The following is a 141,924-nucleotide window of genomic DNA, read 5'->3' as shown; positions in this document are numbered from 1 at the left end:
CCCCTTCATCCAGAAAAACACTTAAACACATGTGGGGTCATGGTGGCTGGGCACGGGGCAGGATGCTACACAAAGCGTGCGCCAACCTTAGGCGAGATCTCTGCCTGGTCCTTTGGTGGGATCTGTGAACGCTTCGCCACACCTCCAGGGCTGGCATAGCTTTGTCCTTACCAGAGTTCCCTTTGCCTAAATGTCACTTTGCACTTAAAAATGCCCTCCCCACAGCCCCCAGGTTTCTCTGAGCTGGCTTCCCTCCGAGCAGCCCATCACAAAGCCCATCTTCTCCCCCTCGCCCCTCCTCCCCGGCCCAGGTTGTAAAATAACGAGTTTCTTGTTATTCTTGTTATTGCTGAATGGCAGAGGTCTGGAGCCCCGTGAAGAGAAGGGGGCAGCCTAATTAGGGAAACGAGAGCCATCCTTAATGAGCACTCCTGACTAGGTGGGGATTTAAAGAAAGAGGCGGGGGCAGGGGGGAGAGAGGTCAATTCGTGGGGCTTTCTCTTCCCTACCCCCTCCTCCTCCCTGTAAACCTACCGCAGTTTGGGGTCTGAGCACGGGGTCTTCTAGACATCGTTGTGGTTGTTATTAAACAATATTCTCCTCTTTTGCCTGACTTCACAGGGGGGTAATTTCATTATGCCCCCTCTGCTGATTAGATGTTGTGCGAGTATGCCAGGTGTTGGGCTGCTCCTGTCCCTTACAGCCTCCGTGCGGTGTCCTTCCTGGGGGACACCTCATCGGCAGGTGGTGCCTAGCAGGGGTGGCAGCCGCTGGCACCAAGACCTTTACACACCCCTGCAGGACAGTCTGGTGCGTGTGCAAACCAGGCTGCACTGACCTGCTCCATAAACCACCAGCACAGCTCTGTTCGTGTTCCCTCCAGCAATGCCTGCGCTGATGGCTGCACCTACCTAAGTCAAAACTGGGCTGTGCTCGCGTGGCTGGGATGGGTGGGCACAGCAGATGAATTTTGCAGCTCAGTCTGGCCCTGAAGAGACACCTTTGTCACAAGGACCATGGCTAGACTGTCAGCATTGCAGATACTCCAGTCTTAGCCCTGGTACCTGGTAGTTCAACGTCAGATGTTTGCTACAGCCTCCCTTAGCAGACACGAGCCTCTCTTGAGTTCCCCTGAGTTCATCCGTCCCATGTGTACGTTGGCAGGAGCTGAAAGCCCCGTGTGTGGAAACTCACTCGCACAAGCTTTCTCATTCCACACCCACCCGCTTGAATTTCTCTCCCGTTCTGATTTCACTCGCTCTGGCTGAGCTGGAACCAAATGCCCCCGGTCTCAGAGAGGCTTCAGCCCCCCTCTCCATGGACCGGACTTGCCTCTAACTCCTCAAGAGGAGAAAAAGCAGGTGGGGAGATACACCCCGACCCGGCAGAGCAGGAGGAGCATCTCCTGAGAGCTTGATGCTCTGGGGGAGCTGCAAGGGCATGAAGCTGGCTGCATCTTTGCTCACCAGCCTGGTCCTCTTCAGTGTGCCCCAGGTCAGCATTAGGCAGTCACCTCCAGCAGCTCCTGTGATGTTTTCTGCAAAGATCTGTCAGAATCCTTGCCCAGTTAAATCAGCACATGCTGAAATGCTTAAACAGGCTTCCAAGGAGCAAGCTTGCAGCCAGAAGCGTGGGAGGAACGTAGTCTGACAGAAAGGAAATAAGCAGGGAACATTTTACCCATAAAAGCACTTTGCTTTCTCTTTGCTTCATAAATCAGCTTTCTCTGATCTCATCCAAAAAAAGGCAGTTAATTCCCCGCTTCTCCCTGCCTGGGAGATGTATTCTTTTCTGTATTTGGATCTTGCCTCGGAGAAATTAAGAGACCTAATTGTTTCCACTGCTCTTTCCAAAATTAGGGAACCAAATAACATCAGGAATGAAGGCCGTGGGCCACACCTCCCAAGGTGCCAAGCTCCTTCGCTTCGTACGGGCTGCTGCTGGAGTCTGGAAACGTTTGGACGGTGTGTCGTAGCTGAAGGCCAGGTTAGGCTGGAGGAGGAACCCGCTCCCCACCAGCCGGGGGGACAATTATTCACCCGCAGGAGAGAAAGATGTACACAATCTGTGGTATATCAGCCCCCGAAGCCAAGATCTGTGCTCTGCCATGCCTGTTCCTGCTCCCACGGACTACGCACTTAACATTCCTCCAAGCCTACCAGACGAGCTGCTCTTTATCAGATCCATTTCTTTCTTCTGTTTATGGCTGGAGGACGCTGGGGCCCCACTGGACTATGGTTTGAAGTCATTAGGGTTTTTTGTGGGTGAATTGCTTGGATTAACAAGAAAGTCTCGGCACAAGAGCCAGCAACTTTCCACTCCTGCCCTGACATGTAAGCTCCCCAGTGATCTCTCCTAGTAAAAATGACCGTGTGTATCCAAAGCATCGTCTCGGCTTTACTGCCACCTGTGATGACCGAACAAGAACAGGTTGAAGAGTAAAAACAAAGCAAATTCAACCTGCATTGCTGGTTCCAGAGAGCGTGCCCAATATGTGTTCCCGTCATTTCCTTTCTGTTTCACATTGGTTGTCCCCTCAATGCATGCACTATACCCTATGCTTTTCTGGTTATTCTGTGGGAAAGCCAAAAGATTCAAGGAAAACATGGGGAGAAAGGAGACGGGGGCATTTCTGAGGCAGCGTTGTTTCAACAGGAGGTGATAACAGCCAGTGGCACTAGGTAAGCATTCCCAAAAGGCTGGTCTACATGCTGAAGGAGATGCACATGTGGTAGGCCTCGAAATAATGGCACCCATCTGTCCAGCTGTTCCCAATGAGTTGTGTCCCCTGGGGCACCCACAGAGGAGGTCTGACACCAGAGGATGATCTCCTGAGGTCCTTGTGGCTCCACCGTGGTGCTCAGATGTCAGGACACGCTCCCAGGGAGGCCACGTGCACAAACCCACCTCCGCGGGCTGCCGGCTGGGCCTCTAGCTCAGGCCTGTGGCTCTTGTCCATGTGGGAGAGTGCAAACAGCAATGTGTTACCCTTTGCATGGCATTTCTCTAGCAGGAGAAAGTTTGCACAGCTCATGGGGAGGGATTTTAATGGAAAATTAAACCATTTTTACTGCTTCATCCCAACATGCAGTTACCAGGCCTCTCAACCTTTGCTTCCCTACCCTTTCTGGGCTATGACAATGTATATAAAATCTAGAAAATCTCTGTTGCAAGCCATTTTCTGTCCATTATAACCAGACAGACGTGTTGAGCATGAAGTTCACTACAAGGGACCTTTATGATTGTGGCTGACCCTCCCTGAGTATAGGTTGGTGTATCGTGCTTTAAAAACACAGTGGATTGGGCACACACTGTTGGCAGTAGCTCTGTATGTCCCTTTTGGCCTGAGAGCAACATGTTTGCCATGGCTCCGCTAGCAGGAGGTGTACCAGCACATGGGACCCCTGGGAAACACCCTCCCATTTGTAAAACAAGCAGATGCAGCATTCAGAAATTACCTCAGGTATTCATTTTTTTGCTGGATTCTTTCCCCGGCCACCACCAAAAAAAAAAAAAAAAAAAAAGGAAAAAAAAAAAAGAAAAGTGAACACACATGGCTAAACCTCAGCATTTTTCACAGAGCACAAGCCTTGTGTTGCAGCCAGCCGAAGAGGGAGTGGAGCTGGAGCTGTGTGTGTGGGTGCTGCACGGGCAGGGGAAGGCAAGGGGAGAGCCTGCTGGTGCACAGCAGGTGCACAGCCCAGATGTCACATGTTGGGGTGTGTGACACGCTTGCATGTGCGTGTAGAGGTATGCACACCCTCGTGTTCGTTGTGGTGAGCATCTGCCAGAGAGGCACCTGGTGTGCAGGTTTATGCAGAATAGGGCATGCAGAAGAGCTGCCAGCTCCTCTGAGAGTGTAAAGGCTTGGGGAGGGTCCCTGCAAAGCCTCATTTTCTCTGCTGGGGCTGCCCAGGGGACTGGGCTGTGAGCTGCTTTTGAGCCTCCTCGCTGTACCTGCTTGAAGACCCTGTTTTGCTTTATAACTTTCCTTGGCTCTTATTTGCTATTCCTTCCTTTCCCTCTTCCTGGCTCCCTTTTTGTTATTCCTTCTTCTCACATTTCCTCCCTCTGCCGTCCTTCACATTTCTTCTCCCTCCCTCTCCTTCCTCACTTCACCTCCTTCACCCCGGGCTGCCTCCTCCTCGTCCTCCACTCTTGCCTCCTCTCCTTCCTCTGCCTCCCTTTGCTCCTCGCTGCCTCCTCTCCTCCCGCAGCGCTCCCATCCTGCCCTCCTTTGTTCCCCTCCTCGCCCCCTCTGCTCGGCCTCTCCCCCTGCTCCTGCCTCGCTCCCTTCCCTCGCTGAAAAGCACGGCCCCGCTCGAAGACCCTGGCCGCCGGCCAGCCTCTGGCGAGATGAAGGGGTCCCTGGCACACGCTCAGCCCCGCGCTCCGTAGGGCATTGTAACCGCTGGTACCAGGGCTGTAAAATCTTTAGTGTCTCCAGGAAAGACGACTGTAAATTCTTCAGAAGTCCCACCGCGGGTGTAAAGATTTCCCCCTCCTTCCCCGGGCCCCCGTGAAAGGGGCTGTGTAGTCGAACAAGGGGCTCGCTCCTCCCCTCTGCGAGCGCCCCGGCTCTGGTCGGCGTTTCGGCGGAGCGTGGCTCTCCCCACGGACTTCAAGGAGAGATTTCGGTACCCCGCCGGGCGGAGAAGCGGCTCCGGCGGCTCTTGGTCACTTAGGTATTTGACTTTATAAACATGATTAAAAATGCTAAGAAAGCTCCGGCGAGGGGGAGGCCTCCCCTCTGCATGCTGAGCAAACAGAAACACATGAAGCATTGTCGGGCGCTGGACGATGAAGCAGCGAGGGAATGCAGGGAGAGCCGGCGGGGCGTTAAAGTAGGTTTGCTCTCGCACATGAAATTCGCTTGGTGAGCAGAAAGGCTTTTTAAACTACTTTGTAACTTGACGAATCCCAAGCAGATAATCTCAGGGGCTTCTAACCTGGGGATTTGGCTCCGGCTCGGCACATATCCCAGCTTCTGGCCCTGGTGGGTCGTGTTTAGGAAAAGTCAGGCCTGGTTCCTGTCAGGCCAGCGGGAAGATGGGACCCAGACAAAGTCCACAAAGAGTGGAGCGAAACAGGCCGCAACGTCATGTTTTATCTAAGACATGAGTTTTCTGGCACTGGGCATGGGAAGAAAGAGCACCTGGCTGCTACACGAGGAGCCACATGGCCGAGGTTCATCTGTGGCACCACAAGCTGGACACACCAAACACTCCTGCCTCCTGCTCCCCTGCTGTGAGGAGCAGGAGCAGCAGAGAAACCGTGCTGACCACAGCAAACAGAATAATAGGAGCCCAGAATGGCTGAGGTAGGAAGGGACCTCTGGAGGTCGTTTGGTCCAATCTCCTGCTCGAGTAGGGCCTCCTGGAGCAGGCTGCCCAGGACCATGCTTCTGAAGATCTCTGAGGAGGGAGACACAGTCAGTAACACCAACGCCAGCAGAAGGAAGCTGACCGTGTCCACGCAATTCTCATTTTCATCCTGAAGGACTCAACACTCCTGCAAATACCTATTCTGTTGTTTCTCATAGGTTGCACTTGAGCATACAGCAGCGGTGGTAAATTCTCTGGGGCTCTTTGGTCAGTGCTGGAGTTAGCAAACCAACCTGTGCCTTCTCTAAACCACGGTATTTGACAAAATTGAGGCTCTGGCAAAATTACATGTGTGAAAAATAGCAGAGGGTTTTGAAGATAAGGGATGCTGTGAAGTTGGCAGAGCCTTGTGAAAGGCTGTCCAGAGCACCTGTCTCTTTGGTTATCACTAAAATAGTAGATTTACTCAAAATGGAGGAAGGCATTGAGGGGAAGTTGCATGGCTCTTTTGTTCTGCTGCTCCCTATCGCTTCCCCTTGCCAAGGTCTACACCACACTCCTCCCGCTGAAGGCGTGCAAGGCAGCTTTCCACCTCCCCACTGAACTGCACGCAGTTACAGACATCTTCCTCTGCAGGCTCCTCCTCCCGGGGCACTTTGAGCATCGCCAAGCCTCAGGGATGGCTGTCTCCATGGTGTCTTCTGAGCTTTCAGTGTTGCTGACCTGTTGTTTCCACAGGATAATGTGGATCAGCTCCGTCAGGTCAGCTTAGACCAGGTCATCCAGCCCCACCAAAACCTAAAACAGGCATGAACATGCCCTATCTTTTACTTTAAAAAAGGTAGAAGTGTACGTTCAGCTCTCTGGTGATCTCTCAGGTCTGTGCCCTGGCGGCTACAGTAATGATCACAGAACCTAGGCTTTATTTCCAGCTATGCCAGTTTTTAAAGGGTGGTGTTTTGGATCAAGCCACCTCATTTCTGCCTCAGTTTACCCCTGTTTAAAAGAGGGCTACATGTGCCAACTGTTCTTGGCAATTGATCTTGTATATGCTGATGGAATGAGTTAGCTATTTACTGGTGCATATCTGAGGGCCTCCTTCTCTAGAGTTTGGAGAGCTGAGAGGAAGTTCTCCTGGGGTTTGAAGCTGAGATGCCGAGGTCTGCAAAGTCCTAGCAAAGCAGGGCAGCGCTAACGGGGGCAGAAAAGGGGGGCTATGGGCTACACACATCTTCACCCTCACAACAAATCCATCCCTTGGGCTTCCTCCAAAAAGCCCCCCTTCACCAGATAATTTGGCCACTGGTCTGCCGCAGCCAGGAGTAGCAGGGAATGGGGATCCAGGTGGCCGCGTGTGTCCCGTGTCCTCCTGGTGGCCCCAAACCCTCCAAAACTCATTTTTCAATAGGCCACCAAAACAACCACTAGATGTTTAATGACTTTCGATCTCTCCTGCCCCAGACGGGCTTTGAAACAGTGGCTCAGATGCCAAAGTCCCAGTAGCAAAGTGGCTTTTTAATGACACGATTCTCGCCCGAATTCCAGGCACAGGGGGAGGCTTTGACACTGCTGTTTGTTTTCTTATTGGAGAAGTTCAAGAGAAGCTCAAGGCTTAAAAGCAAACCCTTGAAAGCAAAGCATTCCTAATCACATAAAAGTGTCTGCGCAGGCCAGGGCTGAAGAGGGGGCTTGTGACTTTAATCTTTGCATATCCCTTTCTTTCTTCAAGCATCTCTCCCGCTCCCTCTCACAGACGCGCACACGCACACAAAACTCTCCCCAGTGCCAGCAGCATAATGCTCCGGGAGAGGAAAGCAGAGGAAGAGGAGGAGGAGGAGGAAGCCGGCCCGCCTGCCTGCCCCCATGCTGAGACCGAGCAGACTTTGTGAGAAAGCTCCTCTCCATCTGCAGCCCAGCCCGGTGGGAGTCAATTAATTCTGAATAACCTAAACCGACAGAGGTATTTGCATTCACAACCTGACTGATGACCGTATAAAATTGATTTATGAATTGAAGTACTTTCCCTCCCCTTATCCCCGATTCAGGCCATAATTGATTATACGTGCTGCAGCGAAATTAAAGAAAAGAAAATTAAAAAAAGAAAAGAAAAAAGGGAGGCCCCACAGACGCTGCTCTATATTCTCAAGCTTTCCCGGGATTAGCCGATCTATTCATCACTTATTTTTTTTTTTTTTATTTAAAAAGTTGCTTCCTTTCCCCCCTCCACCGGTGCCCCCCCAGCTCCCCCAGCCCTCAGCCCCAGAGGCAAGGCAGCGGCTGCAGCTCGGCAGGCCTGCGGGGCAGTGCGGCACCCCCTCGGCATGCAGCCGCATTCCCACAGCACCGGGGGCGATGGCATGGCAGAGCCGGCACCCTTTCTCCCTGGGCACCACAGCACAGACCCCTCCTAAAGCAGAGGGAGCCCGAGCTGAAAGAGCTCAAGACAGCAGCCCCCAAAGCTCACGCTTAACTTGCTGCCTTGTAATCGCCCCATTGTGGACCGTGGTGGGGTGGAGACTCGCCTGGGCCTTTCCAGCCAGTCATCCCTAATAAGAATAACACTCGTGCACAGCTTCCTGCTTACCTACGGGGAGATGCTTTGTGAAAGTGGGTGCTGGTAGGAACACAAGAAAGGCCTGACTGGGCCAGAGCTGAGATCCGCTTGCCCGGTGTCAATAGGAAGTGCAAGAAATCTTGCTGGGAGCAGTTGTATCATACAGCTCCCAGATTTCCTCCTGGCAGTATATAAATATTGAGCTGAATCCTGCAGCCTGAGAATTGATGACCCTTTTAATCTTTTCCCCTCATTATCCACCTACTTGTCCCTATCTCTGCTCCCATTTTCCTTATCCACTCGTTGTCTTTCTTTCCATCCTACATGTGGGGACACAGAGGAGCAGAGCAGTGGTGGGAACTGAACAAAATCATACAGCTAGCCCATGGGAGAGCCCCGGGCAGAACACAGGCCACCTGTTAGTCCCACTCTATTTTCTCTCTGCTTCTTTCTAAAACCTTAAAAATCATTTTTTAAAGAGTATGCCCCTTTATTTCCTTTCACTTGAGTGGGAAGAGACAGATGAAAACCCTGGTGAAACGCCACTTGCATATGATTTCATTAAAAACCATTTGCCTACAGTGCACTGTCAGGCTCACAGGCCTGTTGAGCACATAGGTTTGTATCATGTCTTCACATCGTTTTGCACAGCTGCGATGTTTATGGCTCTTTTCGTGCTAAGGGAAGCTATGTTAAAGGAAAGTAATTAAAAGAAATCTTTCAAGCAGCTGGGCACAGGACAGCAACATCATCAGAGCACACCCTCCAATGAAGCAAGGAAGGCCGTGATCCAAGCGTATCAAAGCTGGGATTTTTAGCTTGCCCAGTTTTAGTGCCTATAGGATCAAAGTGGACAGCTCATTTATTTCAGCCTCCACAAAGTCGTCTTGCTTGATTTGGATAATGCTGAGCAGAAGAAAAAGGGCTCAATACATAAACATCAATGAGACCATTTCCCTCAGTGGCTCAGAAGGGCTTTCAGCAAAGGCCCTGTCCTCTGCCTGGCAGCAGAGGTGCCAGCTGCAGGGCTCCAGGAGAAGTGCTTTGCTTGCCTCTAACAGGCCTTAAGAATCAGGCTGAATACAGAATAAAGCCCATATCTGGGCAAATAATGCTGTTATGTCACAGCAGGGGCCTTACCCCTGGAAAATGGTGCTGTGGCGACCCTTCCTATTAGTGCAGTCTGGGATGCACCATCAGGGCCTGCCACCATCTCTGGCCCCCTTCCCGTTGTGAGGCTTGTCAGAGATTTGCTGTGTAGGGAGGAGCTGTTTCACCCTGAGGTGACATTAGGAGCAAACACATTGTCCTGACTCTGGAGGTGTCCCCAAAACCCCCCATCTTCCTGCTAAGATGAACAAACCTCCCATTTCAAGAAACAGCAGCTCCAGTGCTCCATGAAAGGCATCGCATGTGGGCTGGGGCCTTATGCAAGTTTCTGCTCTGCCCGAAAACCAACTCTGGTATGTCATGATGACTCAAAACAAAGCCTGTGCCCAGCTGCCCTTGTTTCTACCCTAAAAGTTACTCCCAAGATGCTGTCTAAAAAGCACAGTTTAGCTCCAAAGCAAAGCTTGTGAAAGTTTGGCCTGGGCCCCAAATTAACCAAAGTCTCACCAAGGGTGTCTGCCCAAGTTAATGCAATGAATAAAGACAGTCCACGGCTTGAAGTGACGGCAAGCAGGGTGAGCTGGTGAGCCAGCAGAAGGCCAGGTGAGCCAGCAGAAACCAGAGGGTGTAGACTACACCCAGGCTCACGTGGTTCCTGGTGGCTGGAGACCAGCATCAGCAGTCGCCCAGGCTGCTTGCTGTTGGCTTTCTGTCCTGGACCAAGGCGCTGGGCTTTGGGAAGGGGCCAGCAGCCCTCAGGGAGGAGGGCACTGCTCGGTGCTGCCACGAGTCTCGCAGATGTCAGCCCCTGCAAAAGCAGGCAAGTGGCAAGGACGTCAGTGCAGATTTACATCCCAGGATCGCCGCGCCCTTAGTGGTAAACGGATGGACATAGAAGTTAACTGAGGAGTCAAAAAGGGCAACTTGGAGAGGAGCGGCAGCTGGGAGTGGGGAGGCAGAAATCAACACAGTTAGCAAGAAGAAAAATAAAAGAGTGACAGTCTAGCATGCCTTCCCAATTTTTCCACATGGAAAGAACAGCACCGTATTACCTGAAAACGAATTATTTTTTATTGTCAGTTGAGAGAGAGCAAATGTGAGGCTTGTGCTGATGCCTCTGCCAGGAATCACTTCTTCTCGGGCAGAGCAGGGCCGCAGCCACGGGCACCATGCTCCTCTGTGCAGCTCCTGAAAAATCACTGCAAAAGCGGTGCCAGCCCCACTCGCACCCTCACAGGAGGGCCTTGGCATTGAACGTGGGCTGGGGTAATTAATATTACACATTAATATGGTACTGCGCGAGGTGCCCTGCAAATGCAGAGCATTAAGGCAGTCTGTCGTCCACAGAGCCCATGGTGCAATCATCACAAGTGGCCAAGGACCAGTGCAGCCTGTGGCTGTGCAGGCATTTCTGAACAACTGTTTGGAGCACGCACGAGGGTCTTGTTCCTTTCTGAGCTGAGTCAATCTCTTTACAGAGCTCCTTGGGAGCTTGGGCTGGAGCTGGTGGCCACTGGATGGACCAAGCATGGACAGAGCTGCATTAGACCTTGGGTGTTTGGGGCGTGGAGGAAGCAACAAGGCAATCCATTAAGCTTCAAACAAAGCAGAAAGCCTTCAAAAATATTAACTATGTATTTTTAATGTATTTCTCTATTTCTTTTTTAAAAAATCATTCCATGAAGAACTGATTTCCAAAGTGTAAGGATGCATCAGATGATATGTTCTCCTTTTCTAAGAACAGACTGATCTGTTGCCTTATCGTGGCACTGGCTCGCTCCAGCAGTGGCACCAGCCAGGTGAGGCAAACACAGAACAGTAAATGCATTTTGCCAAGAGCCCAGACTTTTTTACATGGGGTCTACTCAAGCTCCAGAGACAAAACACTGTGATAAAGAAAAATACTGGTCAGATCCAAGTCATTTAGCTCAAAATAAGGATAGCTGGGTGTCATCCTGGGGTCTTGGTGAAACAAAAAGTTCAGACTAGATTGTCTAATTATCTCTTTTGGCCTTCAGACCTATGAATGCATGGACCATCTTTCACTTATTTTCTGTCCCCAAAGCTGGGTTCAGACTGGGTACAAAGTACAAATGTCACACGCTACGAGCACTGCTGTGCTATGTGTGCTCGCTGACTGTACTCTTGCCCAACTGCCTCAGGAGCCTGTTTTTCCTACACTTGTCCCTGTTTGGTTGCTTCAGTTATTAAATTCCACTGTGAAGGACCCTTGAGAAATGCAATTGTTATTTTTCTTTCTTTCCATTTGCAAACGCACGAATCCTTTTATCAGCAGATTGTCTCCACAAATGTCATGGACAGCGAGGCGTTTTTACATGAGTCAACCCAAGCCATTAAAAACGTCGCCCGGACAATATTTTGTCTGCGACGCTGTGACGTGGTTGTGCAACTGGCTCCGTGACAAAGGAGAAGCCCCAGCCTCTCCCTCCAGAAGATGAACAGAGAGACCTGAGTGCAGGGACAGGGCTCACAGCTCTCACCTGGGGCAGGAGATTTTCCCTCAGACACAGAAAGGGCTCGTCAGTGGGATGGAAAACGGGGCGCTGGCCTCTGCATCTCCCCAGCATCGCAGCGCAACACCATCCCACTCCTCGTGGGGGGCAGCAGGAGCAGCCCCATGCCCCCCGCTCCCCATCCCTTTGGGAGCAGCTCCCTCCTGCCCCCGTCTCCATCCCCTCGCCCCCCAGCCAAACCCTCCGCAGCGAGGGGCGCACGCCCCCACGGGCAGGCACAAAGGAGGTGACAGGCGCCTTTATCCCCAACGCCGCCCGCGCAGCCCCCGCGCCCGCGCTCGCCCGGCTCCCAAAGCCCCCATTGCTGCCAATTCGTTACGGGACGCCGCCGGGATTCAAGGCTGACAGCTCCGGCAAAGCAGGAGAAATGGGCTCAGTGGGGAGCGAAGGGGCCTGCCCTCTCTCTTCTCCCCCCTACCACCTCCCGCTTTTTTTTTTTTTTATGCCCCCCACAAGAAATACCTTTCTCAGCAAGGCTTTTTAAGGGCCCCCCGCGCCGCTGGCCAGAGCATGCACGGGGGCAATGAGGAAAGCCCGGGCAGGGGTCAGGGACATCTCAGGGAGGGGCTGTCAGCACCTTCTTCCTCTCCCCTGAGCCCCTTCTGCCCCCACCTCCAGTGACAAGTCCCTGTCTGTCTGCCCAGGACAAGAGTGACATCTTACTTCCCCCCGCCACCTCCACCCATGCCAGCTTTTTGGAAAGGGGGAGGGATGCTGCTGCTGGGTGCGAGGATGTACAGTCTCCAAAACACAGCTCCTCTGGGTATGTACAGCCTGAAACACAGCTCATCCCGAGATGTACGGTCTGAAATAAAACACACCGGGCTGGCGGGTACAGTAGGGACCAGCGCAGGGAGGTGGCAGCTGATCCGGTGATCTCGAGGCAAAGATTTGTGCTGGGAGGTTTGGGAAAGAAACAAAGGCTGTGACGGTTTGGGAGTGAGGGACCTCTTTAGCCAGACCACAGAAATAAGATACACCTCAAGAGAAGGCATTCCCACGCTTCCAGCCCTGGAAGAAAATCTGCCCCAGGTGCTGGCTTTCATGATCTAAAGCGGGGTGTGTTTCACATGGCCCCCAGCTTTGGCACCACTGCTAAAAGCCCCTTAGAAATGGGGTCTGCTCGCTCCTAACTGAATCTCTGTATCTTTATCTTTCCGGTTGTTTTCTTTTTTTCTGTTTTTTTTTTTTTTTTTTTTTTTGTCCGGATAGTATGGAGGCTCTGATCCACACCCAGCTGTGCAGACCAGTCCCTGCGGACCGGAGAGGGATAACAAAACGGCACGTCAATTTTTTTTCCCTTGTCGCTGCTGCAGCCTGTTTGTGTGCCCTTTGTCAAGTCCCTTCATCGCCCGCCCACCCCGGTCACGAGCAGCCCCCCCGGCACACGGCTTTGTCTTCTGCCCGGAGGGAAAGCTAAGTCGGGGCGACGGTGTTTCACATGCCTCTCTGGGCTAAAGCTATTCTTTCCTCTGAAACGCTTCCCAGTTGGAGATACGAGCAGCTCAGATTCAGTTTCTTGGATGGAAAGACTCCCCTGAAATATGGATCCTGACTGGACCAAGCCCAGAAAAAGAGCAGGCTTTTGGTTTGTCTATGTCTGAAGTCTTCAGCATGAGCCCACAGGGCCAAGCCTTGCACAAACAGCTTATCCCGGGAGAGCGCTGCTTCCTGGAGAGATGAAATCTTTCAGAAACAGACCGAGAAGAGATTTCAAGTCCCTAGGAAAGAAACCCTCCTCTCTGCTCCCACCCACGGCTTGGCGTCGGTACGGAACCGTGAACCCCTGCCCCATTCAAAATCAGATTGAGACAGCAAGCTCTGGGCTATTTCAGTGGGAAAGAGGAAACCTAAAGCGTCCCTGCTTCACTGGGAATGGAAAAATTCATGGACGTCCGTGAAGGGCTGGCCAGGCCCAACTGGCTTATTTATAACGAAGGCAGAGCTGGGGGAGTCACGCATAGCTTGAATTGGGCGTGCGCTGTTGCTTTCAGGCCGTTGGTCCCAGGGAGAGAGCGAGGCAGCAAAAAGTCTCGGTGTTACAAAGAGCAGAGGTGGTAAATAGTTCACAAGAGAGGCTGACAGCCTTCCTGGGCCACCAGAGGAATAAGCTGTCCAAAGAAGGGCTTCTAAACGAAACAGCCTCCGTGCAGTTTCTGCATCTGGACAAAGGATAGGTTTGTTTTGGATGGGCTAGCAAAACTGCTGTCTACAAGCCGTAAGGTCACACAGTTAAGGCCTGGCTGATGTCTGGTTAGGAAGCATTCCTCTGGGGCTCCTCTCTCAGCAAGCAGTTGTAGGCCTAATAAAAAGGAAAAATATATTCACCATTTCCCTACAGAGCAGCACTGCAATGAGCGAACACTATGCTGCAGGACAAGCAGGTTTCGTTATTCTTAATAAAAGCATGCACTGGTACCTGGGCAAGGGACTGGTGATGAAGAGAGGAATAGGTGGGAGGCCGGTTTCGTCACGCACGGTCTTAACCGGGCTGTGGAAAACCTGACACAGGGTGTCAGGGGAGGAAAAGTCAAAGTAGCCACCTTAATTAGCACCTCTCCACCAGGTGAGACAAGAGCCACCTCCCCTCTCCACTCCTTCGCCACCAGCCCCATAGGGCAGCTTGTACCTGAGCTGCCAAAAACAGCCTCCGGTGAGAGATGCTTGTCGTCATTTCTAAGTGTATCACCAACAGGGTCAAGAGACCTGGCTCAACAACTCCAGGAACGAACAGGTGGCAAACTGTCAGGAATTTCCTGCTGCAGGCAATGCTGGGGAGACAGCGAGGAAAAGGTAAAAGTGGTCTCCAGGATGAAATCCTCCCAAAGCAGCCCCGCTGAACGGCTGGCTCTCTTCCATCTTGCATGCTAATGTAGAAACATGAGTTTCTCAAGCAGGGATGAAAGGAAAACACATGTCTCATATCACACGGGACCCCTGGGACTGGGACGTGGGGTAGGAGGATTTGAGGCAAGAAAGGAGATCTTTCTTCTCCTTTCCATTCCCATTAGCACTGAGTGCCACACAGGAAGAAGGAGGTTTGATGTCTGAGGAGCCAACTGCTCTCTGTTTTTGCCGATGGAGTTACGGGCCTGGTGGAAATATGCCACCAGTCGGCACACCAGTGGGGATGGAGTGCCTCAGTCAGCTCGCTTGGGCAGTTTGAAGAGACTTTTTCAATTAGCTTTAATTTGCAGCAGGTAGAGGCCCAACTGGAGATCGCACAGAGCCTGTGAAGAAAGGCAATCTTTCTGAAAGATGAATTTTAATCCATCTTTGGAGAAAAGTTTGGCAGCCTGCATTTACCAGGGCCTGGACTATACTGTTGCAGTGCTCCATGGGACACCCCATGGCTTTACCTCCTGAGTTTAGAAGATGGGGAATAAAGGTCTGCTTTGCCCTCACCTGAGACTTGTAGCTCTGCGTAAAACACACTCTGAGAGAGAAATCCCTTGTTTTAGAGACGTCATTTCGTGGGAAAGGCTGCCCAAGCCAGTCTTCTCTCTTCCCAATCTGAAGCTCCTGAGGAATGGCTCCAGCTGGGAGATGGTTCAGTGATGAGGAGGCTGAGCTAGAAGAGCTCAGGTCCCCCGTACAGCTGTAGCTGGACAGCTTCCCCAGCCAACTCCTTATAGCAAGATGGAGTTACTCCTATTTATGCCAAACTCATGGAGAAAGGCATCAGACTTACTGAAACAGGACAGGGCCAAAAGCAGAGACCACATACGTGAATGCTGAAAGCAGAGAACTGTTTAAAATCTGGGTGGAAACCCACATGCTGTCCTGCGTGATTCTTGAGCTTAATAAATGCAGAAGCAATGCTGTGCTGAAGGGCTTATAAACAACAACAACAAAAAGCTATAAAATGCAATGTGTGGGGGTACAACGTGGCTCTCCTTTCTGTTTCAGTCAAGCTGAGCATTCTCAGGGTCCCCTCTATGACACAGGCATCTGTTTACTGCAAAGCTGGGTGGGGAGACACCTTCACACCTGGCTTCGTTGAAAAGCTTTGCTCCATTTGTGTCACAGTACGATGACAAGACAAAATCTGAAAGCATGTTGTAAACCAACAATCAAGAAAAGTAAAAGGTTCCTAAAAATAAACTTTTTTGTTTTTTCCAAATTTAAATTATTGTGGCTAAACACCCTTTGACCCAAGAGATGAATCTGTTCCTCAAAGACCGGTAGCAAAAAATGTGCTGGCCACCCTTGCTTGGCGTGCCATGAGTTTCTCATTGGCAAAAAGGACAGTGAATTTCATTTTAATTGCTCCTTTTACACCGTGGGAGCAGCCCAACCAGGGCATGACTGCAACTGTGCCTGCCTCAGCCACAGGTGAGCGAGCAGGTGCAGGTGCCATGGGATATTTAACGCTGCGCAGCTCAATTTGGAAAGGTTTCTGCTGGGGAGGTGGGACGTGAAGCCCAGACAACCTGCCCTATTGTGTGTAATTTAAAAAGCACAGACTCCTCGGTGAGTCCGAGGAGTGATTTGATCTACCAGCACTTCAAGGGGGAGAGAGATTCCCGATATCAAAGAACCCTTTAATCTGGCAAAAAAGGGGCATGATGAGGACCAGCTGCAGGGAGCCGAGGCCGGACAACTTCAGACTGTGAAGTCAAGGTGCACGTTTTTAACTGTGAAAGTAATTAATCCGAGGAGCACATTACCCAGAAGGGCAGCCGGTAAATCAGGACCAGATGTTTTCCTGGAAGAGATGATATCACCTAGCTGGGGACTGCACAAACTGCGAGGGGGAGAGCTCCAGCAGTCTCCGCTGATGGCCGTAAAGCCCACGCTCTGCACAGGAATGTGTTATATATATGTGTGTATATATATATATATATATATGAGCATGTGTATGTGTAGCTTTACACGCACGCACACACAGCCCCAGCTGGCGCAGGCCAGCATCGCCCCAGCCAAAGCTCCGTGCTGCACAGCCTATTTATTTACCCGCCTCGGTTTTGCAGCGGAGCACAAGCGTACGGACTGAGCTCAGGGGCCTCTGAGGGCGCCAAAATTTCCGCAGCATCCCACCGGCAATGGATGCCGCAGCCCCGCGGGTGCCTTTCTTTGAGCATCGCCCGGAGCCTCCATTGAGAATCACTGGGTTGGGCAAAATCCTGCATTCACCCTCCTTCCCCGCCCCCGGCTGCTCGCCCTCCTTGCCCAGACCTCACAAAAAAAAATAAAAAGAGAGAGAAAACAACCCTCCACGCTGCCGACAACAGCAGCTACCAAGCTCCAAACCCTGTAATTGATGGCTGCAGTAGTGGAGGGACCCCACTTTCCTAGCTGCCTCCCTTGCCCCCAGTTCCTCCATCCTCCTCCTCCCTTCTCCCCTTTTATTTTTTTTACCGTTTAACAATTGCGCACAGCGCTAGCCATGCTCTGCATTTATTCCATTTCTTGTGAAATAAGGGCATTTTTTAAAAGTTTCTTGCAATACACACAGCTTGTCTTTGGACATACTAGTACCCTTTGGTACAGGAACAGCAGCAGGTTGTGCTCTGGCCCTGAGCAGCACAATGCAGACGGGCTGGGAAGAGGGGGGGTGAGTCTCACAAGGGGGAATAATGTGAAAGGGAAACGCTGGCGCACACAGGGCGACCCAGATGGACAAAGTGCAGCGAGGCAGCTTAGTTAATGGGCTGCATTAAAATTAAACAGAGATGGTGCTCTGCTTTCCAAGCGATGAGGCGGCTGCAGGAGGGCTTCCCGGCCCCCGCGTGCTCGGAGAAACAAAACCAAAGAAAACCTTTCCCTCCCTCGCTGCCCCTCACGTCCCCAGCAGGCGTCAACTGGGGCGGCCTCGCCGTCATCGCCCTGCTCGGGTCACCGGGAGCCGGCCCTGGGGGGATCCCAGTCTCCCTTCCTCGCCATCAGCCCACGTTCCTGTGAAATGGAGGATGATCTTGCCAAACTTTCTGTAAATCTGGGTGTGTAGCAGGTCACTGCTCCTCTCAGAGAGGTGATGGCTACCCAGCAGCTGGGGAGCAGAGGGAGGAAGGCAGCAGGCGGCCTTCAGGAGCAAGTCCAGCTTTGGAGAGGGGGTGATGATAGCAGCACGCATCCGTCCCCACTCCCGCCCCTGCCACCAGGAGGATTTATGCTGCTGCTGACAAAGGACCTAAGGAGTCATTAGGCTCTGCTCCAGCCACGCACCTGCTTAATTGCTTGCTGTACTGCAGGGTGACTCATGCCTGGGGTTGAGGGCATGCTCAAGGGCTCTGCTTCATCCTAGGCTTAAAGAGGTGTTTAAACACCTTGCTAAACTGGGGCCTCACACCTGAGGAGAGTGAATGGAAAAAGTTACCAAAGTGGGACGGAAGAGCAGCTCTTTGAACAACGATCCCTTTTAGGAGGTTGGCCCATGAGTCTGCCTTTAACAGAGACGAATGAAAATCTGCATTTCTTGGTGCAAAAAGATGGAGTCATCAACCTGACAGACTCATACATAGCCACCTGAGGAAAGAAAAAGAGCTGTGTGGTGATATTTTACATCTCTTACTGTTGGAACTAGGGCTGAATGCCTTTAAATGGCAAGAAATGCATAAATTGTTCTGTTTTCTTGCTTTTTCTCTGTTTTAAATATGAAGTGAAACATCTTTTTTAAAGAAGGCACGGTAACACTTGACGTTCCGTTTTGCATATGCCTAAACCATTAACAAAAATATTGGTGTAGATCCAGACCATTTACACCCCTACAAATACAAAGACCATGTGGGAGGTGCTGGATTAATAGCCCTGAAACTTGATGTGCCATCCTGTAGGAAGATACCCAAAACAGCTGGGGCAGCCTGTTTGGCATTGCAAGGTGTGGTGTCCCCGTCAGGATGTGGGTACTTATTCCAATGAGAGTCTAGAAGACACAAAACTGACCTCTCTTTATTCCCTTTGAGTTGCCAGGGTCTGGACATGACTTAGGATGGATGCTAAAGAGCAATGATGACGGGCTCTTAGACATTACACATGCAGGGAACATTAATTATTGCACATTTTCTACCTTTACTATAAATAACTTTTCCTCCACTAAGCGTGGAGCTCCTTATTTCTGTTCCTTATTTCCGGTTCCTTATTTCTGGGGCAAATAATATTCAAAAACACCCAAATTTATGGGACACGCAGGTAATTCTGGTGTGAAAGTAGGCAACTCTCCTCAAGCTTGCCCCACATTTCAGGAAGGACCATTGCAGCAGCCCTTTCTGAATATGTCCATTTCATAACCAATGCGTTTCTGAGAACTGCACTTACTTTGAAATGGCGGTCCAGCAAAGACAACAGGCAAGCCATAAACACTGCCCTCAGACATATGAATCCCCTGAGCATCATATGAGCAGTTATGCATCAAAGGAATGTCATACCTAAATCAAAAGCATTAACAGGTCTAGAGGATGCTGTTGCAATTGAACTTGAAACTCTGGCTCACCCACTGGCTTTTCCTGAGCCTGTTAGCTTTGTGTCTAGGGGCTGAGCCAAGGGCTCCTGGAAGGCACAGACCCCTCACCCCAGCCCTGCTTTGCTCCTCAGCCTGGTGCCTCACAGCCAGTGGGGAAACCAAGCCCTGCAAAGCGCTGGCAGATCAAAGTGCGGCTGCTGCAAATGGGAAATGGGTGGCTTTTGCCAAACGTGGGAGACAGGTTGCTGTTGGGTGAGGGGATGGTTTGGTGTCAGAAATGACACGGGGCACACCAGGAACTGAAGGGATGGAGGAGCAGCAGGAAATCATCGTACGGCCAGAGGGACCTGGCCTCTGCCAGCCCAGTGTCTGTCCCCCTGTTCCCACCCTGCCATCTCTCACATCTCCAGCACAAATGCCAGCCGGATTGACCCTGCACAGAGCATTGTGTGTGCTAGCTGGGGGCAGACTCACTAGGGCTTGCAATGCTGTCGGGGATCCCAGAGAAACAGCCTGGAAAAAGTATGTGAGCCCACAGCCCAGCCTGGAGACTGTGAGGCACAGGTGGGTCCCGCTGTCGGCTCAGCAGGGGCCCAGGGGGATTCAGGTATTCACGGTGCTGCAGCAAGGGAAGTGCCTGACCCTCCAGTGCACCCACGTGCCTACATGTTGCCTCTGTTTTTTCTTTTCCCCACAGTTCAGATCCTCGCAGCTGTGAACCGCAAGGTAGCTTTTGGGGCCTGTTCTTTCCTTGGTGCTTTGCAACACTGCTCCCAGCAGACCAGCGGCAGATACCAAGCACCAGCAAGGCACGGTGCCCACCAGCGTGCAGAACCGTCTCAGAAACCACCAGGTGAAATCACCCTACAGGAAGGTGTGCAGCTCCCTATAAGGCTGCCCTCAAAGTTTAGCCACTGCCTTTGCTGCCAGCAGGCCTCTGCCCCAGGCCCCATGCGGTTCAACAGCTTGGCTGGCTGCAGGAGAGGAGATCATGGGGACGGCAACTGCAGGGATGCTGTAGAGAAAGCAGGATAGCATTCATGAGCACCGCTGAGCTGGGAGGAGTTGAAGCCACGGGGTGTGCAAAGGGGAAGGCAGCAACGGATTTCAAAACAATCCGGATAAATTGGAGAGCTGGTCTCAAATCAGCGGGATGGAAATCACACCAGAGCAAGCACAGAATGCCACAGCGAGGTGCTGGGACTGCGGCGCAAAGCAGGGACTAATTGCACAAAGAGCACGGCTGCAGGACAGGCTCCCGGCACCACAGACAAAAATCTAGTCAATGCTGTCATGCTGTTTCAAAACAGACAAGTCTCTCGATGGGACGCATGAATACAAGATTCATAAGCCAGGCATGGGAGAAAACAACCGTGCTGCAGTTGGCACCAGGGACGCCGTGGCAGCAATCTCCAGTGGGGTAAACAAACTGGGAAGCGCTCCGAGGTGCAACAGCAAGCATGATAAAAGCTTTAGAAAACAATCTATGAGGGGAGATTGAAAGAATTGAGTTTGTTTAGTCTAGTGAAGAGAAAACTAAGTGGGAACATAACAGGCTTTCAATACATAAAGGCTCGTGCTACAGACTAGAGTCCAAGGGAGAAGCATGAGGAGAACTGGGTTTGCAGCAAAGATTTAGGCCAGCTGAGCACTAATGGGGAGGCTTTGGAGCCAATTACGGATACCGCAGGCTCTCCTTCACCTGCACATTTTAGGTGCGGGCACCTATGAAACCATTACCGAGTGCCCAGTAGTGTACTCCTTCCCTGTCCTGCTCTCCACGTGATCCTGCAGATTTTCTTGCAGCTCCTCCCTGATTTCCAATAGGCAAGGGAATGGGGCGACCTGCAGAAGAAAGATGTCCCCATAAAGGGGTCATCCATTGCCCTTGCCTCCCCACTCTAACTCATCACCTCTCCAGGCCCCTCTGCACACCCGATTCTCAGAGGATTTCCAAAGCTGATTTGTGCTCTGTTATTTATTTACGTGCAGTGAACTTGCAAGACCCCTGCAAAGAGATCCAGGAGGTCTCAAATTGCCCTGCGTGTACCAAATAACAAAACCCATCCCAAAGACCTTACTGTCTAAATAGACAAGGCAGAGGAAGATTACTTCCCACTAAGAGGACTGAGGGCTACAGTGGGCCTGTCAGGAGAAGCTGAGAGAAATGGACCTGTTCAGCCTGGAGCAGAGAAGGCTAAGGGGGAATCTGCTTGCAGTCTTCAGTTGCCTAAAGGAGGTTACAGAGAAGGCAAGAACCAGGCTCTGCTTGGAGGTGGAGAGAGAGAGGACAAGAGGCAATGGGCACAGGCTGCAACGAGAGAAATGCTAAGAAAAAAAAACCTTGCCTGGTTCAGCATTGGCCCAGGTTTCACAGACTGTGAAATCCTCGTCCTTGAAGATTTTCAAAACGCAGCTGGACGGGGTCCTGGACAACTTTATCTAGCTTTGAGAGAAGCCTTGCACTTAGTGGGGGCTGAGGCCAGGGCCCTGCTGAGGCCCTGTACCACCCGAACCATTCTGTGACAGGCACACCATGGCTTCCTCAAATGGCACCTGGGCAACTGCACCACACCACCGGCACTTCATAGAGCACCTTCTCCACCACACACAGGCGTTGCTACCCCTTTGCCCCACGAGCCTTTCTTGCCCCATGAGCCTTTCTTAGGTCTTTATGTTCTGCAAAGCTGGATCCCCGCCGCTTGCATCAGGCCCCAGCCCATTGTACAGCACTATGTAATAACAACATTTCTCGATCGTGATTCACAACAATAGCTACCACCCAAGTTCTTGGCTCACGGCGCAGCCCAATATCTAACAGTGTTCAGCTCAACCCAATGTGATCCGTGTCCCCACCCCCTCCGATTCCAGCTCCAGAGCTTGGCCGGCTTCGGGCCCATGCTGCTCCAGCTCGCAAACCCCAGGCATGCTGACTGCTGCTCGCAATGAAGAGGGAGCACTCAGAGATGAACTTTTGGCAGTGCAAACTCTAGGGAAGGCTGAAGTCCCTGCTTGCCTGTCACTGATTTATTGATGCCTCCCTAATTGTGGAATGCCAACCATACATGGAGATCTGCAGAAAGAAAGGACTTGGCTTGAAGGAAAGAGAGGTCATTGCAGGCAAATCAGATGCAGGCACAAGAAATATTTTTGTTTTGTGTTTTGTTTTTTTTTTTCTTTGCTGCTGCAGTGAATGTAATAAATAAATGTGCATCTGCTGAGCTGTTTCTACTCAGAGTTCTCCCTTGTTCCAGATTTGGCCTTAACTTTTGTTAGTAACCTTGATCAGCAGTGGTCTGCCCACCAAGGCTATGTGTGCATATGAATTAGAGAGGGAGAGACAGCGTTCATTTCCAAAGCAGACTTCTTTTCATCCTCTGCCAGCCATTTTTTTGGATGGAGGTATCTTTTTCCTTCCTTTTTTTTTTTTTGGTCATAATGTAAGCATAAATTTGAAAATGATCTGCAGAAGTAAGATTTAATAAGCTTACTCACAGAGCAATATGCCAAGAAATAAAGAGAACAAGAAATCACAGACCTTTTCTCCAGACCTCTTCTGCAAATGGGGGGGTCGTTTAAAAGAAAAGTTAATCTTCAGCAAATGTTAGTGAACAACATTTGTTCATTTTGGAGACTATAATCTGCAATCGTTCCTCACACGCCTAACACACGTTTCTGCATGACCCTCATCTTCGCTTCCCTCTCCTGGTTCTGGTTCAGCAGCCGGCATCTGTCACTGATTACAGGGGCTTAAAGTTTCACCTCTGAGGAGCAGCGTGGGAGCATGCTGAGGTCCCTGCATCTAGCTGCACACATCTCTTTGCTGGCATTTCACTCACACTGTCACTCCTCCCTTCTAGATTTGCTCTTCCAGACTCTTCCCACATCAGCCCTGTCCCCCATTAGCCCTCTTGGTACACCATTCCCGTGAGATGGATCCTGTGTGGATCTCAATACCACAGCTAAGGAGCTCAAGCCTCAGTTCTTGTCCAGGGCAAGTTAGCTGACACAAATCAGACGAGGTAGAGAGAGGAGGTCACATGCCCAGCCAACCAAGGCAGAGATCTGACACAACTTAGGACACTTTTGTTTGAGCATGGCCGGTGCTGAGGAGGGAATAATTCCTCGCAGAGCAAGAGCGAGGAGTTGCAGCAGGCTGTGTGTGGCAAGGTCTGCGCAGCACCTTCCTGCACCAAACCTGGACCCCGTGCCTGGAAACCTCTTGCATTCCCCTGGCAACAGATTCACTTTCCAAAACAAAATGAACTAAAACAGAGTCATTTCCTATGAGCGAATTTGGGACGGAACATAAAGCACAGGCGGGGAAATATATATGTGACATACTTGCAACAGCAGGGGGAATGATTTCATCTAGCATCCAGCTGACTAGTAAAGAGAGTCAGCAGCCCCCGAGGAGAAAGCCATTAACACACAAACACATTTTATGCTGGCCAAGGTGAGAAAGGAATGGCTGTAGGTACTGAGGTGACAGCTACTTTAGGATCAAAGGAGAAGGCTGAGAGGAAACTATAAAACTAACTTCAGAGCTGGATGGGGGAGGGGGTGTGAATGGAGGAGAAAACTTAATTAAATGTGGCAAATAATGACTATTTTTTCTGGAAAAGGGGCAGCGATGATTTCACTTCCAACATCACACCTGAGCAAACATTATGCAAAGATGGCCTGAGTTAGGACTTCATTGCCAGTACAGCGATGCAGATCTAGCCTTCGCTTCAAAGGCTAAGAAAAGTAATTGCAAGGGAGGAACTGGTTTGCCAGTGGTGCTCGCTATCAATTCCATCTCTTCCAGAGTAGCTGCAATGGATAGCTGCTGGGCATTGCTGCGGACGTGACCATCTCATTCATGCATTTCTAACAAGACAAAATAAAACAAAAAAAGTAATGATAGCGCTGAGGTGGGTGGCTCAGCTCAGGGGTAATCCTCACCCAGAAGATCTGCCAGATGAAATGCTATAATTAATATAGTTCAAGGAGAAAACATGGGTATCAACTGCATAGGATGGCCTACAGGTCACCAGATGTAGGCCTCGTCACAACAACAGGCCTCCTGCAAACCAACAAGCCAGGAAGCAACAGCGGATTCCAACCACAGCCCAGGCTTTGATAGTAACGGGAGATTTTTGCACCCAGTAGGTTCCTGGGACAGGAAGGCAGCAAGGTCTACACCATTTCAGAGACAGGAAAAGGAGCACAAGAAAAGACCAGCTTGACTAGACTGGCTGCTGTTAAACTCAGGCAGAAGAAGGAGGTTGTGTATAGAGAGTGGAATCCGGGCTAGCTTACTGAGAATTAGTATACAAGCATAGCAAAAGCAAGGACAGCCCAAATCAGAAAGTCTTTGGAAAAAAAAAAATGAAACTGGGAAATTATAGGCCAATGAAGTTAATTTTAATTACAGGAAAAATTCTGGAATGAGTAATGAAAAAAAAAAGCTATTTGTAAGGAACTGGAATGTAATGGGATGGGTAACAACCAATATTAGCTTCACAGTCTAGTCTTGACAAACCCATCTAATTTCCTTTTAAAACAAGGAGACAGATCTCACAGGCTGGTAAGAAGAAGCAGATGTCAGTATCTTTACTTGAGTTAAGTTCTTTGACACTGGCTTGCATGAAATCCTCTTAAACCAGCAAGGAATGTGTGGTCTATCTACTGCAGAGCAGACGCAGCACTGGTACCGAGAAAGGTTTTGAACAAGACTTGGCTCTCCAAATACAGGAGCACATTGAAGAGAGATCCACAGGTTTCTCTCTCTGGCTGACTCCAGTCAGCCAGAGACTTGGACTTTGAACGAGAAGAAAGATGATTAAATTTGCAGGATGTCCAAAGCTGGAAGGCTCTGCAAGTACACTGAAGGCAGGAACAGAGTTTCTAAAAAACAGCTTGATGAATTAGAGAAACAGTCAGGGAAAAAAAAGAAAGGACACAGTAGGAATCCATGCAAGACTCCACACTGAAGAATAACTGGCTGCACAAATATGGATATGGAACTACTGGAGCTGAGGTTTAGAGGCGATTAAAAACCAAACTGTTTGTCATCAGTGCCATACTCTTGGAAGAGCCAAAAAAAGATGTAGGCTAATTAGATACAGTCCAGAGGGGGAAAAAAAAAGAAAAAAAAAAAATAATCAGATGTCTAGAGAACATGATCTTGGGGGAAAATCTGAAAGAATTGTTGAAGTTTAGCCTTAAGAAAAGAAGACCAAGGAGAAGCACAACAAGTCTGCAAGTTCATGACAGATTGCTGCAACAGGAGAAAGGCACTGGTCAGTTTTACCTGCCTATAACGGCGAGGTTAGGATACAGTAACAGGCTTAAACTGCAGTAAGAAAGATTCAGGCCTGATGTTATGAAACTATTAGGGCAAATAGATGGAAGAAATGCATAAAGTATCCAGCTGTGAAGCCTCTGTGAGGGGAGAGCTTGAAGAACAGGCTGGAGAGCTGACAGGAATGACCTAAGTGTCCTGCCTCGGGGATCTGGAGGGGGAGCAGAGATCTGGCGGCCGTCAGAGCCTCCTCTGGGGGAGGCTGGCTGAGGGAGAGGGCTGGGAAGGGTCCGCCTGAAACGGAGGGCCTTGCTAAGAGCATTCAGGGGGGCAGGTAGCCAAGGTGTTTCTCCTTGCCCTTCCTCAGCCTGCTCTCCTAACGCACCCTTAACCCTTTGCGCTTTCTCCCCTTGCAGTCACTTGTCTGCAGTGAGTGCCTTGGATCTTTTTGCACATCTGAGGAGCAGCAAGGGCCTGCCCAGACTTCCCCTGTCACGGGGAGGCAAAGGAGGCCAGGCCAGACCTGACCCGAGAGCACTGGAAGCCCTGGAAAGTAGGGCTTGCTGCTCCCGATGCTGTTGGTGGGGAAACAGCTCTTGCTGCTGCAAAAGGAGGCTCCCCGCAGTCACAACTGCCAGCGGTGACAGGAGCAGAGGTTGATGCCCATGGGAGGTGAGAAAATTGTGGTTTGGTTTCACGCTTGCCCGGTGACCAGCGCCTGTCTCCTCTGGCCAAAGCAGAGGGAAAGGCTGCAAGTCTGGCACCCAAGGCAAGCGCCAATGTTGTGAGCACCTTAGCGCATGCTGCAGATCTCAGTGGGAGGGTTTTGTTTGTTTTTTTCCTCAAAACATTACATGTCGAAGCCAATCTACACCCCTAGAGTGATCTTAACAAGGTTCTGCTGCTGGTTACAGGGCGGGAATGTAAACAGAAGATTACTGGTGACCACAAGCAGAGAGAGGCAGAATAAATGGAGGGCCAGAGAATTAAAAGTTATCCTGGGCTGGGTTCACCATCGTGTTACTTCTGTTCCATGAAACACCTGCACTTGTAAATGGAATTGCATTTCCACTGTAAATGGAATTGCATTTCCAAAATTAACAGGAAAAAAAAAAAAAAGACCACAAAACTATCCCCAATACTGAATGAAAAGCTAGCCCCTTAAATATTTAACATTAATCACAATCAACAGAAAACTTAGGATAAGATTTTTTCAGCTTACCTAAATTGTCTGATTCAGATTTCATTGAAGGTAATGATGCCAGCACGTCAACTAAGAACAGACATCAGCTGAGCAACCTGGCCCTATAAGCCCATCCAGTTCAATCTGAATGACTTGCCTTCAAGGAAAGATTGGTCCTAAGTGTTTTCCTGGCCTTCCAGGGGTTAATCGATCATTTGTTCAACAGCAGCCTCACATTCATTACTAATTATTACTAACAATCTTTTGGCCTTGCATTAGCAACTCAGCAGAAATGGTAGTACAGTAGCCTTCTCTTTCCTTTTATGTTTTTACTGGCAAAAAACACCTCTGATATTTATTTTCTTTCAACTGAACGCTGGTGATAGACGTAGACCACAACGTCCAGGAGACTTCATGACACACTACGCATAGCAGACTATACTGGGGTCAAATCCTCTGCCAGCAGAAACCAGCACTGCAATCTGACAGAGGTACAATGGTTTCACGTACATAGGACCCAGGTCAAATACCCCCTGTCCCCTGCTCCTGCCTTACAGGCCGTGTCCAGAGCACATCACGGCGCTGCCCTCCTGTTTCACCTGGGGCACAAGCATAGCATGCTGCATTACTGTGTGATTTGTTAGCCTTGGCTCATGTCAGCCCCCATCTCCTCCCCGAGGACACACTCCCCCTGTGTACAAAGCGCTGGGGTAAATAAGCACGTTCAGCCAAACCCTAGCGCAGCCAGGGGGAAATGACAAATGCTTCCTCAGTGGCAGAAGAGGACCCATTGTCAGAAATCAGAAGAATCATTTCCCAGTTACAGTAGCCTTCAGATACGTTGATCCAGATTCAAGCCTCAAATAAAGATGCTGTGAGTGATATATTGGCTATTCTGTTTCACTGACTGACCACTCGAGGGCAAGAATGCAGCTCCCAGAGGCGCGACACAAGGGCTTGAAGAGCTTGGCTGTATTTTCTTCCACTTAAAACTGGGAGAGGTGAATAGCTGGTGAAAGTGGGGAGGAGATTGATGGCTTTGGAAACTGCAAGGCCCTCTCCCTATGTGGGACAGCTTTGGTACAGACAGTCAGCTTCAAGCCTGACCTTGCCCTCCCTGACCTGTCAGCAGCCTCAACCCTGACCTTGGAAGGACCACCCTTCTCCTGGGGGAAGGACAGTTTAAGGAACAGGAGAAAAACTGAGTGGAGATCAGGTCAAGAAAATTTTATTCCACAGGAGAGGACAGTCTGTGAGGCATGTAGAAGGTGGGTGTCCTTCTCAGGCTTCGGTATTCACTGCACAGCTACTTCATGGTGCCCACACATGGTCTGAGACTGCCAACTGATCACACTTCTTGGAGAACCTTCCTCCCTCCTCTGCTGAGTACCCATCCTCACTGCAGTTTGGATGTCATGAGAGCAGTCAGACCACATTCCTGATGGAATGCTTTGAGCCCCTAACTCTTCAAAAGTCATAAAAAATCCCAAACGAGCTCTTTCCAGACGCAAATCTTTTGGCAGCATGAGCCCCAAACCCATCTCATAGCTCTGCTTCCCCCTGCAAAGAAGTCAGCCCCTTCCCCAGGAGCTGCCTCCCCTCTGCTTTCCGTTTCCCATAACCAGCCGTCCCTCACCCTCCTGTTTCTGTAAAACACTCAGCACACACGGCAGCTAGGGGGGAGGGACTGAGAGGCTGGTGGAAGCCACTCAGATTTCACATTTATTTAATAGCCGTGGCTGTGCTTGTTTGATTTATCTTCACACATACGTTTGACAGATATGGTCTCATAAAAACTCCACAGAGTAAAAACACCAAAAAGGCCTGCAGCCATTCTGTGTTAGCGTGCAGTCTGGCTCCAGCTCTGGAGCTACGCAGAGATCGAGCTCGCTGCAGCTGGCAGCAACGCTCAGACAGAAAACCTCTGAGTCTGCAGCACCCAAAAACACAGGGTGCTCGGCTGAAATGGACCGAGGTTCCCCAGGTGATGATGTCTGGTCAGAAAATAAAAAAGGCCCTGATTTCCTCTTCCCATGAAATATCCCACTGCGCTTTATATAAATTACTTCATTCAAATAAACTTGCATTTGGGGGACTAATCTCGTCCTACCCCCAAATCCTGGAAGACAGCAGTGTTCAGAATACCTCAAGAAGGCTTATGAATTTTATAGCACTTAAAAAAAAAGCTTTAAAAAGCTTTCCCAAGCCACAGCAGAATAAGCTTGCTTCACCCTTAACTCGTGAGGAACTTAGGAGCTTACTGTATTTGTATTGTTCCTAAAAGTGTCTTAAAAATTTGAGGTCTCGTTTAGAAAGTCTGCTTCAAACTGTCATAGTTCTGATAGTGGAACTGACTGTACAATTTGTGCACAGAGTGGCTATTATATAGTCTGGGTAGACTCTACAAAAACACAACCTACTGTAAAATATGCATATTTCACAGTATTTTTTTTAAAGGAGAGCACACCTGAAACTCTCATTCCAAGAGAGGCAAAGTGAAATAACTGTAAATGAAGTCACTGGAGTGTTAATGGTGCTCAAAGGTAGGATTCCAGCTGCATTCAGGTGGTGTTTTATTATGCATATAAATAACAAGCCCCCAAGTCTCCGAGCTGGCAACACAGTCTGGAAGAAGGTGCTCAGGGCTGAGAGTGAAAGACCCTGTGTTCCAACCTGCTACTGCGGTGGCCACTTTGCTTCTTTGTACATTACTCCCACATATAAAATAACACTCTTAATACTTAACAGTCACCGAGAGATAGCACAGCTCTTGTCTGTTAACAAAAGAGAATGGGGAGGCCTGCATATCTGCCCCACAATTATCTCAGCTGGTTAAAACCACTGCAGAAGATTAGTGGTAGAAAGCTGTGACTGCTTCTCTGTGGGCAGATAAGATACTTGTGGTTCCCCCTTTTGTTAGAAGCAGTTTTTCCCAGCTATGGAAACACCATCTTTTCTGTTTTAAGCAAATAACTAACAAGTTTGCAAACACGTCTGTCTCCAAGACACACTCACCAACTCATCTGATTTCCAAGAATTGGGCCCACTAGACAAGGATTGCAGAGCCTTGCCATTTTCTCCCCAATCCTCACTCCATTGCTAGCAGATGAAAAACTCAACTCACCTTCATTTGTAGTTTCAAGGGATGGAAGGATATGCTCCCAGACCCAGGGCCAACCCCACACCACAGCCTCACTTTTTCTAGGCTTTGTGCCATTTGAGCAGAGATCACCTGTGGACAATGTATTAATGCCAACGCCTGCTGTTACACACCTTAGCATTGTTATGTATGAGTGCCCACACACGTTGCGTAGCTTCTGGGCTTGAACAATCCACTTGCCCTATGACAAACTGGCAGCAAGGAAGAGGCCAACCTTTGCTAGAGGTGGCTCTTTCCTCACACAGTGGCAGAGTGGGGCACAAGAAGCTCCCCCAGAAAGCTGCAGTGGGGTGGAAAAGCAGGTGGCTGGGGTGCAGGGCAGGCACTGAAACAAATGTACGCAAGTTTAGGCTGTTACAAGAAAGGGGACTATCTCCTACATAAAAAGGCATAAAAGGAGGCCGCCCTCCCGCTGAAGACAGCCACCTATATTCATTATTTCTATCCCTTCTTCTTCTTTTTGGATATTTACAGAGCCACAAGCAAGGTACTGACAGGCAGTCAAGGAATTCAGCTGCTGGTTGGCTGTGCAGGACTCAGGAGCTGGAGGGTGAAAGTGATGCATGGAAATTAAGCTAATTTTAAACCGCAGGCAAGAGAAGAGACTTGCTAGCAGTTACTTAAGAGAAGCTGCTGACTGTTTAAATACCATTAAGAAGATTAATGTCGGCCCGCAGAACCACTGAAAAATTAGGGCTGAAAGGGACCTCAAAAGGTCAGACCAGTCCATCCCTCTAACCCAAGGCAGCATCACCTAAACCTCGGGCATCCCTGACAGATGTTGCCTAACTTGATCTTAAAGCTCTCCACTCCCCAGGCAGTCTATTCTTTATTATCCCTGTCATTAGAAAGTTTTTCCTAACATCTAAATTGAGTCTTTCCTGCTGTGATTTAAGCCTTTTTTTTTTTTTCTTTCTCCTTTTCCATCACAGACAAGGAGTAAAGATTGTGTCCTTTTATGTGCTTAAAGACTTCAGTTCTCTCCTCCTTTGGGATGGGGAATTTCAGTCCTTTCAAGCTTTCCTGGCAGGTAATAGTTTCTAGGCTTCCGGTTGTTCTCCCTGCTCTCCTCTGGGCTGGATCCAATTACTCCACATCTCTTCTCATTTTCCATCACCTCAACACCATGACATAGCCGACTTGCATTCAGCTTTTGATCCTTTTTCTGAAGAAGTGCTGGTTAACCCACCACTCCCTCGTCGGTCTTTGTGGAGCTCACATTGCTGCTGAAGTGTAAGACTTTCCACACACCCTTATTGAATGGCCTCCTGTTTCTTCCAGACCCTTTCCCCAGTTTGGCTAATTTATTTTTTTAAATTTAATTCTGTCCAACACTATATCCACAGTTTTACTTCAGATATAAAATGTCACCCCTAACGTTAATAAGAGAAGGAAAAAATTAAGCAGGTCTAAATTGAACACAGGGCAAAAGCCCACTGAAAACAACCTTTCATTTGAAGGAGAAGTAGCTGGCCCTGGCTCACCAGGTGAGGTTATTAAAGTGGGTTTGTGCCTATTTTCCACAAGGGTCAGTCACTGTGTTTTCCCAGATGGTTTATAGCATCAAACAGAAAAAGATGTTGAAATCCACACAGAGTTACTGCAGTAAGGCCTCTCCTGCTGGCTCGCCAACACCTAAAACCTCCTTTTTGTTCAGCTATCTCCTTCCCTGCTCTTTGGCCTTGCACACCTGTGCGTGTCACACCCTGTCACCCCTCAGCCCAACCACCCCTCGCCTCCCGCTGCCTCACCCAGCAGTGACAAAGAAAACAAAGAGGCCGTTTACATATAACAAATATATCCTTTACTTTCCAGAAAACGTCCAACACCGGGCCGGGGACGAAGCCAGGCGGCCGTACACCGAGCACCGCCCGGTCCCGGGGCAGCTCCACCGGCGCCAGCCCCGGGGCCGGGCCCAGCCCCGCCGCGGCCCGTGGCTGCCCCCTGCCGGGCCCGGGGGAGCCGCCAGCCCGGGGTGGCTGTATTCAGTGTACAATTACACTTTATCCCTTAAAAAAGGGCTTCCCGCTATTACTGGTTGTAGTAATTAGACTTTTTTGCCCACATTTCAGTCATGATTCACTACTGGGATAGCACTGAAGACTGCAGCTGGGCCTGGGTGAAGGGACCTAAGGCCAGAGCCTGGACACAAAACACTTCCTGCAGTTGTGTGAGGATACCAAGAGGCCCCCAACTCCCAAAGGTAAGTTTCACCAGTACGTAACACAAACCACTAGGATCAGTTAACTGTGAGCAGGGAAAGCTCTGGTCAGTATAGTGAGAGGAGCCAGGAAAAGACTAGAAGACAGATCAAATCCTGCTGCATCCTTGCAGAGGGAATGCTTTCCTCCAAACCTGAACAGAACAGGTTTTGCACAGCCACCTCCACCTCCCCCAAAGGTGCTGCTCTTTGTGCCTTAAGGCTTGGTCCCAGACCAGTTCCACCTGGGAGGCTCCAGCTCTGGCTTCAGGCTCCCTGCACCCACTCCACCCCGTGCTCCATGGCTCCCAGGTAAGGCCTGGCCTCTGTTCCCTCCAAAGGGCTCTCCTTGTCCAGGGAAATGAAGGCAAGAGGAGATGGACAGGCTCCTTTGGCTGTGGCTGAACAGCCAAATTTCTAGTACATTTCTAGTAAACCTACCCCCACAAGCTATCAAGCCTTGCCATGATCAGGAGCAATGGTTGAAAGCTAAAGTTCAAGGAAGTCTAGAGATCACTCCAGTACAGGGGACAGAGGTTTTACTGGCCTGCTCAGAGGCCAACAAGCACTAGAGTAGACAGCTTGCTAGATCAGGGATAAGCAGTGGAGGCAAGCTGCCCCTTAGCATCATCCTACCTCCTCCTCTGACTTTTTGATCTGCTGTGAGGATATTTCACACCACTTGTGGGTCACACAGTAGTTAAAAAAAAAAAAAAAAGACCAACAATAGACAGAACCTAGAGCTGCCTTTGCTATCCTGATAAATCATCGACATCAGCATAATACAGATACCTTTTTCCCCATACTACTGTACCTAGGCTCTGAGAGGCTCTTTGGGCTTGCAGATTACTCAAGACAGGCTGATCTCAGCTCCTTTCTTGCTCTGTCTGTACTACCTCACCCAGCAGGAATCCAAGAGCACCTCATGCCCCTGGCCCCACTCTGTGTGCCCATCTCGCCAGCAAGCACAGCTGTGGCTTGGCTGCCATTCCCTGCAGCCTGCAAGGAGCCCACCTGCCTGATATGGATGTGCCTCCCAGCAGCACCAGCAATTAGCACATACAGTAGAGGACCCAGGCAGGCAGGCAGGCTGCACCCCTCCTAATTGACTGAAGGAAGAACACTTGAACTTGCTCCAAAAGGAAGCAAAAGCTTCAGCCTCCCTGCACTCACTGACTTGCAGAGCTTGCCCAAACGTGCATGTAGGCATCAGCTTGCAGACAGGCAATTTAGAGGAAGCAGAGTTAGGCTAGCACAAGTCAGTTGGAGATATTGACCCTTCTGGCAGTTTTGAGGCACACCTTGAGTTCAGCTTAAACATGCCTTTCTTCCCTTCTCCACTCTCTGGGGAAACTGGCTCTTCACTTCCCTTTGCAGTCAGTATTTTCTTCAGTATGACTCATTCCAGCTACAAGTCCATTGTATCCTTCAGCACTGTCTATCCAGGCCCTGCGCACCACACCACAGAGAATTCTGTGGAAGACAAATCAGAGCACCTACACCCCTTCCATATAGGCAATTCCTGGGGAGAAGCAGACATACTATCAAAGCATCTCATTTCTGGTTTTAACCACACAAAGAATTTACCAAAACGTTCTTTATTGTTCCAGTGTCACACAGGTTGCAATAGTCCAGTTTAGCTTAGGGCAAAGCTGTAGACCAATACAAAAACCAAGATTCCCTAGAAAACAGCCACCCTCCCTCAGGTGATGATGGCACTGGGATAGACTAGTGCCATGAAGAGCTCTGCTGGCAAAGCACAGCTAGCACACACACACAAGAAAGAAATCAAGAGCAATTCCTGAGCAAACAGATGGAGCAGGCTGCCTGACAGCCTTCACTAGTGTTACATTCATCACAGCAGTGAGTTCAGGTGCTTTGCAGTGAGTTATCGGGGAAGAATAAGTGTCTGCAAAATGAAATAGAGGTTTTAGCTTAAAAGTTTCCCTATATTCATGGCATAGGGCAAAGTCGGCTTAGCAAGGAATGCAAACAGTGCCACAAAATGACAACTGCAGGTGCAAAGGAGGAAGTGCTAGAGGCGTGATAGTGCTTCAACATTTATTTTCCCCAAAGACACATAAAAGAATTAAAACAGTTCTAAAAACCACAATGTTTTATAATACTTCACAATACATAAATACTAACTGCGCTTCCTGCTTAGACTAAACAGCAGGGAAGTCTTTTATTCGGGCCTTTATGTCAGAAAGTGCATAAAGCTGTTTAAATTATTCAGGTACAGAACAAGTGACAGGAGAAATGTATGGCAGAGTCATTCCAGTTTAGTCCAAGACTGGGAAATTCTCCTGAGTGGGATGTTCTGCTGTTGGTTGGAAGCCACGTTCAGCAGATAATGCTCACACTGAGTGCAGATGTCTGCAGTCAGCCAGTCTGCCATGGTCCTCGAGTAACAGCACAGAGGCCGTGCTAGGCAACGGGGCTCCAAAATAACAGGCACGCTGGAGCAGGAAAGGGGAAAAAAACAACAGGAAAACTGACCTGGGTATCTGTTAGAGGGTACAGAGCTTTTCTACCCTTCCCCCAGGCCTGATCCAACGTTAAGTGATTATACACGAGTTCAATGGGGCAGTCAACACCCTCCTGGGGAAGCTACTAAGCACCAGAGCAGCTTCATTTACTGACACCTCTCTGTTGACTAACACAGCATTTCAGCTAAAGGGCTAACGGATATCTGTGGTTGATCCAAGGTTATGACTGAATCCTTACAGCATGTGCTGTAGGATGTTTCTTTGACATCTGGAAGGCTGGCAGTAATGCCATCACTCAGACCTCTTCTGCAGCACCTGCAAAGGACTGCCAGTGATAATGTCAGTAGTGAATACTGCCTCGAGTTTTGGTCACTGAGGTGCAGTCATTTGAACCAGAAACCACTGTGGCTATTTTAGTTACATTAAAGAACAGTTTCAGAGGGAAAAGATACCTGTTCACCCAGTAGAATATATACAAACATATTTGGAAAGAAGAGAACAGAAGGTATGTTTCCAGTCCTAGATATTACCCTTACACTCACAGGGTCTGCCTTTTCCACTCAGACCTGTCAGAAGCTTGCTTTGCAATAATTCCCTTTCCAGGGACAAAAAGGACAGGGTATCTGTATGTGTATGGGAGGACTCAGGAAACCATTTGTTGCATTACCCTTCAGTCAGTTATACCTGAGACCATTCGCATATTTGTAGTTCTAGGGATAGAGGCTACTGCTGAGTTGTAGTAACATGCCCACAGCTGTTATGGATATAGAATGTAATGGAGTCTGGAAATTCTCATATAAATGAAGCTATCAGGAGTAATTTTGTCTTAGCTAACATGGACACCCCTGAATCAGTTGGCAACCTGACAGCTAAAAAGTAAAATGGATTTCACAGCACCTACACATCCTCCCATTTGGTCATCTACAACCCACAATGCTTTCAGAGAACTGTAGGTCCATTTAGACCAGTAGCTAGATGAATCATCCAGCATAACATTCAGCTGACCAGCACAGGACTACATCGAGCAGTTGCTATCATGTTTGTTGATTTGCATATACAAGTAACAGGTACCACCTTTCAAGGTGAAACCATATCTGTCCCACCTTACCTACAACTCTCCCAGTGCTCTACTTCATGCAGCAGCTCTGAGTTCTTCCTCTCTTGAGTAGCTGGGTCTTCCTCTCTGGAGAGTCTCACAAGTTTTAAGAAGTGGAGTGGGAGATGAACACACATTCTGAAGGGCACGGACATCTACAATCACAGCACAAGTCACCCGAGTTCTCAAGGAAATCCTCCTCCTTAGCAAGAAAATTTGCATGGCATGTAGTTGATTTATTACTGCACTTACAAGATAAACATTAATGCAGTGAACTCCCTGACCCTTGTATAAATAGAGCACAGAGTAATCCCAACCACTTTACACAGGATCAAAGAAAGAGGAGCCAGAGCTGTTTCAGCTGAATAGTCTGTCTTTCCTGGCTGCTTTTGTACCTTGTATTATGGCCTCTTTCCTTTTCTTAGAAAAAAAGCTAGAGGGTAGATTTGAGGTATCAGTGAGGTGAAGGAAAGTTTCCTATGACTAGGTGAGGTGCAGAAAAAAACAGAAAAAAAAAGATTTGCTGTTGTAAAGACTAGACTTGCCTTGATGCAGCAGTCACAGCAGATGACACTAGGAGAAAAAAAATTCCCAACGTTATCATTTGAGTAAAGCTCAGCAGATACCAATGCTGTAGCTAAGGGTGACTTTCCCAAAGAAGCCTTAACGTGATTGTGGCACAATCACTTGATGGCAAAGCGAACAAGTCTAGAACTCCCCGTTCAGTTTTCCAGCCCTCCTATTTATGGCAGTTTTAGTCAGCTGAAGCGCATCAGCATTCATAGCTTGAAGGCTTTATCTGCAAGTACCCACTGCTTTTCACCAAGCACCAACACCAGTTACTAAACTCCCAGAGGTTTACTTGTAACCAATTCAGTGCTTTGCTGCTGCTTCAAATAGATTTAAGTAAGCCTGAAATTATTCTCTCCCATGAGAAAAACTAACAAATAAGTGGATACTAGTGGGTCCAACTTCTTTCCCAGTCACAAGGTCTAGAGTCTGCTTTTCCAGTCCTAAACAGAAGATTCTGCTGAAAAGCCTCTCCCAGAACCTCTCAAGCCCTTGACTGAGGTAAAATGCAACCTACAGAGCAAAATGGAGTAATTGCTGAGAAGAATCAAGTCTACTGATAGCACAGTAAATTCGGTTATTGCTAGCTTGATACTACAAGTTAGTATTGATACCACTTCAGAGGCAAGTTTTTCCATCTCCTCTGCAGCTGTAGACACTTCAGCCGGGCTTGTGTAGTAAGGCAAAACTGCAAGGCTAGGGAACCCATTCCCATCCAAGTGCTACAACTGTTTGAATACTGAGTATTGCAGTACTGTTCTTTCACTCTTCTCCCTCCTCATTCAGCCCTTTTGTAACAGCTCACCTGCTGCAGAGGTAACAGCTGTAAGGCCACTTAAGAAACATCTGCTTACGGCAGCTGAAACAGATCTGTGGAATAGAAAGTTATTTGTGAATGCCAACTGGAAATATCTTCCTACCAGCAGCATCCACTGCCTGCCAAGGAGCAAGCATATAAACTAACCTTCTAAAGGCTTTAGATCCACATACAATAATAGAGATCCAATGAAGGATAGCAGAAAGACAGGAATTAAAGGCTAAAAAGGCCAAAAAAAGCCTTATTTGTAAGCCTGTGTTTTTATGATGCAGAGGTTTAGGGCAGCTGCCAGACAACAGGAGTTTAAAAAAAGGCTCTTGAACAAACAATAGCTGTATTGTGCAAGAGTGTAACAGTAGCTAGTTAAGAGAGGGAAGAAGAGAGACATTCTTTGAGGTAGACTGCAGCAATCCCAAAGAGATTAAGTCAGGGCAACTTTGAATCCAATCCTGAAGCAAAAAAAAAAATGAGTCATAAGGAAGCTGATGAGTCGCTTGAACTTTATAAAAAAGAACATTCATACACAGCTGGCAGTCAGAAGTGATATTATCTTGAGAAACAGAGCTTGAGAAAGCTAAAAAAACTTCAGCAGCAAGAACACAAAGGGGGTAAGAGAGCCATTTTAGCATAGGCAGAGAGAGGCAAGTTAAAGCAGGGTCGGTGAGTAAGGTGAGGAGAAAACGGATCCAGGAGCACGAGATAAAGAGGGTGGGGAAGTATCAGAGCTGTACTAGCAGAACTGTCTGCTAAATAAAGTGAGGGCAAGAAGCTGATCCCCAAAACAAGCAGCATGAACGTCTTCACATCTGCGTCGCAAAGGGCTTGCACTGAAGACATCTGCTCTAGAGGGGCTTGGTGGAACAAGCCCTCTAGAGCAGACTGGATGAATAAACAAATGCCCAGCCATCGGTCCTGTGCTGCAGGTTGCTCCCTGCCCCCTCATCTCCCCAGCCTTTGCATCCACTGCTCAGCAAGGTGGTTCACATCAGCACAACTCAGCTGTGGGAGTTAACAGCCTTTGCTTCACCGTATACCAAATCCCAGTCAATATCCTTGTGATTTTAGAGCTGGCCAACAGGAACAGTTCTGCCAGCATGGAAGTAACAGTCAGGAAGTATTAGCAACGGCTGGGTTATTTCCTAGGCAACTTACACAGCATATGTTTGATTAGAAGTCATCACAGCACAAGTATTGTGCTGTATGGTGAAAGGCCTGGAGGGGAAGACGTACGAGGAACGGCTGAGGTCACTGGGCCTGTTCAGCCTGGAGAAGAGGAGGCTGAGGGGAGACCTCATCACAGTCTACAGCTTCCTCGTAAGGGGGTGTCGGGAGGCAGGAGACCTTTTCTCCATTAACACCAGTGACAGGACCCGCGGGAACGGGGTTAAGCTGAGGCAGGGGAAATTTAGGCTCGACATCAGGAGGGGGTTCTTCACAGAGAGGGTGGTTGCACACTGGAACAGGCTCCCCAGGGAAGTGGTCACTGCACCGAGCCTGTCTGAATTTAAGAAGAGATTGGACTGTGCACTTAGTCACATGGTCTGAACTTTTGGGTAGACCTGTGCGGTATCAAGAGTTGGACTTGATGATCCTTAAGGGTCCCTTCCAACTCAGGATATTCTATGATTCTATGATTCTATTAAAAGATTTTGTGCAGCCATGGGCCAAACTCAGAACAGCTGCATGAACAGGATAAACTGAGGCAGAAAGCACCTCAGCAGTTCAGCACTGAGGGACATGCAGCCCGCTAGCTTTTGCAAAGGCACAGACAGCACAACAACAAGGAGAAGAAACTTACCTTTCCTCTTGAAGAGACACCATCACTGCCTCCTTGGCCTTCCCCTTCCAGCACTCTTGTTGCATATCTGGTTCCAATCAGTTCAGCAATGGTTGGTGACGGCCACGTACTAGGAAGGTGACAGTCCTATCCAAAGACAGGAGGTCAAGCATCAGAGAAAGCTGAAGGCACACATATTTGGGGAAGTCATCCTCAAAATTGGGTCCCAGGAGGCTCAGCAGCATTTGTCCCCAAAACTCAGTTCTGCTAGCGATAGGCAGTACGCGTTGACTGACAATACTAGTCACTACTAGAACACTACAGGGAGCCCTGCTGTAGTTTTTGAGCTTATAGACAACGCAAGCAGCTTCCTGAAGCAGGTCCTTCGGTCCCCATAACAGTTAATCCCATCTCCAGAGCCAGTCTCTTGGGACTTCTCACCTGTGACACAGAGCACAGCAGAGGTGGCACCCTGGCCCCTCCTCACCTAGGCACAGCGTCCCTTTCCTCAGTGTGACACTCTTGCCTTATCTTTCCCAAGAGAGCCATCAGCCCGCACAAATGAGGGCTACGGTTTGGTTGTCAACCAGGAAAGAAAAGTGCTTTTATCCGTCAGCACAGAACAGGGCTAAGCCATGATTCAGAAGGTGGCACAGAAGAGCACAAACCCAGCATTACTCCCACATTTAGAGCCTGGTCACTTCATTACTACATACATTTAGAAGTCACTGATGCTTTGCTATCTACATGTTGTCAGCCACTTGGTTCCTCTTAATGCAGCTGAAAGGATGCTCGTGAGTGTATTAAAGTCTAGACAGAGGGGAGATGGAGAATGCACGACTGTCCCACTGCCAGCCACAGGCTGCTTGAGGAAGCCTGCACAGATACTTCCAAGTAATGAAGTTGCATTTTTGTCTTATAAGAGGAAGAACGCTTTCATATCATTCAAACTGAACAATAAGAAAACCCCACAAGGACACTACAGCATACATCCTTGTTTTTACACCATCTCCAAGGAAACAATAAATATCCCAATTTCTAATCTGAAGTTTAGCATGCTATGTGGCTTAAATAAAACCAATATAACGTGATCACTGCATGCACAAGGTTCAAGGTGCCTTCTGGAGTCATCACCAGATGTATCAGAACAGCTTGCCAGCTGATATGCCCCACTTACAAGTTCCTTGCTTTGAAGGCCACTCTCTAAGGATTTGGATCTTGCTCTGTAAGGAGGCAGCTGCTGTTGGCCAGCGTTCAGGGAACAGTCAGATTTGATGTCTGCTAGCATGGGTGCACTCACGGGAGGACATGCAGTGAGACCTGAGCAGGAAGAGAGAGTTTTGGATTATGGAAGAAAGGACTGGCAGCTTATAAATATTCTCCCCAAAAGGTGACTGCTCAAGAGCACTACCCCTCCTTTCTGAAAGCAGCAAGGCCTACTTTCCCCCACTCTCAACCTCCATCAGCCCTGATAACAAAAAGCAGAGGTTACAGTAATTACGGTTGTCAGTAGGGAGTGACGAGTCTTCATTAGTTAGCACCATTTAGTTTAATAAAATCACATGGTGCACTTTCTTCTTGAACATCCAAAATGTTCATTTAGCTTTTACTGTGATTTCTACTTACACGCCTTCGGGGACACGCTATCATTGTTTTGAAGCTGCAGGAGCCATGCAAGCTTCAGAAAACCATTCCTCTGCAGTTGACTAAGTGCACCTCCCTAAACTCATTACTTGGTGTTGGAGCTTCTCCTGTCAAGTGTCTTTAGGTGCGCAGAGATGTGTAGCACAGTAAGCCCCAACCTAAGGCTTTGGCAGCCCAGCAGGCACTGACTCTGGCTGTACTTTATCACCTCCCGGTCTGGATTTGCAGCAAAAAGGGCACTGACCTGTGCTCTTGCAGGACACTACTGATGACTTGGCTGCAGCAAGGTGGGTGCTGGAAGACAGCTTGGGAGTAGGTTCCTGTAAATCAGAGGACAAGGTATTCTTAAACTGTATACAAGAGAGACCAAGCCCACTTGCTCAGAAGCACTGCTGCTAAACAGAACCCAGGACCCAGAACTGACTAGAAATAGTCCAAGGCTTAGTCAGAAGTGGAGGGGAGAAAAAAAATGCGGTACATTTAGAAACTTTGTGTTCCAAGAGGCAATTACAAGTTAATTCCCCCCAGCAAGGAAGCTCTGGTCAAGCTGGTGAAATTTCAGATTCATCTGTTATCTCCCTCACTTAGTTCAGTGCAGATTTTAGTTTCATCTAGGCAGGAGCCAACTAACTTCACTAGATTCTTCCTTTACAGCTTTCAGAGTACCTTGCCATTTTCTTGGCTCCAGCTCACATATAGCAACACTGGAGAACAGTTCAAGAAATTACACCCCAGTAACCGAGTTCAAACCCAATGCTGTATCTAGAGAGCATTGTTTCTAGCTTCTCTAGAGAAGCAGGAACACAATTCGATCATATTGCAGTCTCCATAAAGAAGGTCCTTCCAGCTTACAGTAATACACCAACCACGTGCTCCTCAAACACTGAACATTCCTACAAGTAGCACAGACTTGTGCAAATATAGCTACGTTTTTCTGCTTTTATTAATTCATATCCGTTTTCCTCAGTTAAGCAATTGTATTCCAGGCTAATGTTTACAGAAAGACTGCTGTTTGTTTGCCAGAGCATCTGTGCTGGACACGATGTGTTAGGGCTCAAGTTCTGTTCCACAGGATTTCCGACTACGCTCAGACTGAATTCCAGAAGCAAGCAGTGAAGCTTTTCATAAGCAGTCTGTGGAGTTAAGGAACACAAGGACCACATATCCCAGTTTATGGAAGAATGGTACTGCCTTAGTTGCTCCACAGGCCCAAGAGTGGGAATTCACCAGTAAAGTTGCTTCCTGAAAATAAATCACATGAAGTGCAAATATTTCTAGCATCAGTCGCCTCACTGTGAGGTAAAGTGGGAGAAGTTTTGGCCCATATTGGCCAAACTCCTATGCATATCAAGACTTCTGCAAGCCCTAGTTTTAGAGACCAGATCAGAAGTTAGTTTTTATAGGCTGCAGTCATGCCACAATAAAGTGTTTAAATATCACATGAGCTTCTGTAGAGGCAAGGACTTCAGTGAACCTAATACTGTCATGTTTATTCACTTTAGATGGACAAGATTACTCACACTAAGATTTAAACCTCATGTTCTAGGATGTGTGTGTGTACAGATCCAAAGCCTAGACCAGATTATTTACACCTCTCCAGTCCCTTCATTTAAACCCTTACCTGAACTTCTGGTTCCAGCTGCTGTGCTATAGCGTTGACAGTTTTAAACTCTGCACTGGCATCTTGAAATGTTAAGAAACGATCACTTGGAGGTCTCAAGGCGATTTTAGGCATCACAGGCATTTCTGAGGGTTGGGAGAGGGGAAGAAAAATACACACAAGATATTGTGCTGTGGCAAGAAAATAACAAATCTTATACCCACGTACCAGAATTTGATATTTGGTTTGAATTTGTTCTGTTAGATAGTCTTTAGTTTCAGGTGATGGTTGAAATCCTGTTCTCTAACTTAGCTGACAAATTTGAACCCCCTAAAAAAGGGTAAGTTGAAACATTTTCAAGTCTTAATACGCCACAAACAGATTTTCTGGAAAATTCTTATGCCATATCACCTTTATCAACATAAATTTTGCATTCCCACCTCCCTTGCATTATATGCTACGGGGAAAAAAAAAAGTGGGCTTTCATTTCAAAGGCCGTCCATTATTTTTAGTCAACCGTGACTTCACTTGCATGCTTGATGGGTCGCTTTGCAGCAGGTACCTTTGGGCCTGGCCCCGCTTTCCCTTGCTGTGGATGGCTGAAGCGTCTGTGGCTGTTTTATTTCTGCCAGGAGCTGTTCGTGCCACCTGGACTCCTGTGGCACGCACTCTTTCAGCTTCCTCTGCAGCACCTGCAGGTAGAGCATATCACCAGGAAGAAACAGTAGAAAGATTGAGACCAGTGGTGACAACCAGATCTCCAGCAATGGCACTGTTTTACAACTGCCTCTCGCTAGAGAGGGCGCTAGGCCCTGTACGCTTCTGCTTTCCATACCTCATTTCTAGTTTTTTGAAGCACGTGAGAAGCTTTAGATAATGTGTTTGCTGTAGAATACTTTTAGCAACTCTCAGATTAGAGACAAGGCTTGATCAAGGAATATGGAATATTTTCGGGACCACAAAATGTTCCAGATGGAAGAAACAGCAACAGGAACAAAGAGACTGATCATCTTTCTCCTCTGAAGATTTGTCACCTACCGTAGTCCTAACATGGTAGGTTGGCAGAGGGTCTGCCGAAAATTTAAGCATGGTTCATACGTGCCTCTCCCAAACCCAAACCAGTAGCTAAGACATTAACTCCATATTCCTAGAAAACATCCTGTCAGCTCCGAAGTCATCTTGTTTTGCTCTCTTTAGATTTAGATGCAGCACCAGGTCACCTACAGGTTTTAGGTGAGGCTTGGGAGCAGCTACATCATCACTGGGGGTTCTGCGTTTTTGCTCGATGATCACCTGAAAGAAGAGAAATTATGCTTAAGCAGTAAGGTTTTCTCTACTCCTCATACATCTTTCTAGTCAGTGGCACAGTGAATAACTCAAGTCAGGATTTGAGAATGGGGAATGTGGGGAAGGCATAAAAATGGCACAGGGAAATACAGAATGATGTGGTGCTTGCTGCAGAGGGAAGCACCGCAGAAAAGAAGTCAAGCTGTACATGCAAGCCTCTAGCTGCCTAGTTCACTTATTGATACTTGAAGGGTATGCTATTTACTCTCCCCGTGTACAACTGGAGAACACGTGGGAGTGCAGGTAGAACACAACAGCTTCCCACACTAGCTGGGCTTTCATTCATTTGCAAATTAGACCACTGTTTGCTACAGAAGCTTAAAGTAGCTTTGCAGATGGGGAAATCCTCGCTTAAGAGCTTTCACAAACAAAGGCCTAAGTAGTAAGTACTCCATGCTTTCTTCTAGCATTCGGACTTCAGATTGAAGCTTGTGCTTCTCATCAACCCCGGGAAGAAAAAGAAATCAAAAGCCAGTTCATCCTGCCACCTGGAGCTATCGTTTTGTACTGCACAGTGCAATGATTCTGTCGTGCATTGCAATAAAACACAAGTAGCTGTGATGTATTTTCTCCCTTCTGTTACTATCCATTTATTTATTGAACAAATTATCAGTCTCCAAACAAATGCCAGAGCCTTTTCTGAAGGCTGGAGCCACAGCCAAGAGAAGTGAGAATTTCTTTAAGGGTGCGTGGTTTAGCTGCAGCTGTTAACCCTCTGCTCTCAAGGAGCACCATCAAGGGGAGGAAAAAAAGCTGATGTCTAGCATGGTAAGCAAACTTTACACTTTTTAAAATATTGCTCTTTATTACAAGTAGAGTTGTCTCATCTTCTGCCAAGATGTCTGTTTGCAAAGCACGCCAATGCCACAAAGCCTTATGCCAATGTTTTAGATCTGCTCATCACTCCCAGCTCAAGCTGCAGCAAGTGAACAGCATCACAAACCTTCAGAGGCACTCAGTCATTTTTGTATCCGGGCATCTTCAGCACCATCAACATTGCTGGAAGCCCCTACCTCTTGAGTCAGCATCACAGCCCCTGGAAGCAGTTTGGATTTCTTTTTTTTTTTTTAACCCTGCCTAAATTCCTGCAGTAGCCTGTTTACACTGCCTACAGGCCTCTGCCTGAGGCTGAGCAGAGCACTCACTCAAAAGTGATTTTATACTTTCATGCATCCCGCAGCAGCTGAAAAGGCAAGAAAAACTAGTCAGAAATGCCAGACAGTACAGCTCAAGGAGCCTGTAAAGACATAAATGTCTGAGGAAAAAAGCATAAGAAGGCAAGGGTCTGTTTCATGGAGCTGCTGCCCTGAAGGGAGAACAAGTTTACCATCCAGCTTCATAAAAGTCTGGCTAGTCCTGAAATAAAATGGTACTGGGAATAAAGTGTTTGGATGGATAAACGTGGTGATCAAATATTGAGCTGAGAGGAAGCTCCAGACAGTTCTGGACTAGGAGTACCTTTGAGAAAGACTTTAAAACAAGTTTTGGGGAAGAGGTCTCAGCAAGTATTGTTTAGAAACCAAGCAGTTAGAGCAGGTGGTTGCAAAACTGTCCACCGACTGCAGTCGGTCAGTCACTCACCTTCCGAAGGTTGTACCTCTTGTGCTGAATGTCGTCCAGAAGTAACTCATAGGGGGAGAGGGCACGCTCTTTGAGCGGGGCAGGGCACTGTGGTCGTTCGGTGGCCTTGTGCAGCCTCACACCACCCTGCAGCTCACAGATGACGCTGGGCCACAGGGGTGCCTAGGAGAACCCAGCGAGGGACAAGTCAACAGCAGGCAGAAACACACGGAGCAGCACTCTCACCCTCCCTGTAACAGGGCACACTTAGCAGCTGAGGTCTTGCAGAAACATAGAAACGTGTCCTTAACACCTCCTTCAACCCACTTGCAGGGCACAGTACCAAGATGGAGAATTGCTTCTCTTTATAGAAGTCACTTTACAATAAGTGAGCTGACTCCCCAGCTCATTCCTGAATTTTGTCATCAACTTTATGAATGTACTTCAGCAAAACAGTTTCTGTTACTAGATAGTTAGACCCATTTTCTTGAATAAGTACTTCTTGGAAGTGCTGCAGGTGCCAGAGGGTTTTTTGTTTTGTTTTTTCATCCTTTTCTTCTCCATTTTATTACCTCCTAGGAAATACTGAGAATGAAATCCCAAACCTTACCATTAAAATCCTCTGAATTTTCAGAAGCCAAGGATTGAAGAGCCCACAGACCAAAGAGGAAGACAAAGGGAAAGAGATCTCACACTTCAACCTTTGCAGCAGCTTAGGTTAGCTTTTTCAGCCTGGAGACACAATCTGATTACACTGACATCTGCTCATCCTCTTCCTGTATTAATACCTCTTTCCACAGGATGCTCAGGCATGCAGGATAACCCAGCAAAAGTTAAGACAGGAAAAAAAAAAACCATAATCCACTCAATAGCCTGTTTAGACAACATTGTAATGGAAGTGCTAAGTCAACAGCTTATCTGGATCCCAAAGGCAAATCGATAAGAACAAGTGATTGTATTATAAACACTGAAAGGGAAGCAAAACATTTTAGAAAATTGCCTCAGAACAAAACTTCTGACTTGATTTCCTCTCCCTCTTTCACTTACAGGATGAAGCACCTTCTCTCAACTTATCCCTTCAGATATCTTGGTATAATATCAGAAATGTCTTATGCAAGCTCTGACTGATGGGCTGCCTTCAAGGAGAAGGATGCTTCGTTGGATTGTTTTAGCCAGGCTTTGGAACAGTTGTATCTCAACTCCAGACAAGCAGAACTGTCAGACAGTAGCCACACACTAGCCATATCTCCCGGATTAACATAATTGTTTAGGAGAACACAAAAAAATCTCTCAAAGTCCTGCTGAAAAAAAAGCTGGGCAAACTGATCAGCATTTGCTTCCTGTACAACACTAAACATATTTCATTCCTTTCATTCATGGGAAGACAGCTGTTCCTAAGAGGTCTCAGTGCCTGGATTTCAAGGTGAAGAGTGTCTTCTGACCCACACGGTAAGCTCTGCTGGGATGGTACAGCCCTGCACGATATCAGCTTGTGGCCTGTGTTTCAGAGCAGACGGGATGGAAAAGGCTGGTCCACAGACAGTGTTAACTGCTTGGCACCGCTCAAGGCATCAGCTCCAATCTGTGGGATCCCAGCAAAGTTGGCACCCTGGTTATTTTAAACTCAAGAGTGTGTCAGAACGATGCAATCAACTGGTGCATAGGGGCTTGGAAACTAGAGTCAGAGGATTTGCAACAGACATCCTGCTTTTGGAATTTATGTCTCCTGAAGGAGCAGAGGCCAAACACACTGGCCTTCAGGCCACACGGCAAAGCCCATGTATTTATTCATCTATTCCCTGCAGAAAAGAGCATCAACTGCTGTTGATGAGTTTGTGGTTTGAGATAGCTTGCCAGTTTATTTTAATAGATCACAAAATTGAGAATATGCCCAAACACACATTTCACAAACATTTTCATACGAATAGTTTGAGCACGCTTCAAAGCAAGTGCTATTTAGACAAAGGGAGCGAGTCCACAAGTCTCTCGGGGCTTGCCGTTTGTCTCCACAGACTCCAGACTACAGTGCATTTGTTTATGCCGGGCAGAGCTCCAGCCAGAAGAGCTATTTGTTTCTGATTGAGCCCTAACTATGTAGGGCTTGAAAAGAACAGAGTGAGTTGCTTCCTCTGCCCCAAACACACAGTCCAACATCCCCAGAAGGACAGAATGGAAGGACAAGAAAGGACATGGGCAGGAGGTAGGAGCTACATCTCCAGCCTCCCCCTCCTTTCTGCCTTTTTTGAGCTGCTGAAGCTCAAAAGGATGGTCAGAGCTATCAACTGCTTTCAGTCTCTCCAGCCCCGAATCAGCACAGACCCCACATGCTAAAAGTGATCTCGTTCACCTTACTTCTACCACCAACAGATCAGATTTCTGAGAGTTGTCAATCCCGCTACAGAAACAAGTAGACTGGTTTTGGCAGGTATCAATTCCTGCCAAGAGATGGAGTTTGGGTCTCATTTTCAGGAAGAAACAGCATGAGTAAGTACTTGTGGACACTTATTCCAAAGAGTGCCTCCAATTTCACTTTTAGAAGTGGTTTAAGCTGAACCACAAAGAGGCTCTTTGTGCAGAATAAGTGTCCGCATGAGGTAAACACATGAAATAATTTAACTTCAAGTTCACTCCCAGCTTGTTTTGCAGACAAGTCTTTAACTACTTAGGCTCTTGAACAACCTAAGTTTTGTTGGTGTTCAAGCTCTCTTCTTTGTTTTTTAAAGAATCATTGGAAAACCTCACAGAAGCATGGGTGGACAAAAAGAAAAAAGCCCAACCTACCATAATGAAGGAATTAAATCCCTTACCCACTGTTTTTCCTTCTTCTGCAGGGGGGTTTCCAGCAAATCTTCAACATCCATTTTTCTCAGACTCTGAGGAGCAAGCACATGGGGTCATTACATTGCGCTGTCCAGTGCTTTCCCATCTATCCAGTATAAATTATTAACATAGAAAAGCTTTGAAGCCCCAAACACCCAGACATTCAAAAACTACAATAAGTTACTACTGCAATGCAGAGACAGAAGCCATTCATGTCATCAAAATACACCTTCAGCTAGGTATTCCATTTCTAGTGCAACGGGAAGATTACTTTATAATTAGATCAATTTATGCAGGTAGAAATGATAGTAGCTAAGGGGTGATCGCAAATATACCTCTTTGGAGGTATGGATGATGGAGACAAGCTTCTGAAGTTCCATAAATTCAGTAAAAAGACTCCTACAGGTCATTTCATAATGGCTCTTAGCCTCAGAAGGCATGGACAAGCGCTCTTCACAGGCCTGAAAGAAATGGAGCCATTTAAAAGAGATCTTGAAATGAAAAAACATGGAAGGCTGGAAGAAAGCAAAATTCAGTTTTCTTGATGTATGGTTAAAAATCATCTTCCTCAATTCCTTTGTATCTTTTTTGTTTGTTCTATTGCAGATACAGAGGAGCAAAGAAGCAAGATGCCTAATCTTCTACGAACAATAATCTAAGTAGCTGTGTGTAATTTATCTATCTTGTTCTCCACAATGGGTGCTTTGAAATAAGTGCCTGGAAGGGAAAGCTTCCAACACATACACACCACAACAAAACACAGCAGGTACAGTCACTTATGTTCTTTTTCCCCCTTGCTCCCCTACCCTAATGGGACTGGGGCATGGAAAGTTTCTTGTACCCTTAAATTATGGTTGAGAGGAAGCTGTTAGTTTGAGTTGTGACATCCAAGTCCTCTTGCAGAGACCAAATATTATGGATATTGAAACAAGTCACTTGTCCACAGTCTTCTAGGTATTGAATGCAGCCTTTGGAGACTACGTACAGAAGGACTTTGTAGACAGAGCTGCAAGAGCCATGCTCAGTCTTCGTTCTTAATTCTTTTCCGTAGGCACTTGAGTGTACCTAAAATGTTTTTGCCTTCCCTTTCTGATGGGAAAGCCACGTGTTCCCTCTATGTCCTCCCACAAGCTACTTTCCCCCCAAATGGTCTGTCATCTTGCTTAACAGCACTGTTAACCTTCAGCTCCTCCAAAGCTGCTGTATTTACTAAGCAGAAAAAAGGAAACCTTGATAACATCCTGCAGGGTGACCGCTGGCTTCATTGCCTCGTCATCCAGTTTCAACATGAGGCAGAGCAGCTTCTCCAGGGGATCACTCAGTTCTCGCTCCACTTGGCTGTCGATTCCCCAGTCCAGGGCTTCATAGATCACCACTCCCAAGTACTCCAGCAGCTGCAGACAGAGGCCAAGGAAGCAGTACAGCACCAAGTGTTGTGAATGATCTTCACAGCCCTCATTTCCCAGCCATGGGCGGGGGGGGGCTCTGCTGCCCCTCACAGCTGAGCACACCACTCAGGATGAGAAGGGCTCAAAGCAACTAGGTGCTTATCAAATAACATGAAACACTCCCCAGATAGGCTATTTTAAGCTTTTAAATAATTTATCTAGCACCTCTAAACGCTCTGTTACCAAGACAAAAAGTCTGTAGGCTATCCCACAGTCGGCAGCATCTGTGCACATTGTTTCACAGACTGCTTTACTTGAGTTCACTCCTAACATTTTGTTTCATTTTCCAGATTGCAGGGGACAGTGACTCCCGCAACGCTTAGCAAGTATAAACACATTGACAATTTTAGACACCGACATCTCCCAGGCTGGCCTTCTGCCACAGCAGGATTGTATCCGCACACATAGGAAGGCAAAGAGACAGGCTTACCTTGTCCTCTGACTGCTGAATGCTGCCAACATCTGAAATGGAAACGAGAGAAGGTAAGGGGAAGATAACTGCAAAAGCCTTGATAAACAGCTTTTAATAGCTCTGTTGAGAGAAAGAAATTAGAAGAGTTCTTGGTAGTAAGGAAACAAATCCTTCTCGGTAAGGTCAGTCCCACCCGGGGAAAACAGGCCTGCATTTTGAGACCGCTGCAGAGCAACACAAGATACTCTTTTTACTTACTGTGAGCATTAGCCCCAAACTAACTGCTGCTAGTTGCTTCCTTTTATTTGCTGGTAGGTATCTAATCATATGGAAGGCCATGGATATTTATCTTCTTTCTTTACTACACACTCTTGCCCCCTCAGAGCAATGAACTCTGCAGTAGTGCAACTACATAAGACAAAGTTTGTTGCTGTTTGCTAGCTGCACATAGTGATAAAAAAGTCAGTTTTAGATTTGCTGTGAGAGTTCATACAAGGGAGCCATAGCTCAGAAGATAAACAGAGCAGGACATGAAACAACCTGAGGCTTTATTTTAAATAATAATTTCTTTCAACATAAGTTGTAATAAACTTTCATCCCAGCTATTCCCTTGAAATAAGTAACTCACTAAAGCATTATTAAAAAAAAATAATAAAAAAATCAGACTATACATCTGCATTACCACTCATCTATGGTCCTTTAAAATAAAACATAGGCAGCAGAATAGCCTATACAGTCAGAACACCCTGAAAAACATACAGAGCAGGAACGAAAAAAATCTTTTCTCCCACTTTGCTCCTAAGTTTCAGCCAGTTATAATAACAACCCCTAGCATCCTCAGCTGCTTGTGCTCTCACCAGACTTATGGTACACCCTGAAGGAAGCAGTGCCATCAGCATGGATAAAGATGCTCCCAGGGCCTTTTATGAACACGGAATGGAGCGATGGGTACAGCCCCTGCGCCAATTGCTTCATTTTGCAGCAGCACTGAAAGCAAATAGCCCAGGCTTGCTCCTCGCTTATGGGGTGCTCGAAGCACCTCAGAACCTCAGCTAGAGAGACCTTCGCAGCCTTCTGCTCACAGCACGGGGACTCCATTTGCGCCTTCACACCTCATATCCCAGGCTGTGCCCCCAGCCTAGGAACTCAGCACCCCCATCCCCAGGACAGCAGATGCTGGGGCAGCTGCCTTTTATCAGCTCTGCCCCCAGCTTTGCTCTCCAACACGTTCTCTCCCCCACAGGTGCCATCGTTAACGCCAGTTTTGCTCCACATTTTTTTTTAAAGGGACGCCACTTTGATAGGAACAACGGGAAGCACATAGCAAAGGGGACTCCAAAAAGAAACAGAACCAGCGAGATCCGCGTTCGATTTAACTTTATTCCTTCAACGCGCTGCAGCAGCCGCTGGAGGGTGCCCGGCTCCCCTCAGCGGGTCCCGCCCCGCTCCGCCCTGACGGCGAGAAGATGGCGGCGGCCGAGGCGGCGTGGAACCGGCTGGACGTGCCGTGGCCGGCCGGCAGCCACACGGTGCCCCTGGCGGCCCGGCACCCCGCAGGTCCCCGGGGACGGGCGGGCGGCTTGGGGCGCGGGGGGGGGGGGGCGGTCGGGTTGCGGCGGTTGTTGCGGTTGCTGAGTGCCTCCCGCCCGCAGTGAGGGGCCTGCCGGCGCTGCGGCGCCGCTGCGGGGCGGCCGTGCAGGGGCTGTGCGGGAGAGGCCCGGCCGTCGAGGGACGCGTCCTGCGGGGCCTGCTGTACGTGTACCGCCGCAGGCTGCTCCGGCACCGGCCGTACCTGGCCCTGCAGCAGGTGAGGAGGGGGCGCGGGGGGTCGGCGGCTTTCTGCGGCCCGGGGCCCGGTTGTCAGTCCCGGGAAGGCTCTGGGAGCAGAGCTGGGCGCTCGTCACATCGTGGGGATAAACAAAACAAAAGCCGTACACACGCAAAAAAAACCCCACGGATTTCTTCATCAGGTGCATTTTGCCCACCTTTGAGTCTCATATGTTCAGTTCAGTGTGGGTTTCCAGGATCTCTGCTGTGCCATTTTGAGGTTGGAAATGAGGAGACATTTCTTCTCAGGAGGAGCAGTCAGGCACTGGGACGGGTTGCCCAGGGAGGTGGTGGAGTCACCGTCCCTGGGGGTGTTCTAGGAGAGGTTGGACGTGGTGCTTAGGGACATGGTTTAGTGGGTGATGTTGGTGGTAGGTTGATGGTTGGACCAGATGATCTTGGAGGTCTTTTCCAACCGTAGTGGCTCTAGGATCCTATGAATTTGCACTTTTCCAGCCTTTTATAACTAGTAGTCAACCCTCTTTTGCTTGTACCAAGGCCTGAAGTATGTGCAACTGTGTACCTTTGAGTATAAGATTCATACAGGGATTTGAATTTCAATTAATTATAACTGGGGGGGTGGGGGGGAACAACCACAGGCCACTCTATCAGGTACTTCCTCTTTTAAGACAAAAACTGAACTCCTTACCAATTTTCCAGCTTTCCAGTAAAGGGAATGTCACTATCTTCAAATAACTACGTTGAAATGAAACTGCAATCGTTCTTACCTTCTTCGTTCATTATGCTTTTTTGTTTTTGAAAAACTAGTTAAATCCCAAAAGCCATTGTGTACTGCAGGAAAAACCAAGCAGCACCTATTAACAGTGTCCTGCTCTGGCTCTTGACTTAATCCCTTATTCACAGTAGCAATTATAGTGACAGTTCTTAGACCAAGGCACTCACATCTCATAACACCAGTTGAAGGAATTTTCTTTCCTCTAGGTGGAACAATGCTTGAAGCGCCTGTGGAAGATGAACTTGGTGGGCAGCATTGAAACCCTGGCAGAACTGATTCCCAAGTAAGCATCATGACGCTGTGTGTTATACTGCCCGTTGGCTGAGTCTTCAGAGCTAAACGAGAAGATGCTAGATCATAACCATCTCCTTGTCTTTGTGTTGCCACAGGAAAAATAAATCCCAGGCCCATGCAGAGTACTTAGTTCCCAGCCAGCCTATGCTGGAAACAGTGGCTGTGAAGGTACTGGGAGGCTGCAAGCTCATTCTGCGTCTACTGGACTGTTGCTGTAAAGCATTTCTGTATCCTTTTCTCACTATGTCAGCATTCCTACAGGTCACCAGCAGCAGTTCATGAGACCAAAATAAGGTCTGCTGTAGCACCTGTATTGCTGATGGACTCAGCAGTGCAATTCATGTATGCAACTTGAAGTTTCTTTGATAGCCAAACATCTCATTTTCATGTTATTAAGCGGGAACCTCAGGCTGTTGGCTGGCTGCTCTTCTCTCCTTGAGCAACCCAAAGTTTTGATACTCATCTCCCCAAATTACCTAGGATATTGCCTTGCGAGCCACCTCTAGCTGGTGTGCTCAGCAAGTTTCATTACAGGCTGTTTATTTTTTAACCTTAACTGGTGTAATCTTCAGCTTGTCCGTTAAACACCTCTGTTCACAAGAATACATACTTTTGAACACCGTGGCTTCGGGGTTGTTGAGCCGGCTATGGTTTGTGTAGTCAAGAGTCTTGTTTGTTGTCTGTCTGTTTGACATGCCTGTCAGGGAGAAGGGCTTGTAATTAAAGTCTTGCTGCTGAGTGAGCTTTATTCAGCTGGGAGGAGAGGGGAAAAAAAATCGTATGAATCAGAGATCCCTCCATCCTTTTGGACTTGAGTCTAGCACCTGAAGAGTTGTGTAAGTGGAGAGAGACTTCTTGCATGCCGTTTCGGAAGGCTTTGTTCTTAGTTCATAGCAGCCTTTAATGCTGTGGTTTTACTAACACCGCATAACGCCAGCCTGCTGCAGACACTGGCATCTGATACTTTTTGCAGCAAGCAGTAAGTCTGCCTCGTGCTGAAACGGAAGGGCTGTGATAAAGTTGTTCTACATCACTGCTGAATTTTTCAGGGAAATCCTCTTTGCTAGTCCTACATACACTCTGATTGTGAACGTGCCTGAAAGGTGGAAGGTGTGTCGGCAGGGGGAGCTCCGACGAATATTAAAGGAAAACGTGGTGGTGGAGTGTAAAAAGAAAAAGTGTAGTGAGGGGGAGTAGAGATAAAGGGCAGCTTGGGATCTTTTCTGTGAGCTCTTCCTCTTGAGTTGAAGGACTTGTTCAGTGAGTGTAAGCACAAGGTCTTGCTAGAGGACACACATCTATCTTCTCTCTTCAGGATTCAGTACAGATGCATACTGCAGAGCCTCATTTCCTTGTATGGTGTGCTGTCAACATCACTGCGTCTGGTGTCTGAGACCCAGCAGATGCCTTATATTAAGGGGTTTGCCTTCCCGTCTGATATCAGAAACTTTCTTGGAGTTGACCTCTCTTCTGAGGTGAAGAAGCAAAAGGCTAAAATGCTAACAGCAAAACGACCCACCAGCTGGATGAAGAAGCTTTTCCCAGCCGTGCCAAAGGCAGCATCAGAGGCTGGGAAAAAGAGAGGTTTTGTGACCTGTGCGAGTGCCGTGAAAAACTCGAGCGTCCCTACGGATGTTGGAGAGCCAGTTCTGGTGACCAGAGAGAACAGAGGTAAGGTCTTGTGCCACGGTGCCACTGCTTTCTGACAGCTGAGACTGACTGCAACCTCTGCCCAACACAGCCAAGCACTTTACTACACAGAGGGGGCATTTCGAGTACAAACTCCCCTCTCCTGACCTTGGAAGAGGAGGAGAGTGTTGAGCGCAGGTGTGAGCCTGCTGAGACGGCAGAAGAGCTGAGAGCTCAGCAGGGCAAAGCGTTAGTGTCTGCGTGCAAAGATTTAAAACTCGTAACCTCATAACAGGAACTCTCCCCACTCTCTCTAGGAAAGCACCTGGGGTTTGACGTGAAGAGCTTACTTAGACCATCCAGACCTCCAACACAAGAGGTTTGTGTGCCACCATCTTACACATTCTTTATTTTAACTTCAAAGATCCTAATACTGTGGTGTAACTTATAAAAGGTAACTGTTCGTGTTATGCTTTGTTTCAGGATCAATACATTACATCAACACCTTTTAAAGAAATGCCAGAATCGCTTTCCCGCTATATGGCAAAATTGCAGCACACTGGGTCTCTCATACAGATGTTTCAAACAGCTGCATCTTTTGGGGAGCTGTCAGAGGCACTCAGAAAAGCTATTCTGTGGTGCAAAGGCAACAAACTCAAACCAGCAGCTTATTTTCTGCGTAACAAATTGTTGAAAAGCAACCGGCTACACCATGTCGAAGCGCAAGGATGCAGGTATGTTGCACGTGCAGGGGCGTTCTGGATCTGGCACTACATTTTAATGTTGTGTTTTGCTGCAGTGCAGAGAAATGCAGTGGTCTAAGCTGTTTTCTTGAGCTTAAGCAGGCTCACTACTTCAGGTCACTACACCCTCTGATATGAATATTCTGTTTGGTTTCATTTGTGAGAGGATTTGAAAGGTCAGCAGATGCACAAATACAGAATAAAGAGGGAAAATGAAAATGCAATTTCAACCACAGGCATGTAAATGGTAACTGCTAGATGATGTAAAGGGTGCCAGGCTTCTTCAAAAAGCCCTGGCTACTATTGTACAAGATGCTGTTGTATCTCATGGGTGTGACAAGTAAAATGGTAGAGAACGCCAATAACCAAATCTCTGAAAACACCAGAAGTAACTGTTAACAGCTGCTAAAAGTTCTGTTTTGTGCACCTTCCTTCCCTTAAGCCTGCGGAAGAAGCTGTGCTGTGTCAAAACCTCTCTCTGCAAATACCTGCTGTACGGCTCACGGAGCACGCGCTGGCCGAGGCAGTACCTGGGGGCACGGCTCTGGCAGAGGAAGATGAAATCGTCCAAGTGCTTGAAGAGAACTCGGACTGCACAGCAAAACCAGCCTGAGCTTTTTGGAGTCTGTGAGAATGGTGCGTTACTCACCGGGGGGCCTTCAGGGCAGGCTGGACCTTCCATCGCTTGTACAGCCGCTGACAAACTGAGCGCAGCAGGGACCCCAAAGCGGCTGCTGTTGAGAGAAAGCCCTGGCTCCGTGCAGGAAGAAGTCTCTGACAACACGGATATCGATTCTATTTTTGCTGCAATGGGTGTGTGATCCTGGACTGGGAGGATGAGGGCTTGCCTTTTTTCTATGTTAAACTCTCAGAATACCTAGTGTTTTGGTAACTCATACCCTAAATTCTGCTAAGAAAATAACTATTTTAGTATATTTTTATAAAATACCTTTTTTTTTTTTTTAATGGAACAGCATTCAAAACAGATAAGCAATCTTTATCCTTTCACCTAGACTTTTCAGGAACAGCAGCTTTGAATTACGTCTTCTTTAAAGCCCTTTCTCTGTTGCTGGACCATCATCCGCAGGGCAGATAACTAGCAACCAAGGCAGAGGGCTGCAGCTGATCATTTGCTGCTGCCTAGGACCAAAGATTTGTCACTTTTCCAAGAAAGTGTCATTATACTTTTCCTTCTTCGCTGCCTCATACAGGCGACAGCCTTCACTTGCAGTATTACCAGTTTTCAGTATTTGTTGTCCAGCATTTGTTGTCCTTGTCCTGAAATGGGGAGTTACCTGAGTCCTGCTGCTCCAGAAATGGGGCAAAACAGACAGGGCCTATAAGAGTAAACTTACCCATGAACTTGTCTCCCGCTGTCCTGAAGTCTTTTCAATGTGCAATTTCTGCCGGCTTGGCAAGGTAAGGTTGAGCTATTCGTACTTACGAAATAAGGTTAGAACAAGCGGTGAGGTCAGTGCTTTCCGTCAGTTACAAGCCAAAGCCTAAGTCCCAAGATCAGCATTGCCAGGAAACTACATAGAAAAAATTATCAGAACAAAGAAAGACGAAGCAGCTTCATTGTAGAGTACCTGCTCAGCAGGGGCAAGGAAAATGTCTAAGTGCAAGTAAATCTAGAGCAGGTTAACCTCAGCTTCCTAGTTTTACTTACTGTAAAAGACAAGAGAGCTGTGTCTACATGGACAGAACCCCAACGGGCACTTAGGTGTTTAAAAAAAAAAAAAACCACAACATCATGCACCCTGCGTGATCAGTGTAAGTTTTTATGAAGAATGAGCACACGTAAACTTAAACTCTTTTATTCAAGGGGTATATACAGAACAGCCAGCAGAACTTCTAAGAGTTTGGGCTAGAAAACTTGGTATGTCCACTTAACCAAAATCCATTTTCTACGTTTCCTGTAAACAGAATACCTAGTGATAACCAAAATAGAGAAAAAAAATGTCATTAGCCCTCTAGGTGTCTGATTCATCACAGTCCTACTTCAAACAGAATTTTCCCCTTCAAAGAATCTTTACAGCTCATTTCTTGAAGTGACAGAATAGTACAAAAAGCATACCACATCCAGTCGGGTAACATTCAGCTGCCTGAACACCTGTCAGAAGGGGCAGGGCCAATATCCCTCAGGGATGGTCTCCATCCCGAGTGACCCCTCCGAACAACACATGACATTCCTCCCCGCTAGGCAGCAGGTGCCTGAGACGTGCCCCAGAGCAGGCTGCGCAGAATCAGGATCCATAGTTTGCTTCATCAAAGGCCTTTCTGGCTCGTTTCAGTTCTTCGTTCATGGTCAGGAGGTCTTTAACCCTGGCAAACTTGCGGGGGTCCTTGCGGATTAGAAAGACGATGTCTTCAACCTGTACACGCCCCTGCCGTCCAATTGACATGGCCTTGTGTGTCTGTAGGAGGAAGAAAAACAGCATTCCTCTGGCCCCTGAGGTTTTTTTCAGCTCTTAATACCACTTTATTCCCTGGCATTTTTATAATCAAGAAGCCGGCAATTTCAGGATCTGGGCACCAGCGTCCTAGTCACAGAACTGCTAAGTGCCGTCACTCCCGCCCCACATACTGCTCTACACGTAATAGTAATGACATCAAACTACACCCAGATCACACACAGGAGGGGACGCCTGGTCTGCAGAGTGGTTGAGGAGCAATATCATCAAGCAGAATTGGCATGCAACGTGCAGTACCTGTACCAGAATGCAGTTTAAGGCATGCTGAGCAGGGTAGGCAAGACTAACCTTTCAAGAGAAAGGGGGGTCTACGAACATTAATATATACTTTTTTAAACCACAAGCTTTCAGACAGTATCCAAACGTTTACAGCAGCAATGGCTTCAGGCCCCAGAAGCCTGCATTTATTTTGTTGCATGGAATTGCTTTTCCATCTATGTAAAAACATTGAGAAAACCTAAGTAGATAAACTTCTGAGGTTGTGCTTTGTTTTTTGTCAGCTGTGTGTGTAGTGATGCCACAGTCAACTGCAAAGTCAGCTGTGGATTTTTTCCCCCTACAACACTAACTGCTACTTAAAGGTTTCAGCACTGTTCTAAGCCCCCATGGAGCAAAATGCATGGATTTTGTCTCAGCCTTGGAAGTGCAAAGTCTGAGCTGAGGTTTCTCCTGGTAGCACCTGAGCTTTTTGCCTGGGATAGCGCAACAATCGGGCCAGAGGCGCTACCCTTCCTTCAGCAGGCTGAGGTCTTAGCGAGGACGCCCTGCCCGCGCTGCCCGCGGCCGACTTACCATCTCCGTGATGAACTCAATGACCAGGTCCTCGAGGATGTCCACAGACTCCGTGTAGGGGTTCTGGTCGTCCCCGAACCCGTACATCATGCACCTCACTGCGGGGAGACGCGAGGCGTGAGCCTGCCTCGCCCGTTCACGCCCCCCGACCAGCGCAGGGGCCGCAGGAGGGGGGCAGGAGCCCCCAGCCGCGGGCAGGCGGCGCCCCCCGCCCCGACTCACGCTCTTTGGAGAAGAGCCGCTTCCTCCGGCCCTGCCCGCCGTCCAGGCCTCCGCCGCCTTCCTCCGCGTCCTCCTCGAACTGGGCGCACGCAGCGGGGGAGAGGCGCCGTCAGCGCGGGGGGACCCGCACCCGGCCCCGGCCCCGGCCCCGGCCCCGCACCCGGCCCCGGCCCCGGCCGCCCGCCGCCCCCCGCCCGGCCCCGCTCACCGGCGCGTCCTCCTCCTCGTCAGCCATGGCCGCCGCCCGCCGCTCCCAGCCGCCCCAAGCAGCTTCCGCTCGCCCCGCCGCGCCCCCGCTGGCGGCCGCCATCTCGTGGCACGGAGGCCGCAGCCCTGGCCCCGTCCGGGCGGGAGGTGCCGCCGGTAACGGGGCTGCGGCGGGACAAGGCTGGCTGCAGGCGGTGTCTGCGAGGCCCGCAGCCTTTCCGGCTCCTCTGGTGTCAGCGGGTGCTGTCTTCAGGGGAGAAGCTGTAACTCCCTCCTAGGGGCGCACCCGGGCTCTTGTTCCCTGCCTCATCCATGCTTTTTGTGTAACCACCTCCCAGAGCAGGCAAACCCTCGGCCTCCTTGCCCGACAAGTGGTTCGATGTGTGCAAAGGAACAGGGTAGGGTTTGAGAGATCCCTGCTCTGACAGCAGCCCCTGTGCCTGTGTAGGGGCTTCAGTGGGGAAACCAAGCCATACGCAAGAGTTTGGGGTTGGGCTGCACAGGAACTTGTCTTGGGCCAGGAAGCGGACCAGTTTGGGGATTGCAAGGAGAAGCCAGAGAAAGGATTGGTCCAATGCTAATGACTATAGCTAACGAAAGCAAAGAGCTTTACCAATGCAAATATAATTGCGTTTAAGCCTGTGGTTTCCTATTCTGTGGATGCAGGGATGGTATGAGCATTTTTCAATTTCACAAAACCAGGAAGATGCTCTAATTCTTCCAGATTCAAGCTGTGAACTTTTAAGATGCAGATAAATTACTCTGGGGTAGATTTGGTGACCCTTCCCCCATCTGTATATGACCCTCAATATTGGGCTGTCAGATTACAGGATAATTGGGGTTGGAAGGGACCTCAGGAGGTTAAGGTGGCTTTTTTTTTATTATTATTTTTTAAATTTGTATGAGTGGTGTTACTCCTGAATGACTGAACAGAAATCCTTCACTACCATCTCCATTAGCCCAGAAGTGGGCCCAACCGTCCACATCCCCATAGTGAAGGGGGTGCCAAGCATGTTCCAGATATCATGAGAGGGTAAGGCAAGCCCTCTTTCTTTAAAACAGGGTAGTTTTACTGGCTATTCTTGTATACTTGCATAGGAGGGCAGACAGCATAAGGCAGACAAAAGATTCTTCATTACGCCAGAGTTTTCAAATCAAGGAATAATTTGATGTAGAGACACTACTGTGCCAGACTTGTGGTGACAGCCTAGACCTGATGCAGTAGAGGAAGAAAAACGAGAGGTACTGCTGAAAGATCAGAGGATGCTCAAGGTGATATCCTTTTTCTTAGAAGCCAGTACTCAAAAAACATTTCTGTACACAACAGGTGCAGACAAGGCCAAGGCCCTTGGCCCAAGATTTAATATTAAAGTCCAGCAGAGGACTTGATTTTATTTACTTATCTTACCTGCCGCAGGGGCACTGGCTCCTACATGTAACAAACTGATGTGTGTTCTCTCTTGCAAATGGCTGAACAAAATACTAGAGTTTTTTCAGTATTTGAGGCATTCTTGAATGAGAATCTTTTGGCCAACACAGCAGAAAACCCAAATATATCCAGAGGTAAAGCTGTTTTTTCAGGATAAGACACTGCGTACTGTCTCTAGTATGGCTCTAAGAAACTGTACGACCTAGCTCCATGTTGGTGCCCCTATGGACACCTATGGTAACCCTACACACATTCAGGGATCATAGGGTCTGATTCCATCTGCTGCCACTTTAAAGCACTTTTATTTTTACAAACGGACTTACCAGACATACCTGATGTATTTAAATAGTTAATAAAACACTTCTGAGCATTGTAACGGATTTTGCTCTGAAGAGAGACTAAAACCAGAAATGTGCTTTCTTTTACATGTACCCATTAACCATACAGGCTTATTTTTAGAGGCTCCTCAGTCAAGACTGCAGCCTCGAAAATGATAGCCTTGACTATATTGATGTTTTTGAAAGATACTGGTTTTAAGATACCGTTTTTTAAGACTTGCACATAATTCCATCTGTCTACATAGTACTGTATTTACCCCTAGGATCAAACATCCTGCAGGCTGATTTGCTGTGGAACACTTTTGGATTAGAGGTAAAATACCAGAGAACTACAGGCTTGACCTCTGCTCTGCCATGGAAACTAGAGATACACAGCTGTCTCCTGCATTCCTCGCACACTGCCACTTCCTATGTATGTGCTGGAAACAGACCTTACTTCATTCAAGTCTAATCTGAGCGTTACAGTAAATTCTGTAAACTAACAAAATACTAGAAATCCCACCTTCTAACCCTTAGTGGTTTACAGAACTATTCTTTCTCGAGAACCGAATGTAAGTAACTTAGGCAGCTGCATACACACAGTCGGCAATCTTAAGCCTGGACAAGATGAGTGCCAGAGTTTGACACAGGCACTTAATAGCTTTGGTCTAAATTCCCTTGTACAACTGCTGCTATTTAATGGCAATCCTTCTTGCTGATTCCGTACCTTGTAACTAGCCACCTCTGGTCTCCCCCCAGTCAGGTGCTCTTAGCCCGGTACAGCTGCTTTGGGACCCCAGAACTGTGCTTCAGCTTCCAGGGTATGGCAGATGCATAGAGTGGACTCGTCACTGGCAACTCGTCTGAGCACAGCTGCAGGACTCCGTACGGGATTTAAAACAGAAGGTAGACACAGCGCTGACTGGTGGTAACGGGCAGAAGGAGAGACTCCCCCTAGGTGTCCATTCATCTATCGCACTGCTTCAAGCCGACAGCAACAAAGAGGCAGATCCCATTAAATGTTTCCTTTCCTGTGTCCACCTGGAACAGGGACAAGTTGATGGACGCAAGCGAGGCTTGCTATAATGGTGAACCTACAGAATGCACAATGCAGAGGAGTTACAACAGCAAAAAATTACAAAAAGTTCCCCAAAAGCTCCTCACAAACAAAGTGTTGGCTATTTCCACTCGACACAGCCTTAGAGCAGGCAGAGTGCCCGCTTGCTCATTTTCAGTCCCCGCTACATAAGCTGAGAGATGTAAACCTCAGGGTATCATTCAGTTCAACGTGACAAGTGTAGTTTGCTTAATATTAGAGCTTTAGTTTTTCCTTGATACAAAGACATTCAGTTTAGTAATGAGATTACTAGACTCTCTCTGGTATCCTAACTACAGCAGAGCTTATGTATGCAGTGGTAGCTTTTTGAACATTTACCTGGAGGGAAAGGAAATGCTGTATTAAAACCTAGCTTGTCTTTGGAGGTTCTGATTTTTTTTTTCTCCACACAATCATGTAGGTTTGTAAAATAGTTTTAAAGTACCCTGGATTAATTCACAGTGCAAAATTCCTGAATTGATGAGTTTATTAAACACAAAACTTATCCTTACAAACATTAATTTATCCAACATCTTATACAAATTTATCCAGAAATAAACTTTAGTGCTTTGGGTTATTTACAATGAAAATATAGACCTGTAGTTTTGGTACCTTTTGTTCCGGATGAGCCGAGCAGATCAGGAGCCAGTCTTCAGCTGTCCTCTACAGCAGGCAGGTTTCCAGTAACATGGGCTATAAAACACCTTAGCAAGTGGATTCCTGAAAACTCTACAGAACTGTGAAAACAAAGACACGGATATTCAGTCCCTGATGCTGCATTACCTTCACGTACTACAAACAAGCTCAGCCACTGGCTGTATTAAATTAAGGTTGTACTGCACTGGGGGGATGTAAGCACTTCTACAGTGTAATCAGTTACGGCTTGCTGCTGTTAACACAGCTCCAAACAAAGTGACAAAGCCTGCTATCAGGCAGCATAGGTACTGCTACCCTTCCCAGCACCCTTCAAAGCTGAACTCAACACAGGTGTAGAGGATGGGGAAGAAGGAGGGGCGTTCCTGTGCAGGCAGCCCACCTGTCATCCCTGGGGCACACAGAAGTGTCATCTCTAGCGCAGACAGACCCATTTTAGGTAGCCTGTCCAGTGCAAATCATCACCTGAAAGCCAACAGCAGCAACAAAGAAGAGCTTTACCTGATCAGGAATAGTTGAGGGAAGCATCCTTGAGTTTTCTCCTTCACAAACTCCTGGATTCCCAGTACATTCTTTAACAACAGTCCCTTGGAAGCTCGGTCAATTTTTGTTAACACCATCTGCACAGATACAGAAAGGGAAGATTGAGACAGGAAAAGAGAATTATTTTGCTGCTATGCTGGAACATCTTGCAAGGCAGGCTGAAAGCTCTGGGTCTTATCTAATTGGGAAAAATGGTATAATACAGTTCACCAAAACACTTCCATAGCCTGCATAAGCTGTGGACTTTTCCAAATTCCTTGATCTAAGCACTGAAAAAAGTGTTCATTTAATAAATCAAGCAAAAAAGTCCTTCAAATCCCCCCAGACACACTTTAGACCTACGTTACTAACAATAAAGGTGGGGTAGAAGGTATTCTACTTAGGTAGGACAACTTGCAAGAGCTCAGGTAGAGGGTACATAGCTTTACAGATTACCTTTAGCATAAAACTAACACAAGTTTTTGTTCTACCTTTTCGAGAACAAAGCATCACTTACCACATAAGGAATCCCAAACTCTTCCAGCATCTCTACTGCAATATGGTCTGTTTTCTGGAGTCCTACTACACCATCAACTAATAGAAAAGTCCTCTTCAAGCTGTCAGAAATACAGGCAACATTAATCACCACCGTTGTATCATCTTACTGTGCTACTTCCAAATTCATAACCATGAACAAGTATTGTAGGATTTGGGCCATGCATGGTAACTGAGAGGTCAGCATGGAGCAGCACCTCCATCTTTTCTGCACTACCACTGAAAGCAGCCACCTCTGCTGCATTTTTCCATCCAGCCCCACGATGCTGCATATGGGTATTCAGCTCTCACTGCTGAATGGAGGTGCAGTTAAGTTCCTTACTTCTGCCGTTCCTGCAGGTAGGCCTCCACCATCTCCACAAAGTCTTGTGGGGCACGGTAGCCATATCCTGGCATATCCACCAGAGTAAAGTACTTCCCGACTTTGAAGAAATTCATCTTCTTTGTGTGGCCCTCGGGAGAGGATTTAAAAAAGGAAAAAGTTTGAGACAAAGGGTTAAGAAGTTGCTTTAAGCAGTGGAGTAGGAGATGCCCCACAAAGCATCTCCGTACTATACCCTACACCCCAGAGAATGCTGCAAAAATGCTACTGTTGCTTTAAGTTGTTGTCTCCTTTTAACAACCCCACATGGCTCTGTCCTTAAAATAATGGACTAAAAATACCTACACTCATCTCTGTGCCCGGTGTTTCCCAAAAGGCTTAACATCACAACCACTTGGCTTGCAAGACTTTGCTGCTTGCCGCGTGTGCCAGCCCTGGCTGAGGTGCTAAGCTGGACACTTCCCACCTTTTCCTTTGGAAAAGCCAAGCCTGTGATGGCTGCGAGCTGGCACACTCCCCTGTCACTTCATGTTACTCAAGCCCTGGTTTCCTTCGCCCTTCTTGCCCGGCTTAGCACCGGCTTTTGACCAAGGGGAGGGAAGCAGAGCGGCACTCACCGGCGTTTTCGACACTCTGACCTCCACTTCTGGCGACAGCGAGAACAAGGCCCGGATCAGCGACGACTTGCCCACGTTGCTTCGGCCGACGAAGCACACCTGGGGCAGGAGGACAGAAGGGCAGGCAGTGAGGCCGTGTCCCGCACACCCGCCCGGGCAGGGGGCGGCCACCGGCCGGGATCCCGGCCCCATCCCCGGGCCCCGACCTCGGGCAGGGCTGGCGGCGGGGCGTGCTCCGTGCGCACGGCGGAGCTCAGGTAGGTGACGGCGTGGCCGGGGCCGGCCGCGAAGAGCCGCTCGGCGCTCCGCAGCGCGGGCAGGCCGGGCTGGAAGAGGCTGAGGGCCGCCGCCTCGGCGCCGGGGAGCAGGCAGCGGGCCAGCCTCTGCAGCGGGAACACCACGGCGGCGCGGCGGCTCCGCTCCAGCCGCAGCACCTGCGACAGGGCGGCGAGGGGCGGCGGGGGGCAGCGGCCCGGCCCCAGCCTCGGCCCCGGCCCCGGCCCCGGCCCCGACCCGCTCCCGGCCCGGCCGCGGGCCGCCCGCAGCAGCAGCATGGCGGCGGCACGGCACGGGGGCGGGCGGGGCGGCGCCACCCGGCTGCTCCCTGCGCCAGGGCCTGGAAGTCCTAAAAGGTGGTGGCTGGCACTGCTTTCCTACGAGACCCTGTAGGGCTGCACGGCTCGGATAGCACAGCGAGCAGCTCCTAAGGCCAGGAAGCCCCGCTAGATGGCAAACAGGACAGCGGCTGAGTGAGCGGCCTCGTAGCGAGCCCAGTCACAAAGCGATGAGGCAGCAGCTTGTGCCCCCCTAGAAAAGGCCAGCCGGCAGCCTGCGTGTTCCTCAGAGGTGGCTGTGAGTCTTTGGTAACTGGACAAGCTCCTGCTGAGAGGTGTGAGCTTCTTCACAAATTTATGATCAGCAAAGGACATACGTTTTTGCTTGAAGAGACCAGTTTCTGACTAGAGGTGGGCTAAAGGTGAAAACGTGTGTGGGGGGAATAAATAAATAAATAAATAAATCTGTATTGTATATATCCTGGTCTCATGAATTACATCCACTTAAAATCTGCTTCCTTTTGCAGCAAGGTGGAGCTCTAATGCATGTAACTCGAGACAGACCACAATCTGTCTGCTACGTGCATACTTAAAGCACTACCAAATAAACATGTAGTTTATATGTATATATATACACACACAGAGCATGCCTTTCTCCTGTCACCCCCAGTGATGTAAATAAATCATAGATGAATACAGAGATAAAAAGCAGAAGAATAAACATCTCAAGAACTAGTTTAGATACACCACTAATGTTTTGTGGTAATTTAACAACCTAACTTAATTAAAATCTGCGGTGAATCCAGTAACAGAAAACCCACCCTGGCCAAAGATCATGTTTGTAACCATCCTAGTAGGCAGATTTTCACATTTTAAAGCTAAACTGTAACACGTGAAGCAGAGTGGGTGCTTTCAGGTATTTTTGCCCCAGCGTCCCACACAGCTCACTGCTGCTGGCACTCCCCATGGGGAATTCCTGAGGGGCCATCCCAAAGGTTCGCAGACAGACAGAGCTGCCACATAAAGGCTCGCTCACCTGCACACACCCCAGGCGACAAACGCCCTCGCCGTGGCAGATGTCCGCCTCTGTGTGAGCATGGCATTCCCAGACCTTTAGCAAGGCTGACCACGTTCGGGTGTGAAGGAACAACCCTGTTTGAGTTGTTCATTCTCACCGTGGTCTCCTACTGACAACTTTTTCCTCTGTAGCCAGGTAGGTCTCCAGGCACCAACTCAGGACTGCCCTTTTCAGTATATGGGAGTTTTTGTGGCCAGGGCGTCCAAAGGCCATCGTGTGACATAATTCAGCAGTACCGATGGCGCACAGAGGCCACAAGTCCGAGACTGCTCCAAGACTGCCCTTGTAAGAGTTGGCTCCTGCCCCTTGCAGATCTATGACATGGTTGCTCAGATTACCATATTCTCTAGTGATCTGTCCAGAAAACATTTCAGGTGAGGATCTGAGCAAAATCCTTGATAATTTATAAATGCAGTAAGACTAGAAAGCAACACAGACCATCCCTAAAAGCAAAAGGACAGGCTTCATTTGGGACCCAGCAGCTGCTTGCTGCAGGAGGAGCATCTCCAGGCGGGTGCCGTTGCCTGCCTCGCCCAGGAGATGGAGATGAGAGCGCAGCAGTGCGTGGCCTCTTCCAGGAGGCAGCCAGGAGGGTAAAGTCAGACCAAACTGCACCTGGCACATCAGTAATTGGGGCCGGGAGGGCAGCAGGGGAGGATAAGACCCGCTGCTGGAAGCAGGGTGTACGCACGGAGCCCCTCGGGGAGATGTCTTCTGAACTGAGGAGGAGGCGGCAGCAATCTGACACTGAAGTACACTTAAAACCAGTTCCAGGGCTGTGCTAGAGGCAGACAACAAGGCCAGAAGCTCGGAGCAGCTGCCCAGGATACGACAGTGACGCTCTTACCACAGTATTACCATGCTGTGTGGCTCCAGTCCTAAAGGCAGACAGAGTTTGGGCTTCCAGAAATGCAAAACACCAGACACCCCCTACCTGATCTCAGCCAAATCACTAATACACAACCTTCCCGCTTGCTTTTTGCTGCGTCCACCATCTAGTGCTGAACTATGTCACCCGGATGGGTATGGCTGAAGCTACGGTACCTCCGGTGCTGCAGGGATCTCTGTCTCAGAGAGACAAATGTGATCCTTGTGTCTCGGACCCACCTCTAAACGTGAGAAGTGTTTGTTGCATGTAAGCTCCAAACCACACAGCAGAAGCAGAAGCTGCATTGACCAAGATAGCTGAAATTGTCAAAGTGAGTTTCGGAAAGAAAACTGCAGCAACAGCAGCCAGCAGAGATGAGGATTTCATTATATCACTGCTGTTGGCTTCTCTAAATATAAGAACTGCGATCACAGGATGCATGACTTTCCTTTTGAACTTACCCAGCTTTACCTTTGGGTCCCCAATGGGTGCTCTGCCTCTTCTCGGTTAACCTGTACCTACTACCTGGAGGGGGGCTGGGATGTTTGCCTTCCTCCAGTGATTCTCTGGGTCAGTGATGCCTTGCATCCATTTGGCCAGAGAACGGAGGCCTTTTCAGGTGGGCACATTTCAGCATGGCCATGGAAATGCATAAATCAGCTGTGCTTGTTGTTGTGGGGGAAGAGTTTTGTCTCCTAAAACAAGCAAACAGGCATCACGTCACGTCAGCCTCGTGGCTTCACGGTTTGGGGAGGCTAACATGGTTCTGATAAAATTAAGTTCAGTGCATTAATTTCCAGGGAAGTTCATTTTCTATCCAGAGAAAGTACCTTTGCTGGTATAAGACAGCAGTGTCATCACACACAAAGATTCTACCTATCTATGTTCCCTGCCTGGAGGGAAGGAGGGATTGCCAATATATCCTAGAGGAAAGATCTTAAGCTGTTAGGTGACTTTTTTTTTTTTCTTTGATAAAATCCTCACTGTCAGATCAGAACCAGGCATGAAAATCACTTGGCTTATACTTTGTGCAAGTTCTGCCATAGATTTTCTTGCATAGTGCTACTGTGAGAAGAGAAGTGTACAGAAAGCAACCATCAATACCATTTCCTCTGCGTTCACCAATTCTCAGCACAGGAAGAAGCTCTGTGCTATGAAGAACCACCTATTTGTAGCTGCAGTCAGGAACCTTCAGGAGCCTAGGAAGAGCGGTGGCTCTGACTGCTGAGGATCAGTGGCAGGGGACGATGAGGATCTCACAGCAAGCAGGATGGTGCAAGAAACCTGCATCATCCACACACGCAAGAGCTGCCTTGGAAGAGATCAGGAAGACCACGTACACCGCCGTCCTGCTCACCATGACTGCAGTCACAGGAGCCACAGGTAGTTCTGGCGGTACTTTGGGACCAAGCATCTATTAAGGGCTAAGGAGGAAGGGGCAATGCATCACAGTCATGTTTTCTCAATTCTTCTTTGGGGAAAAAGTCTAGAGGAAGGAATCTTTAGAAAGTGCTGAAGGGATTTTTCTGATGCAAAAGCAATAACCTGCAAGAGCTTAAGATTTAATGGGAAGGTTCTTTCTTCTTTACAAACTCAGTTAAATACTTAAAAAAGATAAAGTCCAAAGATAATGGGATCTGAAAATACAGCAATAACCTTTCTCCTCCCTACCCTACATAAACTACGCAAATTCACGTTTGTTTTTATTGGGATCAGGTAAGACAGGTGGTCATGGGACAGTGATCACGAGTCTATCAGGGATCTCTTCATCTGACAGACAGCAGGCATGTGTTTTATTTCCAGTTAAATGTCATACTTACTCTTCTACTGTTCCATTTGACAGCACTATAACCAGGGAAATTAGTTCATATAAACTTTGGAGTGACAGGACAAAATTTGCCATCTGTGCTTGACCTTATTAGGACGGCTGCTCATATCCAGCACAAAAGTAGGGTCAATGTCTTCATTCATTTTTCTCCTGTATTGGGCAGTGATGTAGGGAGAAAAGCAACCAGAGATCTTCTCATACAGGTGGGCTCTGCAGCTCAGCCAGACTTTGCTTCCCAGTCATGTTGTTTATCTACTGGTTTAGGGAGGAGAACTCTACAGAAGAGTAAAACCAAGGACCAACTTTTGCAAAGCCAAATTCATGGCTGTGTATTTCTTTCTGTCCAAGACATGCAGCTCTTGGGCTGGCACAGACAGGGCCTCCCTCTGGAGTGTAACAGTGCTGACATTTCCCTCCGAAGCACAGACCAGAACTCCAAGGCTGTGAGTGACATCCTTGGGCACCTTTTCACACATCCTTCTCCTTCTTTGTCTCCTCCAGGGAACAGAATGGCAGCACAAGTGGGTCACAGCGCTGTGATGACCTGCCCTAACAAAACAGATGCAACTATGGTGACGTGGAAAATAAGCCCCAAGATAGGAGGCCCCTGCACCTTGGGATACAGGGCTGATCAGAAAAAGGTGGACAGAACAAACTGCAGTGACAGAGTGAACTGTGAATTCAGATCAAACCAGTCTTATGCCCTTGAGATACAGCAAGTGGGAATGGCTGATGAAGGAAATTACAGCTGTGAAGTGGTAACTCAGGAAGGGAATTTCCACCAGATGTACCAGCTGACCGTGCTAGGTAAGGGACTCCTTCCTCATTTCTCCCTTCTCCAAAGGACCACCTCCAGCCCCAGACAGACACAGCTCCTCTCCTCCTGCACAGGAGGAAGCGTGCACTGAGAAGAGGAGCTTTCTCAATGGCACTAATGGTCAAGCATGTCATTTAGTAGCTCTGTTTCTTCCCTCTCCTCATTTGCCAAAACCCTTCTCCCTTCTGCTGCCCCTTTCTGCCCAGCAGAGTTACAAGTGACGGGTGTGAAGCAATCCCCAATACACTAAAGAAGGAGTCTGCATGTGCGTCTTGTTTTCCTGTAGTCACTCACTAACACACTGCTTTAGTATGACAAAAACATGGGAGGGCAACACCTCCGAGTACTGAGATATTCGATCAAACACGGGATGTTGTTACCCAGGCAGGAAGAACAGCCCCATTTCCTGCTAGCCTGCCATTCAAATCCATTTTAAGCCACATGCATAAAGGCTGCCTAGGACAAAAGTCTGATTCAGCCCTGTATTCTGGGTAATTCCCCACCTCCACGTCCAGAGATGCCTCCTCTAATGGTACCTGGCTGTGGTAACTCACCTCAAGGTGGGAGAGTTGTCCAAAATGAGGAAAAAAAAGACACAAATCTTTGTCACTTTGGCACACATTGCTGTGACGGGATGGCACCTCCAACCTGACTCTCCTCTTTTCATGACGTTCCTTTTGGGTAAAGAATAAGAACAGCCTCTGCCAACTGCAGCAACCCACATGTCTCCCCTTCCTGATGCTTTGCAGTCCCCCCAAGGCTGTCCCTGTACTGCGACGACCACAGGAACCCCGTGTGCAAGGCAGCGGCGGGGAGGCCGGCTGCTGAGATCTCGTGGGTCCCTGAGAACAACTCCATGACCGAAACAGACAGCCACGATAACGGGACAGTGACCGTGCTCAGCAGGTTCACAGCACACAGCACCGACGAGAAGACTGTAACCTGCATGGTGTACCACACAACTCTGAATGAGACCAAGTCCATAGCCTGCTCCTCATGTAAGCTCCCCCTTGTGTGTTCAGCGTTCAAAATCCTGTCTAGCCCTCTGTTCAAGCACTATGACAGGCATCAGTGACACTAGGAAGATTACAGCAGGAACCATGCATCTGAGCTGAAGTTTTTGGGGAGAAATTTGTTGGGGGCAGGGAAAGATAAACAAAAATGCTGTGAGAATTGAAAAGTGCTCTGTGAAATTTTAGGCAAGAAGATAGATTTTTGTAGTCTTCCCTCCCACAGATAGAGCTGTGAAAAGACAGGATTATTCAGATGTACACAACAGAGAGTGTTGTCTAGAAGGTATGATCCTGAAAGAGGCACACGGTAAATGATCTGTGAAATGTACTTAAAAGAACTGTTTCTCTTCAGACAGCGTTGCATGGTTTCTTCACTGTGTCATCATCCTTGGTTGTCTGCTGAGCCTCCTTTTCCTTTTTGCTCTTTTTCACCTCTACGTATCCTGTGATAACAGGTATGTGCAAGACATAGTACACACAAAACCCCTCTGGCCAGTCCTAGGGAAGTTTAGAAGGGCTTCTGGTACTACATGTCATGTGCAGTCACCTCAGAGTCTTTCACAAGCAAGCTAGTTCAGTTTGCACAGCTGGTCTCAGAGGCCATTCATGTGGTGTTAGAGATCTGCTGCCATACTTCTTCCAGCAGGAGAAATACAAAGGGAATGGGTAGTTTTATCTGTCTGGGTGATGGATCTGAACAAGGATTGCCAGGCTATGAAGAATAAGAGGTAGAAAATTGCCTTTCTGAGGTTGGAGCCAGACTTTTGGATGATCTTGTCTTACTCAAATGAAACTATGGAAGGCAGGGTCAGCGTAGAAGTGCAGGAAGTATTGTACAAGAGTGGAACAGGTCTGCTCTTGAAACTGCTCTGGAGTTCAGGCAGCTTGGCCAATTACTTTATCGGAGCTAGCCTCTCTGTCATGAGGTGCAGTTGCTGCCCAGAGTCACCATACATACAACACAGAGACAGAACTAACTGCTGCATCCAACTTACTTAAGCTCCATGTTCACTGGGGTTCATGACTTGCTTGGCCAGCTCTGGTCACGCTAATAAGAGATCTCAGATATTAAGCCTTCTGTTCCTGAGATCCCTATCAAAATAAGGGGGAGGAATTCTGTTTTAACGTTCTTAGAGGCCAAAATTGCATTCATGAAAGAGACTAGTCCTCATACTTACAGTATTGATGTCTTGTTTTCTAGGACAATGAGGAACCAGTAAAAGCCAAGGCACGTTCCATCTGCAGAGCCATGTGTGGAGCTATTTGTAATGCAGCACCTGAGGAGAGATGAAAGAAACTCACAGTCAGCACTGTGAGATGCAGCAGGGACTCACCAGTGCCAAAGCATGCAGGAAGAAGTAACAAGCATCCACAATGCAGCCAGTGTAACTGCGCAGAAACATGGCATGCAGGGCAGATCCTACCTGAACTTTGTCAGCTTTTTTATACCATTTCTCTAGTGCAACTGTAGACATTATCACCCAGACAACAAGCTGATACTTAAAAAAAATGTATCACTTTTTTAAAAATAAAACCAAAACTAACATACATGCAATAAGAAATTAATTTGCCATGTATGAAAAGAAGTCACTCCATTTTAAATAGATTATATCCTAGTATTTAAGTAGCCTATCTTATTGGTTAAGATAAATCAGAAGAAATTTTCTTGCATACTAATGAGAAGTAGCTTTCCAAGTACGGTTATGCAGCACTGAAGCTAAATTTGAGCAGCATTCTCATTTTCCCTATACGAGTTTTAAAGATGCATCACTAAGAGCTACAAAAAAAAAAAAAAAGAATATTTGATCTTGAGCAGTTATGCTACCTGAAACATAGAAGATATTACAATCCTGAGATCTAAGCCTCACACTTGCATGTACCTCTTTGCATAATCCAGAGAGCTGCAGCACACGCAACACAGCTCTTTAATAACCAGTTTCTTTAAACACATCTTAGTAGTCCTAACACAAGGGAGTCCTTGAGTGTAATCTTCCAGCTGATGACAGGCTGCCACTTCTAAGCCTCTAAACATAACCGTGCCTGTTCATCATTTCTGAACTTCTATTTTGGGTAGATGTTACTAGAGCTGAGTATTACTATGCACCTGAAATTTCAAAGAAACAGTAGGTATTTCAGACCCACCTCATTTCTCCAAACTCAGCAGAAATCCAGGTCTCATCAGTGTCACTGTACAGAAGACCCTGTTCCAAACTAATACACCTGGAGACCTTTTCCATCTGCCAGCTGTTAGGCCTCTCTATACTCTTTACAACCCTTCCGGTCCCACGTGACGTTAATTGCACATCCCCTGCCCACCCCCCATATCAACAGCTATTCAAGCATTTGTTTGTTTGGAGTATTAATTACACAGATCTCTAGCTCTCAGCCATCAAGTTGGGCTTAAAACTGGAGCATTAATATGTTACAGAAAGTAAAACACAGAAACTAGGACCTTGGAGGCTGGCTTTTCTCCACAAATGACCACAAACCTCTGGTGTTTTGAGGGCATTGATGAAGTTCAACCAGATTTATTAGCTTTGTTCTAGCAGCTTGTGTACAAACACTAGGCTTAAGGTTGACAAAACAGGGTGATTGTCGGGACCCCCTGCCCAGAAGAGTACCTGACTGGGCTGAGCTTGAACTTACATAGTGGGCACAGAAGGCAGAGAACAGGGAACTCCACGGCTTTCAGAAATCTGTAAGATGATCTTGGTCTGTGTTCTTCATTCACTGCTTCTACGCATGACTGAGCACTTCTCAAGCTTTGTGAGCCTTATTTCATGTCTGAGCCAGGACCAAAACCTCATACAAACTTCAGTGATAAGAAGAGCAAGCTTGTAAATCTCAGCACATACAGAGTAGTCATCTAGCTTTACAGAGAAAACAAAATGCCATGTCACTGCACTCCATCCTTGTGCAGCTTTTCTAGCAGCGTAGCTGTCTGACAGTCTCTGTCCTCCTTTAGGCATCAGGCCCATCAATTATATTTAGATAGAATCTCAAGATAGTTTATGCTTATTTTTGTCTATTAAGTCTTGCTTATAACCTGATAACGTGGAAGATGTCTTGTTTCCTCTCTGAGTAGCAAACCAGCTTGGCCTCCACTTCCTAGCTGAACAGCTAATTTACACACCACTACCTTGCTTCTCCTCACGCTCTTCATGTGCGGCCAGCAGACTCCTATAAATGGCTGTTTAGGGGTGTTTCTGGCCATGACACCGTACAAACGCAGACTGATTCTGCTGGCAGAGCGCAGTGAAACCGCTCCTTTCACTCGCTGATGTGGCCGCGTTGTGCCCATGTGCTGCCACATACAGCTGCTTGGTCACAGAGGTTCAAACGCTGCACAGCTGACACACAATGCAAATGAACTCGGAGACGAGAGCTAGACAAAGAAATGCTTTGGATGGCTAACTGAATTACTGCTAGTTCTTTGTGGTAACTGAATTGCCTTATCAAAGGCTAGCAGAAAACCACACTGACTTTAGTAGATATTTGTAGTTATCCTGGTGAGTGAGTTTCCACAGCGCACATCAACTGACTGACTGCACGCACATCATACTCGGCTAAATCGCATCTCTGCAGCAGCTGAGCAAGCTCTGAGCACCCATACATACAAACCTACCCACAAGCACACAGCTTCTTCACCACTGCATTTTACGTTGAGACCATCTGCAAAGCTGCAACTCTGCTTGACTTTTACTAAGTATATTACAGACAAAGGCAGTATGCAGAGATCTCTTCCTTTCCTCTCTTTACAAACCGTAGGCAGGCAAAATTTCAGAGATGCCAGACATGCCCTAGGTTAACAATAGCCCACCAGTGTCAGTAGTAGTCATGACATGAATCTGAGACTTGCTGTACCTCTGTTTGGGGCTAACTTACTGTATTTCCCTTCCTGTTCTCCAGACTGCTCAAGACTCTAGCCAGAAAGAAAAATAACTTACATTCTTTGTTGCCATTTCCATTCAAATGGCTCACAGTCCTATCCTCCTTCAGGGATGAAAGAGATCAAACTCACACAGCAGAGTCCACAGGATTGTGTGACCAGCCTTGTCCCTATTCCTTGGTCTATTTACTCTCAAAGCCATCACAAATCCTTCTGCAGGACAGAGGATAAAGCAACCTAGGCTTTCTGCAGTCTGAGTTTCATCCCAGTCTCCTGGGCAACTACAGGAGCAACCGAGAATGCTTCTTCCTTTCTCCCACTGGATGCCCCATCCTCTCATCAGCATGTTCACTGCATAAAGAGCTTTGGCAGGAAAAGATTGCTTGCTTTTTTCTTTCTTTAGCTGTCATTGGGGTATTTTAATATACCAGTTTTAAACTATTCTTCCCCTCCTCAAAAAACAAGCAAACAAAAAAACAAAGGAGGAAAAAGTTCTAACAAACTCAGACTGCACCAATTTTTCCCCCCCACCTCCACCCCTAAGAAAGAACTGACTTCTCTAAGTTTCAGTCCTTCCCCACCATGTTCGCACAACTGAGAGACCACAGAGTCTCATTTTTTTGTTGCTTGGTGAGCTTGCCCCAGAGTATTACATAAAACCCCTCTCACATCCTGTTCTTTTGCGGAATTCACTCAGAGCTCTCCAGCGTCGCCAGCTGCATCTCTTCCACATTACTAGTCATAAATCCCTAGTACAATTCTCCTCATATCCCCCCAGTGCTGTCTGAGCACAGTAAACAGGAACACAGACTGAAAGACATTCTCACTTCCACAGAGTATTTCTGAAGCTCGGTACAAGCATACACACCCACATCATTCCCCTGACAAGCTCTCACACCAACCTGTAGGGTACCCTGCTTTTCTTCTACCTGCTATGATTCGTACAGCTGGAAAAAGCAAGATAAAATGAACAGAAAAGTGTGATTCTCACAGTGACTTCCCATTTCATGTATAAACATGTGAACAAAGATACAGAAAATGGAACATATGTGTTTCTCATTGCAGGTAGCGTAAGATGGGGTTACTTCAGAAAATCTTTGGAAGCGTTTGTATCTCTGATTCCGTCTCTCAAATCTGCGCAGAAGTAACCTGTGTGCAAGAGTGACCAAATTGACACAACACTGGGAAAAATAGGCCTCTCCTTCTGGGTGTTTTTGGGGTGGCTGCCAAAAATCCTCACTTTAAGCCAAGAAGGTGACTCAAAAGGAAAAAGGTACTAAGGGAGCCAGAGCTAGAGATTAAAGCAAGAGACATCCCAGGCCCCTCTTTTGGTCTAGGGTTTGTAGTATCGGCAGGATACATACAAAACAATGTTGCTCCTTGGTTGTGTGCCATAAGAAAATGGTCCCAAAATTCCCCCACCCACCCTGCTGCTAGCAGCTTATTCCCACCTCCACAGCGTCCCATCACTGAAATTGGTACCAGTTTATGCAGCTCCTCAATGAGCAGTTAGGCAACTTGGTAGGTAAAAACAAGTCAGCTTTGAGGTCTGATCTACCCCAAGACTGCCATAAGGGAGTAAGTACCACGGCAGGGGAAAGGACCAGCCCGGGAGGTGGCAAGGCAGGTGAAGACATCTGCTTAAACAGCAGCAGCTGCTTAGTCCTCTCAAACACTGGTGGTGCTCCAGCACAAGAGTGAAGTTGTGTTCCAGTTAGAGGCCATATCTCTACAGTGGTAAAGAAACTGCAAAGCAGACTGCAAGGGAAGACATGGCCACTCATTTTAAAGAGCTCTTCTTGTGTCAAAAGATGAATAAACAACAGATATTTCTGCTTAACCCTCCTATTCAGTCTCCCTCATTCTGGCACAGCTGCCTTCTCCAAAAGCGGTTTTAAAAATCTTGTAACTACTTTTCTGTCTTTGGACATGTTAAGGCATTGGCAGAAGATCACACTGTAAAGAAAAGGTATCAGATTATGAGTTTTTTGGGGAATAAGCTGGGGTCATGCCTGGACAGTGATAACACCCTGTCATTACTAGAGGAAAAATGTTTCCTCCAGTTCCGTAACATCTAATGCAAAATTTATCTTCACACAGCTGTGTGAGAAGGGGGGACAGACAGAAGTCACAGTCACTATATCTATTTCCACATGCCTTCCCAGACTGTCAGCACAGGAAGCTTGGTGCTGTGAAGAGGGATCTCCAGCTCCAAGAAGCAGATCATTTGGGAGCAGGCTGGTCAGGGTGATCTGGCACAGCAAACAGCAATGCTGACTCCTGAGAGCACAGCAACAAGGTCTTCCTACTCAGCTGAGCGGCTCATCCACTTGAGCACCGAGTGCAAAGTTGGCTTGAGTTTTGTTGGAAAACTGCCTGAGCCTTCACACTGCTTGCTATTGGAGCAACAACCATGGCAGACTGCCTTCAGGAGCAAGTAGCTATTGATGCTGGAGGTCAGGAGAATGTGCACCAATTGTTCCTTAGCTTTGTTGCACCCATGGCTAGATAGCATGCTCGCGTCAGGAACAGGGTACTGCTGGTCAGCAGCTGGATGGAAAAAGGACAGAAGAAAATTCACTGCAGGAGCTACAATATAAATGCAGTAGCCTGTGTTCCCCCCCAGTGCGGAGTCTTTCAGAAAAATGGGACCAAGCAAGTGTGCTCCCCAGGTTACTTGTCATGAGGCCACACAGCAAACTCACAGCTGAGAAAGCATCCAAATGACCTTTCCTGGTCCACTGCTGGACAGAGAGGGAGGAGGGGGGAAATGGTGAAGGTAGTGAGCTTTGGTGGGTTTTGAGGGGTTGGGGGGGGATGTGTGGGAGAAAGGTGGCAGGGAACAGCACAGGAGATGTTTAACTTTTGTCAGGAAAAACAAATCCCAATCTAGAGGTTCCAAACTATACATCAACACATGCCAGTGGCTTTCACAGGGCTTTTTGTTGGTTGATACAAACTGGTATTTCCCCTGGGTTCAGGCTCTCTTCAAAACACTTCAGACAGATTTTTAAGGGAAAATCCTTTGATGGAAGCTCGCTATTGAACCTACTCAGAGGAACATGCATCAAAGCATGCTTCTTTCTGACATGTAAGGCTGACAAGAGGAGGTTGTCTTGGAGTAGACAGCAGATCCAAGTGGCTGCCTGGCCCATCAAGGCACAGGCCAGGGCATAGCCACCAAGGTCCCTTCGTGACACGTACCAGAACTGGACATCATCCAGAAGGACAAACACTTTCTGGGTTAGGAAAACAAACACACTAAGTAAAGACAATTGTGTTGAAGTCTTCCTTAAAGCACTTAAAACAGCACTTGCCATCATGATTGCCAAACAACATCACAGAAGAAAACCACTGAACCCCACATATCTAGCAGTTAGATTGCTCCTGTGTTTGAGGGGAATAGCTAATAAGAAACTGTGTGCACTGTGGTTTCCACAGCTGTGCTTATACATCTGTTGCAATGCTCCATCCATGCACAAAAACCTCAGGGCACCAGATAAAGCAGATATTTGCCCACTGCAAATTCATTCAGAGTTAAAACTAAAGGAGAAACAAAAACACACAGAGAAAACAGTGCAGAAGAGTTTGGAGAAGAATTCTGTACCAAAGACAGAGCTGGGAATATATTTATGATGGTTGTTGAATTTCTGAATACTTCAATTTGTTTCAGCCAAAAAAGCCTCAGAATTAAACATTTAGATTCAACGTGTAGAAAACTAAATCTTGACTGGTATCTAACAACCACCAAAAAAGATGCACAGGAAATCCTCACAATGAATCAAGTGCTGTTTTGGCTCAGTGAAAACTCTCATTCCACCCTAAAAGTTAAGTGTTACTACTTGCTTGACGTGTAAGATGGAGATTAAAGAGCAGATAGTATATTTTGGAACTGTTACCTTGGTTTTACACAAAACAAGCACATGAGAAAGTATATTAGAAATTATATCAGTATATTATACATCAGAAAGTATATCTCATACACTGAGATGTGAAAAAACAGATTTAAAAATATCTGGAGGTATATCAAGAAGTGTATTCACATGGGAACATATGAAAAAAATAGCATTTTCATAGTAGTCCACATTTGTACGAGAGCAATAACACCTTGAGGATGAGACTTTGGAGGCAAACACCACAGTCAGGTATTAGAGTTGCCTGCACATGGCCCTGCACCCTCAGCCAAAAAGCTGGAGCTGAAGAGAAAACAGGTTCTCCCCTGCTCCCTTCACATTCACCTAGATGCTTAATTATTCTGCGTGTCTGCTTGTGACATAGCAGCAAGACATTGTATTAACGTAACATCAGGCATTATGCTGGTGAACGGAGTCCTGGGTGAATTACTGCTCTATGTCTGTAGTCATTTCCGAGGCTCTGAAGAACAGTATAGGCTCTGAGACTTGAGACACCTGACACTGTCACATAATTCCAGAATCTGAGAGTCAATTTTAATCAGATTTTGCTTTTGTCTCTTCTTATAACCCAAGTCTTTCTTCACTCTTATTTGCAGAAATAAAGGAAACCATGGCTCATGTGCTAGAAGGTAAGTAAATTTCTCCTACTACAACGCATTTTAACTGTAATTCTTCATTAGCATGTCTTTAGGAAACATTTTCCTGAAAGAGAAGCATGGATTTTGCCTCAGATCCTCCTGTAATAGGGACAGGAGACATTACCCTTCATGACAGAAGAGAACAAACCTATCTTCTTCAGAGAGATTCAGTAGGAACAGTCCTCCCCATAACAGCAGGTCTGTTGGCAAACATTACTACTAGAGCAAGCTTTCGTCTTAGGGTAAAACTAAAGGGAAAATAAATCTGTACCTGTTTTCCTGTTAGAATTTGTTTGGCTATGACTTTCAGCCATTAATGGACAGTATACATTTCTCACAGGAGACTCCTTTAGCACCTAGTATTTCATCTTGGATGGCTTTGATAGATTATAAATAATTGAGTCTTTGTCAAAAGAACTAGTTTTCGGAAATGAACTTTTCAACAGAGCGAAGGAATTAAACCAGTGCCAAACCATGATGGAATTAGGAATGAGGTGAAGACATACACCTTTCATTCATAAATGGACCTTCAAAATTTCAGCACTAAACTTTTTCTAACAAGTTGCACTTCCACTGGGGAGAACGCCTTTATTCTCACTCACACTAGCAGAGAGTTTTTCTTCAAACAGCTCAGTTTCTGAGATGGGTTGAGTTGGAAGCAGTTATCAGGGGAAGAAAAGTTCTATATCCCACAACTCTACTGGTCTCCACAAAAACTTGCTGTATTTAGCACCAGAAAATCCCTCATTAAACTTGTACAACTTAAGACTAACCATAAACATGGATTTCTGTATTGTATACTTGGGCACAATTACTTGAGCCATCAAATCATTTCAATCTTATGGAGCAGGAAAAACATGCAAATAAACCATAGGCATAAGAAAGGACTTCATTTCAAACATCTCTTATGGTTCTGTTACTGTTTCATGATAAGCAATCTGTATTGCTGAAAGCCGCAAGAGGTCTAGGCACAGAAAACCACGCTGACCCAGCTCATGTTCGTTCTCACGCTAGTGAGCAAGTTGCCACAGTAGGACAAGCTGGTTACAATGGAAGGCACACAGCTGACCTGAATCAGGTAAGCTTTGCATGCACTGGTCAGGACATACCTCACCAACAGGCATATTTATATCTCATTCAACTTTATGAGACCAAGCAAGACTCTACAGCCAGGTATCACTGCTAGGTTGGGTCAAAATTTCCTAAGTGCCACAGAAAAGTTGCTCTGATCACTCTCCACCACTTCCTGCCAGGCTATACTGAAGCAGTAACCTTACTGCACTTTTGCAGGAATCCAGCCAGAGCACAACAGAAAAGAAAGAGTCAGCATCTTATTTAAGAATTTCTTTCTACATAACCAGCCACAGGTTTCACTCCCCTCAGGGCTAACCAGACTCAGCATCACATTCTGGATACTACAGGATCACAGGCAAAAACAGAAGTTCCCCACAACTTGCAGGTAATTCACACTTGAACTCATTTTGGAGGAGAAAAAAGAGCAAAATCCAGAGCAGATGCCACTCTGAATTCCAGCAAAGTGCCTCTAGTGTCAAGCAAGTAAAAACAAAAACAAACAACCCTACAAAACTATCACCAGCACTTCTAACAAAGCTCTTCCCCCCCTAGTTTCTTCTCTCCTACAGACCCAATTCATCTCAGCTGTCATCCATGCAAGCAACTGCCCAGCCACAGCTGGGCAAAATAATGACACCCCTCATTAATTGCTTCTGGATAGCCTTTCCCTTTGGTCTTTGTTTATGTCACATTGTCAGGAATCACAGACTGTAAAATAATGCACGTATGCTACATTTGTAGATTGTTTGGACCTTTTCTTATATCTTCCATTTGCTTAGTTTTCAAGCCCCTAATAATGTGTTTTAAACATGATTTTCATGGTTGTTTTTTGCCTTTTTTCTATCTGCTTTACTTCTTGATGTAATATATTTATGTTAATGCTATAAAGTGAGCAAGAAATAGGAAGAGCTTTTTGTGAGAAAACCAGCCATTACTTCTAACTTTCCATTACCAAAACAAACTGAGATCAGTAAGTTTCAAGTCTTCCTCTGCCACACATGCTTAGTTGCAAAACAGCAAATCTGTGACCACACATTCTTTATTTTTTACTCAGTGTATCTGTCCATCAGAGGATTATGAAAAATCCACCTACATCTTCTCAGCATGTGAGCTCCCCCGTGACCTCGGTTCTACCTATCTCAAGTTAGCAATACCTTGCTATGTAAGCACCCCTTCATCTTCCATGTGTTTACTCACACAACAGCCCTTTGAATATGTATGTGCTTACAGCTAGGAAATTACAAGCAGCTACCTGCTCAACAGCAAACAGGAAGTCTGAAGTCTGGAACAAAGAGCTGAGGTTATGCTACAGACAGCAAGGCACTTTAGTCCCTACGGCTCTTCTTTCATGCAATATGACTAGTGGAAGGGAATGAAATGGCTTAGGGACATTCTGCTAAGTGAGACTTCTTACTTTGGAAAAGGATTAGATAAAAAAAAGAGGCAAAATAGAATTTAATCATTTATCAAAAAATGAACCTCCTGAAATATGAGTAGTAGACAAAGCCTTTTACTTTGAACAAGCTATATTGTTGTGTTTGTTTGTCTTTGTTGTTGTTGCTTTTATTATTATTTTTTACAAGTAATCTTTAGCACAAGTACTGTGCAGAAGGAGGTGTGGGTGCTTGTAAGCAGGAGTGATAAGGTCAGCCCTTAAGAATGCGTGACAGGTCCATTATAAGAATGTTTCCTACAGTTTATTATATTGCTAAATGTTTATGCTGAATTATCTGTGGTAGATGTCTGCCTCAGCATGATATTTGATTTTATTCCTTTACTTTTTAGCTTAGGTCAATAACCTCCAAGAACCTTTTGCTCATATCAGAAAGTGTGGACAGGCTTTTATTTGAAAAAGCCGTAGCAGATATTTTAGATCAGGGGGTAAATACACGTCAGCATTTACCTTTCTGTTAATGACACGCTGTGCTGAGTCCCACAAAGGCCTGGTCCAAATTAATCATGGGACAAGACTTTGTAAATGTACAATTCATACATGCACTGCTCTATTTACTGAATCTTTCATCCCAAATGAACATGCAGGAGTTCCAGAGGATGGAAGCACAGGTACAGCCCAGGGCTGCTACAAGTCTTTATTCACAAAAATGTGAGTGCAAGCCCAGACCCTAAAGTCCTTGCAAAGGGCAATTATATTTTGAAACAGAAGTATTTCTAAAGACAGGTGAACGTATCTGTATAAATTCAAAGTAATTATAATTTTACAAGTATGAACAGAATAAAAAAGGGCTGGGCCTGCCATTTTAGAAAAGGGAAATGGAGTGAGTGTAACGCAGCCCTTTGTGAATCTGGACAGAGAGGAACAGTTGTATTTAAGTTAGGGGGGTTTAAGATTGCTATGGTTATCATGACAAGAAAACACAGTAAGCCTCTGGGGTTCAGAGGAAAAGTCCAGCAGAAAAGAAATGACCTAAAAAAAGAAACCTATAACCATGACCAATCCAATTTCCAATGACTGCTGAGGAGGGACAAGGAAACTTGAGGGTGACAGAGAAGTCACTTTAGTCTCTATTCTCTATGAAGTCTAGAAGAAAGAGCTTGGTTTAGAAGCCTGTCTGAAAAATCTCCTTGTACTTCATGCTACACTGAAAGGTAAAACTGTATACCAGGAAGACCAGAAGGGTGAAGCACTGGGAAAACCAAGCCTAACTTTTGGCTGCCCTGTGTGGGTGAATAGCTGTCCTCTGTGGGACCTGAATCCTTGGGTTCCATTTACAGAAGCAATCCAGGTACAGAGACGGCTCAGAAAATGGGTCAAAGACAGCAGAGCCAGTGACTGAAGAAGAAAGTCATGGAGCAGCCTTTCTGCTTTTTGGCTCTAGCTATATCAACACCACTATGTAGCAGACGCAGCTACCGCCAGGTTCAGCACTGGAATTACCTGCATACAAAGTAGAAAAAACTCCATTTTCATAAGTATGTAATATTTCCTTCAGTGTCTGGGAGGATATCAGTCACAGTAAGTCCTTCCAGAAGGGAGAAATTGTAAAGACAAATTCCACGGTTGTTCATTCCTCTGGGACATAAGTAAATTAAGCTGTTCTTTGGGAGGAAGCAGATACTATGGGTTTCGGAAAAGTGGAGAGGTTTCTTCCATTTGTGTTCTGTTGTACACCATTGAGACGTGAAGTTGCAAACAGTGTTGAGAATTTCCACAGAAACTGTACTATGGCTGCTCTGGATAAAAACGTTTGTTTTGTTCTCTTTGCCCAGTATAGTCATATGCTCTGACACACCAAGCTCTTATCCTCTAATGGGCAGGAGAATGATCATTGTCCATGACCATGACCAGCAAGAGGTGGAGGCTGAAAGAAACCTGTTATGGTCTAATTTTGAAGGTTCTGATATTCTCTGTCCTCCAAACATTTTCTCATGCTCTCTTCCCCTCACAGCCACTCTCTTGTCAGCAGTTTAGCTGGAGAACATAGGTATGAGTCAGATTTCTACCTGATAAATCAGTACTTTTGACCATAATTTTTGAACAGACAAAAGCCACGTCCATGTTTTTGTTTTTGTTTTTTATTTTTCTTTCCTTTTTTTTTTTTTTTGAAGAAAAATAAGTTAAACCTACTGAGAGGCACCACCTAGACATACAAGTTTATCTGTGTGTGACTCTGTAGGCAGTACAGTTTCTACATGCTCTATATACAAAGTAAAAATGTGGTGTAAATAAGCCACCGGACCAAAAAACTTTTTCCTTTTGTTCTGAAAAGTGAGAAGCAGCACAATAAGCACTTCACATGACTAAACTGGTGTTGATATTAGTTCTTGTGGTAATATAACTGCATAACTGAAAGCCACAAAGAATTCAGCAGCAGAAAGCTACACTAGCCTGAATATATATTTTAAATTATCATGAAAATCAAGTTCATGCCATCAAAGTGATTCTGCTGCAGTTGAAACGTGCTTGGTTATTACAGATCCTTTTTTTTTTTTTTTTTTTTTCATCAGAACAACCTGAGCTCACATTCACTCACGCAGCAGATGCACACCTAGCACTGCTCATGCACAGGGGGAGCCATTCCCTGGTCACAAAAGCAGTTTATGCTTCAAGACCTACTTAGGCCTCTCTGAGACAAGTTACAAACCTAGTACTCTGGGAGTACAAAGGGTATACTGCATATTTTGTGGATATCATTCTTCAGCATCCTCACTCGTAAGACCGTGGGCCTTGCTATGGTTTCAGATACTATCAGAGTATTTTACTTTCAGAAAGATACTTTGTCAGCAACTTCCTCTGAGTACCAGCCATATTTGGATTTTAGCCACTAGTGTTGTTTTTTATGTTAATTCTATTTGCTACTTAGGTTTCTTCAAATTGGTTAAATGTTGTCTAGACAAGCTGTAAGAGAAATAAATAGCAGACTTTTCCCTGAGAGATCCAGAAATTGCCTTTAGTTTTCCCCTACCAAAAATGTCCAGTCAACACGTTTCAAGACTTACGTGAACACAAATAGATTTACCTAGGAAACAGCAAACACCTGACTACAGACTCGTTCATTATTACTACTCTAATCATCACTGCTTGCTAGCTTGTCTCAGACTGAGCACCTCTGCACTGGAAAAGGCATCAGCAATGCAAATATACAAAGGCTTATATTGTTAGCACTTTGCAGAAAGCTTGGGGAGGGGCTGGTAAAATTTGAGCTTTTTCAGTGCTAAATGAAGAACACGTTTCTTCCACTAGCTCAGAACAGTAATTCTCTCTGATAGGAAAGATACAAGAAAAGACTCCTACCCCATCTGCTATGGGGTTTATCAGCTGCAGATCAGCCCCGTAAGGAAAGGCAGAGCCAAAGAGATACAGGAAGCCCATCTCTTTAAAAAGGCAGGGGGTGGAAGCTCTCCTGCTTCAAGGCCCTGGTCCACCAGAAGCATGGGGTCACAGCACGGCACAGAAGTGAAGAGGGAGCAGTAACTCTGCTGAAAATGTACTGACACAACAGGAGTCTGGCATAAGCCAAAGTGAACAGAAAACCTGAGACACAGAGGCAAGAATGGGCCTAAATATTGCTGCAAGAACTGCCTGTGCCTTGTGTGAACAAACCACGTGTGCAAGGGATGGATCAGACTGTTCTTTGGAAAACAGTACGTTTACACACCAGGGCCAGGGCTCTGTGCCCAGGCTGTTTCTTTCTAACTTTGCCATGGTCTTGGCCAGACACCAGATTACATCAGAGAACAGGTCAGAACCCCAGGTGTTCAAATGGGGCATCAAGATGTAGGAAGGGAAGCAGAAATTGTGGAGGACAGTTGAAGAAGAGTCACACTAACTTCTGAAATGACATAGGTGAAATGTCTGTTCTGATTCACATGGGAATATGTGCTGCATTAACCCAATATATTGACAGTAGTCACAATGCAGAAGCACTCTTTCAAAGCTAAATGTGCTCCAGGATAACTGGATGATATGACAGGAAGAGCTGGACAGAGACCCACATCCTCTGGAATTTAGCCATCCTCTTGCTGACATTAACATAACAAACTTTCAGGGAGGAGAAAAACAGTATGAAAAATAAGTATCAAACTTAGAAAACTTATGAACAAAATATCAAACTTTGCAAATATGCATTTTTCTGTAAGTGCCTGAAAAGTGGCTCTAGGGACTGCATCTCTTCTGTTTACTGCTGATTTTTTTTTCTGAATATATTTATGCGCAAATAGATGACATCACTCTCCCGCTCCCAGCACAGCTGTATAGGAGCTCTAAGATCTCATTCAGACATGTAATTCTGAGAGCTGATGGAACGTTATCTCCTGTTATCATAGAATAATAGAATATCCTGAGTTGGAAGGAACCCACAAACATCATTGACTCTATCCTGGGTCCACCCAGGACCACCCAAAAATCAGACCATGTGTCTGAGAGTGTTGTCCAAACACTGCTTGAACTCCGGCAGGCTCAGTGCCGTGACCACTGCCCTGGGGAGCCTGTCCCAGTGCCCGACCACCCTCTGGGTGCAGAACCTTTCCCTAACCCCCAGCCTGACCCTCCCCTGTCCCAGCTCCATGCCGTTCCCTCGGGTCCTGTCGCTGTCCCCAGAGAGCAGAGCTCAGCGCCTGCCCCTCTGCTCCCCCCGTGAGGGAGCTGCAGGCCGCCATGAGGCCTCCCCTCAGCCTGCTCTGCTCTGAACAAACCAAGTTATTTCAGCCGCTCCTCATACATTTTCCCCTCTATACCCCTCACCATCTTTGTAGCCCTCCTTTGGACACTCTCTAACAGTTTTATGTCATTCTTATATTGTGGTACTCAGAACTGCACGCAGTGCTCGAGGTGAGGCCACACCAGCGCAGAGCAGAGCAGGACAGTCCCTTCCCTCAGCCAGCTGGCAGTGCTGTGCCTGATGCACCCCAGGGTAGGGTTGGCCCTCCTGGCGGCCAGGGCACACTGCTGGCTTATATTCAGCATGCTATCAGCCAGCACTCTCAAATCCCTTTCTGAGAGGCTGCTCCCCAGCCTCTCATCCCCCAGTCTGAACACATAGCCCAGGTTGCCCTGTCCCAGATGCAGAATCTAGCACTTGCTCTTGTATTATCAGTGATTTAGATGCAATAAAAAGTTAGGCTAAGGAAATCATGCTATAAAAATGCTTCCCATCATCAGTGAAGATTACAGTATCAGTAAAAAGATATTTTTTCTAATGTTCAGATGAGCAAGACAGACATAAGGTTATGAGGTATCTATCAGGGCTTGCAGACATGCCTTCTTTCAGATTTCTCTCAGTTATGAGATTGCAAACCTGATAGCACTGTTGGAATCAGAGTTCCTACTTAAAGCAAAGCAAAAGAGCAGAATTCCTCCTACATACTACATGGAAAAATAACCACTTTCTCCATTTGACCAATGCTTAAATATATTACTTTCATGGCTATGAGCTGAGCTGGACTAGAAAGACTGAACCACCCTAATCTGTCCAGGAGATGATCCTGCAGAAAGCGTCCCTGTCAGCCCCACACATTACTCTGCCTGGAGGGAAGGACATTTACGGCACTCTGCTGTGACACACTCCACATTCTGTCAGGCTGCTAGAACATACGAAATAACACCACAGACAGGAGGCATGAATAAAGCATGACGGGAAACTGGCAGGAGAAACAGCAAAGACAATTTCCTGTGAGAAATGAGATATGTCAGCTTCTTTACCCAATAAGTGCTATGCAGCACCAGGGGTGGACTACAGTAGTCAGATAATATGTTCTGCAACGTTACTCCTTCCTTTCCCCATGGGATTGACTTCATATGTACCTGACGTTGCTGAGTTGAGGGCCAGCATAGAACAGTACATTGGATGTGGGCAGAAAATACCTCAACCATTTTCTCACTCTCTTCTTCATGACCTATGTTTTATTTCTTCTCCTTTCCCAAAAGAATATATTAAGGAATTTGATATTTATCTCAATATGTTGTATTTCCTTCCATTTTTTAAGGGAACAGGGGGAAACAAGATACGCGGTATACTGAAAAACCCCCTTGAAATGCTTCCCTACAATAGAGAATTCAGAAATATGGCACTGAATGTTGTCATTTGATCAGACATCCCAGGAATCCTGGAAATGTTGCTCTAAATACAAACCACCAATTCTACTGGACGACTAAGAGAAGGAAGTTGAGGAGCAATTGTTAACTAGATTTTAACCTCACTCAAGGCTAATAATGGATTATGTTTACTATTGTCATTTGAGGATAAAATAAATGTGAAATGTTGAAATATATACCAAGTATATTTCTTGACATACAGATTGCTATGGAGTATGATATTCAGAACATACTGAAATATACCAATAAATCACCATAAGGGGAGAGAGATACAGTTTTATCTCTGTTGAGGCAAGGGAGTGTTCACTATATTGCCAAGATAAAAAAATAACACTCCACAAAATAGATATTTGCACATTCAAGGAAATAAAATCATGATTATTTTAAATTAGGGCAATTGGTCTTGTCACCTTCTGAAGAATGAGAAGAGACTGAGGAAGTCAGGAAAAAATTCTGTCTGCCACTATACTGTGGGATCCCTGTGCTGGCTGAGGACAAGAAATTTAAAGGGCAGAGGTGTCACAGAGCAACAAGAGTCAGCTGCTCCCCAAGGGACAGGGAGACAGAAGGACAGTGAGGCTGGCAGAGCAAAAGCCACGGCTCATCCCACACTACCTGAGTGAGGTGAGCAGAGCAATCCTGGGGACAGTAGCCAAGAGTCCAGATCATCAAGTTCACAGTGATAAGTCTGGTCCAAGGTCATGCTAGAAAGTCAATCCATAAGCCAAGGTAAGATGAGATCAAGGTAACCGGGGTCAGACACAGCCCAGTAAGCATCACGCATATTCACGGTGACAACACAGGTCAAGCTGTGAAATCAGCCCATAGTGAGGCAGGGGCATGACCAAGTTAGAGACTGGCATTCCCACACCACAGCTCAAGCAGGAAGCAAAGGCCCCTACCGGGGTTTGAATGGGGCTCCTGGGCCTATGGGCAGAGAGTGGAATTGGAAGCTCAGGTGAGGCTAGTCAGGGCTAGTAAGGCCTGTTAGTGCTCCCTGCCAGTAGGAACCTAACCACTGTACAGGGCAAACTAACTGCAAAGGGGTGAGCTTCATTAAGTCTATCCAGAAGTCTGGTTCTGTTGCTGCATCTAGATTTACAACAAATGCAGTCCCTATTGGGGACTGTAGTGTAAGCATGTCTACAGAGCAGGGAAGAGAGTAGATGATGTGAGTCCTGCATCACTGCAGTATCCATAAAATTGATCGCTTCTTGTAGGACTGTAAAACAGGTTGCATGTCACTCATAACTTCCACTGAGCAAAAGCACCTTGGTCTGGAGGGCTGTGCTTAAACTGAACATAATGTTTCATCTACAGTTTGCTTGTATCCAGACCTTCATTCACAACCAAAATTAGTTCTTGCATGTACTGGTTTGTCCTTCACTGTGGATAACAATGAGCTTGGAGAGAGCCCTACACATCTCTGTGCAGAAGGAATTCAAAATCTACAACTTCTAGTCTGACCAACAGTGCAAAAGGACCACCTAGCTGGCATGATTTCAGTGATGGGGGACTGTCCAGTGCCAAATCTGCAGGATGAAGTTGCAAATATTCACAATGCAGCCAGTGTCACTATGGAAAAATAAGTAGGGCCTGCCTAATCTTCACTTACTACTATCTGTCTTCCACCAAAAGGCTGGACAGCCCTTGCTAATTTTTACTGCATGTGATATTTCCACTCATGCATACTAACTTTTTCCTATTAAGTAATTTGCTTAACATCTGTGCATCAGAAGGTTATCTTAAACTGCATCAAAATTTGTTCATTTCATATGTTGCTGATAGTGTCATCAGAATGGAACATGTTATGAGACAGGACAAGCACAAACAACCCTCTAAACCAGTGAATCTCAAGTTTTGCAAGGGGGTAGCCCATTACACCCAGACAAATGCATAATTATGGAACTTCTATGAAACTTCTATGAATACAATATCACAGTAAAAGCTGTGCCTCAGAGATGGACTTGAAAACCACATAGCTTTTCAGTGTATGTGTCTGAGAGTATCTTTGCAAGAGAAAGAAAAATGTATGGGAAGAACTTGAATGTGAAATGTTGAGAGCCCATGAAAAGCAATGTAAGATTATGTGTAAAATAGGTATTGGTAAGGCTTTTCCACCTTCTCACTTTCTGTGATGTATCAGCAGCCCACTGTGCACCATTTGAGGAGCTTCACTGTCTAGTTATCATAACTTCATGCATTTTACTCCAGACGAATAGTTTTGGTTCTTTTCAGGATCGCTGGACTGAGTAGAGCAAGAAATTACAGATAGAGAGACAAATGTAGCATCAGGATTGCTCATATTCACTGTCACATGGGCTACCAACCACCTGAGCAAGCAAATCCCTTACTACTCCATAGAACTGGGAAAACACATGGCCCATTTGTACACACTGCTTTGAGAGCAACTGCAAACTTAGTCTACTGTCGTCTTTGAGAACAGGGAGTTAAATCACAGCTGTCAAGTACTTCCAAGGTAATACAAGTACATCCTTACAGGGAACTCAGTTCTGCTTATTTCATGTTTCATGCCATGGGAGCAAGCAGCAATTTTCATCATGTTAGTTTTCTTTTTCCATTTAATGAGGATTTTTTTTTCTGTTTATCTTGTTGTCAAATATGTAGAAGAATTATATTACATTTCTTAGACAAAGATGAATATTTGCAGGAGTCTTAAATGCAGCAGTCTAAATAAAATAAAACTTTTTGATTGAAATATTTTTAAATAAACCTAAAATAATGATGGCCAATCATTATGCTATACCTAGTCAAGTAATTACATTCAATAAAAAATCATACAGTAGTGCAGACTTTCTCCTAAAGTTTCACAGAAAGTAGACCTTCAAAAATACTTTTAAAAATACAAATCCCACTCCCTTGAACAAATTAAATCTTTTACTTTGGCCTGAATAACATGTTTCATTCCATCCTAAAATGTATTTCTGAAAGAGAGAAGTATCATCTTGTTTGACCACAAGGTGAAAATGAAAGCGCAATTAGAGTGTTTTCTGTATTTTTAATCTATTGAAGTTACGCAGAGGTCAAATGTACATTATCAAAATTGTCTAGTCTTACAGACTGGACAATGAGAAAAACAAATAGGACTATCTGACACTATGTTTTGAGACATCTGGGAAAGAGTTAAAACAACGATTCAGTTCGCTGTGAATTCTAAATAAACCTGTGGGGTAGAATGGAGAAAAACAGACAGTGTTCTCCACAGGAGGAAATATAACACCAATCTTTTAGATCTTACTGCCAGAGTAGCTGAAAAAGTAGGGTGGAATATAAGTAGATACAGTGGTAGAACCATGCAACACATATGAGGTATTCCTTGTAAAGTCACTTCTGTTCTTTCTGTATTTTTGGCAAAACAGGACCTTGTGACATGTTTACGAGTACAGAAACCAAGCCAGGGAGAAATGAAGGCTGGTAGGTTTGCAGAAGAATTATTCTCACAGATGGTATGGATGGCCCACTCTATCAGGTAAAAAGTCCATGCTGAATGTGGATAGCAATGCAGGAAATCTTAGTTACTTCAGCTGTCTGATGGATAGTTATTTTCAAAGTGGTCACATGATTTGAGTTCTCAGATAATTATTTTTACACATAAAGACAATACCAGTGAAAAGATCTGGGATATATGTAGGGTGCAGAACCTGGGCTGAACACCACATTGCAGTGTTCTCCATTGCCTTTCTTAGTTTGTTCTGAACATTAATGCAGATCCTTCTGTATTTAGATGTAGATTTTGATTCTCACAGAAATCAAATATTAATCTATGCTAAAAAGCCTCTGTGATTCAAGGCATTAACTGTATATGCCACTTTATATTCTAGACAGTAGTATTGAACCAAGTCACTGCAGAGAGAATTAGGAAACTTCAGCTATTCTAAATAATGACATAAACAGTATATGCATCCCAACCTACCTTGAAAACAAGCAGAATATTTAATCACAGAAGATTTAATCTAAAGTTGTACTCAGTTTAATCGGTGATTTGAATCACAACAATATATCAACAAAATGATTTTTTGGGAAGAGAACTGCTGTACTTCTGCTGCACCCTTACTGACAAAAGTAACACATTCATTAGTAAGTGTTAGAATGTATAGCTTTTATCAGGGTAAACAGCTGCTCTTTTCAGTTTCAGACATAATTTGCTATCATAATCAAAGAGCACAAGGTTTCAAAAACAATCCCAAAGTGGGAAGCTTTTGTCTCATCAAAATTGAAGTTGCAGTATTTCCTGGATTTTAGTGCTGTTTCATTCTACGTAAGGATTTTAGCATTTTCATCCTAAATAGCTGCAGCAGCAGTTTCTAAAGAAAGAACAGAGCTGTGTGAGAAAACATGTCATTGCTAGTGCACAAATTACTATTTTTGAGCTTTTAACTCACTCCTTCTTTTTTGTTGCTGCTCAGAGAAGCTTGCCCAGCACTGGAGAGATGCAAATTTCAACTCACCACTTATATTCACCGGTATGTAGTTTAGAAAATCTGACCTGATTAAAACATAAAAAGCCAATTTTATTGTAACTACCAGAATTTTTCCATCTTGTTCTTTTCTTCACTGGAAGTGTTCTCAGTATTGCCAAGTTCCCAAATTAAGTGATGTTTATAGTACTTCTGCCTCAGCTTCTGGAACCACACAGTTCTTTAAAATGTCATATTCTAGCCATTATTGTTACAGAGCAAAAACACCTAAGCAAATGCATTTCTTTTGTAGTCATATGATTTGTGGCCAATGGGTTAAGAAATGATTCAGGACTGGCAGAACTTTCTCTTCCAGATTCATACAGATGATGTACCCCTGTGCTCTTAGCCCTATATTGCTAACAGCCGTAGGCTGTTATTTCCCCATGCCAGACAGGCCTTGTTTGTTCCGGTCTAAGGAGCATGGCTGATTCCTAGTCACATATCTGTATCAGAAAAAAAAAAATTAACTCTCTAGTTTAGCAAGTCTGCTTACATAAAAGAAGCCCACTTGTTGTGGATTTCCAGTACATGCATTCGCATCACTACATAAGCATTATATGCATACAACACATGTAGCCCGGGGAGTTGAGCTTCTCTGCTGACACAAGCCATTTTAAAAATTCACTTCTAAAAAGAAAAGAACCAGAATTAATCAGTGGCAAAGCTGGAAAAGACAGATTTACTTCCTGCCTGTCCGATCCCCCCAGATCAAGTCTCTTCCCTTTCTCAGAAAGTGTAAAGAACGGCACATCAAAATCAGGAAATTCCATCCTACAAACTAAAAACATTGAGATTATCAAGAAAAATCATTCAATAAATAAATAAACTGGTCTTTCTGGAGTTACAACAGAGACTCATTTAGATTCTGCACATCTTAATTAAACCAATTATAACTGAATTATTTTATGCCTAACACAACTGTTGCGGATTAGACTTGGCTAACTAATAAACGCCCACCCAGCTCACTTAGTCCCCTCAGCCTGTGTGGGACAAGGGGAGAAACTGGGAAGAACAAGAATGAGAAATCTCATGGGTCAAGACAGAAAAAAGGAGACTGCATACCAATTAGCATCATGGGCAAGACAGACTTGACTTGGGCAAAAATAATTTATTATCAATTAAAGGAACCATTTAATTACTTATTTGTGTAGTGGGAAACAAGAAGACAGACATTGAAAGAACAGCTTTCCTCCCCACTTTTCCTATGCTCAACTTCATTCCCAATGCCTCTGCCTCCCACAGAGGCCCAGGGGGAAGTGAGGTTACAGTCAGTACCCAGCAATTCCTCTCTGCTGCATTTTGGACCCAGCTGGAGCTGGCTGTGTATGGCACAGGAAAGCCCCTGGCCTCTTCTCACAGAGGCCACCCCTGTAGCACCCCCACTACCAAACCTTGCCACTTACACCCAGTATTGAAACCTAAGGAAAATTCCGAGTGGGGGGGAACTCCTCAAATGCTAAATATTTTTCAAGCAGACCACAATTTTAAGTATGAAGTATAAATTGTGTCCTTTTTCTGAAAGAGTAGGTGACACAGGAGCTGATCATATTAGAGGTAAAAGAAGGCACAGACATTATCTGCATAATACTTCTGAATAATATATCTCAATAATGTAAGGTTTCCAGACCTCCCAGATCTGTGGTTGATGCCTGAATATGAAGATACTCATTTCAGTGTGACCTGGATCACAGCATAGATCCTTTGCTAGGAAAATCCTCTTTCATGGAATAACATTTTCTTCAGAAAGTAAGATGTACTCTGCTGGAACAGAGACAATGGCTACTGTTCTCTGTCTTGGTTTCTAGGGGGTTACTTTTACCTGCACCCTTGAGAAGGAGACACCCAGAGATGAGGTGAGGAAAAGCATGGGGCAAGATTCAGTAATAATATCGTAATTCAGGTCTTTCATAGCCTTGAGGAAATCTTGAGTTTCTTATTATTTTTCAATTCAGTCTCCCTTTCCCACTATAGCTCTCTGTCTTTCACTGGAAAAATGAAGAATAGTGCAGGGTAAAAACCTAAAGCTGACAACACATAACTTCCCTTAATTATGTACAGATTAGGTTCATCACTGGTATACAATTTACTAGGGTGTTAAAGAAGAGTGAATAGGTATGAATAAAGAGTGTTTCAAATGTCACATGTAGCCTGTTTTTCATCTCAATAGAGGTACTGCTAGTACTCATTCTCACCTGAGAAAACCCAGGCTAGAAAAGTAGAGCACTTTTCTAAGAAGGCTGCTAGCTTTTAACCTGATGACATCAAGACATGGTAATCATTGCTTCCTATGGTACTTTGTTCAAACACTTGGTCATGTTCACTGTTAAAAATACATGCCTGATTTACAGTTTAAATTTGACTTGCTGTAACTTGGTGGGTGTTGCATCTTTTTCAGTCAGTGAAAAGGTTCTTTACCACCTGCACTTTTCCCTTGTGCATGTTTCCCACATATTTGCACATTGAGATCAGATCACATTTTAATCTCCTGTATTTCCATTTATATGGTTCTTTATACGCTGTTATAGCTATCTAACTAAAGGATTAGAGCTTCCAGAAAGGCATTTCTTATTTGAGGGTATGGAAGTGTACAAGCCAAAATAACCTGTCAGTTTATTTCAGAGTTTGCTTCAAACCTTAGGCAAAAATTCCACTAAAACCGATGAATTTGTTCCTGTATAGCTTGAGAAGTTTGGCCTTTTCAGGATGAGAAATATCAATGAATGCTCTTGGTTAATTCGATGGTGGTGATCCTATAAAAAAGGGTTTTCTTTCCCATTTCTAGTCCCACCACTCTACCAAATTCCAGAAGGCTGCACTTGAGACTGTTGGCAAACAGGCACACAGTACAACTATGCCCCAGTTACAGCTATTAGCTGCTGACATTAATGCAGTGTCACAGTACCTACAATTCTGTCTTGGTGCCCTGCTCTGCGCACTGTGGCTCACCATGTGCTCCACTCATCCTCTCTTGTCTCTCACCTCAATATCCCAGCTTTTGACTTGGGATGCCATCTCTCCCTCTCTCTCTTTCATCTTGTTCTGTGGCAATCATTCCAAATGGCAAACCTGAGTCTTGCTAACTGTCTGTGGCAGTAGAGCTGTCTTTGGCAAGCTCTCTTGATGCATCTAGGGGAAGTGCAAGACTGAAAAACAATCGGCACTTTTTGGTCACCTTTCCCCGCTTTATCTTTGTGGCCACTGATCTCATCTCTCTCACAGAGACTACAGCTTCAGATTAACATGCCAGAATCTACCAGGCCATGGCATTTGGCTCTCTCTTCAATCTGTTGATCTCTGACCTATGTTTCTCTTACTACAACCTCCAACACTAGCCCTTCTGCAGCCGGAGGGAGATAAAAGAACACATGCCTGCCCTCAGTTTTCCTGTGTTAAGAAGTTAAGAACCTAAATATTGTTCACACTTAGGGTATGTGGATTTCTAGATTCCAAAGCAGGTTTTAATAAAGTGGTTTGCAAATTAAAGAGCAGTAGGAAAACTACCTGTGAGAAATCCAGAAATCGCCTCTTACGTTTTTCTCACCTAAGGAACAGAAAACATCAAGCGTCATTCTCCCCATGATCACACCTTTAATCAAAGACTCCCCACACTGCAACCACATGACTGTAATATTTACTTTTCATCACTCTGTCCACCACAGGATTACACAGAAACTCATATCCTGTCAGCATGCAGGATTTCCTTAAAAAGAAGGCTATCTGGTGACAGCAGCCTCATTTGCCTGAGGGTAGGATTGTCATCATGGCACCCACCACACTTCCCTATGAAACAGGTGACTGTTGCCATCCTTATTTAGCAGATGAAAACCAAGGCACAGACAGAACGCGAATCTCAGCAGCTGCACTAAATGAAAAAAAACCCACACTGTAGCGGTTTGACCAACTTGCCCTTCAGACATGCCTCACCTCTCAAAAAGCTCTTAGTTCTAAAGGGGGCTCTTACTGTGGCAAAAGGTTGTGGCAGACAAACAAAACATCTTGCTGTACCAAAACCTCTTCAGACAAGAGGCAACTCCACAAGCTCATCAGAGGCCTGCAATTTTAGCGACATCGAGGATGAAGCCCTCTGATTCAAACAAATAATCAGAGAGGAAAAATGAAAATTGAAGGTGAAGTGAAATGTAGTCTGGGAAAAAAAAAACACACACACACACAGTTTTTGGAAGGGTAGAGGGATTAGAAGCCAAGCTTGGTTAGCTAATAATTATTATTAGGACTAGAAATTAGTTTCTGTTTCCCTTTATAATGCAATAATGGCAGGATGCTTGACCACTTCTCATACCAACTTCAAGCTAAGAAAATGAAGTAACTTCATTCACTGCATAAATGGGCTATGTACCTCTCTACCTACCAGCTATTGCTGAAATAAGAAAATACCCTGGAAATGTCTCCATATCCTGTTCCTTCCACCAAACCAAGGATTTCAGCACTTTAAGGAATCAGAGAAGTGAAACGTCTTCCTATTGAGAAAGCAGAGCCTTAATTACTTATTTCAGTGCAACGTCTTGCAAGATTTGCCTCCCGACCAAAGCAAAGAAGGGCTGACTCCAACACTTCGGAACTCCAGCACGGAGGGGAGCTAGGTCTCATCTGCAAGTTCCCACTCCTTCCCTCTCACCAAACATCTGTCTCAGCTCATCCGGTGCTCTGAGTCACTTCCTCCCCACTTTTCATCATACGCCCTCAGCGCACTTCTCCAAGTAAGCCCAGTATTTTTGCACAATCTGGAGCATGGTTCAAGGGAAGCCTTGCTGGGAGGTGGGCTAGAACATAAACACAGCGTATCACAGGGTGAAACTCCTAAGTTTTGTGGCCAACGCAGGAGCTCAGAGCAGGGCAACATCACGCGTTTTAGTGATGTTAAGGCTGATTTCGAAAGAGCCACACCATTTCATACCAGCAGAAACTGTACCTTCCACATATGTTAGTGACTCCAGAACTAGCTCCAAGTAAGCCGATACGCCATCACATTGTACTGGGTGGAAACGTTCATCCCCACAGGGCAGCAGTTAGGTGCACAAACAGGCTGCTATGCCCTGGCTAGGTGCCGTGCTGTGCTGTTCTGAGCATACCACTGCCATTTCTGAAGCTAGCTGAAAGCCAGCTAGGGGAGCTTTGCACTCTCAGCAACTGCACAGCATGGGCATGGCCTGCAGAAGGTTTTGAGGCAGGAATCCAAGGAGGCATGGGGAGCAGAATTTCAGACTAGGCTGCAGGGAAGTGTTTAGTGCATTTAGCCTCCCACACAACACCCCCACAGGTATACTTTGAAACATGGGTAGAATTTTATTTACCTACATGTGTATAAATGGCGCACAACAGCTCTGAACCCAAAGTCAGGTCCTCCTGTTTCAGTCTTCTATTAAATGCAAGCTTCCCTGAAGGGAGAGGGACTCTGCGAATGTGGGCTTCACCTCAGGCTTACCTACCCTCCAGCAGGAGTTAGGTGAAAGAAACCGTGTTCTCATCAGGACTTTCAGGTGTGTGGGTGTTTCCAGGAATAAACAACATTCAACCACAGAACAACCAGGAAGCGGCTTTATAAGCATATCATGTCACTTCAGTGCTGCAAAGTTCGTAAATTTTATCTCCAGAGCCAGCCTACCATGTTGTGCCATTCTGCTAGAGGACTTGCCATGTGATGGGCTAGGAAATGTCCGCTGTGCCCTGTCCTTCACAGCATGCTGAAAGCAAGAGCTGAAATTACAGAGCCTGCAATTGCAAGCATTCATACAATCATATTTTGGGCAGACCTGTCAGTCATATTCCAGGTAGACTGGATGAACTCTATTACAGTTCTGAACTGAAACACTAGGAGGAACAGCCAGTCACAATAAAGTGCATTTGCAAGGTAGATGTAGGAGAAGTTTTGCATCTGCCCACACAAGAAGTGAGGCTATCCAATCCTTTTGCTTTCTCTATCACGTAACCCCATATGCGAAATTAGTGTATTTTGTTACAAAGGATGCAAATAAAACTTATGAAATTATTTTTCCTTCACTGTAAATGTAACAAGATCTTGGCTCTAAGATCATCACAAGGCAGGAAATTCACTTACAAGTGTGACGCACACCACTATCTCTGAAAGAATTAAAGTGTTTTAATGCCCTATACATCGGGCAAAACCATTACATAATGTAATCCATCCTTAATTCCACTTACCTGCCACATTCCCAGACAAGATCATTTTATTTCATTACTAGGGTGTGCACTTACTCTGTGAGTAAAACACATCTCTCAGTAGCACAGAGAATCACACTTTTCCAGAACCACTCTCAGCTCCAGAAATAATTGGATTTTCTCATATATGTGCAGCCTGTAGTGCCATGTGAATGGTCCCAAGATTTAGGGTCCTCAGCTGACACAGAAGGAGACACAGTAGGGAGAATTCTCATGTGGACAAAATCATGGCAGCTCTGTGAGAAGTCAACAGACCCAGGCTGGGTTATGAGTTTATACCAGCTGAGGTTCCGGCACACTGCTATTTATGTCATCATTGGAAATGAAGTTCCTGAAAAAAAATAATTTCTGTCTGCACCTTGGTAGTTAAAACCCAGCTTTATACTCCTGCACTTCTTATTGAACAAGTTATTAGCATGGAATCTGCTGTCAGCAAGGACTTTAAGGCTGAGTAAAACCACTTCAAACAGAGCAGATCACAGACTGTGCCTTTGTCAAATAATATCTGATGACATTATGATAATTAACATAAAATGGGTCTGCAATCACCCACACTGAAAACCACAGGCAAAGCCCAGATCTGTGCTCTCTGTACACAGAAGACAGGGAAAGTTCAGACTCCAGAAAGACTGCAATGGCTTTGGGTTTTCTCTGCTGCTGTGTAGAAATGTGCACTCACTGGAAGTGCCTTTAATTGCACCTTGTTGGCAACTTCTTCTTCTTCAACTATGTCTCAGGCTTCAAGCTCAGCTCTCATGATCAGTTTATCCCTCTCTTTCTCCTCATTTCCATCAAATGCACACCACATTTCTGACTGATGCAGCCAGCAAACCCCAACATCTTTCCCCTGCCTCCATGCATTATTTCTCCATCTAGGTCATCCTCTGTCAAAATCTGGCCTTTCTCAGGGTCAGTTCCTCTGTCATGGGATCCTGGTTCCCAATGTGTAACTGAGACGACAGGAAGAAGAAATAAAAATTCACTACTTCTTGTGGTAAATTCATGTTTTCAGTAATGTCCCGCCACAGACTGCATGTCTCGCTTCCTAAATTCCATTGTCTGTAGTAGTATTTTCAAAAAGGTAAAAAGAGGCACTGTGGCAGTATTTCCCATTCTCAGGCATCCTCAGATTTCTGTCCTACCTTCTTATATGAGCCCCCTGCTTTTTCCTGGACACCCAGGCTTCAAGTCGAAAGTTGCTCACAAGGCTTCTTAATAACATCTTAAATGACATTTGCCTAGCAAAAGAATCCCGCTGTCCAGTTTCTGGTTCTGAAGGAATTCCTGTAGAAATGTCAGACACCTGTAATTCTGACAATTTAAAGTAGCATTTTTATTATTAGCAAGATAGCTAACTCTCTTCTTAAATCTCTTCTACCCCATTGCATCTTTCATTTTTCAAGTCTCTCAGTTCATGCAGCAATCATCCAGTCTGCCAAATCTGCACATTTATACCAACTTAGTTTCATTTGGCCTTTGCGTCAAGTTTGAGCACCATTTCTTACACATCCAAGGCCTCATACTGCTTACACGTTGCCTAATTCTTTCCTTTACACAAACACTTCTTCCTCTCCATCTCCTTGTCTAAAATATACCTATGTTATCTATTCACATGCATCACTAACTCCTAGATCAACGGTAATTACTCAAAAAATAAACCAGAGTGTTGCTGTGGATAGCACATTGAAAACCTCAGAATACTGCTGAGAAGCATCAAAACATTAAACTGAACTTAAAAATCAAGTGGGACAAAGGTACAGTACTCCTCGCCACACAAAACTGCAGTCAATAATAAGACTCTAGGACCAAGAAGATTAAATTTCTTTCTGTCTTGCCTGATTTTCTTTATATGTTCCTTATCAGTCTTTTTGCTTATTCACATGAGACCTTAATTCACACTCCTTTGCTCCAGTGAACATTAATGCAGACCATTTCTGAACACTAGTCTGATCCAACAAAATTACCAGAACATCAGACTACCGTCATCACTGCAGCCTGTCGATGTCCAAATGTGCTGTGCTGTGCTGTCCTAGCTCATGAACACCTCAATTTCTTGTTGACTTTGATCTGTTTTCTGTCTTTACTGTTTTTGTCTCTGTCCTTGGTGGTAATTATTCTGATTTGCAGCTTTCAACAGCTGGAACCTTCTCTACTGCTGGCCCACAGAATTGTGCCAGGGAAGTGCTGTGGCTTAAGAAAGGAAAAGAAAGCTCTGAATCTGAAAAGACTAAAGTGAGGAAGTGGAGAAACAGGTACAGTGCTAACAACAACAACAACAACAAACTAACAACAAAAAACTAACAACAAAACCCAAAAACCACAGTATCCTGAAGAAAAAAGTTGTAATTGAAAGATGTGGGCCAGCTTGATTTTCTATGATTTCTGCTGAAAAGTATGTAAAATAGTATTTCTTTTCTCTCACTCAGTCTCTCCTCCCAGGGTCTGGAAAGCCTTGTTGTTCAAGGTGGAAACAAAGCTGACAGTAGCTCCTGAAGGGAGAAATCCTTAAGACAGGAGGAAGGATTTTTCTTTGAGGTAGTGACAAAGAAGTGCTGAAGATGCAGAATAGCAGTAGTGGCAAGGATGAAGAAAAAGTTTCTCTCTAGCGCCACAAAATGAAGATTTTCTTTTTGATATTAAACTCAGGCTTAAATAGTCTCCTCCACTGCTACCCCATCTGAGCTGTGCTGCAGGGTTTATCTTCACTCATCAGCCTCCTGAGGAGAGCCAATGAGCGGAAGGCAGAGCTGTTCAGTCTGTTTCCTCAGCGTTCGCCTAGGCTCTCAGCACAGGAAGCCTAGTGCTCTCAAAAGTCAGAAGGAGGAACCCCTCCAACTTGGAGGAGCCAGGCAGTCAGGAGAGGAGTGGGGAAGGGGCGGAAGAGAAAACACTCGCCTTGGCTACTGAGGATGCACTGGCAGGCAAGAAATACGCCCCATGACCACAGCTAGGTTGGCAGTGGGACGGATGGAGTGACAGAGCCGCCTGAGCCATGAAAAAAGGAGCTGACATGAAGATTGCTGGAAAGGCTGCGTGTATTTTCATGCTGCTCACCATCACCAAGCTTACAAGAATAACGGGTGAGTCTAACTGTTCTCTGGGACTGATCAGCTGTCAGGGTGGAAGAAAGGGAAACGTGCACAAATCTTTTCTTACCGTAAGGGCTATGTGTCATGTTACGACTTTCTTTAGTTGTTAAAAATTACGGAGCAAGATCAAAACATGCCTCCCAAATATCTGCTCCTGCTTTTCTTTTCTCAGTGGTCACAAGGCTGCCAGTCATTATCCCCATGACTTCTACACAGGCAATTATTTAGTGACTCGTAGCTATAATGTACCGCTAGCCACAGATAGCCTATTTACTAAGAGCACTAAATCCACATCCTCTGAGAAACTGATCCATTTGACCTATTAAAAATATGCCCAGGAAAGTGTTTGTGAATGTGAAGCTTTTGGCCATGAGGTTTCTGCTGAGGAGAGGTGGTAGACACTACGGAACAGGGCAGGGATCTCGTGTCTTTCTTAGGAGTGGTGGAAGATCACTGGTGTGCTGATAGCCGGGAGCAGTTTCTGCAATTTCATTCTGAGGCTAATGGAATGATTGCTATCAAGCACGGGCAGGGCTTTGGCGCCAAAGATAGTGACATTCCTAACCCTTTCTAACTCTGTCTGTTAGTGTAGTTGGCTTAGTTTTAATATATTCTAGCTATGACAGTTAACGTCTCCTAGATATTGTTCATTTGCATTTCTAGAGCTTGTGCTCTTTCAGATGCCATGCAGCAGTCCAGGGACTTGCTCATGTAATTTGAGTAGCAGTTCCAGAAACCTAAACTGCCAGCTAGGGACATCTCTGAATAACATGTAACATGCTTATATCCATTACTATTATGGACAAGTAGAATTAAGCTGCATTGAAACGAAATATTTCATTCCACTTGGACAGAAGATACTATCCTTAAAAATATTAAAATATACAGATATTTTTAAGCAAAATGGATACAGTTATTGTTGTCAGTGAGGGAACACCTGCCTGTAGTGCGTTTGGCAGATCAAATGAGGGATCCAAAATTATAATCTCAGTGCCACCCATTGAAAAAAATTGAAATCTTCACACACTTTTATTAAACTCTGCATTAGTAAACTCACAGCAGGCACACTAGAGGTTAAAAAACAAACAAACAAACAAAAAAACATTCCCTTCCCATGTCCCCATTCTTCCAGTAAATAAATTATCTGAGAAGAATACCAAGGAACCATCTCAAGGTCATACACATAGGTTATGGTAGCATCAGAGATAGTCTATGCTTTTGAGTACAGCTGCTCAAAAAGTAAAGGAGTATGGACATGTCACAAAATGTTGAAGAAAATGGGGGAGACAAAGGAGAATCCTACTGGCAACATTTCTTTTTAAAATGGGACTTTGCTGGAAATATTAAAAAAATCTAATGCCAAAAAAGTTCTCTTTTTCATCCAGAAGACAATTGGATTTTAACCTCTTGGTGTCTTGAATCACTGATATTCCCCTTCAAAGAACACACAAAAACAATGTGTTGAAATCTAACTTCATGTTTGAACCTCGTCCCTCCAAAACAAACAGCACACTTTTGATGGAAAGTTCTTAGCTAAGGCTGTTTTTAAACATGTTTCCTTCAATATTATTGTGACGGTTCTCAGCAAGGTGTAGTGACGAGGTTTTTCCCTTAGAAATCACAGGCCAGATGTGTTAAGATGATCTAGTGTGTGTTCTCTATCCAGAGAAGTTTAATGTTGTATGAAGCTCGAAGGAACTATGCCCCCCTTCTGAAGACCAGAACAAGCTACCGTGAATGAAATAAGGTCATGCAAAAACTCTTGTGCATAACCAGGCTTTACCTGCATTAGTGTTTTCCTTAACATACCTTTAATACGTTGCCTTGTGTGCCTTCGTCAGTTTTTACAACTGAGGAAGGGGCAGCACCTTTGTGATTGTTGTGTCTAGATCTGTCCCCAAGCAGAGCTGGGTAGTATGCTATTGAAGCTGTGGGTGCACGATCTGTACTACCAACCCTTCTATAAGAATCCTCATAGGAGCAGCAGTGGAAAAGACTCAGAATTAAAAACTTTTAGGTAAAACTTTGAAGACTTTTCTTAGTTTAACTAAACAAATAAGACACCTTGTGGTTGTGTGCATACTCCAAAGGAAAGGGGATAAGGGAGGGCAAGTTTTTCCATATGAGGTTCATACAATTAAACTCTTTTTATCGGAGTAACATTTGCAATGTTCAGCTGTGTAAGTCCTGGATCTGTAGTACTATCTTGTGACAATAGATATGACAGTGTGCTTCAGAGGAAGCACAAAGAAATCTGTTGTCAGTAATGAGATGTGATTCTCTATGTTAGCTCAATTTTACCAAGAGTAAAAAACTGAAAACAATGGCATTGCCTCAGTGCTGAAATTAGAGTGAGGTGAATAACAGTGAATTGGAACTTCAGAGCAACCTGTCTGTAGTACAATTTCACCCAGATACCTAACTTTCTTGAATGCAACTGCTTTCCCTTAGCTTCTTCCCTTAAAAAAAAAAAAAAAAAGCTTTTAATTTCTTCTTCACTAGTGTTACTACACTAGTGTGTTTTACTGCCTTCTTATTTCCACTGTCTTCAGGTGTTTCAGTGCTCTTGTCTCTGTTGCCTCCTATTCTAGTTTACTCTGGAATCTTGCTCCTGATATAAAAATCAAAGGCTAAAAAACAATTTTGGTAAATGTACATTTATCTTGATTTCACTATTGCTCTGCTGCTCCTTTGATTTTATGTACTAGGATTATTTTGTCTCCTTTTACACTAAAAACACCTGAATCACAACAGCCTGTTTTTCTTACACAAACACTTAAAACAGAACTCTGTACTATTAAATTAAGCAAAAAAAAATTCTCAGAAGTCATCTAAATTGCCCTAATACAATCTTCAAAGCATGTTCATGTGACATAACATTTTACTTTGATATGGTCCAAACACGATGTCTAAAGGTGTCTAGTTTCAGAACCCCAGAAACGGGGGAGTTCGGTTTTGCAAGTACACCGCATACTCTATGACTATAAAGCAGATTTTCTTTAATTGGTAATGCACTTACAGATGTACATTCTACTTAATACTCAAAGCTGACGTATTTTGTATATAGAAGTACAATTTTTCATAAGAATAAAGCGGAGGGAATCTTCTTATGCTGCCTTATCTTTGTATTGAGTAAGAAAAGGCTAGAAAAAAAAATTACAATGCTAAAGCTGAACACTAAGCAAGGTGTGACTCTAACTATAGAAAAGTGAAGTCATTAGTGTGTTTTCACAGCAGTCCCTTATCTGCTCTCTGGAAAGTATGAAAAAGAGGGCATACAACCCACCATTTGCAGTCAATGCTCTATTTTTGTTTGGAATAACAGGAAAATGCCACTTAAGCATAAATAAACATATTTTTTTTTGTCTTCTCATGAGGAAGAGAGTAGAAAGTCAAATTCAGCATGCAGAACAGAGTATAAAACACTCTGTATCTGTTTCTGTAGTGGGAAGTGTCCAGAGGGTCTTTGCAGTTTGTTACACAGGGCATCACAGTGCTACTCTGAAAGAAATACTACCCAAACTGCTTTGGCATACAGTGTAAGCCCCTTCTCCTCTCATCTGTTCCAGCTCACATTCTGCAAGGATAAAGATCTACTCACCCTGCACACAGAGGCTGCTATAGGAAGTTTTAAGTTAACAGCCAGAGTCATATAAAATACAACAGCTTGTTAAGTTCAGCGTTGATTTATTATTGGTTGAGGATTTGGGCAAAGGTGTTAATTCTGCAAGCTAGATGATTCCAACACATCATTTAAACATTAAGTCCTCCATTAGAGAAGCATACCTATCCTTTTTTTCTATAAAGCCATGTTTTGATTGAGACATAGCCCTTTTGCTCAAGGTTAGAAACACAACCTCAAGAAAGGACCCTTAAATAATTGCATCAAATCATTTTTGCAGGCATTGTATCATGAAACACTTCTCAATTTATTGTAATAACTATTTTCATTGTTATTACATTTTGAGCTGATGGATTTCAATGGACATCTACCATCCACTCATCAAGGCTACCCGGTTCTTTTTCTGTGACATTTCCCTTCTTTATATTAATAATACCATATACTTTCTGCCTTCAGCAACTTTCCTCACACACTCTTGATACAAATGCCAATGCCATTATTAAGAATGTTAAACAGAATTAGTATAAAATTTGTCTGCTGAAAAACATTATTAGCAAGCTACCTTCAACCTGACACTTCCTTTCAACACTGCCTTTTGCTTTCTCTCCTTGATACAGTTTTTACCCATCATACTTCCCTCCAATTACCCCTCCTTTCTTTGGCTTAATTTACAATTTTTGAGAGGACACTGTATCAAACCTCATCTCCAACTAGGTGAGATTTAACATCATTCCTTTGCCTACAAAACCAGCTGTTTTGAATTACTGCTTGAAAGGACACTGAAGAAAGCTAAAGAGCACGAGAAGATCATAGAAACATTAAGAACTAGTATTTGGCAACTGCAAAGGTATATTCCATCTTGAATGTGAAGACTGAAACCTTGGGTTCTTTATGAAGTTCTGCCAGTGTGCTCAGCTCTCTGCAACATATAAAGCCACTTCCTGATATTAAAGTTTCAAATCTAAAAGAATTCCAGCCATGCTGCAGACAATTCATATTGAAAAACTAGAGTTTACAGTGAAAAAGAGTCATTTTCTGGCTGTGTTTTAAATTTGCCATTTGAGTTTGGATGAGACAGCAGAAAAGAGACTGACACTGCGAAGGACACTAATGGTGGCAGAACAGAAACGGGTTACAAGGAGAACAAAAGAAGAATTTGGGTGTGAGGAAGAATGGAATTTCTGAAGATGGGAAAAAGGCCTAAATAAAATGAAATGGGAATAGAATACATTTTCAAGGAATAATGACAAATACAGGTAAAAGAGTATTAGAGGGAAACTAAAAATAAAACTGTAAGTTTCTCACTGTGTCCAATGCTGCCCTTTTAAAGATGCGTTGTCACTGAAAAAGCTGTGATTGCAGCTTCAGGAGTCTGAGTCACATCAACTCAGGGAAGCTGGTTCATGTATTTTTATCACGAAACTCACAGCACTCTAACTACTTACTACTCATCCAGCGCGCGGGGCAGATTTTCAGCCTGTACTCCATCCTGTGCTGTTGTGGCTACATTTCCAGAGTCACAAAGCTGCCACATAAAAAACTCTGACAGTACTTTAGCAATTTCTACCCTAGTACAAAGCCTTTCTATTTGTTTATCTTTCTCCTCATTCCAGACAAGGCTTGCTAAGTGGTCACAGGCACTCTGTAGTGGTAGAAGGAGAATGCAGAGCTCAGCCTATTGTATCTGGCCTCTTCCAAGCATCCGGTACTGCCTTTACGATTATAACTTGCTATGACTCATATAATATATTCATTCCAAGATACAGTTAGTCATTTACTTGTGGTATAATCACTGTTTCAGTTCATTATACCTCTAAGTTTAAACTGCGGGGGCGAGGAGGGGGGATGCACCAAAATGCTACTGTAGATTGTTACTGCAAGAAATGAAGACACAAGAGAATTACGTCTGAGAAAGTAAAGAAGTCTCTTTACAGTGTGAAAAAACTCTTTAACAGCTGAATTTCTAAAGAGGCTGTCATGGAACTTGAGTCATTCTGGGGGTAAGAAAAGGTTTTACTGTGGGTTAAAACCTGCTATAAAGAATAACAGAGGCTGGAAATCTTTCCTACTTGAAAGGAATCAAAAGCACTTTCAAGCTGTGTAGCTGTCTGATTTTTCAGTGATTCCCCTGAAAAATTCAGTGGTTTCACAATCAAATTTTCCTGTTTTTGAAATATTTCTTTCTCCTATTACTGTGTGAAAAACTCTGAGAAACAGGAGAGATGACTAAGTGACACTGTAAAGGAACTGGTGTAACTAGTTATCCACGAGAGCTGTCAAACACACTACAGAAACCATGTTAGAAAAACAGGGCAATTTTTCCCCAAATCTTTTTTTCAATTACAGTAATCTTAGCGTGACAACAGTAACCAGAACATTTCTGAAACACAAATACGAGCTCCTGGGTTGAGTGCGTTTTTTCCTGAGTGAGGATATGTCCACTTTCAAAGATGAAACTGGAATCTGTCAGTGCACTGGAATGTGCACTCAATGCACTAGAACAGAGCTCGAGAACCCTCTCAAACATCTCTTAAAATCTTCTTCAGCAGTCAAGGGAAGACACTGAAGGGTGACATAACATTAGTTGTATTTTAATTAGGTTAACTTCAGAGACTGGAGTCAAATTAGAAGACTTTGGACTAAAGACCTCCAACCCTATCTAGCCGTAACCTGTCAGAGGAGTCCCCAAAGATAAACAAGCTTACACTGAATTTATGTCAATAACCAAAATGGATTGATTCAGCTTGGAGCTGTACAGAGCTCCCTGAACCTAACTTGTCTATTTTCTACGTCTGTATGACTGACAGCTTGTTCTCCTGGGCTCTGCACTTCCTGACAAACAGAATAAATGATTGCCGTTTTCCATTGTTCACTCATTTGTGAAGAATAAGATTGAAAATGAGAAGTTATTTACAACAAATGTGTAGATATATGATTCTTCATATCATCTCTCCTGGGTAGAATTCAATAGTTAACAGGGCTGACCTTTGATTATCATCATTCACTTATCACTGCACTGAGATGAGCTTGATAGGTCACACCTCTTCAATTTTCTTATTCTTTGCAGACCCACAGAGAGCGAGGCCTTTGCTTCATTGGTTATCCCCTTTTTAATTTGCAGCATGCTGTTAGTTCAGCTCAGCTCAGCTATAACATGGGATTTCACCTTTAGAGAAGAAGCTGTGCAATGTAGTGGGTTGTTTCCAAGCTATCATTCAAATAGATAAATGCTGACGTTTGTGGCATATATGCCCTGATTCTACGGGTCTTGAAGTAATCAGCCATCACAGAGGAAACTTCAGCAATTGACCTTCAGCCATTTTACAGAATGAAAGCACCGTTCCAGAAAACAGCGGTGTGGTGACTGGTCTGACTTTTAACACTTGCAGCATTGAACATTTCCTCTTTAGGAGTGGAATAGGTTTGTTTGTTCAGTTTGCCTGCACAGCAGACACAAGTCCTTTATGCTTAGTTAAATTCCTGGAGGAAAGGGGAGATGGTGTCTTCCCTCAGAGCTGCTGAGCTCTACCTAAGAGTGCAGGCTGGGGCAGGCAGCAGAAAGGCGAAGAAAGCAGACTGGGGAACAGACTCTTGCAAAAGGTTTGGTTGGAACAGATCCACAAGAAGTCACAGATGTGATGGTAAAAGGGGACAAGAAAAGGTCATGTGGAGTCTTTGTGTGGCCTGAGAAGCCACTGAAAGCTGGTGGACTAGAAAAAAGGACTAGGGGAAAGAAGGCATTTTGTAAAGGCATGGAGAACAGGAAAGATTTATTTTCAGGCCTTTTCATTCAATGAGTATAGCCAGCAATTGTGAGTTACCTAAAGAGCTATCACTTCCTAGTATATTGGTTAATGTTCTAATGAAACATACGTTTAGCGATTAGAAGGCTTTTGGAATATTCACTAGAAGGAAAAGGTATGGCACGTCCGACTTCAGCCCTTGACTAAAATGAGGTGATTCTCTGAATCTGTGAGGTCCTATCAACATTTCCAAACTAAAGTAAAGGTATGGTTGACTAGGAAGAATAGGATAGGGGTGAGGATAATTTCCATTTAAAGAACTGCCTTTGTGCTGGCTGATCCCCTAGCTATTTGTGGACTCATTCCTGAGCACAAACATTTTGGACTATCTTTAAATAAAGCTAACTCTGTGGTAAAAAACAGCAAGTCTTGACATCTCGTTAGACTGACTTAGCTTGAAATAGAAAGAAAGACATCCTTTTTTTTATCAGAAACTGTTACAAAAATGGCTGTTCTTTATAAGCTCCTGTTCAGTAGATTTTTGTCAAGTATTACCCATACCCAGTCTTAATTTGCTTGTAAGCTATGAGATTTTAGGTCACCCAGTTCAAAATCTTAGATTATCTGAACTTGGTACTACGCTCTGGGGTAAAAGAAAGCAGAGCTCCATTTTTGCATATGCTTTCTTGAGAGACTGCAAATATGCTGGACTATTTCTGCATCAGGTGATAATGTGAATGAGTGTCTATAGGAATGGAAGCACTGTACCTATCCACACGGCTGACAAGTAGGACTAATGAGCTTGGGTTGGAAGGGACCTTAAAGACCATCCAGTTCCAACTTCCTTGCCAGGTTGCCCAAAGCCCCATCCAGCCTGGCCTTGAACACCTCCAGGGTTGGGGCATCCACAGCTTCTCTGGGCAGCCTGTGCCAGTGCCTCACCACCTTCTGAGTGAAGAATTTCCTCCTAAACTCTAATCTAAATCTCCCCTCTTTTAGTTTTAAACCATCCCCCCTTGTCCTGTCATTATCTCCCTGAGTAAAAAGTTGCTCTCCTTTTTTACAACCCCCCTTTTAAGTACTGAAAGGCTGCCATGAGGTCTCCCCGGAGCCTTCTCTTCAGGCTGAACATCCCCAGCTCTCTCAACCATTCTTCATAGGAGAGGTGCTCCAGCCCTCTGATCATCTTTGTGGCTTTCCTCTGGACCTGCTCTAACAGCTCCACATCTTTCTTGTCCTGGACGCAGCACTCCAAGTGGGGCCTCACAAGGGCAAAACAGAGGGGCTCAGTCACCTCCCTTGGCCTGCTGGCCACTCCTCAGTTGATGCAGCCCAGGATGCAGTTGGCCTTCTGGGCTTCAAGCATGCATTGCTGGCTCGTGTCAAGCCTTTCATCCACCAGAATGCCTAAGTCCTTCACCTCAGGGCTGCTCTCAATGAGTTCTCCCAGTCTGTGCTCATGTCAAGGACTGCCCCAACCCTATTGCAGCACAGAATCATAGAATCATAGAATATCTCAATTGGAAGGGACCCATAAGGATCATTGAGTCCAACTCCTGGCACTGCACAGGTCTACCCAAAATTTTAGACCATGTGACTAAGTGCACAGTCCAAATGCTTCTTAAATGCAGACAGGCTTGGTGCAGTGACTACTTCACTGGGGAGCCTATTCCAGTGTGTGACCACCCTCTTGGTGAAGGACCTCTTCCTGATGTCTAGCACCTTGCACTTGGACATTTTGAACTTCATTAGGTCCACTAGGGTCCATTTATCTAGCTTGTCCAGGTCCCTTTGGGTGGCATCCCTTCATTCTGTTGTATCAACCACACCACTCAGCTCAGTGTTGTCTGCAAACTTGCTGAGGGTGCACTCGATCCCACTGTCTATGTCATTGATAAAGATATTAAACAGTACCAGTCCCAAGAAAGATCCCTGAGGGACACCACTCATCACTGGCCTCCACCTGGATATAGAGCCATTGACTACAATACTCTGGCTGCAGCCATCTGGCCAACTCCTTGTCCACAGGATCATCCACCCTTCAAACCCATATCTCTCCAATTTAAAGATGAGGATGGCATGTGGGACCCTGTCAAAGGCCTTACAGAATTCCAGGTAGATGACATTGGTTGGTCTTCCCTTGTCGACTGTTGCAGACACTCCATCACAGAAGGACACCGGATTGGTCAGGCACAATTTGCCCTTGGTGAAGCTGTGCTGGCTGTCTCGGATCACCTCCTTGTCCTGCATGTGCCTTGATATTGCTTCCAGCAGGATCTGTTACATGATCTTCCCGGGCACAGAGGTGATTATCACTGATCTGTAGTTCTCTGTGTCTTCCTTCCCACCCTTTTTAAGAATGGGAGTGATGTTTCCCTTTTTCCACCCACCAGGGACTTTGCCTGACTGCCTGAACTTTTCAAATATGATGGAGAGTGGCTCAGCAACTCCATCAGCCGGTTCCGTCAGGACCCTGGGATGCATGTCATCGGGCTTGTGCCTCTTCAGTTTCATCAGGTGGTCTCCAACCTGCTCTTCCCTTACAGTGGGAAAATTTGCTCCCCCAGCCCCCACCTAGAGGTTTGGGGAAATGAGAGATGTGGGCAGCCTGACTGGCAATGAAGACTGAGGCAAAGAAGTTGTTGGGTACCTCAGGATTCTCTATGTCTGTCGTTACCAGTTCTCCTTTATTGTTTATCAGAGGGGGAACTCTCTCCTTGGCCTTTCTTTCCTGACCAATGTACCTGTAGAATCCCTTCTTGTTGTTCTTTGCACCCCTTGCCAAGCTCAGTTCCATCTGTGCCTTGGCTTTTCTGATCCCATCCCTGCACATCCAGGCAGCATCCCTGTGCTCTTTCCAGACCACATGTCCCTGCTTCCACTGCCTGTGTATTTCCTTCTTACAACTCAGTTTGACCAGCAGGTCCTTGCTCAGCCATGCTGGTTTCCTGCCTTCCCTGCTTGATTTCTTATACATGGGGATGGAGAACTGTCGTACCCTAAGAAAATTATCTTTAAAGAGTTGCCAGCTCTGATCAGCTCTTCTGACCCTAAAGACAGTATCCCATGGGGTCTCATCCACTAGGTCTTTAAACAGATGGATATTCACTCTTCAGAAATTCAGGGTCCTGTCTTTTCTCTTTGCCAGGCTCATATTCCTCAAGATCACAAACTCAACCAGGGTGCTGTCACTGCAGCCCAGACTGCCTCTGATCTTGACCTCTTTAATGAGTTCAAATGAATTGAAAGACATTTAAAATGATATTGCTCTAAGATGTAAATGAAAGCATACACCATTAAACAAGCACAAGATTGTCACTTGTGGTCACTATTTGCAAACATTAGCTAAAAAAAAAACCACCAGCCCCAACACAGAGTCTGTCTGAAGGCTTAGGTTTGTTTAGTTATTTTTAGATGAGGTCAGACATACTGATGGTATGACTCGGAGCTCTGAGGCACTTGGCAGTGCTAAACTGGCAGAGGAAACAATTTGTTTGCCAGTTTTTGGAGACATTCATAGAACTCCCATCCAGAACTCGTCATGAGACAAAAGGCTTCTTTCAGTTCCTCTCCTGGTAAAATCATCTGAGTTTAAAACACGCACCTCACATTTTCTTGCAATGCCATTTAGAAAAAAAAAAAAAAAAAGTCCTTTAAATACAGTGCAACCAAGTATCACAGAATACTGTTGATAATTGAATTAAGAAAACAAGCATTTGTGAGGCTGGTGGATAATTTGTGTATCAGAAAATAATGTAAATAAATAGCACTTTTCATTTTCAGCAATGCTTGGAAACACTAACCAATGAATCCTGGCAGTAATGAGCAGCAGAAAGCTAAGTATTATTCCCTTTATTTAGTAAAAATGGGAAGTGAATGGTTTCAGTGATATACTATCCCCACATATTTGTCCTCTTCTAGCAGAAAACAAACAAACAAACAAAACCAACAAATTATCGGAATTACACTCTGATTTACATGTTGTACAGCTGGAGTAACTAAGATTTTACAGCACTATACTGTGTACTGTACTACGGGGCAATATTGCAGCTACATTTCCTACCAGTCTGCAGGAGCTAGGTCTAGGTTTGGAAAGGTCTTCACCCAAATGATACTTAATCCTTGAAATGAAAAAGCAAAAACCTTTAAGGGAATCTGTAAGTAGCTAAAATGCAGTGAACTGTGTTAATTTTGCACGTTAGAAAACATTATCCCAAGAATTTAGTTAAACAGTAGGAAAAGTGGTTGGGCTGGAATGGTTCATTCACGTGGGTTCCAAAAGAAAATGAGGCAGCAGACAATACTCTTAAGGTAGAACATATTATTGTTTTCTCAAACAGACTAATAGTAATGATTTGACTAATATTTTAAAGTTGGTGCTCATAATGACTATTTCTTATAGTGTGGTGAATGTTCAGGAACTGGGCTTTACATTGTGCTGGCAGAGGTAATGGAATTCCAGCTCTAGGTAGTGGACAGAGAAACACAGCAAGGTCAGGTCTGGGGAAGACTTTGACAAAAGTTTAATTATGCAAAACTTAGGTCTTCTAATCCTTTGCATTTAGAATATACTAGAATAGAATAGAACAGAACAGGGTAGTTCCATTGGAAGGGATTTTCAGAGACCACCTAGTCCAACTGCCTGACCACTTCAGCGCTAATCAAAAGTTAAAAGATGTTATTGAGGGTATTATCCAAATGCCTCTTGAACACTGACAGGCACGGGGTATCCACCACCCTGCTAGTAAACCTACTCCAGTGTTTGACCACCCTCATGGGAAAGAAGTTTTTCCTAACGTCCAGTCTGACCCTTCCCTGGTGCAGCTTTGTGCTGGTCCTGTGCACCCCTGTCATCAGTGACCAGGAGCAGAGACCAGCACCTTCTCTGCGCTTCCCCTCCTCAGGGAATTGCAGAGGCCTCTCAGCCTCCTTTTCTCCAGACCGGACAACCCAGGTGTGCTCAGCCTCTCCTCACAGAACATGCGTCCAGCCCTTTCACCAGCTTTGTTGTCAGTAGAAGTTCCCAACTGAACTTCCAATTGATTCATTAATTTACCTGCCTGAAAGAGGTTTTATGTTTGTTTGTTTGTTTAAGTAACTTTTTGGAATAATTTATTAAAAAAACCTCATTTGTCAGTACAAATCAAGTTGGTTAACTTTTGTTTTCCATCCTGATAAGTGCATGGTTGGAAAGTAGTACTCTGATTACCTCCTCACAAACAGCTGTCTCAGAACACCACTAACACCATCAGTCAAAGGCAACAACAGCTCAGGCTTCCACCAGAGGCACAGAGCACTCAGAGATCAATGACCTAGTCCCAAAGGATAATGGTCATCTATTAAAAGAGGAAATGAATGAGGTATAAATGGATGGCATCTTGGATTGCAGCTTGGGTATTAATGCTATTAGCCCATTAATTGTTGCACATATGATTGTGAAAAAGAAAGGTTATTTATCTGTAACAATTACTCTTCAGGTGGTTATTTATAGAGATAGATACAGTGCTGACTCTTTGGTTACTTGCTTTTTCCTTCAACGGGACCCAAAGAACACAAAAGTCCCATCCCCTCACCAGCTGTTCACACTGGTTTACAACCTGTGCCTCAGGATTTTGTTTTCTGTCAATCTCCAAAGTGCCACACAGAGGAAGGAGGGTGGGCTACGTCTGTAAGTGTAGGCAACGGTCATGAACATACACGGAACTCATCTTAAAAAACACAAGTAACCTTCCTTTCATCTCTGAGTGCTTACTCACATGTATGTTTACTGTGAACAACACCCATCACATAACACTTTATTAAGGAAAAGATCCCATGTGGCTAGTTGAAACAAAGCAAAAGAACCTGCTGTCCCAAATGTGGCATCATGTTGAGAGGTTTCACAGCAGTGTAAGGCTCAAAGAAACAAAGAAAGGAGATATCTTGTGGTTAGAAACCTGACCCCTTGGATGTGTCAGCTGAAGGCACAGGCTGGTTAGGCATCCCAAGTCTGGTCATTATAAAAAGAGCAGGCATGACTGATGTTCAACATGTGCAAAAAAAGATTCAGTCCTGACAGCTTGTCGAAAAAGAAAATCCAGCCAGATTATTGTCTTGACTAAGACAAAATTCAGGGACCCATAGGCAAATAGTAATAGTAATAGTAATAATGATAAAATGAAGGCAACCCTGATTGTGCAACTTGTCTTAATAAACACAGTACAGAGGAGCCATCAGAGTGGCCTCGCTACTACCCTTCCAATGGCCAATGTGATAACTTCCAGAAAGGACTTGTGTACTAAGTCCTGGATTTTTCCATACAGACATCTAGCTTCTTCAAGTACACAGTTCATGGATCATGTAAAGGTAAGGGCAGAAGGCATTGCGCGTGACTCCAAGCAAGAGACATCTTTTAAAACCTGAAAGACGAGTCAGTGGCATAGAAAGAAAAAAAAAATAAAGAAAGAAAGAAAATGTGTTTCCAAGCAAATATAAAACAGCATTCAGGAACAAGACACACTACTAGAGAGTCAATACAAATTGATATAACATCTGAGTAAAGTTTCTCTGCAATCTTAGCCTCACAAGCAAGAGGGATAGGGATATGGGCATATTTTATACATTTGAAGCTCCATGCATGGCATAAAGATGGGTAGGACTTATATACATGTCCTATGTGGACTGCTGCCAGTCACAGTGTGAGCATGTATGCATTGTGTAGACTCACAGCATGAATGCATATGATCACAAAAATTCAGAAAATCAAAAGACACCCCTGAGACATAAGACAATAATCTTCTTCTTGCACAAATCTCCCCTGTTGCTATCTGTGCCATGGTCACGTCTGAGAGGCATAGATAAAGCCTTTGCCCACAGTGCTGGATTTTTTATGAATGCAGAAGTAAAAGTTTACTTCCTTGGTTGTAATGGTTCCAGACAAATGCTGTTATGAGATGGCCTATATGCAATAGCCACATTTCTACCATTTCAGCACATAGGTGGTAACAGCCGTGAAGAGTTTACAGACATTTCTACAAGGATGGGGGGAAAGGAACTCTGATAAGAGGTGCAAGCCTAAGTAGCTACTAATCTCCTCCCATTCAGAAGAGATCCAAAGATACAACCACCCACCACCACAAAAGCACCATTATTCCTACCCATCTTCCCCAAGTATTTGTCTATACTGGCACTTCTCAGGTCATGTTGTGATGCTACATTACCTACGGAGCAACTCCTTTCAAGATGGCATTAAGAGAGATTAAGAGCTAAAAAATATCCTGGGTTTGATGAATGCTTAGTACTATAGAAATCACTGAAGACTGAGAATAAGCTTTCTTTGCCTGCTGTAGTACAGTCAGCAAATCCACAATACTAATTATAGGGGACTCATACGTGTTACTGTTGCTTTTGGATAAATGTTGGATTTTTGTAATGGCTCCATGCTGGGGCCGATGACCTGCCAGTAAGCGTGAGAACAGTAAAATAATCCCAAAGTTGTTAGAAGTCTAATAAAAGAAGGATAAAAAATGTATTCAGTTGAGGAAAAACAGTAAATGTGCTTGCTGTAGTTCTCTTGATTGTAGACAATACCTTAAGAAGAGGAGAAATCTCCTCCACCAGTGCTGGAAGATGAGATAAGTTTGCATTCCTGCTGTCTTATCAGGAGAGTAGAAACCAAAGAACAAGAGGGAATGGCCTCAAGTTGCACCAGGTGAGGTTCAGGTTGGAAATCAGGAGAAATTTATTCTCAAAAAGAGCGGTTAGACATTGGAACGGGTTGCCCAGGGAGGTGGTGGAGTCACCATCCCTGGAGGTGTTTAAGGAAAGGTTGGATGTGGTGCTTAGGGACATGGTTTAGTGGGTGACATTGGTGGTAGGGGGGCAGTTGGACCAGATGATCTTGGAGGCCTTTTCCAACCTTAATGATTCTAGGATTCTATGAAAGACTTTCTGAGGAATGATTGCCAGTAGAGAATCTGATCCAAGCAGAGAATCTGATTCAAGTGATGAAGCAAAGACAAAGTAGGCCTCAAACCTGGAAAAGTGGCAACTCTACAGAGAGCTTGACAGAGAGCTCAGCTGCATATAGCTAATAAGAGGCAGAAGACTACTAAATACATGCTACCAAGAAATGTTTTAGCCATGAGTAACACACAGGAGGATTTGCCACACTATTCAGATGCTGACTTGCTAAAACCAATGTGCAAGAGCAGGATATCTTCCTCTAATACCTGTTTTATCCACTAAGATGAGCCCCAGAGGGAAACATATTGATGGTTATGAGAGGGTAGTCTTTAATATCCTACCAGTTCCACAATTCACAACTGTAATACCAGATGATAGACAGCTTGTGGATGAGCATAGACAGGGCCTCCCTCTGGAGTGTAACAGTGCTGACATTTCCCTCCGAAGCACAGACCAGAACTCCAAGGCTGTGAGTGACATCCTTGGGCACCTTTTCACACATCCTTCTCCTTCTTTGTCTCCTCCAGGGAACAGAATGGCAGCACAAGTGGGTCACAGCGCTGTGATGACCTGCCCTAACAAAACAGATGCAACTATGGTGACGTGGAAAATAAGCCCCAAGATAGGAGGCCCCTGCACCTTGGGATACAGGGCTGATCAGAAAAAGGTGGACAGAACAAACTGCAGTGACAGAGTGAACTGTGAATTCAGATCAAACCAGTCTTATGCCCTTGAGATACAGCAAGTGGGAATGGCTGATGAAGGAAATTACAGCTGTGAAGTGGTAACTCAGGAAGGGAATTTCCACCAGATGTACCAGCTGACCGTGCTAGGTAAGGGACTCCTTCCTCATTTCTCCCTTCTCCAAAGGACCACCTCCAGCCCCAGACAGACACAGCTCCTCTCCTCCTGCACAGGAGGAAGCGTGCACTGAGAAGAGGAGCTTTCTCAATGGCACAAATGGTCAAGCATGTCATTTAGTAGCTCTGTTTCTTCCCTCTCCTCATTTGCCAAAACCCTTCTCCCTTCTGCTGCCCCTTTCTGCCCAGCAGAGTTACAAGTGACGGGTGTGAAGCAATCCCCAATACACTAAAGAAGGAGTCTGCATGTGCGTCTTGTTTTCCTGTAGTCACTCACTAACACACTACTTTAGTATGACAAAAACATGGGAGGGCAACACCTCCGAGTACTGAGATATTCGATCAAACACGGGATGTTGTTACCCAGGCAGGAAGAACAGCCCCATTTCCTGCTAGCCTGCCATTCAAATCCATTTTAAGCCACATGCATAAAGGCTGCCTAGGACAAAAGTCTGATTCAGCCCTGTATTCTGGGTAATTCCCCACCTCCACGTCCAGAGATGCCTCCTCTAATGGTACCTGGCTGTGGTAACTCACCTCAAGGTGGGAGAGTTGTCCAAAATGAGGAAAAAAAAGACACAAATCTTTGTCACTTTGGCACACATTGCTGTGACGGGATGGCACCTCCAACCTGACTCTCCTCTTTTCATGACGTTCCTTTTGGGTAAAGAATAAGAACAGCCTCTGCCAACTGCAGCAACCCACATGTCTCCCCTTCCTGATGCTTTGCAGTCCCCCCAAGGCTGTCCCTGTACTGCGACGACCACAGGAACCCCGTGTGCAAGGCAGCGGCGGGGAGGCCGGCTGCTGAGATCTCATGGGTCCCCGAGAACAACTCCATGACCGAAACAGACAGCCACGATAACGGGACAGTGACCGTGCTCAGCAGGTTCACAGCACACAGCACCGACGAGAAGACTGTAACCTGCATGGTGTACCACACAACTCTGAATGAGACCAAGTCCATAGCCTGCTCCTCATGTAAGCTCCCCCTTGTGTGTTCAGCATTCAAAATCCTGTCTAGCCCTCTGTTCACATTCTTGTGCTTTCTAGGTGAATAATCTATGAAAATTATAGAAACCTTCAGTGAAGTCCTATATAGATGAGAGTATCATGCTCTACTACATGTGCCAAGAAATATCACCAGCTTGTTCATGTTCCAAACACTATTTCCAAATGGTTTCTTCGCTAAAAGGGAAGTACATTACTGTGGTAGTATTCTTTTGGTAGTGGGAAAGTTGCAGTAAGCAGCCTCAAAGCAGTCCTGTTCTTACTGTTAACCACATGGAAGCAGAACATCAACAAAATTTGTTGAGATGCAACAGTAAGGTCTCCTGCTTAGATTGTGGTAAGAGAGAGAAAGAGAACCATCTCTTGTGTGGCTAGCAGAAACAAATCACTTAATTCTCGGTAGGGAACATCTGACACTCTATGGCATTTGGTTTCTGCTTTTTGGTTTGGATTTTTGCTCTTGGAGAACTACACATGAATTGCAATACTAGGATAAGCTGTGTCCTTGAGAGGGGCTCAGCTATGACTTAGTGAATAAATGTCATGAGTATCCACTGTGGGATTTGAGGGATCTGCTTTTGTCTCTGCCACAGACCATATTTGAATTTCTCAGACAGGTTTCATTATTGACTTTCCCTTCTGCCAAAGGGATTTATATTTATTTTACAAGCATGTTGAAAATGTATATGCTAAAGCAACTTCAAACTTATACTGAAATAATAAAGGAACGTAGCAGTGAGAAGACATAATTAAGACTGTGCTTTGTCTTTAGCACAGAGCGACCTTATCCTGTATATATCCATCGCTCTTGGTTTCCTGATCATTATCACCTTCATGGCTGTCATTTACTATTTTAAGCTCCATGGTTGCAGGTATGTACAATAGAGTGCTAAGGAAAACTTGTCTTGTGCTAGCAGAAATCTTTAAGTACTATTTGTGTCTTGAAATCATGATTCTGTCAGTCTGTGCTGCTATGAGTAACTGAAGTGACTACATCAAATATTTCTACTTTATACTGCAGACACTGTGTGTTGCACACATCTTCACTGAATAATGCCCCGAGTAAAATATAGATGGTCAGAAATTGGCAGGGAATCCTCAACGCATTGCCTGCTACACTGAATAGGAGCTCTTCATTCTGACAGGAAAGCAGCAGAGCAAATCTGTTCTTCAGGTACTGTGAGAGCCTGTCAGTGTCTCTCTTGGTCAGACCAGGGGAATGGTTCTCTACCTAAGAAGCTCCATCAAGTGTCAGAGGATTGGCCAGTGCTATCCTGCCATGTCAATGGAAGAGACAGCAAATTTTATCTGTATATATGAAGAAGCTCCCTGGGTGAAACTGGACTCTAGCCCCTTTAGGCTTTGCTGTGGAAAAGAAAGCAGTTCCAAGAAAAAAAAATCATTTGTGTAGAGAAAGGCTGAATTAGCACCTGTACTGAACACCTCAGTTGTGTTCTGTCCCTCCCCTGTTCCAAAACTGTTTTTCTTCCTAACCTTCTCCCTCAAAGGTGAACAATTAGTTCAATACAATTTCAGTAAGGGGGAGTTAAGACAACCTTCCAGAGGATTTTGATTTTAACCTGCTTCCACTCTGCACTTAAGCTCCCCAAAACATCAGAAGACACCTGTAAAGAAAGCCAGGGTGCCACAACTTCAGGATCAAAAGTCAAGGACAGAAAGACATGAGAAGATTTTTAGGCTTTGCTCTTGATAACAAGAAAGAAAAATATTTCATAGGCTTGTGATTAAAGAAGCTCAAAAGACCCCTCAGCAAAGTGTTGTATTGAGGAAGAAATTTGCTTTAATGCTTATTTTCTTTTTTACAGACTCTGTCACAAAACTGAACCTCCCGATACTTCTCTTACACATTCCTTACAGGTAAGGAGAACGATGCAGATTAGACCATCACTAAATCAGGGATCTTCTAAAAGCCCTGAAAACATGGTCAATAAGAGAAACCATTAGGTTTTTACTCTTTACTTTCAGCAGGTGCTATTCTGTCTTATATGTTTGTCCTTAGCTGTATCTCAGTACAAAACAGAGACTATCATCACCATAGTTTTGACTTGGAGCAAACGTTAGAGGCATGTTCCAACAGCAAAGATTTCAGTAACTGCCATCCTTTATCTCTGTAAGGAGCAAGTCCCACCACATCTCTCTGGTCATATTAGATACACTGTCCACAACTGCTGTACAAACAGTGCTCAGTAAGAGAGGCAATCTTATGGGTTGGGGAATATTAAGAAAACTATTAGTAAACAAAAGGATTAAACAACAAAATTAACAAACCTAGAAAGAGAAAAAAAAATCTCTCCCAATGTTCAGAATGATAATGTGCAAATTCTGAAGGCCAGTCTTTATTTTGTTTGGTCAAAATCCAGAAAGAGCCAACTGTACTCAAGACAAAGCATCTCATAAAACAATGGAAGGAGCTCTTACGTCCAACATGGTAGATATTCTTGAATTCCCTACGGTGTTACATGCTTCCCATGTAGCTGAGAAATTCACTCATCAGCTCTGTATCTCTGTTCTCTTCTACCAAATATAAATAACAGCATTTCTGTGTAGGGAAGCTGAGACATTTATGTCGTGAAACATCTACATTGTGCATATCTGTGTACCTGGAGCACATTCTAGGCTCAAATTCTGTCACCAACTTAAAAAGGCGCTTCAATTTCTATTTCTGAAATGACTTAGTCACTTCTAGTTATTTTCCTTCTTCCTCTTCTGCTTCCCTACCTCTCAATTATTGCTGAAAGACACAGTTGCACTAATGTAAAATAACTGGTTAAGTACCAGTGTTCTTGCTGGCACATCACAAAACTTATATTAGAATATCTTTAGACTGAAATTGTAGACTGATGGAGGAATCAATTCTGGTCAAGACAATAGCACGTGATTTGCTCTGTAGAGAAAGAGATCCTAATACTAAATTCTCCAGGTTGAAAATAAGTGAGTGAGAAGGGAAAGAGATAGAAGAGGAAAAGGAAGCACACGAATCAATATTTTAGCTTTATCCATCAAGTCTTCGAAAGAAATAGCAATACAGTTTCTTTGGCAGAAAAAGCAACAGATTGTGTTTTGGTTTGGTTTGGTTGTTTGTTTGTGTGTGCATTGTTTTGTTTGTTTTTTTTTGTTTTTTTTTGTGGGTCGAAGAAGAATAAAAATTGGAGCATTATTTCCCAGTTACATTCTTCAGTCCAGATGAAAGGCTTGCAAAATCTTGCCAAATTAACCTACTTCCTGCATTCACACTATTTGGTTTTGTTTTGCTAGGATGACACAACGGAGGTGGAACCTTATACTACTTACGTGCAGAAGGAAAACACAATTTACAACTCAGTGTCAGATCTGACAGTGGGGCAGAATCTTCCATAAGGACTGTCAACAGCAAAATGAGTGATTCAACAACACTGGAAAAGGGGAGAGACGCTTTACAAAAGACTGGTCATAGAAAGAAACTTCTGAGAGGATTTCTTCAGATTCAGGGGCAACATAGCTCACTAGGTCTCTTCAAAGACCTATGCTTATTGATGAGTCTGCACAGCTCTTTCTTCCCATTTTGCCTTTTTCCTTGGGAAAGCAAACAGGTTTCCTGTTTTTCCTTGGGGAAGTTTGACTGACATCAAGCTATAGTTTTTCCCGGAAAAAAAATGTTATCAGTCTTCCCTTTGTATTCTTCAATTGGAGATACTAGTTTTGTCAGTCACTTGTAGGCATTACTTTGACACATTTGACACTATCTTGCATACACTTGGGAGATGGGAAGAGTGTTTAAACTAAAATGAAACACTCTCCAGGCAACAGACACTTTTTTCTAATTTACAAATGACTCACATAAGGGCTTTGAGTATGGATAATCACAGAAAAGTTTTAACTGGCAAAAAGTATCAGTAGGGAAGACCTTTCATCTCCCAGTTCAGAAAATTGAAATGAGTGATGAATTTACAAGTTCATCCACTAAAAAAGAGACATCACTAGCATGTTGAATTCACTTGTTAGGTTTCTATTCAGTATTTCCACTAAACATGTTCATTAGGTAGGTCAGATTATTGTTATGATTACTTTTCCCTAAGATTCTCTGAAGGCAGAGTATTCCTCTCTTTCTTAAGAGTATTGGCATTAAGATACGGTAAAAGAATCATGTTACTCAAATCTGGTAAGCTATTTTTAACAGAAACTAACAGCAAATATTTCACAATGAAACAAGTTCAAATGTATCACCTACAACTGTGCAATAATGTACAAAAAGGATAACATTCCTGCTAACTGTTGTCATATTTATTTTTACTACCACGACTGAAGATATTTTCATTCATATGTCTAGATCTTTTATTGATATTTTTAAATGTACTTGCAAGCTCACTTTGTTGTATGTAAATTAGCTTGTGTATCTTAATGTGTCTCATGTTAAGGTAACTTCTGACATTCCCAAAATATTCCTTGGGAATAAGTCAAATAAATCGTTCTCTATATATTAGTGTTTCTCAAACTTTTTGGATTGATGCCTTACTACCTAAATTATGAACTGGCTTTACAGTAATAATAAAGAGATCCATCTGTAAACTTCTGTTTACTGCCTTTTATTTCAGTATTTTAAAATACCGACGGAGTACTTGACCTGATGGTAGGATTGGAAGAACTGGATTTTTCCTTTAGACCATAGAAATCTCTTTGCCACCAGTTGCTAGAGCTCTCTTTTGAGATAGCCTCCTGAGAGCTATGACCCAGTGCTTACAAAACAGATTTTTTAATTGATTGATGTTCCTTGAATGCAGTACTCATGTAAACTGATATAAATGGTTACTGATTCTCACTCTACCAGGTATGAAACAGACACTTTTGTCCAGGAGTTCTCTGCATGCAAGTATTGCTTTTCTCCATTTCTGCATGTCATTTTGAAACAGAAGGGATCAAAACTCAAAAACATATTTAGGGCACTGAATATAAATCAGCTACATAGGTACACATGTAATACATTAAATTTATAGGAGTACAGTACCTGCTAACCTGCTGCCTAGCTGCAGAGTTTTGAGTTCCTTTACAGGTCCATTACACTGGACTAAACATGTTTGATTCAGACCTAAATTTTGCTAAGTTGCTGATTTTTTATTTATTTTTTTTGTCCTCTACTTTGTTCCACAGTCAGGCCTGCTACTGCGCACTTTGAGGAATGAGTCATGTAGGCTGTTGCTGGTGGCATGCATGTCTCCTAACCTGAAGCCCAATGCAACCAAATGGCTAGAAGGCCCAATCAGCCAGCACAGCAACTAATTCTGCAATTTCATTAGGCAGGAAGGCCACAGTTTCTGTTGCTAAGTGATTAGCAAAGTGTAGGATGTAGCCAGATCCTCTGCAGTAATTTGGCAGAAAATAGGCTTTTGCCCATAGTTTGTGACTATGGTAAATGCAAGTTAAGTGTCTCAAGTTCACACACATACACAAATGCTCTTTCTTCCTAGCAGCACAGGAGGTTTAGAGCAGAAGCTCCTTTCCTGCACTCCTCTTTCTCTACCAAGGTACTTGCTACTTCTCTTTTTAATGTGCTGCTACTGTGCTGCGGTCATCGTCCATGTGAAAGTGCTGCGTTGGCTGGCTGTTAGTGGTCAGGTAAGCCTGCCCTCTAAACTCCTCAGCATGTTGCAGAGTAATAGGAAGAAAGTCAGCAGCTTTTCAGCTGCTCCAATGAACAAATATTTTGGTTTGGGCACATTTGATCAATATCTTTTATTTAATCTCTAGCTGCAACATTTACTTTTGCTCAATTTCATCTCTCACCTTCACTGCTCTATTTTATCTTCACACGTACACTCCAGTCTCTTCACAGTTTACAACTGCCATTCCTGCTCTAATCAGGCAGCTAATAATCATGGTTATCTTATGAATATATAGATCCCTGAGCACTGAGCTTGCATGCACAGCAAGTCAGCAGATCCTGTGCTGCTCACTGAAGTGCAGCAGAGCTCCTCATGAAGTCCTGCAGACCAAGGGCCTGTTCTTTAAGACGGCACTGGTAGTACTAAAGAATGGATGCACTACAAATCCTGAGACTGAGCAAAGCTTCTGTGCATACATCGGTTCTTGGGCCTCTCTAACCAGAAATTATTTCATGGGAACAGAGTCAAGCCCTTCACTGCCTCTTACAGCAACATATAAGATTTCACTGAAATGCAGCTTTTACCAGAAGAGTCATTATATCATCACATACCTGTTTCACACAGCTTTCCTAACTGTTCAGCATCCCACCAGGTTTCAGGACTTACAACTACATTTTCCTGACAGTATCACCTGTTCATATTTATGGTTTACTACTCACATTCTAGTTTCAAATCCTGATGACCTTTGTAGACTTCCTGGTTCAGTATGTGATTGTTCTATAGTTCTGCTCAGTTTACTTCTAGTTACTAATCAAAAAGACTTCAGCATCTTTTATTTTCATCCTCCCGGCAACAGAAATTTAAGTTTTGATGTTAGAGCTGGATTACTTTCATATGAGCATTGACATAGCCACCTACCTCCAGTTATAGGAGGGAGTTCCTTATACATATCTAGAGAATAAGTACGTTTCCTTATACAAATCTAGAGAATGAGTATATTGGCAAGGGGATGCTAAAGATGTAAGTTTCAGAGAACATTTATTTAAAGAAATTCAAAAATTTGAAAAGTTTTACAAGCAGTGTAAGAACTGATTCATATTCAACTCGTAGGGGAAGCTAAGTATGCAATGCTTTTAGTCATAACTAGAAAGAAAGCTCCAAAAATACATTTTTACAGAAAGAAGTTACTCAGTCAGACCAAAACCAATTCACAGAAAATACTGAGCAAAGAATTTTCACTACTGACTATATTTCACTAGTGAATATGTCAGAAAGGCTTCCATAGCTTAATCTGCTCTCTGGCATTCACTACTGAGAAATCATCTCTTTCTGACAGACTAACAGTGACATATATCTTTGATCACGTGTTAAGTTTAAAAACAATTACAGTTGTGCTTTTTCTCATTTACCTCCGATGGAACACTCCTTGGTTAGGAAACTGCATAAACATCTAGAAATATATCTCATTATTTTTCTTCATGCCCTAAATAACGTCTTTGTTTAACTTTTGCAATGACGGGTGTTCAAGACAAAATGACACTGTTTAGGGTGTGGGCATACTGGAATTACTGCTCAAGATCAAACTGTCTTGTCATTTCCTTACAGTCCCCATAATCTGCCTCTGTCAGCATTGCCCCTTGATATATATGTAAAACTGTAAGAATTACAAGGCAAATGCTATCTTTAGGTTCTTTTTTTTCTTTTTTTTTTTTTTTTTTTGCAAGCATCTTGTATAAAGGGATCCTAATCAAAAACTAGGGCTCCAACACAGTGAACACAAATAATACACAGTATCTGTAAACTGAGTTAGATGGGAAGTCTGTTTGCTGAGTATTATGACTTACATTATCCAGTTTGCTCCAGAACAGATCTTGTTTGCATACAAGCTTTCTCACTGGCCAGTACACATGAATCTCAGCATACAAAAAATTGAGAATTCACACCTGCTTCTGTCTACCACGAATTCCACTTGGAAGTAGGATCATTTTGCAGCTATTGCCTGCAGGTGCTAATGCTACACAGCAATATTACAGCCTGAGTCATCAAACTCAGAACACTGCATTGCTCTAATAGTTTTCATCTTTGTAAGAGAATATTCTTATCACAATGTGTACCAGTTCCACTTTTCTCACATTTAATCCACTAACTTCAGTCATTATTGTCTAGGTGTTAGCATTAGCTTTACCAACCAGTCATCTGTAAAACATTAATCTACCATTGTGAGGAGATGCATAGTCAGCTTCCTTCTGGCAGTATCAATACACTTGCTGCATAGGAGCTTTTAAATAGAGGGCTGCGCCCCAAGTTCTTGGAGCTTGAGGTTGTGCCCACTCAAGGTACATGTAGTTTCTTGATAAAACCCTGCTGATTTACTGCATCTTACTGAAGTCAATGCACAGCAGAAGACTTACACCTCTAGGCTGAAGGCTCTTCTCCCTTACAGGCTGTGTTTATCCAACTGAAAACCCAGGCATTGACCTGATGCTGTAATAAAACAGCCTTCTAAGATGAATTAGGATGAAGTGTTGCTATTGTTAAGAGGAAATTTGAAATTGAGGCTGATATGCAAAATGATTGTAGTAGGGTATCTAACAAGAGAAGTTCTTTTGATGCCCTACTTTAGCTTCAGTTATCTTGATCTTCAGCCTCCCACAACTGTTAAGGAAGGCAGAAGCTTGTATGTCACTGTGGTCAATTGTGGGAGAGAAAGGAAAGAGGGAGTTCACAGTCTTGCTGCACAAAGTTATACATTTGTTTCTTCTTGATCAAACATTCTAGGGTTTTTCCCTTCACCACAAAGCCTCTCAAATTTTTATTTTAGCTTAGTATTTTCAGGCGATATATCCTGGGAATAAGGAACACTGCAGCTATATCCAAATGAAAACGGCTATTTAGGAATGTAAGGTAAGGCCTATTATGACCACTAGATGACAGTTTCACATCATCCTATGAAAAATACTGCCATAGGAGAAATATTAGTTCTCTGCATACTCTCTTGTTGGATTTGGGATTCTAGTGATTCTTTTTCTTACATGTAGAGTTTCATTTGTGACAGGGAGTTCTCACATTAAAAAATGCATCTTTCTGTGCATTACACCACTGAGCAATAGTAGCATATAAGGCAATTTTAAAGAAAATTAACAAAAATAACACAGTATTCACCAACAAGCCCATTCAGAAATGGCTGATGATATCTCTATGGTATACATTAATTCAAGTAGGTTCTGTGGGGATAGAGAAGAGAACAGGGAAAAGCCAGTGAGATATCTAGGGCTGGAGGAGTCAAGGGCAAATTGTGAAGAGGGTGGAGGAATTAACGAGAATTCAAAGGAGTGCAGTTAAGGGCAGGGGTTCCTCTCCTGTTTCAGCACTCCACCTTCTTAGTGGGAAGGCTCCTTCTCCTTTTTATTATAGAAATCAAAATCTGTCTACAAGCCGGGGCCCACAGCTTTCAATTTAGGGGGAGGAAAAGCAAATGGGCAAGAGACCACTGCATACCAGCCCTGTGGGTGACTCATCAAAACTTGATGGAAAACATGATGTATGCAGTGGCCACACTTTCTACTACCATGAAGGATTAAGCTGGAGAGGTGCTCATAAACCAAGGGGAATTGATGCTTGCCCTGCCTTTTAAATATAGGATGTAGGCATTCTCACCCTGTTATGCATGGTCTTTCTTTCTTGAGAAAGCCCTACAAAGCGTGGCCAAAAATGTCTGATCACAGGCAAACATCAGCATTTTCCAGTAGGAAAATTTGTTTCACCAACCCTTTGCCCTTTCCCCTGTATCTTCATGGCTCCATCACAGAGAGAACCGTGGACCAAACACCTTTTAAAAGTTTGCATCCTATCACAGTCACACACCTTAATCCCCTTCACATTTCTCCCAAGTAACCACCTCCAGTCCTCAATTCAAGCCACCCATCTCTGCTTAGTTTCTTTCCTTCTACTTTTCTGCAAGCACTCAGACCTCTTAATACTGAAATGCTGATGAAAATCTTAAAAGGTTCTTGTATCAAGTCATGTTACAGATACATTGCAAGAGGCTGAAGATGTGCACCTAGGCTGTACGATGTGAAAAGTTGTATATTCAAACACAAAACAGATGACTGGGTCTGGGCTTGCGTGACCCATCATGCTCCTTGGCATGCTGGTTCAGGAGAGGGAAGTAGGGGTGTGTAAGATCCCAGCAAAGAATTGGGTTATCTAGCCTAACTAGTCCTGTTATTGGTAGGACCAAGAGCATAGATCTGCAGTAGAAAACTTAAAAGATCTTATATGATGGCGCCTTATAGACGAATAACTGTAGGAACATGCTTTTTAGGAGCATTTACCACTGGCTGCAGTACAGTATAGCTTTCTCCTTACTACTGCAGGACCCACATTGTAGGAGAGCAACTCAGCACATTTACAGATCTGCTGACAAGCTAAACCTGATGTAGGGGATATCCAAACCAAGAGGATGCTGCAAATGTAGGAGCTGAGCTGTCAGTGCCACAGCAGAGCAGCGCAGGAAGTAATAAGAAACAGAGGTTTTTTTTAAAAAAGCTCTCTGCACCTCATTGACCCAATGAGGTTGAAGTAAGTAGGCACTCCTGGCTCTCTGGATTTAGTATTTAAAAAACAGTCAGAACACTGGAGGAGACTAATACCGCTTTGCCTGTTAGTAACACCTCCTGGCCAGAGATCTTACAGTACTTCACCATTACTTATATATTTAACTACATTAATCCCCTCTGAATTGTCATCAATATTTCAAATAGACAATAAAATGAAGGGAAGTGGAATTTAGTGATTCGCCCACAATCACCCAGAACAACTTTGTGTCCATTCAAAAATCAGGAAAGAACAGCCGCAATAGGAAAGAAAAAAAATATAGATATAGCTATAGATATATAAAATAGACCCTCAAATCTGCCTTAAATAAAGCTGACAATACCTTTAGTAAACATAGGTAAATTTCTTCTCCTCTATAAAATAGACCCTCAAATCTGCCTTAAATAAAGCTGACAATACCTTTAGTAAACATAGGTAAATTTCTTCTCCTCTAGAAGTCACACTTCTCGGGTAGGTAAAACAGGGTGATGACACTGACCTACTCTGTGAAGTGCATGGTCTTCTAGTTATTGTAGATACTGTGTAGAAACTAAGCATGACTTCTGCCATCAAAGTGCATCCACCTCCAAGCTTGAACACAGCCAACTATGAGAACTGTTAATCCATTTAAGAGTTTTAGAATAGAAAGTGAAAACTGCAATATCAAATTGAAACTGCCAAACTGGGTTTAGATGGGGAACCTGCTCTTCAACCCTACCCCCTGTATTTCCAACATGTCACAGAAGTTTGTATAACATCCTCACAGAGAATAATATTGAGTTTTTAAGGGACAACACTTTTATGCCATCTGGCATCTGATTTCAGAGGCCACCTTGCAGCAAATCACTGTCTTTTGTCCATTTATTAAGAAATACTTTCCATAGGACACTTTTTTTTGTTGTTGTTTGCTTGTTTTCCTGTGGTCTCCTCACTTCACGCTGACCAGTGCCCAGCAGTGCTTTAGCTGTACAAGCTGATGAGCTCATGCCCTGAAGTGGAAAGGTTACACAAGACTCAGCTGCTAACACTTCCAAGGCTGAAAATCTACTAACACTGCCACGTGTATGCAGGGGTGGGAGAGTGGCTTTTAAAAATAAAAAATAAAAAAAATCTGCAAAAACAATGTATAGCACTGGGACTTGGTTGTGCGTCATCTGTTTTCATTTACCATTTCAAGCTCTACTGCACCAGCTGAAAGTAGACATTATTTCTACTCTTTATAACCATAATCATAACCATAGATCAGGACACAAAAAATCACTTAGATGGCTTCATGAAAGTGAAAGAGATTCCAAGACACAAGCTCTAAGGAACTAAAATACACTGAGATATCTCAAACGAACTCTTAAAAATTATTCCAGGTAAATATTATATCCCTCCTTGCTTTACTCCTCACGTCATCAAAAGTAAGAATAAAATCTGTAGAAGGAGCAAGTTACATTTGGGGGGTAGAGGAGAGAAAGTTTGTAAAAATTTCCATGGTGGCTTTTCAGCTTCTAATCAGATTCTATTAACCGTATTCATCCCGTAAAGGGAGCAAATCTCAAGTCACATACAGTCCAACATATGACTGCTTAATTGCTTTTAATGCAGGAGGATTGTATTTCTCATGCCCTGGCTAAGGATTAAAAGAAAACTATTAGGGCAGGAGGTGGACACCAAAACGTCTGTTGATGCCAGCTCTTTTTTCCCCTTTTTCAGACTTTCATCCAAAACATGCTTACTTTGGCAGCCTACCCAGAGGGCTATGAAATCATAAAGAGCCACTGTCCAATTCTTACCTCTGCAAGACAGTAGACCAGATCTAATCCCTGCAAATTGCAGTTATTTTGATCAAAACTGTTTTGCCAAACTATGAAATCTCTTTTTTTTTTTTTTCCCCCTCTGTTTTAGTGGTGTCGTCAGGACCTGGAGGGGCTCAGGAAACAGATTCTTCCCAAAAGCTTTTGAGGCTATTCTCTCTTACCTGCCTTTTAATTACATAAAGGAAAAGGGGTGGGGATTTCTGGGGAGAGAGGGACAGAAAAAATACTTGCACTGTTTAAGAGCTTGCTTTCAAAAGACCGAATGAATGGCTCAAGGGATAATGAGGCCTTGCCTTTATGCTGCTGGCTCAAATTTGAGGTGATTGAAGATTACTGCTTTGTTATTACCCATGTTTATTATAGCAATGTCTAGGGACTAATCAAAATTGACAAAGATATAGTAATCACTGTACAAACAGGGAGTTGTAGACTGTCCGTGACCTAAGAAACTTACAGTTCGAACAGACACACCAAACATGGCAGGGCAGGATATCAATAGTGATGTTTGAAAGCACATGCAATACTGGCAGTATGTTCAATGCTTTAATGCCCAGTTACTCCTTCCAGAGTTAAGATTTTCAAAAGATCAGAGTTAAGATTTTCAAAAACACACGAAGGTGTGAGATGCATGAATGTATTGAGAAAGCTCACTGTAAATAACTAACTCTGCAAGCTGATCACTGACAGTTTCTGTTTCCGTTGCAACATCCTGTAGAAACATATGCTAAAATCTTAAGTTAATAGCACATATTCCACTTAGTAGCTCAAAGCAACAATAACAATCCAAACAACTGTATGTCAGACACTATAAAAGAAGCAACCAGTTCTTATGAGGACTTTTCTTGGACAGACATCAAGGTAGATAAGTTGAAGGTATGTAAGACCCATTGTATTCCTACTGTGGAGAGGAGAAGGTAGGCAGCAGATGGAATTTAAGGCATGAAAGACAAGGCGGGAATTAACCCTACACAGAATAACTTGGAATTAGACTGGTAGGACAGAATTCAGCCTGAGCAAGACTGATCAATAGGCTGCATTTTGTCAGAAACCGAGTAACTGCAAGTAGTGAGACAGAACAGGAAGTTATATGTAAACCTGAATAGCATAATCCCTGCACTGATACCCCTTGGATTTTCAGGTGCAAGAAGTTCTCCCTTTCTAACACAGAATCACAGAGAGACTGAGGTTGGAAGGGACTTCTGCAGGCCATCTGATCCAAGGAGGTTTATGGTTCTTTTTATGGCATCATATTCAGATATTAATGCTCTGTGAAGTCAAATTCTAGTCACTATAGTCTGCTATGTGTTAACAGATGATGCTGTAATGCATGTATGAATTGTATTCCTGCTTGATCCACAATACAAAAAATCCAATGTCTCAGTAATGTAAGATTTTGATCTCACAGGAAAAATTACGTGCAGATTAGCTAAAAACTAAAACAAGTAAATAATGTTCTTCTGGGATTCATATCTGGCAGTTTACTAAGGAAATTCAAAAGTATAAATATTTACAATAGGAGGTACACAGATTTTTTGTAATGTTATAGCTGATTCCAATTTGGAATACATGCTGTTTTGCTTAATTTTATTCCATTTGCTTTTGAAATCTGACCCATACCCCGCATATAAACTTAATTATTTGCTCATCCTTTCTGTCCCTATCCATGCTCTGTTATTTTTCCAGGGTTTGTCTTTTATTGGAAATTCCATGTGCTTTTAAATTTACCAAAGGATTGCTTTGATGAAAAACTGTGAATGCAAAAAGCAGAATCCTAACTTGGTATTTACAAAATATATTTGTGCTGCATATATAGTGTATGAATCTACAAACGTATGTATATAACATTACTATTATTTAATAGTATCACTGGCAAATTTAGAGATCCTGCTGAAAACCAGAGATAAAAGCCTCTTCCTTGAAGAGTTCACAACCTGAATAGATGTGGAAGAAAATACCTTCTTTGTATACTTTATATGTATACTTTATGTATATGTATACTATATGTATATGTATACTTTCAACCTTTCTTACCTCATTCCTTTCCTGCATCTCAAAAGAAACTTGCAATTTAAATAACACAGAGGGGATTATACCAATCAGTAAAAACAATTTGTAATACACAGGGCCTTGTCAGCATAGTGTGACACATCTGCACTGGGGGTTTGCAATAGCATGAGTGCATCAGGGCCGCTGCAATACTGCAAGTAAGATCATAATTAAAACAAACTGTAAGGTTCTAACTAGGCCTGGGCAGACCTCAGACTATGCAGAGGTTCCCAACAGCTTTTTTTTTTTTTTAACAGTGCAGTTGCTGGCTGGGCCTTCTCTGAATAAGCCTCAGAACACGTCTACTCCATATCTTCAGCTCTCAGTCACGTTCCTGTGATGGTTTATCACTTCCCATTCCCAAAGAAGAAGTAGACTTAAAATAAATTATTTGAAACATACTTCTATCAGTTCAAAAGGAATTAACCTTTAGTTTGGAGTCCAGAATTCATACAAAGAATTTTGCCCCCCTTTATAATGCAGCATTAAAAGTTACCAGTTATCAGTTTGAAAGCCTGATTCTTTCACTGGAGGATTCTCCTGAATCAAGAGGAGATACTAGTGTCTGATCATGGAAGAGAAGTGGGACTGTCACAGAAGATTGCTGAAAACTCAGAAATATGCGAAGTTTGTGCATTCTATAGTCTAATGAGAGGGACATCATGACATTCATCCTTGATTTACTGGAAGCTGGAAATTGAGGGCAGAAGATCAGTTCCCAGATCTAACTTCATTGTTGGTAATAACTGGAGTGATAATCTGGTGCATTTTACTTACACTGGAGGCCATGGATTAAACAGATAAACAGTAGAAGGTATACACTTACCATAGAGAGTGCAGTCACTTCTAGAGCTTGCTCCTTTTCTAGAGGATATTCTGAAGCTATGTAGCGCTGGAGAATGTTTCATTCTTTCTCTCTGCAATAAAATGACAAACCCCGGTATTACTCAAACTGTTTAAAAAACAAACAGACAAAACAAACAAAGAAACAAACAAACAAAAAAAAAAACTTTTTATCTGCTTTGCAGAGAAATATTCAGTGTGAGCCACAAGTGTCAGTACATTCCAGGGTCAAAGTCATGTCAGTTTTACTCAGTCTAACACACATAAGTACCAAATAGATGTATAGACAACTGGAAATGCCTTGAAAATTCAGCCCTTATAGGTTTGAATCAGGCCTATATCTGAAGTCCAAACATATCATCAAAGTAACAACACTTAAACTAGGCATTAAGAAATCAGAAATGTATCCTCGTTCTGGCCTCATCTTATTTGGAAGTAATGTAACTGTTTCATTGGATAGATCCCTAGGTTGTAGCCAAGGGATTTAAATAAAGTCTTGTTAGCCACTGAAGCCTCAAGGGTCTAAGAATACAAGTAAAATCTCATGATTCTCTTTTAGGCAGGGAATCACTTTGCTTTTGCCAATCTGTAATCTTTCAGGCCAGGCAGCTTCCTGCTGAGCCAAAGCTAATACAGACCTTTGCATTCTAGGTTGTGCCCTTTGTGTATTTGACATACAGAATAGAAAAGGGGAAAAGAACTGGTTGTATCTGTGCACTGGGAATCCCCAGCAACTTGAGGTTTTTTTCTTTGGACAGTTTTGCCTTGTGCCAATGGGTGGCCCAAGACTAGCAGAGGCCAAGGACCAAGAAGTCATATGAGTGGTTTCAAACCAACTATAGCTGTGTGTGTAAGACCTCTTTGGACTTCTGCCAGATACAGTTCAGGCAACCTGAAGAACGTGGGCCAAGCTGTACAATGCAGGCCTGTGGTGGTTTAAGACCTGAGGCACATGAATAGTGTGAGGTTCAAAGGGACGCAGGGAAAAAAAGCACACAAAGCACAAAGCAGTATCTTTCTGTGGCTGCGAATTCTAGACCTAAGAGTTACTGCCTTGTCTCAGGGAATAACCTGGAGGCATAATCAGCTCTGATCTGTTTGTTTTTGTCTCCTCCTGGGAGCCATTATACGATATTAACAAAATAAATCAATTTTAAATAACTCAGTGTGTACACTCACAACAGAGCAGTTCTTTCTGGCATACCTCAGGGACATTGCACAGTCCTCCACCATTATGAATGAATGAATGGGCCTTAGCTGTACTGCAATAGAGTAATTTGTTTTAATAATGTCTGAATATACACTGAGGTAATATTTGTGCAATCCCTAATAGTGTTCTCGGGGCAAAAATTCACATATTAAGGGAACAGTGTTTATTTACATTTAAAGAGCAGTTATGGACAGAAAAGAGCCTCTAAAAATGACACCAGGAGGATCATATTTACTCTCTCCCCGTGGTTTTAGTTTAGACTTGCCTGTTGCACAAGTCAAAGGTGTTTTCTTTCAAATGACAGTTACAGAAACTTCACATAGGATTTGAAAGACATCTGCTTTTTATCCCCATACCCACAGTGGAGAGCCTGCAACTGTATTTAACTGGAGTTGGCAGCAAGGAGAGACAGCAGATGCCCAGAAGCTTCTTAATCCTTTACAAGAGTCAGTCGTTCTCCTTTTTAAAAAGGAACATTTTGGTTGGTGGTAAGTGAAATCTGTATACATACTAGAAACACCACAGAAAGAGCACTGTTTTAAGCGTGGGAGTGGTTTCTTCGGGTCTGTTTTCTAATGTTAATTCCTTCTCCTATTAAAAATGGCAGGATGCTGAAAAAGGGAGAGTATACTACAGTCTTCATGAAAGCCTTGCTGGGGAAGATAAAGTCATGGGTAAATACATGAATAAATCCTTCCTGGATCAGATAAAGACATTTCAGTGCCTTTAAGTAAGGTTAAGAATTGAGTATCGCATGTTTGTCATTTTTTGATTTTCCACAAGTATCCCGGAATCAATGTCTCCTCTCAGCCCAATATTAAGCTGTTCTGAAGGTATTTCCTATGCTGACTTGTTTCTGCAGAGATTCTACCTGTTTCTTTTTAATTTATGACAGCTCTTTGGAACATTTATTTCTGAGTCCAAGAGAAACTGTTTGTAAAAGAACAGCTGAAATCTCATTAACAGCATAACACACAAAAATAAATTGCTCTAGGCCAATATTTGAAGGCCCAAATTTCCTGTTAATAGTCAACTATTCATGGTCATTTGATAAACCTAACCTGAATTTAATTCTGGCAGAACATCTTGTTTGGCCACGCGGTGTTTCAAACCATAAAAGATTAGTTGCAGAGTTTTTTTCCTGTATATGTGTATATACATATATATGTATATAAATTTTTTTTTTGAAGGAACACTGATGACGGCTTTCTATTCTCCAGGCTATCTGCTCACTAGACTACATCTTTCCTGATGTATAGATTTTTTTTTTGTTGGAGTAGCTTATTACCTCATAAAGATAGATCTGCTGCTCCTGGATTGCTGCTTCAGCAGCGGTGGAGCTCATGCGAGCACTGGAAAAGCACAATGATAAAGATGAGACTGAGATGGAATTTCCAGGCTCAGCATTGCAATCAGTTATAGCCGTCTCTCTTTTTCCAAACAACAATATCCCTTCTGGGCAGCAGTTATTGATGTTTGGCTTTGACTCAGAAGCAAATCTTTGCAAGGATTGGAAAGTTTGAATGTAATCATTTGGCTGCCTTGCACTTATCTCAAGTGAACAAAAATGTTTTTCATCTGTTAGGAACTTTGTTCAGCTCAAGGCAGCTGAAACATCATTCCAACACTTCACAGACCTATATGCTTCTCTTTTTAGTATTTCGGTTTGTCCAATTCAGGTTTTAGACTCTACAGAAACTGCTTAACTAAGTGAATAAAACCCATATGCCTGGGTACTGCTATAGGACTCAGTTTCATTGGGGGTGACAGCCCCATACTTCATCTACACATGATAGGTTCTGTTAAAACCACCAACTACAAAAAAGTATTATTCTCGAGGAAGTAATATAAATAACATGAGTATAACCCTTTGCTGTGCACTTAGAGGCATTGGTATATTGCTCAACTGCCTGTAATACAAACTCCATGACAATCCGCATGACAATCCACAAGATACAGCAGAATTTCATTAATATATATTAACAGGAGGATAAAGATCAATAGAGCTATTAAAAAAAAAAAGAAATCACTACATGAAAAACGTAGAAGAATATAAACCAGGTTAACTCCTTTCAGAAAGAATTTTAGCAATCTTTGCTAGGTTATTGTAATACCTGAAATTAACAGTAATCATTCTTTACCTCATGAAAGTAATAAAATCATAATAGGAAATTTTGTACAAAACTGTGAGCCTGATTTAACAAATAACCTTATTTTTACATCCTAATTAGGGAGTTTCTTCACATGCTTAAATTTGAACACAAGCATCAATTGCATTCCTGAATTAGAATTAGATCTCTCTTAGTATCTATTTTCTGATGTTTTAGAAGAGACCATTGTAAGAGTTACATTATAAAAGAGAAAATGAATGGCTTTTGAATATTTTTCAATTGTTTTTCAGTTCATTACACTTGTGCATGGACAAAAGCACTGTATTTTCATTAAGTAAATAGCACACAAAGTTCTGTTTTTAAGTTAGGATAGAAAACAGCTGATTCCTACATCACTGCTGAAACCTGTCACTAAATCTGTTCCTACAGAGGCAGTGAAACAGAACCATTTTCATAAGGGGCAGATCACCAAAATTGCTAGAGGGAGCTCCTGAACACAAGCACTGCCATACCTCAGCTATTTTCTGTTGGAGATCCAGCTTAATGCTCTTGCCAGCAATGAGCATATCATCATTCACCCATTATGTCTTAAACTAAATGTTCTGTTCAAATTGGTGCCTGTTCTTAGTTGTCCTCATTAAAAGTCCTATAAAAGAAATTTGGGTGGCTGTGTCTTAAGGGGGGTCATCCGGTAATGTGCAGAGGAAGTACGTGAAAACATGTTCAGAAGTACAGCTCCCGGTTAGATATATTTCTTCTAATGAAGAAGAGCATGGAAACAGTGAGTAGTGCCAGTCCAAAGTGGTAAGTGCTTATTGACAGAGCTTTTTTGTATGCTTTAATCAAAACGGTGCATAAAAGGGCCTATCAAAAATAGCAGGTTCGACTTTGCTAACACTATAGCTTTAAAAACTCCTCCCTTTAATGCAGCTGCTTTAATGCAATGTTATTGTTATTAGGTTTTGTTCAACAGCGATAAACTCAGGTTTGGCCTGATTTAAGGGTGCATGTGTCTCCTTTTATGAGAAAAATAAGTTAAGGAGCATAAATAAACAAACAGCCTTCAGATAGTTTTCACAAAACTCAAGCAATGTTTGTTAGTGTGACGTTTGTAAATCAACGTTCAGAGTCTGAGCCAAAGATCAGTAAAGCAAATAGAAGCCTTTTTGGCTGACTCCAAGGGGCAAATGAATTATCATGTACTGAGGATATGTGCTGTAATTATTACAAGCATCAGCTGTAAAGACCTGCCTATGATCTGCATAACCACTTTTGGGATGCCTTTCCAGGAAGAACAGTGAATTCTAGAACAATATAAATAACAGTTGGAAACATTCAAAACAATTATTTTTGTGTATGAAAAAAAAAAAAAACACTTCATCCAGTGAAAATACAAAATGGAGCTACATTCGTCCATGCTTTGAACCAAACTGATTTGGGAAAATATTTGCCATTTCCCTCTTCTAAAACTAGATACAAAGCTATCCTACTTCACTGGAAAAACAGAGGAGCGATTGAATTCACGGTTCACTGTACCCAGTTAGGTGAATCTTTTTTATTTTTTCAGACAATCCAACATATCTTGCACCTTCTATGCTAAATTACAAGCTTCATAGTGGACTTTTCTTTCTTTTTTGCTTGCTTGCTTGGTAAAATTTGCTTTGTGCTTTATTTATTATTCACTTTTACAGTCTGCTCTGGTCTGGAGAGATCCAACATGGACATTCTCCAGCCTAGTCTTCACAGACTATGCTTTCTCGTAAATAGTTTCCAGTACAAGAGATTGTAATCCAATGTCATGTAATAAATGACTTTTTCCTATCCTTTCTTCCTCCCTGTTTCCTTACATTGAAGCACATTTCATCTAGCAGAAAGCAGGAAATGCGTCACTGCCAGCATTTGAACCACCAGGTACTAATCAAGTACTAGCAATATCCAGTAATGAAAATTCTACAGGTCAGCATGAGCTACGAAATTCACACCTGGATCCAAGTTTTCCCTGGTGTTTCAGCTCACAAGAACCACAGGATTTGCTTTCAGCTCAACTTGATTCACACAAGGCAAAACTACATTGTGTTTCATCACAGTATTTTTACTGTAGCTGTTGCTTGTTTGTGTATTAGATAATGAAATACATGAACTTTGTTGGCTGCATGGACCATCAGCGATGTGCATAAAAGCCAGTGCTAGGTTTCAGACACCAATGTTGTACCTGGTATTATACACAGAATACTTTTGTTCCCTCCCGTTTAGTCCTTTCCTCAAACAAGTTTAAAGACAATACTGACAAAATATATCTACAGCAATGCAATGAAACTTAGGCAGATGAGGATGATACTGTACAAAAGCAAACATCAGTGAGCCTCTACACAGAGCATCTACAAAGCAAATAAACAGTGAAGAGTTCTAGTTCATAATAATAAATGTCTGCAAAAAGAAATATTGAAGATTTCCAGTTTGCCAGAAAAAAAAATAAAATAAAAAATAATAATAATAAAAAAAAATGAAGCACTTGGAAAGCTAGATGTGTTCCATCATCATTTCTAGTTCCATATGGAAATTCTCAGAGGGCCTCTGTCCCGAACAAAAGATTAATTTGCACTGAAACAGTCACAGGGTGGACAAAACAGACTGCAAACACTTCAGAGGAGAGGCAGTGCATTTGTGTACAAAACACCTGTTGCTGTAGGGCTCTGATTCTATCTGGAGGCCCAGAGAAATAATATTAGTAATAATAATAATAGTTGAAAGCACATGCTGTTAGCTAAACTGGAGGCATCCATGGGTAATACTACAGTACAGGCAGGAAACCGCAGAACCAAAATATTAATGTTGCAATGCTAGAGATGAAAGGACAAAGAACACAGGATGAGTGCTAAGTCTGTGTTAGAAACACTGCCCTGAACATCAAGACATTGGGGGAGGAAATAAAATCTCCCTCAAAACTTGGTTATTTGTGGCAAAGCAACAAAGTGAACCGGCATGTGCTTGCCCCACTGAAGAGTCTGAGGCACCACCTCAGGTTTCTCTTGCTCTTTTTGCAAGAGTTGTTCACTCCACATGTGACTGGATTGGTGACTGCTCTGTTTCCTGGTAAGCAAGTGTACACATCTAACCACCCCGTAATTACACGGTGGGTTACAGGCTGCAGCCACCACTGCTAAAATAGCTGTCGTCTAAGTAACTTTCAACAGAATATTTCTTAGTGGTAATGTATGGGAAGGGATAGAAAAAGTCCAGCTGGGTTTTCTGAAAGATCAGCATTTGCCTCATTAATCTGTGTATCTGGATTTGGAAAAGAGTGAAATTAATGGATCTTCTAAAACCTGGGTTAAAGTCCTAAATCCTTTGGACACAGTCACCAAACACAGAAGTCATTAAAGAACAAATTATGTAAGTCTAACAATTGAAAAAACAGTAGCTGATAGTAATCTCAAGCCACAAGTACCTCAACCACCCAAAGCACGGACAAATGAACGCCAGTTCAGAAATCTCAAACACATGCATAATAGCTTCATTAGGTACTCTTTCATGTCACATGGGCATGCATGCTTTTAGAGGGATTGGAGTTGGGGGAAAGAAGATATGCAAGTGAGAGCAAAGAAACAGAAGAAACAAAATTTGACATCCAGTAGAAGCACTGGTAAAAAAAGCCTAGAAAGCCAGCTTTGACTAGAATGTCACTGAAATGCTAAGAACTCTAAATGCAAAGACTTCTTGATTCCTACCGTGTCTAGAGGAATAGGTCCCTCCCTGCATTTGCATACTCTCTAAACACACAAGACGGCATTGAAGATACCTAATTCATTTTGTGTCATTAGACAGAATGATGCTTTTTTCAGAGATGGTGAAGTTTTACAGCAGTTACTCTTACACATATAAGTTCCACGCAGAAAAGCAGATGTTGTGACATCCCCCTTGCAGGGTTTCACTGAAGAATTTTCTCTTGCAGCTTTTAAAAAAATGGAGAGGTCTGCATTAAAGCTCTTGGTCTTTGGTACAATTTGGGTACTCAACAAGAGCTGCAGCTCTGCATGGCTCCACCCTATGAAATGTGGAAATTCTGCAACATTACAGCTGCTAAGCCAAAGGGCTCATTCAATGGCACTCTTGAAATAGCAGGCTCAGCAGTCTCCAAAATCTGCATTCAAGATTATTCAAAGATTTTGGAATTACTGGGCTTGTATAATGTTAAGCTAAAACCATGTCCTCAGCTGTTAGGTAAAGCTCATCTCATCATCACCATCTCTGCTCTTCATTTCCACGGAGCTTTGCCAATGGAAATTCAGCTCCAGCTGAGCACCACCAGACATGGTGTCACTGCTGTTGCTGGGCTGGACCATGACAATTAAAATTTCTGGGCAACTATCTGATGCAGAGTGCAAGCTGGCTTAGAAAAATCTTTGCTGCTGCACTCTCGACTCTGAGCGCCAAGTCAGCTGTTGCAGATGATGATGGAGCAGCTCCAGGGACACACATCTGTCGAAATCTGCAGAACGAGCCTTGATGTATGCAGCTGGATTGTCACGGATCTTGCCATCAGCCTCTGACATACCATCACACTGGCACATCAAAACCTTTAACGAGCAAAATCAGATTGTTTTTTTGAGATTCACTTTTTGTTCAGATTCAATGCTAACAGTGGATTTTTGACTTTTTATTATAAGAGCTACGTAAAAAAACTTAGTATGTAAAATCAGGCTCATTTCTCAGATAAACATTTCATTTTTTGGCTTATTTCATAACTGACCACTTCTAAAAATGTTAAGATATATACAAACACAAAAGGATTAAGGAAGCTCACTGGGATTCTAATGTGTATACACAGACATTGCCTTGCAAGGGAAAAATATTCATGATTTTCAGTGGTGTTTAGCTGCTGCTATAGTCCTACTCACATTGCATTACTGAGCAAATTGGCAGCAAAAGCGATCCCAACATCTATCCAGCAACAGATTTAAGGAAATGGAGATGTTCCACTGAGAACTGGTTCTGTCAGAAAGTCAGATGAGAGACCCCAGAGTCTTTGCTAGGAAAAAAATAACAAAAATAATCTCCATGTGCTTAGAAGGGAAACCAGGGGCCCACACTTTACAACCAGCTCACTACAGAGCTGTGGAGGTAATGTGCTTTCCAGTGAAGGAATGAACCAGTTTCCAGACAAGCTCTCCTTCCTCAGTGGCTGGGGATTGACAATACATCTGTATTAACAGTGCTGGGAACTGCAAGTGTGATGTGAAATGAAATATTTATGATGTTATTGCAAGTGCTACATACTTATAAACTGCAAGTTCCTGTAACTTTCACTGGCGAGCTTGTTCTCTGCTCCGCACGGTACAGGCTAGTAAAGTCTACAAGCTTCAAGGGCAACATTTTAAACTCCAGAAAATAAGCTTTTTAGCTTAGAGATGGATAAAAGTGTTTGCATGATAACGTCAATATTCCTCTCTTGCAAACCTAATGCTGGCTTGACAGTTCTAAAGATGAAGGTCCTATCAGGAAAAATGCCCCCTCTCTCTCTCTCTCATTAGGCCTTCTTCATCAGCCCCGGCCTGATGCAGAGAAATCTTGGTAAGGGGCTATGCTGTTACAAGACAGCAATTGTACTGAGTCCATACCTCTGCTGGCAAAGACTAACTGGAGTCTATTGCTACAGTGAATTCTTTAGTATGAAAACAATCAGTCTACAGGTAATTCACTGCAACCACTACCCTGCCATCAACAGATCCCCAGCAATAATCTATGCAGCCACGTTGATAAGAATAAACAAA

General features: G+C 44.6%; 6 protein-coding genes and 2 long non-coding RNA genes across 16 annotated transcripts; 3 read left to right on the top strand and 5 right to left on the bottom strand.

The window, feature by feature from the left end:
- Positions 1-12,676: 12,676 nt before the first annotated feature.
- Positions 12,677-18,796, bottom strand: LOC310888938. Its single transcript, XR_014576266.1, has 2 exons — positions 14,928-18,796; positions 12,677-14,752 (listed from the first exon to the last, which is right to left on the bottom strand). It is a non-coding gene; the product is annotated as an uncharacterized lncRNA (long non-coding RNA).
- A 14,181-nt stretch (positions 18,797-32,977) lies between these two features.
- Positions 32,978-50,434, bottom strand: LOC310892535 (protein spire homolog 1-like; the record flags this gene model as incomplete). 2 transcript variants are annotated; one of them, XM_083820417.1, is made up of 16 exons in its annotated part: positions 32,978-33,229; positions 35,354-35,496; positions 35,887-35,914; positions 36,717-36,781; positions 38,527-38,652; positions 39,683-39,825; positions 40,394-40,469; positions 41,771-41,895; positions 42,312-42,441; positions 42,974-43,042; positions 44,678-44,839; positions 47,464-47,529; positions 47,812-47,937; positions 48,706-48,870; positions 49,355-49,386; positions 50,194-50,434. In XM_083820417.1, the coding sequence occupies 16 exons, from the start codon at positions 50,432-50,434 to the stop codon at positions 33,118-33,120; spliced, it is 1,809 nt and encodes a 602-aa protein (XP_083676543.1). In that variant the 3' UTR covers positions 32,978-33,117. The 2 variants fall into 2 exon arrangements, with proteins under 2 accessions (XP_083676543.1, XP_083676542.1); XM_083820416.1 differs by lacking the exon at positions 32,978-33,229 and adding an exon at positions 33,339-34,215.
- Positions 50,435-50,509: 75 nt separating this feature from the next.
- On the top strand, positions 50,510-55,932 carry RMP64 (ribonuclease MRP subunit p64; the record flags this gene model as incomplete). Of its 2 annotated transcripts, XM_083820419.1 has the most annotated exons (9): positions 50,684-50,893; positions 50,989-51,143; positions 52,106-52,182; positions 52,289-52,420; positions 52,766-52,843; positions 53,509-53,864; positions 54,140-54,201; positions 54,306-54,556; positions 55,008-55,932. In XM_083820419.1, 9 exons carry the CDS (start codon positions 50,803-50,805, stop codon positions 55,384-55,386), a joined length of 1,581 nt encoding a protein of 526 aa, XP_083676545.1. In that variant the 3' UTR covers positions 55,387-55,932. The 2 variants fall into 2 exon arrangements, with proteins under 2 accessions (XP_083676544.1, XP_083676545.1); XM_083820418.1 differs by lacking the exon at positions 50,989-51,143 and having other exon boundaries at positions 50,510-50,893.
- A 434-nt stretch (positions 55,933-56,366) lies between these two features.
- TAF13 (TATA-box binding protein associated factor 13) lies at positions 56,367-58,408 on the bottom strand. Its single transcript, XM_083820451.1, has 4 exons — positions 58,262-58,408; positions 58,054-58,132; positions 57,832-57,929; positions 56,367-56,982 (listed from the first exon to the last, which is right to left on the bottom strand). Exons 1-4 carry the CDS (start codon positions 58,361-58,363, stop codon positions 56,812-56,814), a joined length of 450 nt encoding a protein of 149 aa, XP_083676577.1. The 5' UTR covers positions 58,364-58,408; the 3' UTR covers positions 56,367-56,811.
- A 1,554-nt stretch (positions 58,409-59,962) lies between these two features.
- Positions 59,963-64,410, bottom strand: GTPBP8 (GTP binding protein 8). 3 transcript variants are annotated; one of them, XM_083820447.1, is made up of 8 exons: positions 64,286-64,410; positions 63,979-64,255; positions 63,773-63,871; positions 63,156-63,286; positions 62,796-62,895; positions 62,258-62,376; positions 61,715-61,839; positions 59,963-61,100 (listed from the first exon to the last, which is right to left on the bottom strand). In XM_083820447.1, exons 1-7 carry the CDS (start codon positions 64,324-64,326, stop codon positions 61,755-61,757), a joined length of 852 nt encoding a protein of 283 aa, XP_083676573.1. In that variant the 5' UTR covers positions 64,327-64,410; the 3' UTR covers positions 59,963-61,100; positions 61,715-61,754. The 3 variants fall into 3 exon arrangements, with proteins under 3 accessions (XP_083676573.1, XP_083676571.1, XP_083676572.1); XM_083820445.1 differs by having other exon boundaries at positions 63,979-64,343; XM_083820446.1 differs by having other exon boundaries at positions 59,963-61,047; positions 63,979-64,341.
- On the top strand, positions 63,891-72,553 carry LOC310892546 (cell surface glycoprotein CD200 receptor 1-B-like). Of its 3 annotated transcripts, none has more exons than XM_083820448.1 (6): positions 63,891-64,029; positions 67,405-67,655; positions 68,602-68,907; positions 69,667-69,915; positions 70,283-70,385; positions 71,132-72,553. In XM_083820448.1, the coding sequence occupies exons 2-6, from the start codon at positions 67,520-67,522 to the stop codon at positions 71,148-71,150; spliced, it is 813 nt and encodes a 270-aa protein (XP_083676574.1). In that variant the 5' UTR covers positions 63,891-64,029; positions 67,405-67,519; the 3' UTR covers positions 71,151-72,553. The 3 variants fall into 3 exon arrangements, with proteins under 3 accessions (XP_083676574.1, XP_083676576.1, XP_083676575.1); XM_083820449.1 differs by having other exon boundaries at positions 64,012-64,029; positions 67,410-67,655; XM_083820450.1 differs by lacking the exon at positions 70,283-70,385 and having other exon boundaries at positions 71,132-72,552.
- Positions 70,405-80,006, bottom strand: LOC310892550. The gene is made up of 4 exons (XR_014578210.1): positions 78,643-80,006; positions 72,577-76,369; positions 71,109-71,207; positions 70,405-71,022 (listed from the first exon to the last, which is right to left on the bottom strand). It is a non-coding gene; the product is annotated as an uncharacterized lncRNA (long non-coding RNA).
- Positions 80,007-100,393: 20,387 nt separating this feature from the next.
- LOC310892544 (cell surface glycoprotein CD200 receptor 1-A-like) lies at positions 100,394-122,511 on the top strand. Of its 3 annotated transcripts, XM_083820443.1 has the most exons (7): positions 100,394-100,756; positions 111,914-115,820; positions 116,602-116,907; positions 117,667-117,915; positions 118,718-118,817; positions 119,772-119,823; positions 121,222-122,511. In XM_083820443.1, the coding sequence occupies exons 3-7, from the start codon at positions 116,610-116,612 to the stop codon at positions 121,321-121,323; spliced, it is 801 nt and encodes a 266-aa protein (XP_083676569.1). In that variant the 5' UTR covers positions 100,394-100,756; positions 111,914-115,820; positions 116,602-116,609; the 3' UTR covers positions 121,324-122,511. The 3 variants fall into 3 exon arrangements, with proteins under 3 accessions (XP_083676569.1, XP_083676570.1, XP_083676568.1); XM_083820442.1 differs by lacking the exon at positions 111,914-115,820 and having other exon boundaries at positions 100,403-100,756; XM_083820444.1 differs by lacking the exons at positions 111,914-115,820; positions 118,718-118,817 and having other exon boundaries at positions 100,397-100,756.
- The last annotated feature ends 19,413 nt before the right edge of the window (positions 122,512-141,924 follow it).

Source organism: Anser anser (assembly GCF_964211835.1).
Source record: "Anser anser genome assembly, chromosome: 1".
NCBI classification, from domain to species: Eukaryota; Metazoa; Chordata; class Aves; order Anseriformes; family Anatidae; genus Anser; species Anser anser.
Note: the sequence above shows the minus strand (reverse complement) of the source record. Positions and strands in the feature narration are given on the sequence as shown.

Coding starts and splice junctions, on each gene's coding strand:
- GTPBP8 (XM_083820445.1), bottom strand. CDS start 64,326: ATGCTGCTGCTGCGGGCGGCCCGCGGCCGGGCCGGGAGCGGGTCGGGG. Junction 62,896..63,155: donor TACCTGCAGGAACGGCAGAA/GTAAGGAACTTA, acceptor TATTTCTGACAG/CTTGAAGAGGACTTTTCTAT. Junction 62,377..62,795: donor AGTTTGGGATTCCTTATGTG/GTAAGTGATGCT, acceptor GTATCTGTGCAG/ATGGTGTTAACAAAAATTGA.
- LOC310892546 (XM_083820448.1), top strand. CDS start 67,520: ATGAGGATCTCACAGCAAGCAGGATGGTGCAAGAAACCTGCATCATCC. Junction 67,656..68,601: donor TGCAGTCACAGGAGCCACAG/GTAGTTCTGGCG, acceptor TGTCTCCTCCAG/GGAACAGAATGGCAGCACAA. Junction 69,916..70,282: donor GTCCATAGCCTGCTCCTCAT/GTAAGCTCCCCC, acceptor GTTTCTCTTCAG/ACAGCGTTGCATGGTTTCTT.
- TAF13 (XM_083820451.1), bottom strand. CDS start 58,363: ATGGCGGCCGCCAGCGGGGGCGCGGCGGGGCGAGCGGAAGCTGCTTGG. Junction 58,133..58,261: donor ACGAGGAGGAGGACGCGCCG/GTGAGCGGGGCC, acceptor GCGTGCGCCCAG/TTCGAGGAGGACGCGGAGGA. Junction 57,930..58,053: donor GCGGCTCTTCTCCAAAGAGC/GTGAGTCGGGGC, acceptor GTCTCCCCGCAG/TGAGGTGCATGATGTACGGG.
- LOC310892544 (XM_083820442.1), top strand. CDS start 100,669: ATGAAAAAAGGAGCTGACATGAAGATTGCTGGAAAGGCTGCGTGTATT. Junction 117,916..118,717: donor GTCCATAGCCTGCTCCTCAT/GTAAGCTCCCCC, acceptor CTTTGTCTTTAG/CACAGAGCGACCTTATCCTG. Junction 119,824..121,221: donor CTCTTACACATTCCTTACAG/GTAAGGAGAACG, acceptor TTGTTTTGCTAG/GATGACACAACGGAGGTGGA.